The following is a 126,941-nucleotide window of genomic DNA, read 5'->3' as shown; positions in this document are numbered from 1 at the left end:
TGGGAGGGATTTTAATTGAGCTTGACTTGCCCTCTTTTCTTATAATTTTCATTCTACTAATAACAGAAGAGGTTCCCAAAGAAAATGGTGCCATAATAATTTTCCCCTTAAATCGTGTAAATGTTCCTCGGTTGACAATAATGGTTGAATGTAATTACGATGACTTCTCTTTATGTTTTTGAAGCCCTTATTTATTTTTTTTATCTTTTCTTTTTTAAGAAAATGAAATGAACCTTTATTTTATAATTTGAAAAAAAAAACAGCAAATCTAATTCTGTTACATAATTATTGTACAGTCTCCAATAAAGGTCCTATTGTGAATAGCAGTCGGGAGCACTAAATTTTAAATGGTGACTTCTATGTCATTATCATATATCAATAACTATGACCTAGGTACAATATTTTTAGGGGGATTCTCAAAAGTATCTAGACAAGAGAGCAAACCGATTGTAGGCTAGAGGATATTCATTTTTTTATTTTCAACTGGAAATGAATCTGGTGTAATTTTTATATGGAAAGAAAAATACATTTTATGTACAGGTTCCAAATTTTGTGGAAATAATTCCCCTCCCCCATATACCCATCATGAATAGTAAGGTCTCATGATTGCTTATTCCGAAACAAGCCACTTCCACTAACTGCCCCCATCTCCTGCCCCCCCCCTCTCTCTTTCTCAGATAGTGATATACATACATATATGCATAAAGGCAAACAATATTCCTGTCATTTTACGTACTTTCCCACTCTTATCCTTATTTCTCTTGAAGAATTTTGATTAGCTGCTGTTTGCTCTCATGATGTCACAGTAGTATCATCCCATTTGAGTAGAGTGGAACATCTTGTGCCATTCGTGCATAAATTTTTTTGGCAGCAATATATCATCACAAATTGGCGATTAATAAATGAAAATGACCAAGATCAGATAATTTAATTCAAAATCAACAAGTTTATTAAGAAATCCATTTTCTAAAACATTGAAAATGACATAGCAAAAATTAGAGCCTACTAAGCATTACATTATATTAAAACAAAGATTAAATACATTTTTCTACACTTAAGTCAAAATATACAATGTTTATTAAAATTTCATTAAAAAGATGTCGATAAGCCTAATAGATAATATGAGGGATGCAGCCAGGATTTACTCAAAAAAAAGTAAATTTCCTTTCAAATTTGCTGACAAGAAATATTCTACTGATTTGAGAGCACTCCACATAAAAAGGGGGCATAATTTAAGAATCTCCCTAAAGAGTACATGCCTTTCCCAGTCAATACATAAGTGAATCATTCACAAAATTTGATATTGTCTACTGTCATTGTGGCTAGAATTCAATCTATTTTAAAAATATAGTCTGTTTATATATTTTTGCAGAGGTAACCCATTTCAATTTTTTTAAAAAGTAAGATAACAATAAATGCAATTTAATATCCCTACATAATTATTCAGCCATTCTATGAAGACTTGCAATTATGGTTACCTTTGTCCAAGCCCATTCCATCTACCATAAAGACCTTGATTTCTTGCTCAGCCCTGTTACCATGGTAATTGACAAAGTGACAATATTACAATAGTAATAACTTTTTTTATGAAATGAGGTCCAGGAGTGATACTAAAATGATTTCTAAATCCTCTGATCGCCTTTATTAACATTTATCCACGCATGATTGTTATTTCAAAATATAATTTTTTTTGTCTTGTATACAATAGGCCTTTAAACTGGAAATTATATTTAATTTCACAAAAACTTCTAAGAACTAGTAGAATTATTAGATATTAATAAAAGGTGATACATTTGCCCATTAGAAACAAAATATTTCTTACCTGTATTTTGTGTGAAATTTTGTATACTTTAATGTCATTGCCCGCTGATGAGCCTGAACTTGTACTGCATTCTTTTCTAGAAATGTGCAGTTTAAAAAACATTCAATGCTTTGTTGGTATATCTATTCAAATTAATTTGAACTAACTACTTATTAACTTGGCCTTCATATTTTATCCATCTTGGTACTTGTTGTGATACCAGTACTTAAACAGCATGGGAAGTGGGAAACCTGCATTGTAAAAAATAGAGAAAGAACAAAATGAGCTGCTGATGTAAATTATTCTTACTCATTTAGTCCAATTATATTAAGATTTAAACTCTATTTAATACTATTGTCACTCTTGTCCTACATCCAGATACATTGATATATCAATATAACTATTTACAGTATGTGTTGATAATAAAGAGTGCAAATTAATTCAAATATTTATCAGATGATAACGGTTAATATCATGATTTCTTATGTACATGTACATAGACAGAAGGTATGGCCGGTGAAATTGGAAATACTGGTGAATCTGAATTCAAGCAAATATACTATCGATGGAACTTTAATTTTACGTGATATCCTATCTTCATTCAGCTCAATTGGCCATACCCTCCTTATTTATTTATTTAGACTATTTGTTGCTGATTTTTTTTTTTGGGGGGTGGTGTTGCACCCACAAATGTAATAACGCCCACAAATGCAATAACGCCCACAAATGTAATAACACTTTACCCAGAAATGTAATAACGCCCACAAATGTAATAACACTTTACCCACAAATGTAATAATTTCACCCACAAATGTAATAATGCACTTTACCCACAAATGTAATAATGACTTTACCCACAAATGTAATAAATTTGAAGGGATTTTTGGCAAATCCGTTCTGAACTAAAATCGTATAGTAATGCGTTCATATAGCACTAAAGTGCAAAGTCTCTTTTCCTGACCCGGTTAATTAACAAATTATAATATAAATCCAAAGTCTTTATTCCAGACCCGGTTGTTTAAAAAATTATAATATAAATCCAAAGTCTTTTTCCAGACCCTGTTGTTTCAAAAATTATAATATAAATCCAAAGTCTTTATTCCAGACCCGATTGTTTAAAAAATGATAATATAAGTCCAAAGTCTTTTCTCCAGACCCGGTTGTTTAAAAAATTATAATATAAATCCAAAGTCTTTTTCCAGACCCTGTTGTTTTAAAAATAATAATACGAGCCCAAAGTCTTTATTCCAGACCCGGTTGTTTCAAAAATTACAATATAAGTACAAAGTCTTTATTCCAGACCCGGTTGTTTAAAAAATAATCATATGAGCCTAAAGTCTTTATTCCAGACCCGATTGTTTCAAAAATGATAATATAAGTACAAAGTCTTTATTCCAGACCCGGTTGTTTAAAAAAATATCATATGAGCTTAAAGTCTTTATTCCAGACCTGATTGCTTCAAAAATGATAATATAAGTCCAAAGTCTTCACCAGACCCGGTTGTGTTTTGCACGATCAAGCGCCTTTGGAACGTTAATGATTTTGCCCCCCCCCCCCAATCAGAAAAATGGATCAACGCCCCTGGCTACAGCCTCCCACGCTCAGTTGTGGTTTTTCATTTTGTCAAACCAGGTTCTGCACAATATATTTGCGGGGTAAAAAGGGGAATTCCTGAAGGTTAGTCATCACTTGTGAACCTGTATGTCAAAGTATTGTTAAACACAGTGCTTCACACTATTCTGAAAGGGCAACTGTGATAGTACCATGTATCATCATACGTGTACATATAATAATGCGATTTTATTATAAGCAGATATTATTCTGCTCCTAACTAGTCACCTGATTGAGCGGATTGGGCCAAACTATCCCCTGAGAACTCATCACAAATTATGGTAATTATATTACAACTATTTCGTTTGTCATTTTAGAGTTGACTATAAAAACAAATTTTCGTTGTCATCATAAGTATAAAATTGTATATACATGTATAGGTGTATAGGAAAAGTATTTTTTTATTTTAAAGGGGTAGACATGTTCGAACTGTAGTATAAAATGAAGTTAAAGGAGAGTCCTGCTTTGAGAATAACACGATTGGTAGGACCTATACAGTATAAAGGTGAAATCAACGAAATGCTGTAAAAAAAAATCGGACAAGGATCTTAATATTTGTGGCTTTTTCAGAAACACGATTAATCACTTTAAAATGAAGATTAAGAAGTGACAAGTAATATAGACAACTCTCCCTTTAATTGTAAATTTAATTATCTTGACTTCCTCGGCTATCTTTCGCACCTTACCTCTACAGCGTTTATTCGTTTAATCTTCTCATTGTTCGTCAGACATTAATGAATTCAAATGATCCTCGTATATCTAATATTCTGATTTGTCTTTCTTCGCCTATCAATATTTTTTTTGGGGTGTTCAACTAATTTCATTTCGTTTAATTTTTTTTCATCTTATTTTATATCATCATTTCCACAATATTCTGTTATTTTCTTTCAATCGAATTTTGTTATTTTTTAATTTGATTTTATTTCTCAATTTATCTAAAAGGAGAATTAAGTTTTGGTATTTAATGCATTTGTGTGCGAAGGGAGAAAATGAGAAGTGAATTGTTCTAAAAGTTTCAAATAAATCAAGCAATTTTGTTTACGAGATAAAGACTATTGTAATCTCATGTATTAAAATAATGAAGTGAAAAGGATTATTCTCTATTTAGTCTGTACCAAATGATGCATTCAGCGTAAAACTTTCGATGAAAATAACATTCTTGTCATTTTGTGCATTGGATCTAAAATACAATTTGTACCTGCTGTACATCACAATTTAACTACATTTGCATATTCATGAAATTTCGGAAGGTGATTATCGTATTTATTTTCCATTGTTTGTCCAATCCCTTCAAACTTTAATGTATTATTTCGATATCAACTTCCTATGCACAAATCATAAAGGAGCAATGCGTGGGGAGGGGGGGGGGGGGGGTGGGGGGCTTGTTGTTACCCATATAACAAAGGAAAAGCAAAAACATACTCGCAACATGGTTAATCTAGAGAATTTACAAGGTTGATAAACGAATTCCTTTATAATCCTCTGTACTATTTTAAAAACTTGATATCAGATACACTAATAGTCTATTCCGATAATCAGCATCTTCTCTCCATTGATCATTATTTCCCCGGGCATCAGGTTTTTTTTTATCTAGATCTCACAAGGGTGCTCGCATACTTTGGAGGGGAGGGGTGTTCCTATATCTGTCGATATTGGTCACTAGTTCCATCATGTTTATAGAATATCGAAAAAAAATCAGTTCAAAGAAATAATACTTCTATTAGGAGTGGGCTATAAATGGGTGATTTTTGGTTTTACTGTGCCAACAGTTTTTTGTATTCTTTTTACCTTATCTCAACATGAAATGATAATAATTTTCGTTTCGGGTCCGACAAAAAAAGTGTGCGGGCCAAAATCTTTTCCTTTGGTTTTTGTGCCTATTCATGTGTTTTAGGGGGCAGGCAATTTGGTTTTCCTAAAATTAGTACTTTCAAACCATTATTTTTACTTAAATTTACTAATTTTTATACCATTTTTTCAGCAAAAAATTAGGTTTTATTGTCTCATGGTTCTTGGATATTAGACAATGCCAGTTGTCCAGTAGTAAGCAGCTTCAGATAGATATAGAACTTTTATATAGTTAAATTGGGTTTGACGGATATTTGCGAAATACATCTTGTCAAATAAAGGAAAATGTCATTTGTCCATAGGGGCTGTATGGTGTACAATGTACTGTACATACTACATGTACACTGCATATATCCATGCATTGACCACCATGACATATCCTGTAGATAAAATATAGTGTCATAGAAGTGGGCTCATGAGGTTTAGAATTAGATTGTGGCTTATGAATTTGATTGCTTGTTAGCTGATATACATGATGGAAATATGTAACCCGATGATAAACGTACATTTGCAGTGTAAACACCATGTACATGTACGCACATAATAGCCATACATGCATCTTCCTCTTGTGGAGGCTTTTTTTACCTGGTTGTGTCTAACCCTATGTTTATGTTGTCAGTTAACTACCACGGTAACGCTGATCAACGGCCAATCAGAATCAAGGATTTCATGCAAGTTACAATTGAATTGCAAAGTTACCATAATGGTAGCAGAATAGCCACTGTGTAAATGCCATAATGTGGGATTGACTATAATCCATTGTTAATGATATTTTTCCCTTTTCGCCCCCTGAATGAGCATATGTGACAAAAAATGTCTTCAATTTCTGAGGCATCTAATTTTATTTAATAAGATATATTTAGAAAATATCTGTAGAACCCAGAGTAGAGGAAAATAAGCAATAAAGCTTTATTAAAGGGGAATGAAACCTTGAAAGTAGGGTTGTGTCGAAACAGAAAAATCAAAGAATATGAACAAAGAAAGTTTGAGAAAAATCGGACAAACAATGAGAAAGTTATGAGCATTTGAATATTGCAATATCTAATGCTATGGAGATCCTCCAATTGGCAACGCGACAAGGATGTGTGATGTCATACATGAACAACTTTCCCTTTGATGGACTATGAAATACCCTGAAAATGTTTCTTTTTGTTTTTTCGTATGGTGATACAAACTCTTTGTCCATGATGTATTCTTTAAAAATCTGTATTACATGCCCTCCTATAGAAAGAATACATGTTCTACTGATAAATGTAATTAAAAAGGCAATTTAAGTAAAGTATATACTAAAATAATGGGGAGAGTTGTTCAAGAGTGACATCACACATCTTTGTCGCATTGCCAATGTGAGGATCTCCATAGCATTAATAGTGATTGCAATATTCAAAAGCTCATAACTTTCTCATTACTTGTCCGATTTTTCACAAACTTTCGTTGATCTGTTTCTTTGATTTTTCTGTTTTCACACAAGCTATCTTGGTCCAAAGGTTTCATTCTCGTTTAAACAACTTGATATTGTGAAACTCGTATCGTCCGATATCCAAGAACCACAAGACAGTAAAACCTAATTTTTGGCTGAAAAATGGGTCTAAAAATGTGTAAAAATTTAGGTAAAATAACCCCTTTATCTCTACAAATATTTTTTAAATACTAATTTCAGGTAAAACAGATTGCCTGCCCCCCAAAAACATATGACTAGACACCAAAACCAGAGAAAAAGACCACCTAATAAAGAAGTTGTGGCCAAATCTCTGATTTTGATGGGTTTAGGCTGCCATTTTGGATTTTGGCCCGGCACACTTTTTTCTCGGACCAGAGACAAAAAATATAGTCATTTCATTTTGAGATACATTACAAGGTATAGATAAAAACTGTTGGCATATTAAATGGACAAAAAGTATTTTCGACCCATGTATAGCCCACTCCTACTTCTATTTGCGAATATAATAATTGCGATCAAAATAGTAATAGACTTTTGGGATATCATTGGAAGTTTACCGAGTCTTGAATATTCTGATGTGGCAAAAGATTCCAGAGGAACCATTGCTAAATGGTTTATTCCTGAAATATATATCATTTTCTGCTCAGAACATCCCGGCATATCTGTAAAAATTTATCCCTGTGGTATTCGCCTCAAATTTCAATTGATCTGCAGATTTGTCGCTGATTGTAAATGTTCGAGTAATGGATTGGCATTGGATCACCCTCGTGCTTCAAACGACTCTTCTAATGCAGTACGGAAATCACATGGTCAGATGCGTCATTACAGGTAAAATATAATCCAGAATTCCCAATATCATGAGCTTTATTTATAGTGAATAACTTAAGGCTAGGTTAATTACATGGCACCAAGTATGTATAATATGTAGATCGCCGTAATTTGATTGATGCGTTGTGTCCGTCTGCCCTATTGATTCGAGGGATCTTGAAAAGTACTTTGAAGGAATGAAAGAATAAGTTTACAAGCAATGAAAAGAAAGACAAATCATAACCTAAAAATAACCTCAATATACAAATGCATCTCTTAATCGAAATCCATATGAAGGTAAAACTCGCACTAGTGATACGATATTTTCTGTGTTTATGAAAATGTAATACGTCTAATGTGTGTAGAGAGTCAGGTGATAGTTGGAACTTGGGAGAAGTAGTTACGTTTAATAGGCATTTTCAAAGCTAAATCTAGCCGCAGATTTTGTACCCTCCTAGATTCACATTTATTTACCAACGTTTCTCTTTCTTAAGCAGATGTACAACTGGTTGGAGGTCCATCATCTAATAAAGGTACAGTAGAGGTCAAGCAAGAAGGCAGCGATTGGAATACGACATGTGGAATAAATCTTGACATCAATGACGTCATCGTCATCTGCAGACAGTTAGGATTCACAGGAGCAAGTCTAGCAAAGACGACCACATCTTACGGACAAAATTCAAATCCTGCCATAGGGTTAGGATGCGACGGAAGTACTTATATACCATTTTATATTTTTCCCCCACAATATCCTCTTATATACCATCATAAACATAGCAGTAAATTCATATTATTAATTGAACAAAACTAAAAACTTAGTAATTTGTTTTACTCCATGTTTAGTTTGATTGTTTATGCCACAACACCGTATGGAGTATAGAACTATGTTTGGCGTCACGTATGCCTCGGAGGCGAAATATCGAACTGAATTACTAAAACCAGCAGGTCTCCCCACCGAAATAACTGTTTGGGGAGTGCAGGGAACCAATAAACGAGGGGAGCGTTTCATGAAAGGACTTGTCAGACGTTTTATCTGACAAGTTCTGTTTTATCCGACAGTATCTATGGAAACTGCCTCTCAGCCAATTGAAGGAAAGTTTACAGACCTGACAACTTGTCGGACGAAAATGCACAGACAGATAGATAATGGATTTTGTTTAAAAAATCACGTCTTGCAGTACAAAACTGAATATGAATTACAAATAAAAATAAACATCTGATATTGTCAAGTATATAGGTAATGTTTTAAAGCAAAAGGTCACTTCCTTGGTGCATTCATTCAAGTATCCAGGCACCCAAGTAGGGGTACCTGAACCTTAATATATTTATCCAAAAAGCACCACGAAAATAACGAAAAATATACTTTACATGAAACTGTAATAATCCAATACTGCATTAATATTCAATCAAAACTGAAGCCTCCATTCAATAACTATTAAAACTATCAAAACTGTCAAAACTATAGAAATTATCAAATGTTGATGAAACACTTCCCGGGTCTTCCCCTATACAGATGTTTGTTCGTTTTCATACAACTATTTGTCGAGAAGATATGTGAAAAAGATGCTCGAAACTGGCAGAAAGTGTGAAATTTGGCATACAGGGGTATTTTGGGGCGCTGATTAAAATTGCCGGCCCAAAGCGATTTGACCATCGGGTCGGCCGTCATTTTGAAATCCAAGATGGCCGCTATGAAAAATCACTAATTGTCATCTTCTTGAGTTTAAGTTGGCATGTGACACTGAAATTTGGCATATAGTTGTATTTTGAGGCACTGATTTCAAATATTGCCGGCCCCCAGCAATTTGACCATTTGGACGGCGGCAAAATGGCCGCCATCTTGATATCCAACATGGCCGCCATGATATATTGTGCAATAATTTTCTCGAGTTTTATATAAACTGCGGTATTGAAATTTGGAATATTGGCTTGATTTGGGGTGCTTAATTCAAATATTGCCGGCCCCAAGAGATTTGACCACCGGGTCGGCCACCATTTTGAAATCCAAGATGGCCGCCATGAGTAATCATTAATGTTATTTTCTTGAAATTTACATGGCATGTGACACTGAAATTTGGCATATAGAGGTATTTTTAGGCACTGATTTCAAATACTGCCAGCCCCCTATCTACTTATTTGCTTGAATATTTATGTTGTTGTTCCTTTTTTAATACGTTCTCTTTTAGCTTTGAATATTCCTTCTTCAGGCAAGATTTATTTTTTTAAACCGAAGTATGGGAGAGCGTGTTTTTTTTTTCATAAATCCTTTCATTGTGTGCTACAAAAGTTATGGTGTCTTTGAACATTGGCATATTGATGGGTGGAGGCTTGGGTTCTCCACCCCCCCACCAATTAAATAAATCATGACCAAGAATATATAAAGTGCAAAGAAAAATAACAGAAAACATAGAAAACGAAATATAATATAATTTTCTGAACATTGTGTTAAACTCACAAAATTTGATATTTTAATAAAAAGTGGAATTTTTCGCTTTGCTCGCCTTCACAACTTTTTAATACATTTTAACCGATCTGCCATATCTTGCTCCTTAAAAATTGACACAATACACCATTGCCATTGAAAGACATGAGTTCTTTCCTGTTTGTCCTGTTAACATAATTAAACGTGGTGAATGATGCAATAACCCCTTGAAAATGGATTCATGTATTTTAAAGGTACCATAATATAATTTATTTCACATAATAAAAGGATTTGAATAATTACAAATTCTCCCAATTAATAATGTAAATCATTTACTTGGGTTGACAAATATTCTTCTTATCTTACTTATGAAGGAAAATTCAAAGGTAAAAGAAGTTTAAATGAAAAACAAAATAATTCAGGTAAACAAAAGAATAAGTTAATGAAATTTGACAGCATAATTCGAAAATTATGGCAAAGATAATGAAAAGATTAAGATTAATTAGCCAAAAGTCTATTCATAAAATTTCTAATTTCTGCTATTTTGGCGCAAGCCTCTTTATGAACCCCCGACAAAAACGTCCCGTATTCGCTCAAGCATGAACAAAATTCATTTTTAAAATGGCATTTGAAAGATAAGATCTAAGAGCATCTATTAATATCAAAATATAGATATAATATTTTGAAACAATTTTTTTATAGAATTTTCAATACTCTCCGGTTTTTTGACACGCACTGTATAGGGGATATCCCATATAGCCAAAAAGATGGCGATCCAATGGTCCGTAGAGTTTGCTCTTGATGGAGAACTTCAAACTGCTTTGAAGAGCTCATCGCACATGGGGAGAAGTGCTGTAGCAACTCTGTTCTGTCTGTTGACGGCAAAGTTTATATCTATCAGAGTAACATTGACGACGCTCTGTTTCACACTGTATAAAATGCAAGGCCGTCATATTGCTCATTTGTTTGACCAAGGAAATGGGCCCCGGTGACCCCCATCTTAATCCAAACCACCAATTATCTCCATAAAAATATCAGGTTTACTAATACCAAAGTCATACTTGCCAGAATAGAATACATACCAACTAAATAACCAATGGCAGTGATCAGTTTGGATTCGGTTCCGATGGTCTGAGTAATATTGTAGTGTTATCGAGGCGCTTCTAAGCTGGTAAGCATGGCAGAAAAAATATCTGATTAGGATGTGAATAGAGTTTTAGGTACATCGCGGTGAATTAAACAGAAAGCATGTAGTCGAAATCCGTTTCAGAGTATGTACCTAGTCATCTGCGAAATCTGATTCTTTCGAATTTTCAAGGACCGTCATCTAATTTTGCAACATTGATTTTCACCTAAAGTAGAAAAATAAATTCTTGTACGTCGAACATGTCGAAGTTCCAATAACTTCTCATTGAAAGAAATATATAATGGAGACATCACTTGCAATTTGGTGGACCGGGACAGCAGCACGCAGCAGTGTCGCACAGTGGGCCAGAATGACTTGAAAGTGCGCCAAAATTATATTCCGAGTTATGTTTCTACATCACGGGTAATCGTGGGTGTAGAATCGACTGAGAATAATTTCAAGCCGAATTGATACCGAACTTTGGTTGGCTACTTAAAACCTATCTGTGAAAGACAAACAATGGGTAGTGCGTAAACATTGTGTTAGGTGTTACTTTAAGATTCACATTGAGTGGATGTTGGTTATGATTCTCACATGCCTAAAAAGTGTGTATGAAATCCTGAAAATAATTTTGTGGCTTCAAAATGATCATTAAAAATCATCATTGTCCCGAACTTCATGTCATGTATTTCACATACGGTGCGTTGCCATGACTGCGCGGTAACAAAATGGCAGTTTTGAGGGTTATGTGTCAAGTACAATCGGCTCTAACAAAAGGTTGCAGGAGGGTGCAGCTAAATCAAGCATCAACTTAAAGCTAAGACAACAGATAAAATGTAGTTGATAAAATTTAGACGGAAATCCAGACGTTTCTAATATGAATGTGAAAAACATGGAATAGTAAGCTTATTTCGTGGAATAATCAGGCTATAAACCACGTGGAAAAGGCGTATTTTATCCATATTTAACCCATTCACACAAAAAAGGAATATTCCAGAATTGTGTGGTAGCAGTTTCATATTTATACATGAAAAACCTTAAGTGAAATGACTTGTTTTTTAACTTGCAAATTCCGGAATAAAAAACATTGCAGAAGAACTTTTCAAAGTGTTGTCTTTCAACTGGGCATGAAACAAAATTAAAATTCGATAATCTTTGTAGGTTTGCATGGTGGAGTTTGTAACGTGGAGAAGGTTTACAGTTCACCATGTGTTATATGACTATCACTTCAACCTGCTACTACTCAAACCATCGCTACTCAAGCCATATTCAGCTCATCTCATCTGGTTTACAGTCCTTTTCAGGACCTCACTCACTGTCAAGAAAAAATGATACTTCTAATTTTCTCTGTTCATTCTATCTCGTCGTTCCATTTCAATCTTTCTGCCTGTATTTCCTTCCCCTCTTCATATTACACATGGTAAACCGTAAACCTTCTCCACGTTAAAATCAAAATTCTCAAATTGACCAAAATGACTTTTGGCCCACTTTGGTTTCGATACGGCCCACTGTGCATCGTCTCGTGACTATGGAAAACGACATACAGTGTATTTGCAATTATTTGTCCAGTCCAAAGATTCGGATGATCTACTGTCCTAGCCCACCAACTTTTTACAAAAGCCTCCCAGCTCTCCATTGTGATTTGACTTGCATTCTCAAAGGAATTGGTGCGTTGTAGAGAGTGGCCGCGTCGTGATTGCGAAAACTCTCTCTTACTCGTAGTGTTCGCCGATAGCCATCACTATTTTTGTTTATAGCCCGGGGGCCACTTCAATTCACGAGTGGATACCATGCGCGACCATGAGGTCTCGAAAAACACCCTAAAACGTAATTTCCATATTCTGAAAATGCATCCCTTAACAAGTATTGGCGTGTGAAACCCTACCCTTAACAAGTATTGGAAACAAAACGATACTCTTGGCAAATATTCTCTGAAATGAAACCCTGAACAAGTACAGGAATGTTTTATTGTTACGGGTCCTTCGGTCATCGGCTTTAAATTATTTGGTTTAGTACGATCCCACCTTCTACACCTTGCGCAAATCGGACTCTAAACACGAAGTGTTGGGGCAAAATGGACATCCTTTATAAAACATTTTAATTTTGTTTCATCATCCCCGCAAATTCGACCCTAAACACGTAATTTTCCTAACGAAATAGATACCATTTTTTCATTATTTTTGTGTTTTGACACCCTTATCACAATACGTACGTAACGTGCCCTATCGTGAAAAAGGCACGTGTTTTTTGGTCGCGCATGGTATCCACTCGTCAATGTAAGTGGCCCCTCCCCGGGATATATAGTCCAGCACTTTGAACCTTACTTGTTTATTTTTGACAAAACGAATATGTGGATTAATACTTTCCACTCTTATCCATTACATGTATATATATCTAATCCCAAAGAAAGTAAAGCAGGGATAACACACTGTGTCTTTTCAAGTGCCCATCATATCCTTTATGTCACATTTATGAATATTGAATACATTTAAAGAAAAAAAGGTATGTTGACGTAAATCAACAGATTGTTGTTTATCATATTTACGTTGTATTTCTAGATGAAGGAAGCTTGTCAGCATGTCCTACATTAGCATCCACATCCGGGTGTTCTTCAGCAGGTTCAGCATCTTGTCATGGTAATTATAAAAAAACCCACATCAATCCAGTGCTTGAATATGATTGAATATCATAACAGGCACGTATCCAGGATTTGCATCCGGGGGGGGGCTAATTTTTGCGCCCCTGTGAATTTTTCGGATACTACCACCCCGCAAACATTGTTCAATTTTGTTTTATTTCATAATAACGTGAAAAAGGCAATCGAAGACCACTTAAAAATATGTTAAAGGTATTTTTTAACTTTGTGAGCAGCCAATTTAAAAAAAATTCTCAAACCAAGATGAAACATGTGTACAAGTGCATGTATTAGAACTAATAAACCCTGAAAACAACCATTATTGAGAATGAAAAGCTACAACTACAAGGCAAACCCCGATTTTGTAAATAGGCGTCTTATAGACAACTAAAAAGTACACATAAGTGTATGGGATGAAATTAAGATGGTGTTTCCAGTCACTTTATATTTCAATTTTTGAATCACTAAATGATTATTTTCGAACGCATTTTTTTCTGGGCTTCATTTTTGTGACATATCACAGACGCAGCTGACAAGTGTGACCTTCTAGCTCAGATTTTTTTTAAAGTCAAACCAATGTTAACCAATCACTTTAATGGAAAAAATATCCATGCATAATGTTACAATACAATTTATTGAAAAGAATAAATGCGACCAGGTGGGTGTTTCATAAAGTTGTTTTTATGTTCGAGCAAGAAAGACTGGTGAAAATTTCGTACGCTATACCTAATCACTAATGAGCATGTAATGGTCAATATCATTTAATACAAGAAAGGATCACCATTCGTTCTTATGGACGTTTGTAACTTACGATCAGCTTTATCGAACCATCCCCTGAAAACATAGAATTTAAATTAGATTCGGGTTTCAATTTAGTTTAACTTCTCATCTGTGTAGACCCTTCTAAAATTATGTGAGCGGGAGCTGGCATTTCTGTACCAGGGGCGGATCCAGCTTTCGCTAATGGGAAGGGGGGGGGTTGTTACACCCACAAATGTAATAATCGCCCACAAATGTAATAACGCCCACAAATGTAATAATACTTTACCCACAAATGTAATAACGCCCACAAATGTAATAATACTTTACCCACAAATGTAATAACACTTTACCCACAAATGTAATAACGCCCACAAATGTAATAACACTTTACCCAAAAATGTAATAATGCACTTTACCCACAAATGTAATAATGACTTTACCTACAAATGTAATAAATTTGAAGTGATTTTTGGCGAATTCGTTCTAAACTAATATCCTATAGTAATGCGTTCATATAGCACAAAAGTTCAGTCTTTTTTCCAGACCCGGTTAATGAAATATTACAGTACAAGTCCAAGTCTTTTTCCAGACCCGGTTTTTCAAAATTATAATATACGTCCAAAGTCTTTTTACCAGACCCGGTCGTTTCAAAAGTTATAATATACGTCGGTTAGGGGTAAAGACAACACTCTAAGCCCAAGCATTTTAAGTGGGTTTAATTTTGAAGATTGGTCTCAGCTGTCATTTTTTTCAATATTTCTTTATCTTTTAAATAACCGGGTCCAGACGAAAGACTAAGCATAATACTCGTGTTATTCCACAAGAATAAGAATATGAGTCTTTTGTTTTTGGGATTGTTTAAATCATTTTTAAATCACCGGGTCTGGAATAAAGACAACGCTCTAAACATGTGCTTTTCTACATGCATGGTCTTAATTTGGAGGATTGTTGGTTCTTAGATTCGTTGTTGGGGGTTGAGTTTTATTGATTTTTTATTCCTGAAATAATTGTGTCTGGAGGAAAGTCGATCTTCGACAATCGGTATTCATGCTGTTCCACAGTAATTAGATTATTGGGTATTCGTTTTAGAATATTTGTAAAAACTTTTTTATTTTTCAAATAGTAACCAAGTCTGGAGAAAGGATGTCTGCTTTACCCACGCGTTATTACAATGTTTTGTAGGGGTAGTAGTATTATTTAAAAAAGGACATATTTTTACTGGGTGAAACTTTGGAAATTTGGTCTTAGATTTGAAGTTTTTCAGTTACTTTTTTTAATAGCCGGGTCTGGAGGAAAGAGTACGTTTTAAAACTCGTGTTATTCCACGAGAATAAGAATATAAGGTCTTATGTTAGAATATTTTTTTCGTAACTGTTTTAGGTCTGGAATAAAGACAACACTCTAAACCTCTTTTAAAACAGGTTCTTAGGTTGAAGGTTTGTTTGGTCTTAGACTTTGATTTTTTTAATTCTTACTATTAGCGTTGTTTTAAAGAAAAAAATGGTCGGGCTGAAAGACTACGCTATATCCAGCATTAAGATTATGGGGTCTTTATACTGTTTTTAAACTGTTATTCATAATGTTTAAATAACAGGTAACCGGGTCTGGAGAAAAGACTACGCTTGATTCTCAATTTACTCTTAGTGCACATATTCACAATATACACCGTATAAGTTGAAACAACAACAAAGACATTAATTCCACCAGTTTTAATTAACTGGGTCTGGAAAAAAGACTAAGCTCGATTCCCATTTTTTCCACAGGAATATCATTATCGTATCTTAGTTTGGACTTATATTATAAATTTTGAAATAACTGGGTCTGGAAAAAGACTTTGGACTTATTAAAATTCTTGAAACAACCCGGTCTGGAAAAAAGACTTTGGATTTATATTATAATTTTTGAAACAACCGGGTCTGGAAAAAAGACTTTGGACTTATATCACAATTTTTTAAACAACCGGGTCTGGAAAAAAAGACTTTGGACTTTTATCATATTTTTTTAAACAACCGGGTCTGGAAAAAAGACTTTGGATTTATATTATAATTTTTGAAACAACCGGGTCTGGAAAAAAGACTTTGGACTTGTACTTTGATGTTTTATTAACCCGGTCTGAAAAAAAGACTTTGCACTTTTGTGCTATATGAACGCATTACTATAGGATTTTAGTTTAGAACGGATTCGCCAAAAATGTAAATTATTACATTTGTGGGTGAAGTCATTATTACATTTGTGGGCGATCACAAATTATTACATTTGTGGGTAAAGTGTTATTACATTTGTGGGCGTTATTACATTTGTGGGTGCAACAGGGGTATTTTCATCTACATTCTACACGTATATGTTTCCTGAACGGATATTCGTGGCTCTTTTTATAACCGTGATGGGTATACGGATATCTAGTACGGATAACTAAACCTAAACACTTGATGCGATCGCGAAACGCGAGCTGGAAATGTTTGATATTTTGACCTCAATTTTAGAAAGTCTATAAGTACTTTTGGTAATCAAGAACAGGATGGGTATACTCAATATATCTAAAAATTTTATGCGAGCGCAAAGCACGAGATTAATTCCTTTTTAATTTCCGACCAAAAAATTGGACATTCTAAGCACATTTTGTAACTATGAATATGACGGGTCTTTAATTTTAATGGATAAGATAAAAAAGGAAAAAGTGTAAAACTAGACTGACGATATCGTGATATTATTCGAAATGTATTTTTTTGCCATCGTTGAAGATGAACGACGGTTTCATCAAAGTAGCAAGTTTTAATTTTGTTGTTGATCTGAAGAAGGCACTGGACACAGTTGGCCATATAGGCCTACTATCAGACATATCATATCACGCTGGTGTCAATGGTCGTGAGATACAGAGGTTCAGATCGTATTTCGAAGAGAGAGCACAAGTAACCAAAATAGATAACCGTATGTCATCATTTGCCCCGTTGCCTTCGGAGTGCCCCAATGTTCAATATTGGGGCCGCTAATGTTTGTAATACACATCAGTAGTCTACCATTGGCTTTAACTGATCTCGAATACAACGTACATTAGTATGCATACGACATCGTCTTAATTTTTAAAGCAAAAAATGTTGATGAATTACAAAATGATGTGCAAGTTGGTCTGCAGGTATGTTGCTGGGAACTCGACAAAACCCTAAAGAAAATTTCTCATCTGAAATCAATGCCCTCCAGTCAGGATATCAAAAGATTGACGAAATTTGAATATCTTGGTGTCCTGCTTGATTAAATATTAGTATGGAAGGAGCACATCGATCTTATAGCGAGTAAAGTATTTTGAAGAATAGATTTTTTTAAGACGATCTGCAAAACCGGTTTTACCAAATGAAATTCTGAAGATGTTATGTTATTCCTTAATCATGCCATTTCAAGATCATTGCGATGTTGCATGGTCAAATGCCTCATCGAAAAATCTCGATAGATTAGTAAAGTTCATGTACACAATAAAATGGCTAGAAAGATTCTGGGTGCACACATTGGCGGCGGAAGCCAAAAATTTTAGGAGGGGACTACCAACAATTTTTGGACAAGCAAAAAAAAAAGGGTTCTCAACCCAAAAATTTTAGGGGGGACGTAGGAAAATAAATTGAAAAGCAAAAAAAAAAAAAAAAAAAAAAAAGGTCATCAACAACAATTTTTTTTTTTTGGGGGGGACACGTCCCCCCCGCTTCCGTCGCCTATGGTGCACATCCACAAACTCACATACTTGATATGTTTAGAGAACTAAAGTAGCAAGAACTGCCAATTCCATGGAATCATCATAGAGTGATCATAGTATATAAAAGCCTGAATGATCTTGCACCCGATTATCTGCAATGTATTTTTGCCAGGACAAATCATGAAATCGAAATAAGATTCCGCATTAAAAGGGGGTAATACCACAAAGTTGAATATTTGTGCAGCCAGTCGGACATTTGAATTCATGGGATATGGTGAGTGGAACAACCTCAATGTGAGCATGGTGAATAAAACATAGCAGTCGTCGTTAAATACTTTTAAATTAGGAATTGATAATGAAAATTAAAGGATATTATAAGTTTCCATGTATCATATGAAAAAATAAAATATTACAAGAAAAAGGTCATTTTGATACCTGATTTGACAAAAGAAATGTGTGATACATATTTAATATTGATTTTTATTTCCGTTTTTAGATAAAGAAGAACTTCATATGATTTTTAAAATTAGAAATCGGCTTTTGGTTTGTTTCAGGAGTATCGTTTATTTTCAAACAAATCGATTCAATGTTTAGATTTTAAAAGTTATTTCCTTTTCATTCTTTTGGATTCCATATTCATTTAGACATGTTTATATTATGTAATTGTGCTAATGATTATGTAAATTCATCGGATATACTGGGTCAAACAACCTCAATGTGAATCAAAGAAACAGCCGGTCGTTAAATGCTTTTAAATCAGGAATCAATAAAAAAAAAATGAAGGAAATTCATCAATTATCGACCAGGGGCCCCTTGGTAGAGCAGTTTTTTTATAACTGAAAGGGCTACCCTGTTAAAATATAATGAACAAATAGATATTACTGATAAAATTACATTAATTTTAACAAATTGTATGTCATGCGGACGGGGCCTGGAACAGGGCCGTTGTGGAAAGCAGTTCTGATATTGACAATGCTACCCTGTGGATAAAATTACAAATATAATGAAATAAACAATAAATGAAAAAAAACATGATACCGTCGCTACATCTAATTGAGGTGAAGATAATGAAATTTCAGTCTTTGCTTCTTTGACTTTCTTTATCTGTACACGTCAATTTTTTCGCATACATTCGTAATTCCGAAGCTTGGTAATTCCGAAGGTTCGGTTATTCCGAAGGTTCGTATTTCCGAAGGTTCGTAATTCCGAAGGTTCGTCAATCCGAAAACGAAATAAGGTTCGTAATTCCGAAGGTTCGTTAATCCGAAAACGAAATAAGGTTCGTAATTCCGAAGGTTCGTCAATCCGAAAACGAAATAAGGTTCGTTAATCCGAAAACGAAATAAGGTTCGTTAATCCGAAAACGAAATAAAGTTCGTTAATCCGAAAACGAAATAAGGTTCGTTAATCCGAAAACGAAATAAGGTTCGTTAATCCGAAAACGAAATGAGGTTCGTAATTCTGAAGGTTCGTCAATCCGAAAACGAAATAAGGTTCGTTAATCCGAAAATTAAGTAAGGTTCGTATTTCCGAAAATGAAAATTATTCATTTTGGTAACAAAAACGGTGTTGTCATTACAAGATTACACGATATTATGCAATGATAGTAATAACGATCGATGATACATGCGTGTGTTGTGGCCAAAAGCATGTATTTCATTAAGAATAGGCGACTTGATCTGAGCAATTGCTGCGTAAGCAAATGATATAAAAATGCGGGGATCAAGTGTGTTGGTCGCGTGCGAGTAACCTCTAGATAATAGGATTTGTATTGGAGGGGATGTCATTTTTAATAACAGCTTCTGCTGGTAATAAAAATAAAAATAATACTAATAATGATCCTTGTGAGATGTTGAAAGCGCGAATCGCAAGCTCAAACTAGTAGACATTTCATGTAACAAGACGTGAACTTAAACATTCTGAGCATTTTTTGTAATCGTGAGAAAGATGTGTATCTTTCTAAAGAATTAACTCGAGGGCGAGCTGTAATTTGTTTATATACTTTTACTTTTAAGGACTGCATTTAGTGACTCATGAATAGAATATATATCTCACGAATAAATAATGAGAGCGCGAACTGCAGGCTTAAAATTTGACATTTTATACTTTTTTGTAACCAGGAATAGAACGAGTTCCTCAATAAACAATACTTGATGCGAGCGAGAAACGTGAGCCAAAATTTTCCGATTTTCCAACCTGAAAACTGGACATTCTAAGCATTCTTGTAAAAAAAATAATAATAGCTGGGAGAACAGTTTTCAGAACTGAAGTGGCTTCCCAGGGTAAATAATATCTATATCATTATTATCATTCTAGGCCTACATGAAATTTCCAAAAGTTTGAGCACGTGATTCGCTCGCAACATCTCACAAGGATGCCCTTTTAACAGTAATTGGCAAAAAAGGCGAATTTCACATCTTCAGATTTTGATTTCTTTCACCCAAAACCGCTTGCTCGATACGCTCGCAGAAATGAAACGTGTATATATGTAATTTATCAATCAGTGATCACTTATTTTTTTTTGCTCAATTCAATTACCACAAAACACACAACCTCTATACACAGATGATAATCTCATGGTGAAAATATACGTTTGCACCAAATTGCACCTATTGGCCCCTTTTTTGGCTTTGCCCCCCCCCCAGGAAAATATGTTCCGCCGTCACTGGTTGAAACACGCATCGTCTTCATGGCTAACTGCAAAAAGTTCTTAAAATGTCCCCTTCAGATCAGGTCAGAGCTTAAATATTTCAAATTTCTGTTTGGGCTTCTTGCTCGCAGTTATTATCTAAATTTAGTTACATAGGCATCTCGTTTTGAAGATCACAAACATATTGCCCATCATATTAAAAAAAAATATATAGCTCGCGCTCGCATTATTTAAAAAGGGTTTATCATGTTATTACATATTTACTTTATTTTATAAGTATAAAGCTGATGACTGTTAGGAATACCCTTTCAAAGAAACAAACAAAAATCAACTTTAAGCTGCCGATCGAGGAAAATATGGCTGAAAAAAATTTGCCCCCCCCCCCCTATTTGACGAAAGTTGGATCCGCCGGGAGGGAGGCAGGGGGCACTTGCACCCCAAAAATGAAATAAACAACAGGGAAATTAATATTTTCCAAAATGGGAAAGTTCCTTTTTCAAAAATAAATATGCCGTTTTTCGAAATAAAATACTCTTTTTAAAGTATACAAGTTAAGTTAAGTTTTCAGGCTGGAATATTGCAAATTTTCAGCTTGCGCTTCGCACTCTCATTCGATTGGTGAAATATGCATCCTAAAGAGGTCACTAAATGCTTTCTTTAACAGGTTCCTTTTCTGGTCAGTATGTTTAAGCTCGCGTTTTGCGCTCGTGTTAATTTTTTAGTTAGATGCACATCTGTTTAATGACAGCAGAAATCTGCTCGGATTTTTAAAAACTTATTTTCATTTTTTATTGAAATACCCTAAAGTTTTAGCTTGTGATTCACGCTCGCAACACCTCACAATAATGCCATTTTAAGAATAATTGACCCCAAAAAACGTTTTACAACTTCACCTTTGAATTTGTTTTACCAAGCCGCTCGCTCATTATACTCTCTCCCGAAAAATAAAGCCTAAATATACGTTTTGCCATAATAAGAAATCACTTCAAAAAAGGTTTTTCTCTACTTAATCACTATCAAACACACAATGACTTCAAGCAGATGATAATCTTAAGGTGAAAATATCACCAAAGTGTCAATTTTGACGTATGAGTTTCATTTTTTGGCTTTACCCCCCCAAACGAAAATTCGTTCGGCCGACCGTGCCTTCCTCATAACATTTGAACGGCAAAAGTGTCCCCACGCCCCCCTCCCCTTGCCTCTGCTTTCCCGGTTTTCATTTTTCGGATTAACGAACCTTATTTCGTTTTCGGATTAACGAACCTTCGGAAAAACGAACCTTATTTCGTTTTCGGATTAACGAACCTTCGGAAAAACGAACCTTATTTCGTTTTCGGATTAACGAACCTTCGGAACAACGAACCTTATTTCGTTTTCGGATTAACGAACCTTCGGAACAACGAACCTTATTTCATATTCGGATTATCGAACCTTCGGAACAACGAACCTTATTTCGTTTTCGGATTATCGAACCTTCGGAATAACGAACCGTCGGAATAACGCCACAAATGTTCGGATTAACGAACCCTTTCTCGTTTTCGGATTAACGAACATCGAGGTATAGGCAATTTACGTGTTTCGGAATTACGAACCTTCGGAATAAAGAACCTTCGGAATTACGAAGCTTCGGAATTACGAAGTGTAACCAATTTTTTGATCGAGTGGACTTGTCAGATTCAATTGAATTAAACTAATAACTATGTTTGTATTTCAAACAGGAAAACACTATCTTGGTTGCTTCAAGGGCCTTCAAAATAATGATACGACTAGAGTATTCACCGGTGATATGATGGAAAGTTCAAGCATGTCCATTTCGTCTTGCATAAATTTCTGTAACCAATCATCTGATGCGAACTATACATATGCCGGCGTTGAAAATGGAAATGAATGTTTCTGTGGTAAAGCCAGTGATAACTATGCTAAACATGAAAAGCAATCGGACGATCAATGTCATGTTCCATGTTCAGGAGACCTCACGGACAGCTGTGGTGGGGTAGGACACATAGCTGTATTTTACAGTGAGTATCATTCTTGAACTCTATGGGTAGTATTCTGATGATTAAACCTTGGTATAAACCTAGTCTAACCTAGAATTTTGAAACAGAAATATATGGATTGCTATCGAAATACCACCAATTGAAAGTAACCTAGACGAGGGTAAAGGCGCCTAGGTATTTTATAGGGGTGGTGGGCAAGAAAAAACTCCAGGTAAAGCCATTTCAAACATAAATTGAGTATATGTGTACATGAACAACGTTCATCTATTGACGAAAGTGAGTTAAAAGTGGGTTATTACTTGTATCCAGGAATTCCAATCGGAAATACACAACATGAACAAAAACTTGACCAAAATCTTCATTGAACACAAACAAAAATCGTCCTGACTTTTCTGATTTACCCGAAAAGAGCTATCATGAACCTCGGTAGTTCTAATATTCATATTTATAATTGAATGATAGAGATATCAAAGATTAAGATGACACAGACTTAGATTTGTGAGTCTTTCTCCTTACTTGCTTATATTCTATTAAAAAAAACATTGAGGGGAGGGCAGTCGCCCAACGCCCCCTTCTACAGACGCCATGATCTCAACAATGATTAACAAAAGAGGTGTATTTCATTCTGACGGGTTATCAAACGTTCACGATGGTGTGTGTGTATGTGGGGATGGGGGGGGGGGGCTGTATGTAATAGTATTTGGTTGTCGAGACTCCTTTACACATTCAAACAACGTCACTTACACAAAGTAGGAAGAGGTAATGTTTCTATGATACAGCCCTCCTACCGTTGCCTGTCCATGAACTAAGAATATACATTCAACTATCTAGTTGTTATGTTTAATCATTTTGGACAAGGGTGGGAGTTATTGTTGGGGGACTGTTGGGATCTCTTCCAGTTCACATTTACCGGGCTTGTAATGAAACTTAATAATGGTAAATGTATTTTTTATAACGCAAACATTGCCTATAAACTATATTTAACGTTCATATCGGTATATTACTGCTATGAGAAAGAATCCCAAAATAATGTATCACTCCTCATTTAGACTTCAGGAAATATTCAACATTTTGACCCGATAATTAAGAGAGGCAAGTTGTTCCCTTTTCATTAAACAGAAGAATCATTTTGTCTCTACCTTAGTAGAGATTTTGGGATACATGTATTATCATAATAATACGGAAATGAAATGTACTTGTACTTTTATAGGAAATCGAAATTTTGAATAAAAATAAAAAAGAAATTTACGATAAAACATTGGAAATTGAGACCATAATCGTGATTGTTTTTAGAGTGATGCCACTCGATTCGTTAAACATGTTACATCACTGTTCTGTTTTGGAACGAAAATAATACTGATTCTAGCTCTCTGTAAAGTATTTAGTGAGGTCCGCTTCCTTTTACAAGCTGGTATAATTTTGATAACAAAACACTGCAACAGCAATCATAATCCAATGGCAAGTTTGCAAAAATATATTTCGAACAATATCATGATATCGTCAGTCTAGTTTGCGACTCTTGCCTTTTTTATCTTATCAGTTAAAACTCAAACGATTAGCTCATCAAGTTTCTCACTCCTTGTGAAAATTTAGTTGAAATTGATATTCACGATACATTCTGGTATTTTTCTTCTTCTGTCATGTTCAAATGATATTGCAGTATCAGCAACAACGATGACTACATCAACTAAGCCGATGGGTAAGTTTTCTTTCTAATTACAATATATATATTCCTGATATAATTTATGTAGTCTTTACTTATGTTGTGTATAGATGGCAAAACTGAATTCAATTCATTTATTACTTGATTCAACACAGGTTCCTTACCACATCCGACGACATCCATGTTAAATTCCACCAGCCAGACTGCCACATCAAGTAATGAAATTCTTTCCACATTATCGTCGTCCTCGTCATCATCATCATCTCTGGGTCCTCAAGGGACGTCCAATCTACCTTTGGCGGAAAAAAGCACAGGTAACCAACGAACTCCGAACAAATGTAATAAATATTGAATTTTGTAAACCCTACTCCTTTCAACTACTCTGTTATTACATTTCTATTTTTTATCGATTTTTTCTTAATTAAAGATAACAACGAATCATATCTACAAGAAACGATAACTGATAAATAAATTTGATGATAACACTAAATAATTATTCTGCTGTCAATATTACTCTAGTGATAATAAAGTCAATTTATCTATATTTACGGTGATATAAGCACCAAAAAATATATTGATAACTATAATTGGATAGCTCTAAATGTGATACCAGAAAAATTGCACGAATTATGGAATGTTACTGAAATCGCAGATGAGTGCATATTTTGCCATAATGTGTGGTCCAAACATCTTAAAAATTCACGTATTGGCTGTAGTATGGTAACAAAATAATGCTGATGATAATGCTTTGATTGCCAAATAAGTTTTTTGTATTATTCACTCGAATTTTCGACGGTCCCCCGTCTTCTCAGTTCAGGAGTTTATAGCGTGTGGATATTTCATAACGTGTGGATATTTCTGGTATCATATGCATTAGCGGATGTGGCATTCGTTAGATTCCGACGCGTCCTGTATTACATAAATCATGTATACTAATGATAAACCTTTTTTATGCCTTAAGTAGCCTTGAAAACACTTCTCAGTAAGTTAATTGTCGAATGATGGTATTGCTCATCGCGAAAGCCCCATCAATTCCAATGCACCATGTGTCCGGCCACAAGCATATTGGTAACCATTGTAACGGAAAATCAGAGACGTGTCCTAGTCCTGACGAAGAAAACTTCCAAGACAACCATGGTACTGAAAGAAGAATGAAATATTGCATGCCGCTGGTCAATCAAACTAAAATGCATGAATATAGGCTTTACTGAGGAACTCGTTAAAGTCGATTTGACAGTCTCATAGGCTCAATACACCAACCTAGAAATGTTCTTTCCGATGAAGTTTTTTTCTTGATTCGTGTTCCTAAGGGGTCCTAGAACAAATTCAGCTTGGTTGCCAAAAGTTGCCGTTTGGGCAATTTTGCTAATTTGCATAAATCCAAAATGGCCGCCAGATGCCATCTTGAAAACCTAACTTTTGAACCCCTGTTCACAAAATGATGAGTAATGACTCGTTTCAGGGGTTTAGAGATGTGTAGAACTGATTTCTGTAATCATTTTTGCAATATAAGGTCATCTTCAGGTCAAATCCAAGATGGCCGCCATATGCAATCTTGAAAAATTGACTTTTGTTCCCCTTGCCCAAGAATGACGAGTAATACCTCTACTTAGGGGTTTTGGGGTGTGCGGAATCCATTTCTGCTTTCTATTTTGCAATATAATGTCATCTTCAGGTCAAATCCAAGATGGCCGCCATATGACACCATCTTGAAATATCAATTTTTGAACCCTTTGCCCCAGAATCATGCATAATAACTCTATTCATGAGTCATTAGGTATGTTGATTCAATTCATGTAGTTATTTTGCACAAAGGATAATCTTCAGATAAAATCCAAGATGGCCGCCAACCGCCATCTTGAAAAATTACTGTCTGAGGCTTATACGTGTTAGAACTAATGTAAAGGGATTTCAGTAAGATACTCATTTCTTTTATTAATTCTCAAGTTTTTGTCCCAGAATCATGAATAATATCCCTCTTTACGTGAGTTATTTGGTATGTTTATTCAATTTCTGTTCATAATTTTGCAATGTAGGATCATCTCCAGGTCAAAATAATCCAACATGACCACTAAACGCCATATTAAGAAAAAAAAACTACTTCCGAGACTATTGAACCTTGAAGAAGTGCTGTCCCTAATAAGGTTGTTGTTATGTATTGGAGCTCATGTAAGGGGATTCCAGTGAGAATGATTCATTTCTTTTAATCACTCCATTTTTAGTTCGAGGTCAAATCATGTCTAAGATGGTCAGATGGTTGATAGATTTCGTCATTAACCGCTTACTTTAGAATTAAACCATTCAAGGTTTGGGCTATGATTTCGGGAGTTTTGATCCCTTTTTTATTTCTGTGCAACCCATACTTTTCCAGTGAAATGACTTTAAAGTATTATTTGAATTAAAAAGTGATTTCTCCGTTGATTTCTCCGTATTTTTTTTTCCAAAAAAATTGATTTAATTAACTTCCTTTATAATTATTATTGGACTTTTCCTCCTGACAAGAGCCATTGACTTGGTCAGCAGGAGTGCACTCTTTAGCCTCCTGCAGAAGATAGGCTCCCAAAGACTGTTCCACGGTCAGGATTGTTCTCATTCGTGAAATGTTTTACGGAAACGATGTCGCCCCTGCCTGTCAAGAAGTGGGAGTACAAGACCTAGTCATACATTACAGCTGCCTGTCTTGTGCATGTAAGGGGTTTGGACCATCCATCAGACTTTGAGACAGTCAGAAATCCTGATAGACTCAAGACACCGACTAGTCGGTGTCTTGAGTCTATCAGGGTCGCGACTGTCCTCCAGATATGTATATCAACAGCACACACTCGTCTGGTTATGGTGGACTCCTCACCTACCTTGGACTGACTATATGTCTCTTGTCCCCTTTCACAGGACAAGCGTATAAGCATCAGGATTGTAAAATCTGTCACAGTCATGACCAAGCTCCTGCACGGAAGTAAGTCCTGGAAAACGTACGCCGACCAAGAAAAGTGGCTAAACACCTTCCATGTCAGCTGCCTCGGACGTATCATGCACGTTAAATGGCAGGACAGAGTGAAAAATACAGAGGCCCTTCAGCGTACGTGCTGGCATCAAAAGCTTATTCTCGCTCCTTAGTCAATGGCACCTCAGGTGGTTGGGGCATGTTTGCCCCATGAAACCTTGGCGAATCCCTTCTTGGATTCGCCAAGGTGAGGTAAGCTGTGTGATTGGTCTCACCCCATCGATAGATCACACCTCCGTTTTAAAGACACATGCAAATATGACATAAAACTTGCCGGCATAGACACTAACACTTATGAAGGTGTAGATGATAGTCGCCATCCATTCTATGGAGAGCTACTAAGTACAGGGGTCAAGACGTCAGAAAATAATCGGAATTCTAAATTGGCAGACCAAAGGCCTAGGAGGAAGGCTAGGGCAGCATCTCTATATAAACGTGTCTCAACGCCATCCTCCTTCATCTGTAAAAATTTGCTCTGGAGACTGCCACTCTAGAGTGGAGCTCTATAGTCACTCTCAAAAATGTAAGGCCTAGCGCTACACCATCGTCTTTTAAGGCGAACTGATGCCTACCAATCATTGGACACATTGATTTAGAAAAATAATATTGATAAAACACTTTCAAATTGAAATAAGACCCTAAAAGCCTCTTCAGTACAAAGGTATGAATGGACCTTAAAACAATACACTCGAAATGGATAGCCCAAACCTAAAGAGGATTCATTCTAATTTGAGCAATTAATGTTGAAATTAACTTGAGAATTAATAAAAGTAATTAGTATTCTTACTGAAATCCCTTTACATTAGTTCTAACACGTATAAGCCTCAGACAGTAATTTTTCAAGATGGCGGTTGGCGGCCATCTTGGATTTGATCTGAAGATTATCTTTTGTGCAAAATAACTACATGAATTGAATCAACATACCTAATGACTCATGAATAGAGTTATTATTCATGATTCTGGGGCAAAGGGTTCAAAAATTGATATTTCAAGATGGTGTCATATGGCGGCCATCTTGGATTTGACCTGAAGATGACATTATATTGCAAAATAGAAAGCAGAAATGGATTCTGCACACCCCAAAACCCCTAAGTAGAGGTATTACTCGTCATTCTTGGGCAAGGGGAACAAAAGTCAATTTTTCAAGATTGCATATGGCGGCCATCTTGGATTTGACCTGAAGATGACCTTATATTGCAAAAATGATTACAGAAATCAGTTCTACACATCTCTAAACCCCTAAAACGAGTCATTGCTCATCATTTTGTGAACAGGGGGTTCAAAAGTTAGGTTTTCAAGATGGCATCTGGCGGCCATTTTGGATTTATGCAAATTAGCAAAATTGCCCAAACGGCAACTTTTGGCAACCAAGCTGAATTTGTTCTAGGACCCCATAGGAACACGAATAAAGAAAAAAACTTCATCGGAAAGAACATTTCTAGGTTCGGAAAATGTCAAACTAATAATCTCGAGGAATAAATATTTTTTTTTCCACAGGATTATATGCAGGAATTGGTGGAGGTGTGGCTGCTGTTGTGATCATCATCTTAGTTATCATCGTCATCGTTTGTTTTACAAGGAGAAGGTTTGTTATCAACCGTATATATTATATAGAATGGAAATAAAGAATTTGTGAAATAGAAAGATAATTCCAGATTACAATGATTTAAAACATTATGGTTGACTACAATTGTGATGTTTATGTTGTTACAAAAACACAGTTAAATTTTGAAGCTAATAACTCTCGAAATTGCTGTGATGTTTTTGTCTTTCCTAAACACTGGTACATCAATGGGAAACTATGCAGCAAAATAATCTCCATACTCGTTTTATAAGTTAAGATCCTGGGTGGTCATCAAATAAAAAATATCGCTAAGATTCACGACAAAAACAATTAAAGTGTTGGATACCTACTATGGAAGGTACATAGTTTTTCATATGTCTACCTAATTTTATCCAAAATTAAATTACAGGTCACGACAGGAAAGGAAGGGTATCGCTTCTTCACAAAGAGCGACGTTGACTCCAGTCGGCAGGCCTCCAGCATACGACGAGATAAATGACTTCGCTATCCCCAACGGTGCAATGGCAGAGGCGTCGTCCACCAGAAGCTTCCAACCTGGGGCACGAGCACACAGTAACGCGAATTCTTATAGAGGAAACAAGAACGTTCTCCTTGTAAATCTGAATCCCAGGAAATCATCGAATATATATGAGGGGACAATGGATGAAATCCCAGACACAGAACTGACGTCATATGCTTCTTGTGACTCCACTGCGATGAAACAGAACAGCAACGACCGATTAAGCGTCCTGTACGCCACACCTGACAAGAACGGAAACGGAGCACAGGACGGCTACGACGAAATTAATCTCGGACTTGCACCTTACTCTTCTTTTGAAAATCCTAAGCAGCCAACAACCTCGGCGAAGAAGACCGACAGAATGAGCGTCGTTTACGCTGCACCCGATAAGAACGTCGAACGAAACGGCACCTCGGAAGATATTGACAGTCTGTATGCCATGCCAGATAAGAATGGAAACCGAAACCCTTCGGATGATACTTCGGAAGATGTCGGCAGTTTGTACGCGATGCCCGATAAATCCCAAGGAAAGCCGGATGGGTACGATGGTGATCAGGATCTCTACGCTAAAGCTAGTGACTCCTTTTCTGGTGATCAGTTTGATGAAATGAAAATGGTTGAAAACGATCTGTATTCTATGTAAATAAAGAGGTGTTGGTTAAGTAACAGTAAACATGGTAAATGAATAAAAAATATCTAAAAATCTTTGTTCAGTTTTGTTTTACAATGTCGTAAAAGTGATCATTAGATTTAAAATTTACAAAGCTGTACACAATCATTTTTTTTTACTTAAGCTCTCTACACTATCCTGACCTGTTCATTTAGTATCTACGTTCCTTCAAGACATAACATGTAAATAGGAAAAGATGTAGAGATGTACATGTATCTTATTGCAGAATTGTCAAATGAATACTAAAAAATTGCACAAATACTATTAGGAGAATAATTCATCTTTAATTAAAAGCTATGCAACAGAAAAGACAAATCTATATTCGTTTTGTACTAACTAATAAGGTTAATTTCATCTTCATGATAATTACACCAATTGATCAGCTAATGTATTTTCACGGTGCATATCAACCAAAACTGCAGCAAAGAATAATGATTAAGATATGAGGATCCATTGTATACATTTCTTATTAGTTATGCTAATAAAAGAACGCTCTGACAAATAACCAAATTTGTGTACTTCAGACATAATATTATGCCGAATATGGGAAATCTTATTATCTTATGTTAGTTCGCTGAAAAACGCAATGTGCTGAATGGTGTATGCAGTGATCAAAGCTAATTGTAGGGTATCAATTATCTGATTATGCAGTAGATTCATATAACCATGAAAGATGACAGAAATACATAGCAAATACATAGCAAATGCAAACGAGGCATAAATGATATTACCTATTTAAACTGATCTTGGTCGTGTTCTTACCTACTCTATTGGTTGATCTTAAAGCACTTATTTTGATTTTGATGAATGGGTGACGATGCAAAGCAGGTGGATATTCAGTACTACGTAGCATTATCGTTATCACAATACTACGCATGCTATTCCGAATTGTTTTCAAATTTTTGATATATATTTTTATACATTTTTATAAACAAGATTGTAAAATGTAGGATATACAAATGAAGAAAAACCTTTGATTTCGAAAATGACAAGTTATTAACGCATGGTAGACTGTGGGATGGACAAGGAAAATGTCTCTAGTTTTTCATTTCCGTGGGGCGGCAAATACAACCACGGTTCTTGGACATGATAATATGTAAAATATTATGAGTGAATACATGCACAATGTTGCTGTCGGTAAATTCTGCTCCTGACCTCAAAATTAAAATAATAATATGCAAAATCGTAGCATTGACTCGACTGGAAATTCCGCCATTCACCCCGTGTGTTAAGGACTTCCGCGAACGCGCGCAAGCGTGCACAATGCATGTAACCTCGTTCGCGTTTATTTTTTTTATTCGCTGTACATGATATACGTTATATACAGAATATACGATGGCGGATAAGATGTCGTCGTCTTCGTCGTGTTTTGACAGCGAAAATGACGATTTATCATTATAGCAAATATATGCTACATGCACGTCTTACCCAAGGAAAGAGGGCCAGTAAATTCCTTTCAAGTAAAGAGCTAGAACAAATTTAAGCCTTTGCTGCATTCGTTGATGTAGACTACCTGGGACTTCAGAATAAAAATAGCTATTCGTGCAGCAGAGAAGTTTGCGATTGACTTGCATGCAGCCCGGCCCAGGGAGCAGTGGCTTAACAGTGCAGGGGGGGCAAGCTATCCCCCCTGGCGGAGTTCACCGGGAACTTAAAGGGGAAAAAAGAAAAGGGGGAGAATGAAAGGGAAATGGGGAAAAAAGAAAAGGGGGAGAATGAAAGGGAAAGGGGGAAAAAAGAGGAACTGGAAAAGGAAAGAAAGAAGAACAGATAGATTGTCATGAAAAGGTGATTTTATTTTTAAAAAATCATGAAAATAAGCATGCAAAATCATAAACAAAATCTTGTTTAACGTGGCGTACAGACCAAGAAAAAAGAAAGGAAAAGAAAAGAGAGAAGGGTGAAAATTATGTTATCTTCTTTAACATTATGTCCAAATCTAAAATTGGATTTTTGTAATAAAAATGTAAATTTTTTGCTCACTCGCATTGTTGTTTGTTTTACCCGATACACCATATCGCCCCTCAAAATGTTGCCTCATGACGCCATTGCCTGCCCCCCCCCCCTTTTGAGAAGCAAAATACTAAAATTTGTAATGTAAATATGCCATTAAAACAAAGGTGTGCCCCCTCTTTTGAAATTGAAGACCCTTTTTTTCGTGTACGAAATATACTTCATTTGTGGGTGAAAACCTTTATTTTTATTTTTTTTTGCTTGTCAATTGGTTGAAAAACTTTTTTTTTTTTTTTGGGGGGGGGGGCTGGTCGAAACTTTCCTCTGAAAAATTTGCCCCCTTTTGGAAAATCCTGGATCTGCCCCTGATAAGACCGGAGATTTTTTTGCTCTTGCCCCTCCTGGCCACCGACCCCTGTTACGCTCCTGCCCGGCCCGACCAGCATTGCAGCAAGATCCGAATGGATCAAACTAACGTTATAGATGTAACGCGTTACATCTTGCTCAGAGCCAGGTCAAACATCGTTCGTATCACCAGCATTCCAGCAATCAAGCTATCGAAGGTGAAAAAGATACAGAGGATGATTTTGAGATGGTGATCCTTGTTATAGCGATCTTTGTCCATGCCAAAATTGTTTCACTTTGTGCTTTTGCATTTCATTCTCTGCAAAAGTGAAGCAGTACAAGCTTTGATGATTTTTGTATAGGTCTAGATTTCTTAATTGAATCGATACATAATGTGACTCATGTCATGACTTACTTCACCGCCACATTTACAAGCGTATGAATAGAAGACGAAGTAAGTCATGAGTCACATTATTCATCGACTCAATTAAGAAATCTAGATGTAGACCTATACAAAAATCATCAAAGTTTGCACCGCTTCACTTTTGCAGAGAGTGAAATGCAAGAGCACAAAGTGAAAAAAAATTACCTTCGATCGCTTGATTGCTGAATACTGGTGATACGAACGATCGATGTTTGACCTGGCTCTGGGCAAACGCGGTACATCTTTATTTATTTTGATCCATTCGGATCTTGCTGAAATGCTGGTCGGGCTGGTCTCCCGGGGCCGGGCTGCATGCAAGTCAATCGCAAACTTCTCTGCTGCACGAATAGCTATTTTTATTCTGAAGTCCCAGGTAGTCTACATCAACGAATGCAGCAAAGGCTTAAATTTGTTCTAGCTCTTTACTTGAAAGGAATTTACTGGCCCTCTTTCCTTGGGTAAGACGTGCATGTAGCATATATTTGCTAGTGACAAATCGTCATTTTCGCTGTCAAAACACGACGAAGACGACGACATCTTATCCGCCATCGTACATTCTGTATTATAACGTAATCATGTACAACGAATAAAAAATATAAATGCGAACGAGGTTACATGCATTGTACGCGCTCGCGCACATTCACGGAAGTCCTTAACACACGGGGTGAATGGCGGAAATTCCAGTCGAATCAATGGTACGATTTCGCATATTATTATTTTAATTTTGAGGTCAGGAGCAAAATTTACCGACGGCAACATTGTGCATGTATTCACTCATAATATTTTACTTATTATCATGCCCAAGGACCGTGGTTGTATTTGCTGCCCCACGGAAAGTCACAATTTAAGCGACCATCCCACAGTCTATAGTATACATATTTGTATCATTCAAGGATTCCTGTAATAATTTCTTGTTTTTGAAACTTTACACTTAAATTTGAATTCAGAGTAGCTGTCAATAGGGAGCAGTCAATTACTGAATTTTGATAGATTAAATCTGAAAATATATGAATCTACATGTATATAGCTTTTGAGTTTAAATTATAGCCAGTGTTTGACTGGTCACTGTTTACATCAATATGATCTGGATTCAATTTAAGTCCATGTAATTCATATAAGGGGGAATATACAATATGAATTACCCCGATGCATTATTTCATTTTTTCATTAAGAGAAATCAGCGTTGTTACAAGGATTTTCTGTCAGAGTTACTGTCTTTCATATTGGCATCACAATCTACGTTTATTTCGAACTGACAAGGTCGTAGCCATTGTAAATTCATAGCTTTTAATAATGAGTTTACAGTATGTGCTCTCCTTAATTGTGGATATATATATATATATATATATATATATATATATATATATATATATATATTGTGAGAGAGAGTTTTCTGCAATATTCATAACCAACAACAATAATAATAATGAAAATAAATTGATAACATAAACAATAATAGAAAGTATAAAGAAAACGAGTATGTAATTGTACTATTTGATAAGTTAAGGGAAGCTTAGAAATTGGTCGAAATGGTGTCTAGTATCCGTTTTAGGATGATTAGCCCGTCTCGATATTCAATTCAATTTTATTCAACCATAAATATATGTATATAGAAATCATACAATGTACATAATTATTTAATGAATAGTACAAAATATGGCTAGGACCATAAAAAAACAAACTGCTTGTGAAGAATGGCCCCCAAAACAATAGCATTGACAAAGTTTACCATTAGAAACAGAAAACTAACAAAACACAAACTTTATCAGCAGATATAAATGCAAATATATAAACACAGTGGCGTACCGCGGGTCATGGCATTGGGGGGGGCACCAGCAAAAAATTCGGGTCACTTAGGGAGCGCGCGAAGCGCGCTCAGTTGTCAGGTAAACTGACCTAATAGAGATATTTTAAGGACATGCAGTGCCATCAAACGGATATGTATCTCACTGATTAAATAATGCGAGCGCGAAGCGCGAGCTGAAAATTTTTGATATTGAGGGCTAAAAATTGACATTATAAGCAAATTGTTTTGTAATCATGATACTTAACTGTCTCGCTAAACAAACAATGCGAGCGCGAAGCGCGAGCAAATTTTTTTTGTATATTCTGACCCTAAACAAGGAGATTTTAAGGATTATATTTTAGAATCCATTAAGAGTATAAATGTCTCACCATAGTCATCTAATGCTATTGCCATCCTTTGCTGATTTTGTTAGAATTACATCTAAGCACAGTCATGAAGCACCTTTTGTTGTCATGTAATCATGATTATCATACGCATCTTACTAATCAAATACTGCAAGCGCAAAAGCGCGAGCTGAAAATTTAGGAAATATAGAAGAGGGGCATTCTAAGGGTTGTTTGTAGGAATTCTCTAAGACCCTACGTATTTGACTAACCAAATGATGCGAGCGCGAAGCGCGAGCTGAAATTTTTGTATATATTGACCACAAACATGGATATTTTAAGGACTATAGTTACGAATCCATTAAGTCAGAGTATACATATCTCACCATAGTCATCTAATGCGAGTGCCAAGCGCTTGCTGATTTTGTTAGAATTACATCTAAACACATGGAGCACTTTTTGAAGTCATTGTAATCATGATTATTATACGCATCTCACTAATGAAATACTGCGAGCGCGAAGCGCGAGCTGAAAATATAGGAAATTCAGACATGAAGAGGGGCATTCCAAGGCTTGTTTGTAGGAATTCACTAAAACCCCACGTATTTCACTAACCAAATGATGCGAGCGCGAAGCGCGAGTTAAATTTTTTTTATATTCAGATCAGAAAAATTGACATTTTAAGGACTGATTTTAGGAGTTCATGAAGAGCAGAAATCTCACCAATCCACTAATGCGAACGTTAGCACGGACAGGAAATGTTTTATATTAAGACCTTAAAATAGGGCAATAACTTTCAGTAGTCATGAAAAAGAAGAATATATCACTACTTAAAACAATAATAACTCTAATTGCGAGGAAATATATTATTTTGTTGTATATTGATTTGAAAACGGGAGGCTTTAGTACAGCAGGTTTATATATCTCGTTAAAAAGTCTATGCGAGCACCAGGAACAATGAAGACACAATTAAGCAAATAATGTTTCATAAAGTTGTAAAAAATGCTTCTTATGTTATATAACATAATATTACAATATGATAAACAACAATTTCTTCTCCCCCACCACTACGTTTCTCTTCCTTTTCCCTCTTTTTCTCCTTTTCCCCGTTTTTTTTTTTTTTTTTTGCCAGCCGATTGGGGGGGCACGTGCCCCCCATGCCCCCCCGTAGTTACGCCACTGTATAAACATACACACAAACCATGGTAATTTTTAGATTTTCCATTCAGTAGGCCCTACACATTTTTTTTCTACAGAAGTTAGGCTAAGATATCTGTATCATTTCATCTCGTAACCGATAGTTTGATTTTTTTTATTTTTCACTTTTATTACTATTTCAATTGTTAGTAGAAGTAGATTCTATTTTGTAACATATTTATTTGTGGAACGATTTTGAGCATATTTTGTGGAGAGAATGATCATGTATGCATATGTTTCTTGTGTATGAAAGTTTGAATATGAAACTTATATTGGTGCACTGCACGGCAGTGCAAATGGTGCGCAACGAAAATTGACATTGCACTCTCAAGCAAAACCAGTGCAGTAAAGTCCCGGGAGAAGTCCAACAAAACTGTACTGTAACTTTTCAAGAATTTGTTTCTGTGTAGTGGCGTAGCTAGGATTTTTTTCCTGGTGGGGGCAATGGGGGGTCGTTGCTTTTTCAGGGGGGGGGGGGTAACCATTTTTTCAGGTGTGTGTTTGTGTCACAAGGGCAGATCCGACTTTCGCCAATAGGGGACGGTGCCCGAAATTATCTTTACCTATATTTTCTCCGATCAGTCCCTTCTTAGTTTTATTCTTATAAAACAACATAAACATAAAATAATATCAGAAGCCTTATAAAAAGTGCGAGCGCGAAGCGCGAGCGGTTATTATTATTATTTTTTTTACTTTCATGTATTTTGTCCTGAAAATTTGATATTCTGGGCAATGTTATGTGTGATCCTAAACAAGATTCGTATGTAACTAGATGGTTACTGCGAACGCCAAGCGCGAGCAGAAATTTTTATTAACTGTTCTCGCATTATCGAAAAGAGACCTGTTAAGGACTGCTTACAGTTATCCACGAAAACGGTATATATTTCATTAATGTGAGCGCGAAGCGCGAACAAATTTTATTAACATTCCAACCTAAAAATGGTCATTCTAAACACTTTTTGTATTGATAAATGGGATAGGTATGTCACTAAACAAGTGAGATTTAAGAACTAAAAGCGGGACACTATTCATATTTTGTAAATCATAAATAGGATATATTATAGTGTGTATCGTTAATAATGCGATCGTGAAGCGTGAGCAGACAATTATTGATATTCTGGTGTGAAACTAGATAATTTAAGTACATTTTAAATAAATAACATATGCAGGCTATCGCGCATGTTTTAGGTTTAGACCTAGAACCTGGGAATTCTGAATACATCTGTTTAATGGAACATATGGAATACACGTAGACAATATGAACTTGGCAAATCAAACGATGTGACCACGCAGCGTGAGCTTAGAATGCTGATATGTAGACCATAAAACGGACATTTTACAGAGCACTTAAATTTGTAAATGAAAAAAAAATAATGAAAGCTTGATGTCCGAGCTAAAATATGTTTTGTATATTGACTTCAAAACTTGCTTCATATCAGCCTATCGAGCAAGATATGAATCTCATCGAACAACAATTTTATATGGTAACATGAAAGATTTTCTTTAAGTCTTCCCCTCACATTATTTAATTCACTCGTGTTCCCCCTCTTATTTTCCTCTTCTTTTTTCCCTCTGTCTTTCTTTTTTCCCTTTTTTTCTCTGCCAATTTTTTTTCAGGGGGGTCACCTGGGGGGCACAGCAAATCTCAGGGGGGGGGGGTACGTGCCCCCCAGGCCCCCCGTAGCTACGCCACTGTTTCTGCGTTGGTATTTTAAAAAACAAATAATGCACTTGCTCTGTCGTGCGTAAAAGTAAATGCAGAGAAAGCTCGGTTTCTTCGGATGGTGCACACTAGGCACTCGCCGCCAGCGGCTCGTGTCAGTGCGGCACCTATCTAAAGAAACCTCGCGTGCTCTGCATTTCCACTAACGAACTCGGCTGGATGCATTATTTGTGTACTATGAAATAATAAATGAATTATATATGGACTGGTTTATTCCTTCACAGTTTCAGTTTCTATTTATAGCAAATGAATAACTATATTTTCTTCATATCTATTAGTACTGATGCAGTATTTTATATTTCATTGCCACTTCGTCCTCCTCCTCCTACTACTACTACTGTACTACTACTGCTACTACATGTACTATTACTACAACTTCGTCTTGAACTTCTACTGCTACTACTACTACTACTACTACACGGTAAAAAATGAAGTGCTAATTTATCACTTGCAGTGCTTGTATAGTGACTGCACTATGAGTGCTGATTTTCTAGTTCAAATTTAAATTAGAAAGCACTGTAAGTGCTGAATGAGCACTTCATTTTTTACAGTGTACTACTACTACTACTACTACTACTACTACTACTACTACTACTACTACTACTACTACCACCACTACTACTACTACTACTACTACTACTACTACTACTACTACTACTACTACTACTACTAATACTGATACTACTACTGTTACTACTACTACAACAACAAATACTACTACTGCTACTTACTGTAATCATAACAAAAGATGATAATAATCAAGAGGCTCTCTAGATATACGAATGACGAAGTACACTTTTATGCAATTTTGTCTTTTGGGGAAACAAGTTATTATATGAACAAATGCCAATTCATGATTGTCAAACGTTTTACAAGTATGCTATGAATATTATGTTGAATATGTGTTCCCAAAAGAGGAACTTGATTTTGAAAATGACTCGGGTAAACTTTTGTTTCGTTATCGGTTCAATAATTTTGGGTGGACTTATATGAATCAAACAAAAGGCTGCTCCTTTATGACACACAAAAAAAGGAATACCCAAATGAACAATGTGTTAGGCCATGTTTCTCAAACTGTGCTTTCTGTGATACTATGGAATATTTGTTACAAACAATTAGACATGCGTAATTGGACTGCCGCATATTAGATGGTAATTTTGTGAAACCCAGTCTTATCCCATATAGGTGAAAGGTGGATTCTTGGATGTGGGTTTTTTGACACTCGTGCACCTGTATGTCAACGATCCAGCGAATATTTGGAGGATTCATAGCTGCGATGCTGAAAAGTACTGCGACAAGCAACACTAGTAGCGGCAGTATAGTATACTCATACACCACAGCTGTTTTAACTTGTTAGCAGATGATTATTGGATTGATTGAAAGAGACAAGAAAGACATGAAGAATTAATTAGGAATAATGGTAATTATATTTTCATTATTTCGTATGTCAGTTTCGGGTAAGTCGTTACAAAAACATTCAAATTACATGTATCACTGTCACTATCAGAATTATGAATGTATAAATGTACATGCATATACTGTATAACGAGGGAAAATATATTTCTTTTCGATTATTAGATAAGCTCGAATTGCAGATAGAATACATTTTTATAATGAGAATAATGTTAATGATGTATATTAAGGGGGGGGGGAGATAACAACAAAGTGGTAGAATTTTCTCAGTATCTGACAAGGAATAAGAAATTTCTGACTGTTTGAAACAGTAACAAATAAGAATATTGATTTCTCAAACTGGAAACTTGTTTAAGTGACATGCGATAGAGACAATCATCCCTTTCATTGGGAATTTCATTTCCAGTGATTTGTGTTTTTTGGTCCTGATTTCTGTACCATTTTATAAATGTATTTGACTTTACTATTGTTTGTCTTTAACTGCAAGGACAATCGTCCATGCAACTTTCTGATTTATAATTTTTTTGTAAATTAATTTCGTCATTTTTTCTGTGTGTGTGGGGGGGGGGGGGGCTCTATAATAATGCAGCATCTAGTAAATTGAGTTGTGTGCTAGGGAAAAGGAGAAAATAATGTGAAAAGAACCATGGTACAAGATTCAAGGGAATAAGACTATAGGGCTATGTAAATATCAAATAATAATAATGATTATAATAATAATAATAATATTATTCAGAATAATAATGATAAAAACGTTGAATAAATTGTTAAATGATAAGGACACAGAAAAAACAAAATTATACAACCTGTATAAAATTTTATACAACCGCTGTTTACTATATGAACCTTACAACTGTTGTTTGAAAATTATACAACCCTCAGTTGTTCAAAATTTAAACAGCAGGTTGTATAAATTTTTTATACAAATTATGTTTAAAACTTGGTTTTATACAGCGGGTTGTAAAAAGATTTTTATGCAATATTGATTAAATTTTGTGCAACTGTATAAACTATGGTTGTATAAAAAAAAACTGTTCAAAAATGGTTGTATAAAAGAAGGAGGAGGCAAAGAAGAAGGCAAAGGAGAAACTTTTATGCTTTCAGTTTCATTCAAGATATTTATTCTTGCATTTCACACCTGCACAGTAAAGTATGCATGTCTTACGTATTACATACATAGGAGGCAATACTCCCAAAACTTTTTTTTACAAGGTATCACTTAAAAACACAATGTAACACTGTGGAAGACTCCGACATACTATATCGGAACACGGACGAGTAGATTCAATCCTGCACAGGGAAAGGTAGAAAATTTTGAAATGTGTACAAAATAAATGTCCATAACTTGTCATTGACGTATTTGCTGCCCTCTTGTTATCAATATATATTTTTAAAAAGCAGAAATTTTCTTATTACTTGTTTCAGTAATAGTAATTTATTTTATTCCCCCCCCCACCCGCTTTTTTTACAAGAAAATCAGACACCTGTGTGCTTTCACAAATGCGAAAGATTAACATTATCCTAAAAAGATGGGGATCCTTGTAGTGATCTTAAGTATGCAGAAAATCTCAATCCAGGCATTAAGAAGTACTCTGATAACTAACTTGCAACAGTGAAGAATTCACATTTTTTCATATTTCAAATAGCTATTTGATACATAAATTAATGAAAATTACATTGAATATTGGCATGATAACTTTAGACAAAAATGTCATTACAATTTCATGAAACATTGCAAATAACAAGACTCATAAATATTACATCTATTTCAACCTATTTCGATGCCTAAGACGGGGGGGGGGCTGATAGTCTGATACAGCCCCTCTTATGATCTCCATCGCAACAAAACTTGGTACGAGTGTTACCCGTCTCATAATCTACAAAACTACAAGATCATTTTCTGCGAACGAGCTCATTGCTAATTAATTATGCTAATTTATGCGTAGAATCAAAATTTTGCTTTAACTGACTAAATAATGCCCCTAAAATGCAAATTTGGGGTACACAGACACTTTATATGAATCTGATCAAATGTACCAAAAAAAAAATTCAAAATCACATTTAATTGTTATGTATTTTATTGTTTTCTAAATTTCTTATGTATTTCTCAATTTTTTATTGTTTTTCAATGGAAATTGTCGGGGACTTATTTGGACCATAAATAAGATGGAATTAATAAATTTCAATCAGTAAAAGGAAAAATAATGATACATTTGCCTAAAAACTCTATTTGCATTGGATTTGTACACAAATTCACATTTTTGTTAAATTTTGGGTCTGCATGCACTTACGAAATGCGTTATTTCGGAACCGCGTATCCGGGGGTCGGAAATTTGGTCTCAAAAGTTGCGCGAGACTTGAATGTAAAGAGTCGGTGAGCGACGCGGTCAAAAAACTTTACACGGCAGCTTTATTACGAAAAAAATGTCGAGGGGGGGGGGGACCGATTCAGCTCCCCTCAAAATTTTTTGACCATGTCGCTCACTAACTTTTTACTTTCAAGTCTGGCGCAACTCTTGAGACCAAAATTGTGACCCCCGGGTACGCCGTTCCGAAATTACGCAACATTTCGTAAGTGCAATTCCAATGCAAATAGTGTTTTTAGCCAAAATTCATAAATGTATCAATATTTTTCCTTTTACTGCTTAAAACCTATTAATTTTATCTTTTTTATGGTCAAAAGTCTCCGACAATTTCCACTGAAAAAAGTAGATAAACAAAGAAAAACAAAAGAAATTTAGAAAACAATAGAACACATAAGAAAATAAATGTGATGTTGAAATTTTTTTTAAATAAATTTGATCAGATGCCTATCTAGAGTATGTGAAACAAAAATTAGCAATTCAGGGGCATTATTTTATTAATTAGAGCAATCTATGATTTTATGCATAAATTAGCATAATTAATGAGACATGCAGAATTTGATGTTATAGTTTTGTGATAATGCCATGGGTAACACGTGTGCCAATTTTCGTCTCGATCGCGCCATCCACGGCGGAGATCGTAGGGGGGGGGGGGCTGAATTAGCCCCCCCCTCCCCGTCTTCTTAGGCGTCGAAATAGCCCAGTCTATTTAGGGTGTAGCCACTGAATACTATGTGAGCAAAGCAAATATGAAATATATGTCCTATTACAGACCCAAGCTCAGCATTACTGCAGGCCAAAGTGAAATAAGTGTGCAATGGATGAAAAATTAGAGGGTGGTATCCAATTATGGTACAAAAGATCCTTCGGTTTTAATGCATTGAGCAAATGTTCAGTTGCTGAATATTTAAAGGACAAGTCCACCCCAACAAAAACTTGATTTGAATAAAAAGAGAAAAATTCAAAAAGCATAACACTGAAAATTTCAACAAAATCTGATGTAAAATAAGAAAGTTATGGCATTTTAAAGTTTCAACAAAATAGTTATATGAACGAACTAGTTGCATCCAAATGAGAGTTGATGACATCACTCACTCACTATTTCTTTTGTATTTTATTATATGAAATATTTCATTTTCTCATCATTGTCATGTGAAATGAAGTTTCATTCCTCCCTGAACACGTGGAATTCCATTATTTGAACATTTTGTGCCTCAGGCAAGGAGGTCCTAATTGCCATATTCGTAAAAATTGACATATTGTATAATTCAAACAATAAAAACAAAAGAAATAGTGAGTGACATCATCGACTCTCTCATTTGGATTTTACTGGCTCGTTCATATAACTATTTTGTTGAAAATAAGCGAAACTTTGAATTGTCATAATTTTCCTATTTTACATCTGATTTTGATGAAATTTTCAGCATTGTGCTTGTCTGATTTTTCTTTATTGATTCAAATCAACATTTTTCTGAGGTGGACTTGACCTTTAAATAAATTCAACGATGGAACATTCATAATTAGCATTGAGAAAGTATCGAAATGAGTCAAATTTATCCTGGCACAACAAGTTGGAATAAAGATTGTCATCTAAATGTTTCAGACATGCCTTAGAAGATTCTTTCTTGTATTTGCATGAAATCTGGAAAGATGTGTACTGGACTTAAAGTTCTTACAACAAAGATAACAAGAACTGTTCTTCTGCACCAAAAGGTGAAATTATTCAAACAACTCTTTAAATTAGCCAACCGTCATAAAAAATGCCATTTGACCTAAAAATATTTACATGTGATCAATAGAATAACAAACGAGCACTCCTCTTAACCCCAACTAGACCAGGCTTTTTTGGCTGCTCTGTGGGGGGGGGGGGGGTGCCCCGGAGCCACTTACATTGACGAGTCCATGCGCGACCTAAAAACAGGTAAAAAGGATGTCTTTTTAACGACATGGCACGTTGCGTACGTAACGTGATAATGGTGTAAAAAACACAAATATAATGAAAAAAGGGTATCTATTTCGCTAGGAAAATCACGTGTTTAGGGTCAAATTTGCGGGGACGATAAAACAAAATAAAAATGTTTCATAAAGGATGTCCTTTTTGCCTAACACTTCGTGTTTAGAGTCTGATTTGCACGTAGAGTAGAAGATGGGGTCGTACCAAACCAACTAAGGTAAAGCAGACAACCGAAGGACCCGTAACAATAAAACATTCCTGTACTTGTTTAGGGGTTCATTTCAGGGAATATTTGCCAAGAGTATCGTTTTGTTTCCAATAGTTGTTAAGGGTAGGGTTTCACACGCCAATACCTGTTAAGGGGTGCCTGTTCCGAATATGGAAATTACGGTGTTTAGGGTGCTTTTCGAGACCCCATGGTCGCGCATGGTATCCACTCGTGAATGGAAGTGCCCCCCCCCCCCTGCCGATCACGCGAGCAATTTGCACGCTGGTAGTGTGCGATGTAATCTACAAGGCTGTATGGTAAAATTTTCCAAATAATGATATTATTTTATATGGGTAAATTTATGGGTAAATCATATTTTTTGCTCTAATTCACTTCATATCATAAAGCTCCCAGAATGCTAATTTTTGGTAAAGATATTCTTTGTAGCATTCTTAACAATCGCAATTGAAAAAAACTTCAGTTTGGAAATCAATTTCTTATTTATTTTATTGTTTTAGGAATTTCTTGTGTTTCAACCTTTTTTTCACCAGATTTATATTATAGCACAGCCTGTTTGAAGCATATAATTATGCTAAAATCAATTGACTTCTGCTGTTTAAAGTAAAAATCATAGCTTTATGAATAAGATGAGAAAACTCAATTTGCATTGACTTTGTGGACGAAATCACGTTTTGGAACAATTTTTGGTCAGACATGAACTTACGAAATGTTGCATAATTTCGGGACAACGTACCTGGGCATCGTAAATTTGGTCTCAAAAGATGCGCGAGACTTAGTATAAACTCTGAGAGTGGCAGGGTCAACAAATCTCCCGCGGAGGAATGATCGCAGAAAATGTTGGGGGAAGGTTGTTTTAACCCCCCCCCCCCGGCCTGTTTAGGGTTAAGAAGGGGAAGTAGGTGTTAATTATCACCTTTTTCATATACTTGCTCACAAAACCTAAAATACTGTATGTAAATGTCAATGAAAGGCTGCCAATATAAGGTTTAAAGGCAAGGTTCATCCTGACATTGCATGTTAGTTGGTGAAAATCCACCAAGAATAAGAGTTATGAAGTTTTAAATTTGTGACTTCACATGCGAGCAGCTCCCCATATTTTATGTGATATCAATTCTATACAAGTGCCTTTTCTAGGGAAATTGGAAAATGATTTTACCTGTGGATTCAATGTTATCAGAAACATTATTTCATACAAGCTTCTGATAAAAACCCATTTAATTATCATGAAAACCATTAAAAAATGGCAATTTATGGAATTTATATTACATGATTGACATATTGGGAGCTGCTCGCATGTCATGTCACAAATTTAAAACTTTGAAGCCTCATAACTCTGTTATTCTTTGATATTCACCAAACTTTCATTTATTAATTTCTCTCATGGTTCTCCTTAAAACAAACTTGATGTCAGGGTGAAATTAGGTCCAAAGGTACTGTGCAATCACTCCCAGGTATGGAACGCGCCATTGTCAATTCCTGTTCATCTTCTTTTTCTTCTCCTTCCTAAATAAAGTGCAAAACAAAGAATCGAAGGGGGTAGAAGACCAATCACACAGACATCTAGTTGGATAATCTGTATTATACCTTACATACTAAGAGCAGGGTTGACAGGTAATACAGGAGTGGGAAATACTAGGTGGTAAATGATATTTCGAAAATCATAATGACAAGGGTTCACAAAACATGACAATTACATCATTCTACCAAAAAAAAGAAATATCCAATACAATGACACTTTGGCTATATCACTGAAATTAAAGATCTAAATTGTTCTATTCTTTTTGGGCCATCATGTATAATGAAATGGGCAAGTGAATCTGGTCAACTTACGATTTTCAGCATGGGAAATCATGCGGCTCAGATTTTTTAATTGTGGTATTGTTAGCCAATATCTTCAAAGGGATGGTCAAAAGCTGAAAATATTCATGTCTTAAATACATAGAGTAGAATTCACTGAACAAAATGCCGAAAATTTCATCAAAATCGGATAACAAATAATAAAGTTATTGAAGTTTAGCAATATTTTGTGAAAACAGTCGTCATGAATATTCATTAGGTGGGCTGATGATGTCACATCTCCACTTTCCGTTTTCTTATGTTATTACATAAAACCATATTTTTTCATTATTTCATACTTGTGTGAATAATATGTCTCCTTTATAATGAAATAAGTTGCAGCAATCAATATCTAATGCACTAAATGAAATGTCAATCCAATTTTTCTAGTTCTTGGAGGAAAAAATTGAATAAACCTATTTTCATACAATAAAATACAAAAGAACAAGTGGAGATGTGACGTCATTAGCCCACTTAATGAATATTCATGACGACTATTTTCACAAAATATTGCTAAACTTTAAAATTCAATAACTTTGTTATCCAATTTGATGAAATTTTTGGCAGTTTGCTCAGTGAATTCTACTCTATAAATATTTTCAGCCCGGACCATCCCTTTAAGAAGGACTTCTATTGCTCCCCCACAAAATAAATAACATGAATCAGCGTTGATCTCATTACATTATTGAGGTAAAACCATAGGAGGTATTTTTCTGAGTTTAGAGAACTGCATTTAAGGAGATTTCAAGTCTTCGCAAGATGTGCAGTTTTGCATAGACATTCAACAACCATGACATACATGCAGAATAGGTATTGACTAAGTCATTGTGTGAACTTATTCCGTTGTTATGATTTGCGCTACAGAATTGAGATACTTAATTTAGTATCAGGATTATTAGATAGAACAAATACAGTCAGATAGCTGCCCTAAACAGATTTCAATGTTGGGGTCAAAATTTTACTTGCCCACATTAAATTTTTTTTTTTTTACCTTTTTGGGTAAGCAACTTAAGCACTTTGATATTTTCACTTGCCTTGGTCAAGTGAGCATGCGCTACAGTCAAACCTAAGTGCTCTCAAAGATTGCCAACAGTAACATTCTAATATTGTTCAGGAAAATCAGAGCTTTAACCAATTACTTATTAATTGGAGATTGATGAAAGATTCAAGACTTTGAAGTACGGCACATTTAATTTGCCTCATCCCCTTTCGTTCTGCCGATCAAAATCCCAGGAAGTACTGAAAGCCAAATTTTCTTCATTGTTGACCTGTATAAATGAAAATACGGTTTGAGCAAAGAAGTGACCGGTGAAGGAAGGGAAAACAAAATAAGAATGGGAGCAAAGAAAATAGGAAAGAAAGATGAAGGTGAGGAGATATCAGCATTTTCAAACTAAATGTGTTTGCCTGCAAGTGAGATTCAATCTTACAAGTGGAATGGGTACAAGTATATAATTGAGATATTATAATGATTGAAGGTAATAAAGGGATTCACCATGGTGATTTCAGCCAAAATGTGTATCACCCATTAATATACAACAAAATCATTTTATATTCAAAAGGCTTGTTGACCCCTGCCTGTGACCTTAAGCTTGGAACTGGAGGTGACCTTCAAATCTCTGAAGAACATCATCTCTCTTAGATTGGTAACAATTTATGAGTGATGATAGAAATTTAAACAAACAAACCAAAATCCTAACAATGAGCTCCAAAAGTTCTTCAACCCCTGCTGTAACATTTGACCTAGAGGTGACATTCAACCCCCACTCCCCCGGGGACATCTACCATCCAAGTTTGGTAAAAAAATGGGCATACACTGTACATGGATCAAACGTTATGAGCTGTAATACAAAACTTGCCCTAATAGGCTTAACTTTGACCCATGCTCATCATCAGCCTGACCCATGAGGTGACCCTCATGTTTGGTAAAATTGAAATAAATTTGCATATAACCATGCTTCTCTCCAAGTTTGATTAAAAGCCTTGAGTACAAAGTTATTCAAGTTTTGTCAGTGTTCCCATTTGAAATTCCTGCAATGCATTACTGCTACACAATCGGGGGGGGGGGGGCACTCGACCCAAAAATTGGTGGGGGTGTGCCGCGGGCGAGACAAAAAACGGGGGCCTTGGAGTGGGCTAATTGTAAAAAGGAGGGTCCTCGGAACGGGCTTCAGAACTACAAATGTTTGTGAAAACGGGGGTCCTTGGAACGAGTCGCCTGCATGTGAGTGCCTTCATGCATCCCTATGGAACGGGCATACGTGCATGCAGCTAGACCGGCAGCATGGGCGGCGGATGCGCTAGCACAGATCAGGCAATGGTCAGACAGCGTTCATTGCAGCGGCTGCTTTTTCAAAATTACGACTCATTGTAGCAGATCGATCGGAACGGCATAACAGAAAATATGCGAAGCTTTGGAGCAGATTTCTTTCTTCCTTTTTCACGAGAAGAAAATAATATGCCTTGGAGTGGCTTTCTTTGTTCTTTTTCTTAATAGGCTAAAAATGCTATGCCTTGGAACGGAAATTTGAGTGTAAAAATGGGGGTCCCCTCCGCTGCACACTATGCATTATATACTGAGTGCCCCCCCCCCCCCTACACAATAATGCAATAATGGTGAATAATGCTGATAATGCTGTGCGCAGTGTTCAGCTGGTATTATGTTGAGAGTCAATTATCTCTCTTTAATGGCTTGTGCAACACGATAGTAAAAAAAGGGTCTGTGTTACTTCCTCTTCAGAAATCATTACTCTGAATTGGTGTATGTTACTGTAGAACATCATTTGCTTGTTTCGATGAGGTCCATACTAATTATGTTGGACAGGATTCAGTGTACATAAGAACACTGATTTCACTTTAAATTGTAAGCATTGTTATTCTTACACACCTGGAGAGGAAATATCCTCTTTTGCAGTTTAAATGCTAATTGATGCAGCTTTGTAAAAGTCTTCGCACTGCTACTGTAAGTTGAATTGAGTATAACTATAAGACTAAAACTTACTCTGCGTCATTTTCTGGTCCACTCCAGCCCCTACGATCTTTCTATACCCTGGATTAATCTCCGCAAATTCCAAAGTCTGCCTGGACAACTTTGGCCACATTGTGAAAAGGGCACCTGGAGCTGCATCAATTGCTAAATCAAAGTCTTGATCAATCTGAAAATGAAATAAGTATTTATATATAAGCTGTACAACACAATACAATTACCAGCAATACCATGTTTTCATACATTACCGGTACATTGTAATTAAAGTCATGCTAAATATTGCTCATTAAATAAAAAAATAAAACTTATCAATGTTTGTAACGAAAACCCTAGGTCACATGCACACACTGCACAAATCAAGTAAAGTCTAGTGAGCTTTGACATTGACCTTTCTATTTCTAACCATTTATCACATTTTTTAAAATATTGATCACTATTGGAGTAATTAACCACTGGAGAAAAATACTTAGTATTTGCAAAATGAGGGGGGGGGTGGAGTTAGGTGGGGAAATTAATATCCCCCCCCCCGCCAGAGAATGACATTCATGGGAAGAAGACATAACTTAATCTTTCCAATCGGATTTCAGAACAACTTTTCCACTAATCATAGAATTATGACAACTAAGATGCAACTGAATTTTTAACACTGAGGCAGAGTAAGTGATCCTATGATCTTGCACTATATTCTCAAGCAAGAAAGAGAATAATTTTGGAAATTCATAACCGAAAATGCTTTGTTCAACTTCGAACAATTTTTTTTCATAATGCGAATCCACTGCACTAAGTAATCAAGTTATTTTACCATTCCCAAAAGCTGTAGATATTTGTCAAGAATTTCTGCTGTGCTTGGTCGCGGGTTTCCTCTCGTCAACTCATATCTCGGTACCGAGGTTCGTCACATTAACAACAATGTTGTCAGGTGATGAGTAATATTGCATCCAGTAGGTGTCTTCTTCGTGCTCATCTTCTGCAACATTTAACTGTGATAAACATGAATCAAAGATCAAGAATAGTAACATTAATTATTACACAAGTTATCTGACTATTCTATAGAGAACTGATGGAATAAGTGGATAAATTGTAGAAATTCTCAATAAAAAATTCCCCTGTGCACAGTGGGGAATTTACATGAAGTCAACCTAAATGTAATTCCTGTATCTCAGATTCAAAATTAGTTTCTGATCATTCACAAACTGTACATACATCTGCAATTACAATGTAACATTTAGATCTGTTGCTATTTGCATGTAGGCCTGTCCTCGCTAGGCTGGCCAATAATAAGGGACTATTGGCCAAGCTAGGCCAGGATTTAGATCTAGGTTTGGACCTATAGTATAGACCTAGATTTTAATGGGGTTTAACATACACATATGTAGACGTACAAATTGAATAAAGTTGACTAGAAATAGATCTAGCCAGGCCTAAATTACACGTAGGCTATGTGCTTGAGGACGGCCCGGTCCGAGCTTGTACCGGACCGGTACCTCGCGCATATCGCATCCGCATGCGATCATCGGCAGTGAATTATTTATGTGTGAGGATCTTCATCACAGTTCATGTAATGATGTAGGCTATAATTCAAATCACCAATTTTGAGACTAATACTAATAGAAGCATGGAAAGAAGTGAAACTTTGTGTAAAGATCGTGATGTTGCATGAATTTCATATTTCACCCCCATAAAATCCCACCTTTTGTCACTCAGAATATCAGATCGAGTTCATGGTCTCGAAGTTCGTGTAAGTGGAGCATGGTGTAGGCCCTAGTGGTAATTAAGTGGAGTGGATCCTGCACGAACTTCGCTCAAGGTACCATAGTCTGCGCACATGCGTATCTGCGCAATTCTAGTAGAATCTATAAGATACGCAATGCAAACTTTACACATCTAATGCATAGACAGATATTTATTGCAAAATCCGACTCACAAAGTCAAAGGTGGAAAAATAATGAAATTTGGGTATTTCTTATGACAGCCTCAAAATGCAGCCTTTCTCATCAAAATCTCCAAATCACGTGCAAAAGTGAATGGGTGCGCAGACATGATGGGGCACCATTTTTTTTCAATCTCAAAATGACTGCCGGCCGAGCCGAGGTTTTTCCAATAAAATCATAGGCCTATATTTCTGACTTGGCGACCATCATATAGAGTTACACACGTACATGCACACACAATAAAAGCACTGCAACAACGGTAACAATGCATTGACTTTTGAGATTATTCATGAACATTCACTCGAAATCAAGCACTGAATTTACCTCTAAAGATTGGAACTAAATGTGGGAAGTCCCACTCCTGAAGCAGGTTTGTCACCCCCAAATCTTTCATTTTCCAAAACGGAGATTAAACACGATTTTTCCAGTGCACTGCAACAGTCTCCGAGTCGAACATACTCAACGCCATCTTCCGACCACTAGCATAGCACTGTACGCGTGCGCTTTACATGTGCCGGTATCTTGTACAACCCCCTGTTCAAGCCTTCTGTCTACGGACCTTAAACAGGTCAATTCGCCGTGTTTTATACCGATATTTATCAAAGCTTAAACATGTGCTGTTCAAAAAATTATACAGCACCTCTTATACAGCGATATTTTGTACAGCGTTTTTACTGTGGACTATTGTCCATTCTTCATGGACTTTGGAGCAAAAAGTAATAGAAAAGAGATAGATGGTGTTGAAATAAATTATTTTGCTCAAATAGCTTTTGATAAAATACGATACTTTAGTCATGTTATGTATTACAACTAATCGATTAGTTCTTGCCCTATATCACAATATAACATTTGGTCATGCATGAAATTTCCAAAGATGATAGAACCTTCATAGTTACTAAAGTTCACAAATTCAGAAATTGTTCATGGTTATATTGTTAGTTCGCTTTTACTTCACATCTTCCCGTATTTGGGTAAAAAAATTCATCCAAAATCCACCTGTTACATTAGATCGGCAAGCAGAAGGTTGTTTTGGTTTCAACGTATCTCCCATCGAATTTGAGTTTTGTACACAATCTCTTATTAAGGTACGTCAGGTACGCCTATCAAGGATCCAAGGGCATCACGAATTAGTCGCCCCTGCTTGTCGGTATTGGTCACCGGTTTCAAAGAAGGCCGACTGTAGTTTTATACATAATGAAGTTAACACTCTATTTGTGTAAGTATAGTTTGGTGTAAAACATTAATAGACTTTTTAAAATATGAAATATGTTTAGTGAGCCTAAATTGTTCTGAGCAGGCAAAGTGTAGGAGAGGAAGCCTTGTTAGCACACAATGGATAGCCCCTGAATATGTTTATATACATTTATTTCTGCTCAGAACGTCCCAACACCACTATCTAAGTTGTACTTCTGATAATATAGCCCCAAATTCTAATTGATCTGCAGATTCACGGGTGATTGTATATGAGAAATAGGAATGGATTGGCATCGGATCATCTTTGCGTTCCTAATCACTCTTCTGATACATTACAGTAATCACATGGTCATAACAGGTAACAAACCAAGAATGCCCAGTATCGTGAGTTTTATTTATATCAAAGGACTTAAGGGCTACATTAATTGCAATGGCACAATGTAGTTAAATGATATAGAACGCCTTTGCTTGATGAGTTGATGTCCGTCGGCAATATTAAGGAGGGGTCTTGGAAAGTACTTTGAAATTACTGAAAGAAAATGATTACAGACAATGAAAAGAAGGCAAATTATACCCCCCCCCCAAAATAGATGCCACGTAATCGAACTTTCATATGCAAGTAATAGATTTTTTCTGTGTATATAAATATCAGTTATAATGTAATGTGTAAAGTTGGAACACATGGTTCCTTATGTCATAAAGAACCTAACAGCAGACTGTATTCTCATAGATTTCATATTCTTTTTATCCCATGTTCCCTCTTCTCCGTAGATTTACAACTGGTTGGAGGTCCATCATCTAATAAAGGTACCGTAGAGGTCAAACGAGATGGCGATGCTTGGGAGACGACTTGTGGAATAAATCTTGACTTCGATGATGTCATCGTTATTTGCAGACAGTTAGGATTCACTGGAGCTAGTTTAGCAATGCAGACTACGCCTTATGGACAGAATTCAACTCCTTATATTGGATTTAATTGTAACGGAAGTAATTACATACCATTTAATAATTTTCTCGCAAAAATACTCTTATACACCTTCCTAAACTAACTAATAAATTTGTATTCTTTATTGAACCAAATTAAAAAGTTGAAATATGTTTTATCCCATGTTTATTTTAAAACTGTTCTACCACAACACCAAATGGAGTATAAAACTATGTTAATGTTATTATGTCTTTGGCGTCACCTATGCATGGGAAGCGAACTGAATCACTATGGCCCGCAGGTCTCTCCTCCCGATATACATGTAACTCATGGGGGAGGGGGGGGGGGAGAGTGCAGGTGGACCACTCCACCAGGGTTACCCCTGCAGATGTTTGTTGTTTTCGCAACCCTTAACCCCAAAAAGACTTAGCGGGGAGGGTGATTCAGCATCCATTATGATCTCGGCCGTCGATCGCGCGATCGCTACAAAAATCGGCACGCGCATTACCCATGGCATAATTTACAAAACTGTAAGATCAAATTCTTCGGAAAATGTCACTGCTAATTAACTATGCTAGTTTATGCGTAAAATAACAAAACTTTCATATCAACTAAATAAGGCCCCTAAAATGCTCATTTTGGTTTACAGACTCTTTGTTGGACTCTGATCAAATGTAAAAAATCAATATCATATTAAGTTTCCTATGTATTTTATTGTTTTCTAGATTTACCATGTATTTCATGGTTTTTCGACTTTTTGTTTCATAATGTTTTTAATGGAAATTGTCAGGGACTTTATTTTGACTGTAAAGAATATAAAAATAATTGAGTTTAATCAGTAAAAGGAAAAATACTGATACATTTATGAATTTTGGATAAAACACTATTTGCGTTGGATTTTTTTACACGAATTCACGTTATTGGAGCAAGTTTGGGTCTGCATGCACTTATTAATGCTGCGTAAATTCGGAACTGCGTACCTGGGGTCGCACTTTAGCAACAAATTAAAATAAAATTTAGTTCTAAATTTGAGTAACGTTTTTAATTACAGGAAATAGATCAACCATACAATAAACAAAACAAAATGGAACACCTTACATCTCTTGAAGTGTGTTCTGGATAGTCCACAAATGTATATTCCAAATGATATATATATCCAACTAGGCTGGCGAAGATTCCTTAAATTAAAGTTCACAATGCTGGCGATGATAAAATTTAAGTTAAAACACAATGAATAACATGAATAATAAGAGTCAATGTAATAAGTTGAAATGTCCGTGAAGACGATGTTAATGACAGTCAATTTGAGCAATCCATGGGTTGACAAATTTAATGTTCATTAATAGAGGTTGATGATCTCGATGAGAATCGAGAATTCCTCTCTCAAAAGAAACTGCAAGCAATTCATTGATGGTGTCCAAATAATCCCAAAGAAGATAAGTCTTGTATCCAGTTGGAAATAACTATGCTCTGACACAAAGTCTGGTGCGAAACTCTTGAGTTCTGATCTGATATGATGTCCTTGAAGAAACTGCCAGCTTATAATGTATATAAATATCCACTAATCTGGAAGCTTCTAGTATTGTCTTGAAAAAGAACATTATCTCTTTCTAGAGTGGTCCACTTCTAGAAGACTCTTGAATTGACCTTAGTGAAGTTCACAATATAAACAAAATAGCTAGTCCTATTGTCCTTTTCCACTGCTGCCAGGCCCTATTGTCTATCTTTGATCATTCCTGAAATACTAAAAATATCTGTACCTGCTTAAATGAGGCATTCTGGAATATTCTTATTATGCAGGGAACCTCCTTGAATTAAAAAATAACTAAATGGCTGAATATACATGTAATTTCTCTTACAATTTTTCTTATATATAACAGATAGAAAAGTCAGCGACCGACGCGGTCCAAAAAAATTGGCGCGGAGGATTTATAGCGAAAAATGTCGGTGGGGGGGGGGGGGAGTGAATATCAGTGCCCAGTCTTATCACGGTGAAGTGGATATCACATATGACGAAAAAAAAACTTGTCGGTGCTTGGAGTTCGCGGTTCATGGACAATTTCAAACCGCTGTTAGCATGGTGAAGAGCGCATCGCCAACGCTTATCAGAACTGTAATAGTGCACCGATGACGTCACAATTTTTTTCATTTATTTTTTTTCCATTTCAGAATTTTTGCCACCGTACTTTATTAGAGCATTATAAATACCTCTTATACCAATATTTGGTGCGAATTGGTCAATGGGGCCTGAGATATGACCGCATGAATACACAATTAGCCCCACTGAAGTCAAGGCTCTAAAAGTTATAGGATTAACGAAAACATTTTTTTTACGTAAATCAATAGATTGTTGCTTATCATATGTTGAATTTATAGGCGAAGGAAACATTGCAGCATGTCCTACATTCTCAAATGCATCGGGGTGTTCCCCAGCCGGAGCAGCATCTTGTCATGGTAATTACAAAAACGACAATATTTAGCTCTTGAGTGTTCAACAGTTATGTTTGAACATTATGATTATGTTTTCATGATGACTGAAGAAATTATAAAGGCAGATTACATAAAATCTGAATCATTTGTTTTTATTGAATATGGAGTCCAGTTGGGAGCACAGTGATCAAGTAATAGGTCAGCCTTGTAAATTTGATAGGCAAATACAACTTCTGTTACAAAAAAGTGAACATTTTTAAACACATGCGATATTGACTCTTGTTAGCCATTGTAACGACGATTGTTGGTACCATAGACTTAATTGCCAATAATGTTCTATAGCAATGAAAGTGGTTATGTCATTTCATTTTTCATTTCATTTCATATATTCTAATATACAAATTAAAGCCTACAGGTTCGTTCAGGGAAAATGATACAAAGTAAGGGATAAGGGGAATGGAAATAAGCCTGTTAAACAAAAAACTTCTTTGCCCTAAAAACTGAATTTCGGCACTAATGTGCCGCAGGTACTACTTTAACGAACGTGAATTTCTAGTCCTTTACTCTTCATCTGGCATTTGTTGGATTACTGTGGCTTGATTCTCTTAATTCAGTTCAATTAAACATTTTTTTCTTCCAATTTCATATAAGATTTATAAATCAATAAAGAACAATGATTGTAAATGCAATATGTTATTCATGTTCATGGAAGAAGGCGAAATTAACCCAGAAAGCAAATGCCCGTGTCCGGAATTTCTCAAATTAGTCTGACTTTTTTTCTGTCTTGTTATAATTCGCATTTTTCTAGAGAAGAAATAGATACGAACATTTTTTTGCTATACAATGTCAATGATGTCCAATTAACACAATTAAAATACTATACAATAATACAAAAATATATATATCTAAGCATGCCAATTTATAAAAAAATGTTGTATATCTTTACTATCCATTAAGCTATATGAACTGTTATCAAAGGTAAAGTCCAATCCAGAAAACTGTTGATATGAATAAATGGAGAAAAAATCAAACTAGCAAAACGCTGAAAATTTAATCAATATCGGGTATAAAGTAAGAATTTTAAAGTTCTGCTTATTTTTTACAAAAGCAGTTATATGTACAAGTCAGGGACATGTAAATGAGATAGTTTATGATGTCCCTCACTCACAATTTCTTTTTTTTAAATATTTTTTTGTTTGAATTATACAATATTTAATTTTTTTAAGAGTTGAAAATAAGGAACGACTTAACTAAACAAAACCACATGTTCAGGGAGGAATAAATGTTTGTTTTACTCGATAAAGGATAGAACATTAGAATATGTCATATTTAATATAATGAAATGCAAAAGAAATAGTGAGTGGATGACGTAATTAGTTTCCTCGTTTGCTTTTGTGAAATTAAGCGAAAGTTTAAGATGTCATAACTTTGAGGATATTTTCACTGTTAGGCTTGTTGGATTTTTTTTTACTTAAATCAACAATTTGTTGGGATGGACTTGTCCTTTCATGTTTTATTTTTCTCCCTGGGACATGAAGGCAGAGTAGCTATTAGGAACAATAATAAATAATTATTTCAGTAGAACTGACTAATATTAAGAATATAGCTTATCCCCCCAAAAAATATGAGATTCAGAATTTAAGTAATTTACATTGTTTTGAGGTGATGCACATGTAATTTCATATTTCGGCAACATTGTACATAATTGAAGTTCATATCGTTATGATTGTAAGACAATTTCTTTTATATTCCTAACGTTTCGAAGTTCAATGCGAAAATTCATTACTTTATCCATATAGGTGAGAGATATCTGGGATGTTTTAAAGATGATTCGGATGACAGAGTGTTATCTAGCACCTTCGTCTTTAATAGTCCATCGATGAATATTTCATATTGCATTCTGCTCTGTCAAGGGTTTACCACAGCCAACTATGTATACGCTGGTGTTGAAAGTGGAAATGAATGTTCCTGTGGAGTAGCCAGTGATAACTATGCAAGACATGGAGTGGGAGTTGATTCGAACTGTTCTCTTCCATGTCATGGAGACCCAACTGAGAGCTGTGGTGGTACTGGATACATAGCTGTCTTTAGAAGTATGAATTCTAAATCAAATGAATTTGATTTTCCGGGAAATGGTGTATCATTACATTTTAATATTTCATCATGTTCATGGGAGGAGATACATCTCGTTTTGTTCGTTTTGATTCAATTCGGATTTGTAGATTTTTAAATTGGACATGTTGGAGGGCAGGGGTAACTAAGAAGATACGAACATAAACGTGTCACCGTATTTTCATAGACAAATCCATTAATAAGTACAACATTATTTATGTAAAATCAAAACTTATGTTGCAAAAATCGACTATAAACTTCATACTCGCCATGTTTGTAACGTTTACCCCGGTCTATTAACATATTAAAACACGATATATCCATTCTATTCTTTTGTTATCTATTTTGGCAACGTCAACTTTATACAGTTTGAATTCATTTTTTTTCCTTCTATGTTCGGAATAATTATGATGGACATACTTTTTGATATATTTCAGTTTGTAATGATATGTTGTTTGTTTATTTGAACGGAATAATCAATAAATACAAACACAATGCAATACATGTTTATGAGACGAAATCTAAACACATACGGCAGTAACAAAATCGTTTCAACTGATAACATAGTAAGTTTGGTTGATCGTTTCTTGTTCTTTTCTATTTCATTTTTAAAAATGTATTATCATAGAAATATTTGTAATATTTAGACATGTAACTCTAAATGTATTTTGTTGAAATGGATAAAAATGATCGATATAAATCTATTCTCCATTTTTTCTCCTTCCTTATATTTTTTTACAATACAATTGCAGTATCAGCCGCCATGACAATGAACACACCGACTACGGTAGTGGGTATGTTTCCTCTCTTATTATGACAATATACGTACTTTATTCTTCAAATTTTAAATCTTAAGTTTAGCAAAATAGATTTTGAAATTGAACATTTATAAAAAAAAAATGAGCGGCTAATAATCAGGTTGATACGAGAAGTACATATTTAATGGCGTACCATGGGTCACGACATGGGGGGGGGGGCTGCAAAAAGTTTGAGTCACTTATTGGGCGTCCGAAGTGCGCTCAGATATACTGACCTGATAGAGACACTTGACGGACGGCGCCATTAAACGGAGGTGTATCTCACTGATCAAATGATGCGGGCGCAGAGCGCGAGCTGAAAATATTTGACATTCAAGCCTTAAAGGGGACATTATAAGCAAATTTTGTAATCATGTATACTAAGAATTGTAAGAGAAAGTACATGTATATTCACTCATTTAGCTCTTTTTTCTCTTTGGAAGTTCATTGCATAATAAGAATATTCCAGAATGTCTAAATTAAACTTTGTTAGGCATGCGTATTAAATGAGGCACTGCAATGTCTGGTATTTTTGTAATTTACAATGGACGATAGACAATAGAGATTGCTAGACAATAGAGGCTGCTAGCAGGGAAAGGTACAATAGAATTAGCTATGTTCATTAAGGTCATTCAAGAGTCTTCTAGAATTAGGATTTCTCTAGAAAGAATGAGAATGTTTTTTTTAAAGACAATACTAGATGTTTCAAGAATAGTGGAAATTTATATATATAAGCTGACAGTTTCGTCAAGGACATCATTATTATATCAGATCAGAAGTTAGAGTTTCATCCCAGATTTTATGTCAGAGCATAGTTTTTTTCACCTGGAATACAACATTTATCTAATGTGGAATAATGTGGAATTTGCATACCATCAAAGAACTGTTTACCCATGGATTGGTAAAATCGACTTTTTATCATCATTAACTTCGCCTTCACGGACATTTCAACACGTTACAGTGACTCTTATTATTCGTCGTATTCCTAGTTACGCCACTGTATATCAATTAATAATATAAAATAATGTCCGTGGCTATGATTGAAAAATAAGCAAATACAGCAAGCATAGAGCATACACCCTAAGTTACCATTCCTTTGAATAAAGAAATATTGATGATGTTTGAGATTTTCATCCAAGGGTGTGTTTCCCATCATTTCTGGGATTGATTTGCACCATCTTTATTTCACAAATCATTTTGATGCATTGCTTGAGACTTCACTCTCTAATTTGAACCCCAGTGCATGTTCTGTAGCTGAGGAAAGTACCAAACATTATGGTTAATAAATCAAATATATCATTGCATTTATGTTAAATAATCCAGATACGTACATCTTCAGACTGGGTTTGATATTATTTAAAACCCAATCTGGTCAATGTAGTTATGTTTCCATTTTAAGTTAAAAAAAAGAATATGTTTTAAGGGTGAGGGCTAAGGTGTATTATTGCATAAATGACTTTTTGATATTTTTCTATCTGTGGAATTCATATTCTCTTTGAAATGCAAAAAATAACTAATGAATAATTGACAAATATTCAAGGAAATCTTAAAAGAAAATATTAAACTATATTATAGTTTAACTATATTAAACTATGCTAAACAGGTGAACATGCACGATTTTGCCATATTACAAGGCATTATGTAAAATTGATAAAGAAATGTTAGTCAGTGATATTTAGTAAATAAATTCCATTAATCTAAATGTTCTTTCATTTGACACAGCCACTTCACCACTTACGACGACATCCATTGTACCTTCCACTAACCAGGAAGTTATAACAAACGGTGGTAGAATTTCAACACCCTCATCACCATCACCATCATCATCATCAAGATCAACATCATCATCATCGGCATCACCATTATCATCACCATCATCACCATCTCCATCATCATCACCATCACCATCATCGCCATCATCATCATCATCATCATTATCATCACCACCACCACCACCACCACCACCACCATCATCATCATCATCATCATCATCATTATCATCATCGTCACCACCACGATCATCATCATCATCATCACCTACGGAACCTCAAAGACAATCCAATCTTCCTACGACAGGAAATAGCACAGGTAATTTAACGACCCCCTGACAATTTTCTGCTAATCTTACGCTTACAATTACTCTTTCAATATTTTTTTCTTTTTCTATTTATATTTATATATTTCCTTTCTTTTAGGATAGCAACACGAATCATATTTACAATAAATGATAACAATCACAGTAATAAAGACGATTGTAACAATAGTGATTTAAAGGTATTGTTTAATTTTGTGAGCAGCCGATTTAACAAATTCTCAAACAAAGATGAAACATGTGTACAAGTGCATGTATTAGAACTAATAAACCCTGAAAACAACAATTATTGAGAATGAAAAGCTAAAACTACAAGGCAAACCCCGATTTTGTAAATAGGCGTCTTATAGACGCCTAAATAGTACACATAAGTGTACGAGATGAAAATAAGAGGGTGTTTCCGGTCACTTTATATTTCAATTTTTGAAGCACTAAATAGTTATTTTCGAACGCAATTTTTTCTGGGCTTCATTTTTGTAACATATCACAGACGCAGGTGACAAGTGTGACCATCTAGCTCAGACTTTTTAACAGTCAAACCATTCTTAACCAATCACTTTAATGCAATTAATTTTTCATAATAATGTAGTACCACGATGAAGGTAAATAATGCGTATTATATTATCAGAGTTTATATTTCATCATTAAGACCCACTAAATGCCAATTTAAAAATGAAAGTCGCGCGGGCGGTAACACAGGCAATTTGGTAACAGAAAATCCGTGATGATCAAAACCCCAAGGCAGTCACCATGACCACCGCATTGGAATGAGAGTGAAAATTTCATGTCGCAGGTCTATCTACCTCAATCAAAACGTATGAACACAGTATAGGAATTAAGAAACCCGTTACCATATGGTCATGCAACTTTTTATCATTTTTTAAAGAGATTTTTGACACTTTTGCATGAAGAATAGGTATAAAGTCAAGCGGAATAATTAGTATTGTTAATTCACACAGTCTTGTATGCAGGGATTGGTGGAGGTGTGGCTACTGTTGTGATCATCGCCATCATAGTCTTCGTCGCCATCGTTTGTTTCACAAAGAGGTTCGTAGTTACCATATATTTTTTTCAGACAGAAAGGTAGTAAAGAAACTGAAATAGAAAGATAATGTCACAAATGTACAATGATATAAAACGGGACTGCTGACTACAATTGTGACGATGTTTATGTTGTTATAAAAACATAGTTAAATTTGAAGATAATGACTTTCGAAGTTGCTCTGTCATGTTTATGTCTTTCATAAACATTGGTAAATCAATGGGAAACTATAGAGCAATCAGATAATCTCCATCCTCGTTTTAAAAGTTGAGATCCTGAGCGGTCATCAAAAATGTTACTAAGATTGTATTGTATTGTATTTATTTTCAGTCAATTAAAAATTACAACAACGATAGATATATTTACAGTTACGAAGAAACGATCATTAAAAAGAAGGAGGGATCGCCCTACTCAGCGTTGATAACATATCAACGCTGTTTTACAGAGGGGTCCCTAAACGACAAAAGATACTTCAAGTGTAGGATACCTGCTCTGAAAGGTATAACATTTCTCATATTTCTTCCTTATTGTATCAAAACTTTAATTACAGGTCACAACAGAGAATAAAAGGTATCGCCTCTTCACAAGGGGCGACTTTGACTCAAGCCAGCAGGCCTCCAGAATATGAAGAAATAAATGACTTCGGTATCCCCAACGGTGTAATGGCAGAGTCACCGTCCGCCAGAGGCTTCCAACCTGGGGCACAAGCACACAACGCGAAGTTTTCTAGAGGAGACAAGAACGTTCTCCTTGTAAATCTAAATCCCAATAAATCATCGAATATATATGAGGGGACAATGGATGAAACCCCAGACTCTGAACTGACGCCATATACTTCACGTGGGACCACTGACATCCTGCAGAAAAGTAACGAACGATTAAGCGTCCTTTACGCCATGCCTGACAAGAACAGAAACGGAGCACAGGACGGCTACGACGAAATTAATCTCGGAATTGCACCCTATTCTTCTTTTGAAAATTCTGAGCAGCCAACCGCCTCGGCGAAGATGGCCGACAGAATGAGTGTCGTTTACGCCGCACCCGATAAGAACCGAGATCGAAACGGCACCTGGGAAGATATGGACAGTCTGTGTGCTATGCCAGATAAGAATGGAAACCGGAACCCTTCGGATGATACTTCGGAAGATGTCGGCAGTTTGTACGCGATGCCTGATAAATCCCGAGGAAAGCCAGATGGATGTGATGGCGACCAGGATCCATACGCAAAATATAATGATTCATTTTCTGGTGATCAATATAATGAAATGGAGATGGTTGAAAATGAACTTTATACTATGTAAGAGGTGTCAGTTTGAAGTAGCAGTAAACATGGTAAGTAAATGGGTATTTTTTTCAGTTTTATTTGAAATGTCATAAAATGTCATTATTAAATCATTCCGTAATTACAATTTCGTACACAAACATCCACACATCTTATTTTTATGCCCTTTACACTATCATGTCCATTCAATTAATGCGTTCCTTCAAGACATACTGCGGAGATGTGGATGTGTCGTATTGGAAATTATGTGCAAATTAAAATATATTCATCATCATACAAGAATTTAATGCTTAACGGAAATGAATTCATCTTAAAAGCTATGCCACCTTTATTATTTGCTGACATAGCGATAAATTATCTTTGATTTTCTTACCAACATATGGATAATTTCACCTTCATGATAATTACAATAATTAATCACCTAATGTATTTGACAAAGTATAACAACCAAAACTACGGCAAAGAATGAAAATAATGATAGAGATACAGGGGTCCATTGACTACATTTTTAAAAATAGTAATCATGACAAATTAATAACCACTTTTGAAAACTGTAGAAAATCTGGAACCATGATATCTTATGTTAGCTCGCTGAAATACGAAAATGTGTTGAACGGTGAATGCAGTGAACTGATGATTTTGATATGCCAAATGTCAAAGCTGATTGTACTGGATCAATTATCTGATTGTGCAGTAGATTTATGTAACTATGCGATATTACAGAAAAACATAGCAGATGCAAAATAAACTTAATAGTGTTTTAGATTTACATTGAACTAATTTTGTTCTTACCTGCTGTTTATTAAATGTGTATAGGCATGATAGGGTGATGTTATAACACTTACTTTTGTTCGCGGTGAACGGGTACCGATGCAATCAGGTAGTTATCAGTACTACGTAATAGTGTCGTATAACATTACTTACTACGCATGTTATTCAGAATTGATACTTAATTTGTTTATATATATATTTATACATTCTTTTTTATAATAAAGATTGTACAATACATTCTTAAAAATGATGACATGTTTTTATGTTCAGTAATTCAGGTAAAAAAGAGTACTACGTAATATCAACGTTATCATATTGCTTTATTACAAACCTATGTTATTCAGACATTTTTATGCTAAGTTTTGATATATTTTTTTAATACCTTTATTTCATAATCAAATTTGTAAACTGTATATATACAAATGGGGAAAATGAAAGGGCTTTGTTCACGAAAATGACATGTTGCTTATGCACAGTACGAATATTTGTATCATTCAATGATTCTTGTAATTTCTTGTTTTGAATCATTGCACTCAAAATCTAATTCAGACCTGCTGCCAATAGGGAGTATTTAATTACTGAATGTTAATAGATTAAATCTGAACATATTGGAATCTAAATCCTTTGAGATTAAGGAATATAGCTTTTCCATTGAAATTGTATCCAGAATTTGACTGCAATCAATAAAGACTCATGTAATTTATGGTACATGTATGACAACGGGGAAATATCAATAAGTATGATTTACCCCATTCATTCTTTTTTTTTTCATGAAGAGAAAATAAAGTTTTTACAATGATTTTCTGTCAGAGTTACTGTGTTTCATATCGGCATCACATTCTAGTGTATTTGGACTGACAAGGTCGTAGCCAATGTAAAGTCATATCTATTGATATTGAGTTTATATTACGTTTACAGTATGTGCTTCTAATTGTGCATGAGCATCCAAACAGCAAATATAATTGGAAATAGGTGGTTTGCTGTTTAAATGCATATATATATATATATATATATATACATATATATATATATATATATATATATATATATATATATATATATATATATATATATACATATATATATATATGCATCCAAACAGCAAACCACCCATCTCCAATTATATTTGCTGTTTGGATGCTTATACAACAAGTCATGTTTACTTTGGCTGGGTAATAATTTCTCACTATCCTGATTATTTATATTTTTTTTTGCAATACGTATAATCAATAACAACAATAATAATTAGAATAGATATATAATTGCATGAATAATAATACGATATACATATATATATAACTATATATATATATATATATATATATATATATATATAGGTCAGAACTGATTTCTAAGTCCAGACAACGAACGAAACCTAACCGGAAACCACCGAAGCGTCAAATTGACCCGCCGCACAGTGGGCCAGAATGAGTTGAAAGTGCGCCAAAATTATATTCCGTGTTAGATTTTTACTTTAACATGTTGTTTATAGGTAATTTTGTTCTACTACTACTACTACTACTACTACTACTACTACTACAACTACTACTACTACTACTACTACCTCTACTACTTCAACTACTACTACTACTACTTCTTCTACTACTACTACTACTACTACTACTTCTACTACTACTACTTGTATTACTACTGCTTCTTAATGTAATAATAACACATGATGATAATAAGACGCTTTAGATATACGGATGACGTAGTAGATTTTTATGCACTTTTTGTGGAAACAAGTTATTATATGAACAATTGTCAATTAATTATTTCACAAAAGTTTTAAAAATACGATATTAACATTATGTTGAATGGGTGTTCCTGAAAGAGAACTTGATTTTGAAAATGACTCGGATCGTCTATTGTTCAGTTATCGGCTCAATAATTTCAAGTAGACTGTATATAAATCGAACAAGAGGCTGCTCCTTTATCAAACGAAAAGGAGTGCCAGAATGAACAATGTACTAGGCCATGTTTCTCAAACTGTACTTTCAGTAAAACTATAGAATATGTGTTAAAATGTATTTAAATGCGTAACTGGAATGTCGCATATTCAAATATTAGGTTAAGATGGTAATTTTGAGAAACCAGGTCCTATGCTATATAATTTACGAGGCGAAAATGTGGATTCTTGGAGGTAGGTTTTCTGACAGACACCCGCGAACCTGTAAATAAAAGATCCGACTGTTAGTTTGTAGGATCCATAGATATAATACTGTAAAATATTGCGAGAAGCAACTAGTACTTCCAACAGTATCATCATACACGACATCTGTGTAAATTGTAAGCAGTTGGTTATTTACCTAATTGCTGGATTGAATGAAGGAGTCAAGATAGACCTGGAGAACTAATTAGGAATAAAGGTAAATATAATTTTTATTTTCATTATTTCGTCTGTCATTTTAGGGAAAGCCGTCACAAAAACATTCAAATTAAATTGCATGATTGTCAAAATGTAAATAACTGTTTTGGCGTCACCCATGCATGGAAGCGAAAAGAGAATTGACTCACTTTTACACGCAGGTCTCTCCCCCCGAACTGACTGGGAGAGTGCAGCTGGACTACTCTACCGGAGTTCCCCTACAGATGTGTGTCTGAATTCACAACTCTTAAAATAGATATAAAAAATGGCCGAAAAAGTTGTCAGTTTATAGAGTTCGCGGTTCATGGAGGATTTTAAACCGCTGTGAAGAGCGCATCGCCAACGCGGATTAGATCTGTAATGGCGCTGATCTGTTCTGTGGCGGCAAAGTTCATTTGAACCCAGGACTCGGTATAAACCACAGTATCATTCTGTAGCTTTATGCTCCAGGGAACTGCCGATAGTGACTAGGTCTCGATGCTCGTTTCATTCAAAACCACCAATACTGTCTCTAGAAAAAAATAAAGAGGTTTACTGATGTCACAGTCAAACCGGCCAAAACGAATCTAAACAAACAGATTTTGGAAATCAACAACCAGCGGACAATTTGGAGGCAGATATAACAATTTACCCGCCAATTTAAACTGTCTAGAATCGCGATCTAGTTGAAGAATTTATACGTCGATGTTCCAGCAGCTTCCCATCGGAAAGAAAGTCATTGTGGTTGTAAGATGAATAGTTCGCATATACCATCATTGTCTTTGTTATACAGTCCAAAGCTTTGAGTTCTTCTTGTCAGATATTTAAAAAATCTATATGTGGCTTAATCTCTACTTATCCATCACATATCTACTCTCAACGATACGAATGCAGGGATGACATTCTGTCTTTTCAATTACCCCTATATCCTTCATATGCTTGCATTTAATGTTAACATATTTCAAGATAGGGGAAAAAATGCAGACGTAAATTAACAGACTGTTGTTTATCATGTTCATTTTTCATTTCTAGGTGAAGATAATCAGTCAGCATGTTTTATATTCCCACCTATAGTTACATCCGGGTGTTCTTCAGCAGGATCAGCATCTTGTCATGGTAATTTCAAAATATATTCAGCTCTTGAATATCTTGAAATATGATTTAATATCACAATAAACACACTATTTGAGTTCAGTTGGGAACACTTAATCAAGTATTAGATCATCCTTGTAAATTTGATAGGCAAACACAGCTTATGTTACAACAAAATGAAAATATTTTAACACATGTGATATTGACCCTTCTTAGCCATTTTTAAAGCGGTTAATGATACAATGACATATAGCAATACGATTGGTTATCCAAGTCCAGACACAACAAAGGAATAGAGAGTTATACGCAGTATTCCGTGGTTTAATAATTAATCGAGTAGCATTGTCGTAATCATATTCTCAATTCATGGAAAAGTATCATATTATTATATATTGCATCGCATAAAGACATAGGTATGATGCCTCCTGAGATATCTACTTCAAATTTTATGCATACTGAAAAATGATAAATAAAAATCAAAACAAACGCAAGATTTCACAGCTTGCCAAGTTCAAAATTTGATGGTAAGATTTCTCAGCTTACCAAAAATCAGGCAAGATTCCCCAGCTTTCCAAGTTTACAATGTTTATGGTAAGATTTCTTAGCTTGTACGATTGGTTGTGTCATTTCATTTTCATTTCCATTTGCAATATTTACAGTTTGTTTCGTCATTTTGATACTCAAATGAGAGCAGGAAAACATAGCAAATTCCTATGTATAATATGTATATTTAAAAAATGTGTCGTAAGTATGCCGATAAAGGTAAGATCCCATACATAATGGTTCGTTTAAGGAAAATACTTCAGAAAGTGAGGGACAAGAGAAATAAAAATAAAAATGTAAAACAAAAACCTTTTTGCGTAAAAAAAACAAATACTAAATTTCATTACTGAAGTGCGGCAGGTATTACTTTGGCGAAAGTGAATTTGCAGTCCTTACTCTTCATTTAGCATATTTCTGGCTTAATTATCTTATATTACTAGTAATTCAGTTCAATTCAATTCTATTCAATAAACATTTATTTTCATCTGATGGACATTCCATCCGATGCCATATACAAATCAATAACATAATAATAAAACAATGGATAGAAATACAATATGTTATATACATGGAGGAAGGCGTATGATAAACCCAGACAGCAAGTGAATGTATCGGAAATTTCTCCAGAAGAACTGACCTTATATCTCCAATAGGACTGAAGTTATATGAATAAGGTCACTCCTATTGGAGATATAAGGTCAGTCCTATTGGAGATATAAGGTCAGTCCTACTGTATTATATCCCCAGTAAGACTGACCTAATATATCCAATAGGTCCGACCTTCTATTTCCAATAGGAGTGACCTATCTCCAGTAGGATTTACCTTATTTCACCAATAAGACTGCCCTTATATCTCCATAGGATCGACCTTCTTTTTATAATTCACATTTTCTATAAATTACAAATGTAAATGATTATATATATGAACAAATTGTTGCAATGCAATGTCATTGATGTTTAATGAATAGAATAAAACTAATTAAAGAGAAACCCTGTATATACGGACTTATTCATGTATGCAATGATAATATCGGTATATATTATGTGTACACAACAATTTTTTTTTAAATAATTCATAATCCTACGTTTCCAAATGCAATACTGAAACTCCTTACTTCATCATTTATCCATTTAGGTGAGGGATATATCGGATGTTTTGTAGATTTTCCTAGTAACAGAGTGTTATCTGGCAGTATGAATACTAGTCAATCGATGAGTATTTCATATTGCATCCAGTTCTGTCAAGAGTCTAACACGGCTTACTATACATACGCTGGTGTTGAAGCTGGATACGAATGTTTTTGTGGAGTAGCCAGTGATAACTATTCGAGATTTGGTGTGGGAGTAGATTCGAACTGTTCTTTTCCATGTAATGGAGATCCTACTGAGAGTTGCGGTGCTTTCGGATTCATAGCTGTCTTTAAGAGTGAGTTCCGATCTTAAAACCATCATTTCCTAGAGACAATGATGTATCGAGTCCTAGCTGACATGGGATAACACTCTAGTGAATAATTACTTTGTTTTTATTTCCTCTGCATTCATGAATGATACAAACTTTGCACAATATGTTATACATATAGTTTCAGTATGAAAAAAAGATGAAACAGACAATGAAATATCTTAAGAGTAGGAGAGAATAAACTTATTTATACTCATAGTAGGGTAGTTAAAGGGCCATAAACGGCCAGGATTTATGAAGATCTGCGATGTTACGCATTCATATATTTTATTCATATAAAACACTATTATTTTGTTACACTCTCATACCCCGGGGGTGCTATACAGTAAATAAATCTTATCCTGATAAGACTTTTGAAAATACAACCAAAAGGTATCCTTAAACAATATGCAGATAATGATAAAAGAGTATATTGAGTTGAATGGAAATAAATTTATAAATGTTGATGAAAAAAGAGAGGTCATAGAGAATGATGGCGATGGAGGTGATGGCAATCATAATGAACACTATTAAAGCAAATAAGTCAAATTGACCTAACTAGACCAGTAGCCAGCTGGGTGCAACTGATATGTCTAGTCAGATTTCTGACATGTATTAGAATATTTTTCATAAATAACTCCTCTTTTCTAGCAAAATACAAAGTACAAAATAGTTCAATATAAGTAGAATAACTGTTGCACCCAGCTGACCCTAATAACTAGTGAAATTTACAAAGACTGAGCAGATGAATTAAATCGCATCTAACATTCCAACTTGTTTATAGAAAGTTCCATGACCTATATAACACTGAAATGGATCTAACCTGTACATGAAAGTTCTCTAACCTATGGAAATAAGGCTCTACAATTTCCTTTACCAATAGTTCACGTCCAGATCAGTGAAACCACATCTACTATTTCCTCAACCCGGTCGACTGAGGAGATACAAGATATAAGCACCCAAAAGAAACCGATGACCAGTCAGCCAAGTTCTGAGATGACCAGTGCTCATAGTACAAGGGATAATCTTACGTCATCACCAATCGCCACAACCTTCTTCTCCACGCTCCGGCGAAATAGTCACAGTTCTTGTAATTATCGACAATTAAATATTAAACTTTCTGAGATTGGATACTGTATGTCACTCTTTGCTAATTTGAATGATTTCACACCAAATAAAAATAAAAGATATTGAATGTGTTTTGTGGCCGATTGAGACGGATTTAGAATGTTTGTAGTCATATACAGACTCTTTGGGGACCAGTAAGGAGAAGAATATAAAAATAACACAATCGGGTGCAATGAGATCATAACAGGCAGTTTCGCATCCAGAATGCACGACCAAATCAAGAACACAGTTGTTCCAACAAATGACAATGAACAGCTTGGAGGTCTTTGTCGAAAATTGGTGAACCGGAACAGAAGTTTCATCCTTAGTTTTCGAGCTGATGAAAAATTACAAATCTGTCGGTTGTCCAGAGGCCACGACGAAACTGCTGTTTTGATTCCTCATTTTCGACAAAGACCCCTTGGCTGTTCATTGTCATGCAGGACATTTAACAATACATGTTCTCTATTCTTGAATCCGTTCGCATCGTGGAGATCAAAAAGTCTCAAGCAACTCATAATTAAACAATAGTAACAACAGATAGAAAATGACATTGCACTAATTCATATATTTTTTTAATGTACAAGCGATAACCTTTCTGATGTATGCATGTCCAATTTGATCGCTACAGGTCTAGGTGTCGGACTTGGCGAAGGTGTTGTCATTATTATCCTTATTGTACTCATCATTGCCTTGGTAATATACATCATTCGAATTCGGAGGTAAGTCCCATTTCTTGTGAAAGGTTTTGCAATTTGAATAAATAAACATGGCCTGGGAAAACAATTAAATTCATAAATAAAATTTGAATACAAACACCCGACCTAATGTATCAAGGTTAGCAGAAAGAATATTATGGTCAAGAGAAGCACGATCATCGCAACCCAGCAATTACCATAATTGTAGTAAGTGCATGTCCAAGTATTGAAAGAACCGAATCTCTAGAATACATAGAGCCTTGTATACCAGGAAATGGCATCTTAGCATTAAAAAAGTAATACGCCATTAGTCTAAAGTATTATATTCTTATTTTTGTCTTAAATTTTGTACTCTATAGGATGATGAAAGACTCCAACAAGGATCAGAAGACATAACATGTAGATTTGGCGAGGTCGTCAAGTTCGCCTGAAAAAGACACAGGTTTTTACCACGATATTCAGGATGTCATGAAATCGGATCCATTGGCAACATCTGATGGCGATGTTCACTACTCGTCTCAGATATATGAACATAAACGTGCCAATGTATTGGATCCTGACGACACCAGTGCACCACACCACTCCTATATGATCTAAGGAAGGAATACACACACATCCTCCCACACACACAACCCCCATACGCACATACACCCTCCCCCACACAACTGAATACGCCCATACAGTATACACACGCGTGTGTGCGGTGTATGTACCGCCATACATACCCCATTTATTATTATAAAGAGAAACAAGAGTTTATGTGTAAGTATTAAGGAAAGCCTATTATATTTACTTCTCTGACCACTTATTAAATATAGCAAACATTTGACTCGGGGAGCCTTGACCAATGGTCGTGTTGAAATGTAGCTGACAACTCTTATGGTTATCATATACAAAGTTTAGATCCAGTCCAACACTGCCCATATTACAAAAAAATATGTCAAAAAATATTTATTAGAAAGATTATAAAGTGTCTTTAATTGAATCTTGACAAACCATATGGGTGCGTGTGTATATGTGTGTGGGTGTGTGTGTATTTTTGTATATATTATTATTGTATATATTTTTTATTTCATTCTTGCTGTAATGTTCTGTATATGGGGCCCCTCTCATAAGCTCTGCTTCTATCTGGTCCCAAACCAATCATGTATTCTCATTTCATGTTAAATTACATGTATGTAATATGTCTCTTGTTTTGATTCGTTTCAACAAACTTGAACTTAGATAGACAAGGATCCCTATGATTTATTCTGATTTTGATGGTGTATACACAAATTGCGATTTTCAATCCATTATTCCAGATTCATTTAACTGCTAAAATTTCATGGCATGTAATTATGATTTATTGTTTATATCATAATACTTAAATATCATACATACTAGTATATCCTTAGTCATCTTTCAACCTTGCAAATGAGGATTGACCATTTGTCCTGGGATGAATTATGCTATTTCTGATAACAACCAATTTACACATACTGCCAAGAATAAAGAGTATGACAGAGAGGGAGAGAGAGAGAGGGGGAAGGGGGGGGGGGACCCATATTTGGTTTCATCCATTAGTCCAATGTCAACATCTGACGAAACAATACTTTAAGTATTTTTTTCTTCGAAAGAAATTAATGAATTTAAAATCGAATAATAAAATTAGCTAGATAGAAATGTTTGCAATTTCAGTTATTGCAAATTGAACACTATATTATTCGTTTATTTTATTAGACTCTGCTTTCCTTGTGACTGTATTGCAAAATTAATGCGAATAAATGAAAAAAAATCTTCTTATAAGCTATTATCTTGAGGTTGAAATATTTCATCGTGAATAAACAAGAATACAAGTGGAGCGTTGTGGCCGGACTCTGGAACAGAGGGTCGGGGGTTCGAATCCCAACCATGGCGTAATTTCCTTCAGCAAGAAATTGATCCACAATGTGCTGCACTCAACCCCGGTGAGGCAAATGGGTACCTGGCAGGAATTTATTCCTTGAAACGCAGCGCACGTAAAAGCTGCACTGCTAAAGCCAGGGTAATTATGCTGCATATACTGTAGAGTGCTTAGAGACTTCTGACAAAGTAAGTGTTAGGCGCTATATAAGCAAGTATAATTATTATTATTATTACAAATATAAATCGCAAGTCTGTTTTTTAAACGTAATAAAAAAAAGTTTTTATATTTGAAGTTGCCCTTTAAAACTTGAATCAATTTAAAATAAGATTAGAATGTGTAAAATGCATATGAAATGGAGAGGGAGAGAGAGAAGACGAGGGATTGTGGTGTGAATAAATACTATTTGTGTATGTGTGCATGGATTGGGTGTATGTGTATATGTGTGATAGATAAATGGTCAAAATTAGACGAGAGAGAGAGAGAAATAGGCAGACAGAGAGGGAAAGAAAGCAGTGTGTGTTTGACTGAGAGAAAGAGTTGGGGGGGGGGGGAGGTAGGGTAATAGATTTTTAATTGGATTTTCAGACATTCTATAAATAGGCTAAGCACATTATAAATGCGTCTCCGTCAAAGAGGAACTTGACTCTGAAAATAATTATGTTTGCCTATTATTCAGATATTTGATCGGTAATCAAGAGCAGACTCAATAGAAAGCAAACAAAAGACTGTTCCTTTGTGAGAAAAAAGGAGTGTCAGAATAAATAGTGTTTTCAGCCACGTTTCCCGAAATGTGATTCCTGCAAACGGTGCAATAGCAGCTAAAAGTATGTAACATTTAAAATTTGATTGGTACAGCATACCTTCGAAGCTACAGTTTCCCACTCTCAGTTGTGGTTGTCATTTTGTGAAACCAGGTCCTGTCCCATATTCTTTACGGGTAAAATAGGGGAATTCCTGAAGGTTCGTCATCACTTGTGAACCTGCATGTCAAAGTATTCGTAAACACAGTGCTGCACATTATCATGATTATTCTGACAGGCAACTGTGATAGCACTATTTGTCATCATACATAATACTGTGGTTTTATTATAAGCTGATTATTATTCAGCTCCTAACTATTCACATGATTGAGTGGATCGAGCCAAAATACCCTTGAGAACTCATCGAAAATTATGGTAATTATATTTTCACTATTTCGTTTGTCATTTTAGAGTAAGACGATAAAAACAAATTATCGTTGTCATCAAAACAATATAATTGTTTATATCTGTACAGGTGTATAGGAAAAATAACACGATTGGTAGGACCTGTTCAAAATTTTAAGGTGAAAACCACGAAATACTGGAAATAAAATCGAACAAGCATCTAAATATTTTTGGCTGTTTCAGAAACATGATCAATCATTCTAAATTGGAGATTGAGAAGTGACAAGTAATAAAGACAACTCACCCTTAATTGTGAATTTAATTATCTTGACTTCCTAGGCTATATTTTGCACCTTACCTCTACCACGTTTATTCGTTTAACCTATATTGTTCGTCAAATATTGAAATGACCTTCAAATGACCTTCGCCTCTCTGATATTTTGATTTGTCTTTTTCCCCTAATATAATATATTAATTTTTCTTGTTTAATTTATTCCATTTCATTCCATTTTATTTCATCGTATTTCATTTCATTTCATTGTATTTTTTTTTATTTTATTAGATTTTATTTGTTTTCAATTCAATTTCATCTTTCAATTTACCTAAAGGAGAATTGAGGTTTGGGCTTTAATTGATTTATGTGCGAGTGGAAAAAATGAGAAGTGAATTATCATAAAAGTTTCATAAGAATCAAACAATAATTTTTACGAGATAAAGACTATGGTAATCTCATAATATAGTAATAATGAAGTGAACATGATTATTCTATTTTGTCTTTACCCAAAGATTCATTCAGCGCAAAGCTTTCGCTAAAAATCACCCTTATGTCATTTTTAATTGGATCAAATAAAAAAGTTGTTCCTTCCTTACATCACAACATTCTTTTATTGTTTGTCCAATTCCTCAAAATTGTACGTATATTTTGATATCATTTTCCTATGCAAATATCCACTTTTATTAGATCGAAACGGGGGGGGGGGGAGGAGGGTTGGGTGGGACATTGAGAAGGAAAACAAAAGGAACAACATAGTCATCACATGGTTAATTGAGAGAAACTACAAGGTTGTATTTTTAAGGTTTTTGTTTAATAAGTAAGCTCTATTGAAACGCTATAGGTCTATTCCGATAATCAGAATATTCTCTCCAATGATCATTAGATCCCTAGACATCATTTTTTTTAAATCTAGATCTAAGGAGTGTGCTCGCAGACATTGAAAGGGGGGGGGGGGTCTGCCTCTGTAGGTGTTGTTCTTTATTTTCACAATTGTTCCAGAATATCGAACAAAACTTTGGTTCAAAGAAATATATAATTTCCTTTTCTTTTTACATGTAGGAGTATAATTGGGATTAAAACAGTATTAGACTTTTCGGGACATTAATCATGGAAGTTTACTGAGCTTGGAATATTCTGATCGGGCAAACGATTGGAGAGGAACCATTGATAAATGGTTTGTGACTAAATTATATTTATACCTTTCTGCTCAGAACGTCCAGGCATCATTGTACAAGTTATTTCTTTGGTATTCTCCCCAAATTTCAATTTATCTGCAGATTCATGGCTGATTGTATATGATTTAGAGATGGATTGGTATTGGATCAACTTTGGGTTCCTAATAACTCTTCTGGTGCAGTATGGTAATCATATGGTCAAATGCGACATAACAGGTAAATCTTACCACACTATCGTCTGTATCGTGAGTTTTATAGATGTTTAATTACTTAGGGCACCGTTAATTACATGGTACGATGTATGTAAAAGATGTAGATCGCCGTAATTTTGCTTGACGAGTTGGTGTCCGTCTGCCATATTGATTTGAGGGATCTTGAAAAGTACTTTGAATAAATGAAAGAATTAGTTTACACGCACTGAAAAGAAAGACATATCATAACCTAGATAACCACAATATATAAATCCATCTCTCAATCGAAATCCATATAAAGGTAAAACTCGCAATAATGATCAGTTTCTGTGTTTTTCTACAAAAATCTAATAGTCTAATGTGTGTAGAGAATCGGGTGATAGGGATGATAGTTGAACCTGGAAGAAGTTTTTTTTTTTGCATTAAAAAAAAACTAATCCTAGCCGCAGAGTTTGAACACTGCTAGATTCATATTCATTTACGCGCGTTGTCCTTTCTTGATAGATGTACAACTGGTTGGTGGTCCATCTAATAAAGGTACAGTAGAGATCAAGCAACTTGGCGGTGATTGGGAGACGACATGTGGAATGAATCTTGACATCAATGACGTCATTGTCATCTGCAGACAGTTGGGATTCACAGGAGCAAGCCTAGCATTGAAGATCACACCTTATGGAGAGAATTCAACACCTGCCATAGGGCTGGATTGTAACGGAAGTAAATACATACCATTTAACATATCTCTCATAAAATGCTCTTACATACATGTACCTTTCTAAAGTAGTTACTTTATATTCTTAATCGAACAAAAAAATGTAAATTTACTGTTTTGGCGTCACCCATGCATGGGAAGCGAAAAGCGAATTGACTCACTATGACCCGTAGGTCTCTTATCCCGAACTGACTGGAAGAGTGCATGGGGACACATAATCGGGGTTCCCCTACAGATGTGTGTTTGATTTCACAACTCTTTAGTAGATATCACATATGGCCGAAAAGGTTGTTAGTGCATGGAGCTGGTGGTTCATAGAGGACTTCACACCTTACCGCTGCGAAGAGCGCATCGCCAACGCGGTTCAGAGCAGTAATAACACTGATCTATGCGGTGGCGGCTAAGTTCATGCGCACCTACGACTCGGTAAGCCCCTTTCACAATTGGCGCCTCACTCGTGCGATAATTTTTTTTTTCGAAAATATTTTTTCCGTCCTGTTGTAGAAGTGTTGTCTTTGAGTCGCAAGCAATATATAAAATCGTACGAGAGGTGAACGACCACTGCACCAGGATACAACAGTCGTGAGACGTAATCGTGCGATTATTTTCATGTTTCCGGGTGCAACAGTCGTACAACGGCTGCAACGGTTGAACGATGATGCGACCAAGTCGCACGACATATGCGTTTTGTAGCGCCATATGTCGCGCGACCTAGCGACCCGTTGTACGACTACTACAACCGATCGTACAAGGCTACGACCCATTGTGCGACACACCGCACGACCTGTCGCGCGAGGTGTTGGCCTATAAATACGACACGCGATGCGACTTTCTTCATTGCTACATGCTATTAAAGGAGAATCAACTTTTATTATTTCAAACATTTCATTGTCAAAGAAATTTTTGTTTAAAATAAATGTTGACATGATCAGTCATTTCTTCTTTGAAATGATTCATTCCACTAAATCAAGGAGGCAGCAACAGCGCCGTCACATCAATCATCATCCATTTGAACTTGTCAGATATGTCAAATAAAGAAAATGAACAGTGAACTTTTGTTTGGATTGTTATTGTTACTTGATGAACTCTCTCAATTTAATTTACAACTGACCCATTTTGGAACATTTATTTCAAACTTTATTTTAAACATTAACATGGTCAATAAAATTAATTATCGTTAATAAAATGTCTTTGAAAAATATATATCATGTTTAAAACAACATGATTAATGACAAAAGAAAATATGTTATATCTGTACATCTTTTTTATTCTCATAAATCACATTTTTTCAAACATGTTCTCCTTCATTATTTTATTTCAAACACATGTTATTAAGGAGAGTTAACTTTTTAAATTTCAAACTACCTTTCGATGTAAAAGTAATGTATGTTTAAAATAACTGTTGACATGGTCATTCATTTCTACTTTGAAATGATTCATTCCACAAAATCATGATCGAAGTTTACATGCCATTTTTATGGCAGAGTCTGTGCTGTATCCCAAGTAGTGCGCCAAGTGGCAGTCTATATCATGTGTTGTTGCCAGGGCAGGCTTCCAACTGGACTGTTGTAGTAGTGCTTCAGGTAAGTTCTCAGCTTCTTGCCCTCTTTGTTTGCCTGGTAGCCTCCGCCAACTCGTTCAACATCCTGCAGAACTGCTGCGTTTCTCCATGCCCCAGGGATGTGGTTGCCCAACTCATCTTCATGGTCAACGTCAATGTTCTGAAGCCCAGGAAAACGATCTCTCATTAGGTTGTGGAGGCACATGCAGGCCATAATGACTGTCCTGGCTTTTTCTGGATCAAGCTGTAGGGTACTCAACAAGCATCTCCAGCGATGGGCAAGGATGCCAAAGCTGTTCTCCACCACACGGCGAGCCCTCGAGAGACGGTAGTTGAAGATTCTCTCCTCGTCGGTCTGCTCACGGTTGGAGTACGGCTTCTGCATCCATGTCCTGAGAGGGAAGGCGTCGTCCCCAATTAAGAAGTAAGGGGTGTCTCGGTCATCATCTGGCAGGGGCTCTGGATCTGGCAGGCCAAGAGTACCATTCTCCAGTCCACGTCTCAGCGGGCTGTGGTTGAAGACCTGGGCATCCGATGATGAACCGGGATTACCAACGTCAGCCCAGAGGAACTTGTAATTGCCATCAACTAGGGCCAAGAGGATGAGGCTGTAGAAACCCTTGTAGTTGTAGTAGATCGTACCAGAGCCTGGTGGATTTCTGATGGCCACGTGTTTTCCGTCCAAGGCTCCGCAGACATGATCAAAGTTCCATCTGTCAGCGTAAGTCCGGGCCACTTCTCTCCATTCATCTGGGGTAGTTGGACAGGAAAATACTTCATCTTGGTATTCACTGATGATGGCCTGGCACACCTCTGGTATAAACAGAGAGATTGTATTATGGGCAACACGGAAGGCATACTGCAGGGTTTTGTAGCTGTTGCCGGTCGCAAGATATCTCAAGGTGATGGCCAGTTTGAGCCCAGGATCCAGTGGCTGCCGGTAGCGATAGGACTTCTCTATCCTCGGAGTGATGCGCTGCAACAGTTCAAGGAACGTTTCTGGTGGCATCCTCATGTAGTTCAGGAAGTCACCCTGACATTCTCTCTGCAACTCCGTCATCAGATTATCATACTGTCCAAACAGCACACGTCTCTCAATCCAGGGTTTGACCCACCACCTTCTTCTTTGCCTTGCATGTCTTTGACGTCTACGGATGAGTAAGGCCATCAATATGACATGTCTGTCTTGAACGTTTTGGATTTGCCTTCTCAGACTTAGCAAATGCAAGAGCCTCCCAGGAGCTATTGGTCGAGCAGCAGCCATGTTTACAGTATGGATGGTCCAGACATTTGGGATGAAAGCTCAGGAGTTCTCGAGCTTATATTGGGGGTGAAAAAAAATCGTACAACGTTGCAAAGGGGGCAAGACAGGTCTTAGGGTGGTACAACGGACTCGTACGACAGGATGCATCATCGTACGACATGAAAATACTCGTGCAACACTCGTTCGGGGTCTTACGAGTGCGTGCAAAGTCGCACAACACTCGTACTGCCTGTCGTGCAATTATTTTTCATCGCGTCAGTCGCTCAAAATATCGCAGCAGCACGGTTTTTTTTCCCGACCGAGATGCGACCATTTTGTCGCATCTGGATCGTACAATAAGTGGTACAACGGCTACAACGAGTCGTACAACGGGAAAAATTTCGAGTCGCAAGCCGTTGTAGTCTGTTTGGCGCCAATTGTGAAAGGGGCTGTATAAACCGCAGTGTTTATTGTGTAGCTCCTTGCTGTGACCAGGGAACTGCCTATAGTGATTGGGCCTCGATGCCCGTTTTATTCCAGACCACCAATATTGTCTCCAGAAACATAAAAAGGTTTACTGATGCCACGGTCAAACCAGCCAACCCGCATCCAAATAACCATACCAAATTCGAAAATCAACAACCAGCGGACAGTTAGGAGGCAATTATATCAATTCATCCGCTGAATCACAGTCTCGAACTGTCTAAAACCTCCATCTAATTTTGCAACGTTGATTCTCACCTATACAGTAGCATTAGTTGCTATACATAGATGTTCCACCAGTTTCCCATTTGAAGAATATTAATCATCTGTCTAAAAGAGGCAATTTGAAGAGCTGAACTGATCGAAATATACAATTTGGACATTAGAGGTAGGGTTATAGCCTACAACCATCATTATTTTTGTTATCCAAAGTTTTTGATCTTAACTTTCCAGATGTTTTAAAATCTTGGCTTAATATTCTCTACTTCTTCATCATCATATGAACTATAGGATTATTTCCTTGAATGCACTGAGCACCGGTGATGGTATATCTCGAGCTAAGCCGGGGTAATAATAGCAGCTATTTGTATCCTCAGGCAAAAAGTGCTCTATAAATTCAGCTATTATTATTATCATTATTATCATTAATATTATATACTCTCAACAAAACAAATGCAGGGATGACGGACTTGTTGTCTTTCCAAGGAACCCCATATCCGTCATTATGTTGCGTTAAATGTTAGATATATTCTTCAGATTGATGTACAAAATGCTGACCTAAATCAAGAGATTTCAGATTGTTGTTTATCATGCTGATGTTGAATTTCTAGGTGAAGGTAGCCTGTCAGCATGTCCTACATTACCTACATCCGGGTGTTCTTCAGCAGGATCAGCATCTTGTCATGGTAATAAAAAATCTCAAATAATATTTAGCTCTTGAATATTTTGAAATGTTATGTTTGAAAATGATAATATTATTATGATTTTTTGTGATGATTGAAGCAATTATATAAGTAGACTACATTGTATCCGAATCAGTTATTTTTTATTGAATATGGAGTCCAGTTGGGAACACAGTGATTAGGTAAGAACTCAGCCTTGTAAATGCCATAAGCAATTACTTCTGTTGCAAAAAAGTGAAAAAAAAATCTTAGACGTGCAATATTGACCCTTCCTAGCCATTATAACAACGATTGTTGATACCTTAATAGCCAATAATGCTTTATAGCAATGTTGTGTCATAAGTATCTGGCCAATGCCAATAAGGTAGGATCTTGTTCCCTATAGGCTTGTTCAAGGAAAATAATACAAAAAGGGACACATGGACAAGGGGAAAAATGAAAATGTTCAACAAAAACCTTATGAAAGGTTTTTTTATGCAAAAAAATGATAGATTTCGGCACTGAAGTGCCGCAGGTATTACTTTGGCGACAGTAAATTTGCAGTCCTTTACTCTCCATTTGACATAGTTGGGCGTACTTAATTCTATTTATTTCAATTCAATTAAAGATTTGTTTTCTAATTCCGATTGACATTTTTATCCGATTTCATATAAAATATACAAATCTTTTATAGTATCAAAATAACGGATGTAAAAACATTATGTTATTCATGTACATTGAAGAAGGCATAATATAATAAACACAGAAAGCAAATGTTTGTTTCGGGGATTTCTCCAATAAGACTGACCTTCTCTCCCTTAAACAGAATACCTGTATTATACGGATTTATTCAAGTATGCAGTAACAACAAATTATATTTTCTGCGTACACAATAATTGTTGATCCAAGCATGCAAATTTATTTGAAATATTAAACAAAAACGATGGTGTATAATTGTACTTGTGTCTGAAATTTCTCCAATAAGATGACATTCAGGAGGACTCGATCAACATATGTATATTCAATACTTGGCAATATATGAACAAATTATACAGTGCGTATCAAAAAAAAGTTCACACTTAGAAAAAAATCCTATACAATTATATATTTGTAATATCCTGAAATTTTTTCCACATTTTAACATTGGTACAGATCCATTTAAGAAAATGACGATATAACTGTCGAAAACTATTTCCGCTTGAGTGAGCATCACTTACTTTTAAAAAAGTTAGTGAAAACTTATTTGCGCAGAACTTTGAAATAGTTATAATAAAAGTAGACCTTAATCATGAAGAAGACGTTGAATTTAGCTGGTAAAATTGAATCGATACCTTTCACCTTTTATTAGTTGTTTCCTTGCGAAAAACACTTCGAAGAGTGCATTGCGCCCCACCCCATTCCCCCACACACCGAAGGCCATCGTGACGATATTTGCTTAAAATGAGCTGTGATTTACATGAAATGGCTAAGGATTGATTTTCATTTTGTTAATCATTGTCAAGCTTGGGAAAAGTGTGGAGAAACAATTACTAAATGAAAAATGAAATGTAAACCATCTTTAAATGATACAAGCTTAGTGGAAAACAAATGCTGGAGATGTCTGATATAAAGTTTTGTTCAGATTCAGTTATGTCCTCAGATCCAGCTGGCACACAGAAAAGGTAAAGGTTGTGCTTACTAAGTGTTGAAATTTCAATTTGGGTGGCAAAATTGTTACAAAATGCTTGAATGTATCCGTGTTATTTCACTAAAAGTGGAAGGGAAATGGATGAGAAATGTTTCGGAGGATAAGTCTGATTACGCCCTTTCCCCTTTACACAGCGTTAAAACGAGCATTTCTGCGCAAACAGATTTCTGCGAGCTTTACAAAAATGGACAGTGGTAACTAAAGTGTAACATTCTGTCAAAACTTTTACTTTCATTAAACAGATGAGACCCAGACCCCAGATTATGTATGTGAAAAAATTACCCACATGTTGTATAAATATTTTTTTTATAAACCTCTCTTTAAGAATACGGTCGAATAATCCGTTCGTCTGATTGGTCAAAACTGAGGTCATGTAAACGACCATGCCTTCAAAACAACAAACTAAGGTGGTATCCAAGGGCAACGGGTATAGTTAACAAGATTTTTGTCCGTTGCCCCCTGATCCGCCCCTTAACGACGGGCATAGCAAAATTTGGCAAAAATCCCGATTTGATTGCATGGAAAATGTTGCTTTCTGCGGTGAATACGGATACCATAAATATCCGCGCGATTTGATCGAAAGTTTCAGACAATTCGCGCATTTACGCGCTTATTGCGCAAGTGCGCGCAACGGATATTACATATCGATGGAACGATGCCGATCTTTGACTTTTGCTTGTTAAATCCTGCTAAAATATATGGTATTCATTGAAAGAAAAAACCTGGGGTGGTATTCTGGGGTCATTTTATCTTTAAAATATTTTATTTTATCTCTTAAAATGAAATTGGTATTCTGAGATGACATTTTATCTCTCAGATAAAATTTACAATTTTATCTGGCGTATAAATTTTATCTTGCGTAACTATAGATGATACGCAACAGAACAGTGCCTGTGTAGATACCCATCTCGTATCTGGGTATTACAACGCAGATGATGTGCTTGCGCCCAAGTTACTTTGAAGAAAAAAATAAAACAAACTTAAAAGAGGGTAGGGGCTATTTTATCTCCGCGACGTTGATTTCATCAATATTTCTGGGTGAATTGACCCTAAATTTTGACATAAAAATGAAGAAAAAATATATATCTATTGAGAATAACACCTCAACGTTATTCCTGTACAATCATAAAGTATTTCATAAGACTTATCTTGACTAATATTGTCTTTGAAATGACGCTTGAAAAGATGCGATTTAGACTTCCAAAAAAAGATGAGAGTATTGTCCTTTTTGTTAATAAGAAATCTCTGTAAAGACGCGCAAGCGTATAGTGCAAGCGTATTTGAAGTCAATAAATTGACGCAATCTCACCCCTTTGCCACACCTAGCGGAATGGATTTCATTTGGTTGAGTGACACAAGAGAGCTATAAAAGCGCGTTTCTAATTGGATATTGATTAAAAAGTAGGTGTGTCTTACAGAGATAAAATGAAGATAAAACTGTTCTCAGAATACCAATTCGGACAGATTTTAAGGGTATTTTATCTCACTGATTTTAACGGAGATAAAATATTTTATTTTATCTGAGATAAAATGGATCTCAGAATACCACTCCAGCTTATTAAGGACAAAACGGATGTATCAATCATCAAGTCTTGTCGCAGTTCGCTCAAATGCATGCTCGCAAAAGGTGAGTCGGGTGAAAAGATTAGACGGTCACTGTTCTTTAATTCTAACGTTACTCGTTCATGTCATTACTTAACCTCAGGACAGTTAGGTATTGACAAACGACAACGTTAGGACGGGTAGATTTAATGTTAAGTGTCGTTAGTTAGCTTAGAACTAAGTTAAGAGTAGACTCTAGATCTAACGTTAGGACGAAGGTTTAGCGACTAGATCTAACGTTAGATTATACTCTAGTCTAAATTTTAAGACTGGACTTTAGATCTAGCTAGGCCCTAGACCCTATTCAGAATCGGACCCTAATTTAGTTCCTAAAAACTGCTCGGGAACTGCTTTGATATTCAATTTTGAGACCTAACTTCAGGGTCAGGGCTATAAAGTTAGGGCCTATAGACTTAACGTTAGCTTGAGGCCTAGGCCAGTGGCAGGCTTTTTTGTTTTAGTTTTACTAGATCTAGACCTAGACTAGGCCCTAACGTTAGATCTGTTTAATAATTTGGTTCATAAAATATATATGGACTGCTTTTATATTCGAGACATGGTTGTTTCAATTCGCGGGGACCGCATCGGCCAGACAATGCCCTCGGGCATAGTCGCTTTGCGGTCCCCTTGAGCCTCTAGAAACAACCATGCCTCTCAAAGCAGCCCATATATCTATATTATTTCCCAGGGCTTTTTTAAAGTGTAAACCTTTTTTTATACGCACTGTATATGAACAAATTGTTGATACACAAAGCAAATGATGTTCAATATATACAATACATAATTAATATGCAAACAGAAGACTTATACATGTATATACGGATTTCATTCGAGTATAGAATAACACTGACAAAAGGACAGGTGGTCAAACATGTCTAAAGAGCAATATATGTACACAATAATTAATGATCTGAGCATGCAAACTCATTTTCTTAAAAAAAATTAAATTAAAACGATGGTGTATAATTGTTCTGTCCATAAACAATCCCTAAAGCTATGAACAATTGTTTATGTTTATCTGTTTGCACCCTGGAGCATGTAGGTAGAGCGGCTATGAGGGACATAAGATAAGGTTACTCCTGGGTGGTAAGCCAGGTATAATAAACGATAAATTCACTAGCATTGTCTAGTATTAATGACATAGCTCATACAAAATTATTATGACATTTATAATAATTAGGTTATTTACAATTTTTTTTGAGGTGATGCACAACATTGGACATTATTGACATTCATATCATTATGATTGTAGGAACATTTTTTTTTATAATCCTAACGTTTCGAAGTTCAATGCGAAAATTCAACATTTTATCCATATAGGTGAGAGATATCTTGGATGTTTTAATGATGTTTCGGATGACAGAGTGTTATCTAGCAGCTTCGTCTTTATCAGTCCATCGATGAATATTTCATATTGCATTCTGATCTGTCAAGGGTTTACCACAGCCAACTATATATACGCTGGTGTTGAAAGTGGAAATGCATGTTTCTGTGGAGTAGCCATTGATAACTATGCGAGACATGGAGTGGGAGTAGATTCGAACTGTTCCGTCCCATGCCATGGAGACCCTACTGAGAGCTGTGGTGGTATTGGATACATAGCTGTCTTTAGAAGTGAGTTCCAATCTTAATTAAAATCACCACTTCCCATAGACAATTCCGTATCTAGTCATAGCTGACATGGAATGACGCAATCTAGAATTTCCCCTACATTCGTAAATAATCTTCTAAATATGATATTTTACATGTACATTACACTCTTAAAACGATGAGTAAAATTTTACCCAATATTAGGTTGAAATGGGACACGCATGTTTGCTGGGTATTTTTCCCCCCATATGGGGCTATTTCAACGTAACATAACATTGCGTTTAATTTACGATTTTTTTTACTCAACCAACATGCATGTTCCCATTTTACCCAATATTGGATAAAAACCTGTTTAGAGTGTATAAAGTCTAAATTTCAATAATTGATTATATAAAGAATGAAATACCTTGAAAGTAGGAGAGATAAGCGTATTTTTACCTGCAGTAGTAGATTAGATAAACAACCGGAACGGAAAGGGTTTGTGAATATATATACGATAGCATTAATTATATAATTTATTTCATATATTATATGTGTACAAAATCATTGTCGATATGTTATTCTGTTATACCCTCATATCCCGAAGGGGGAGAGGGAGGTCTCTAGTATTAATAAAGATTATCTTCTCGTCATAAAACTTTCAAAAATTCAACCGAAAATGTAAACATGGTAAACCTAAGTAATAGATACAGATAAATTATGGTTCATAAAACCCCTTTTCATTGTAAAAGAAAAACATGCCATAATCAAATGCGCTTGGTAGTTTGACAGTCCTCAAAGCAATTGCGATATAATAGAGTGGAAATCCATTAATAAATGTTCATTAATAACTGTTTATGAAAAACGAGATTTGTATAGATCCCGATGGAGGTGAAGATAAAAAACGATAATGGTGATGATGGTGAAGGGTATTTTCTATAAAAAAAAAAAAACCTGACACCTTGACGCTATTCTTTCGTCTTCTTATTCTCAGTTCTTTTGTTAACATTATTATCATTGTTATTATTATCATTATTATCTTCGTTGTTACCATTATTATTATAAAATCAAGCAAATCACCGGGGATTGATAGAATTAGTACTTCCCTTCTTAAGCAGATCATACACTATATTGCATCTTCTTTGTGTCATATTTTTAATCTGTCGGTGCAGCACCGGAATATGTCCTGATTTCCTAAAAATTGCAAAGGTAAATCCTGTTTTTAAAAAGACAATCCGCATGAAATAACAAATTACAGGCCTATTTCTATTCTTCCCAGCATTTCCAAAATATTAGAGAAGATTATTTACAATAGAATTTATAAGTTTCTAGATACTTTTCATTTTCTAAATTCAAACCAATATGGATTCAGGAAAGGACATTCGACTGATCAGGCGTGAATACAAATATGCGATAAAATTACAAATGCAATGGCAAAAAAGAACATATAATAGGGGTATTCATGGACTTAAGCAAAGCCTTTGACACTCTTGACCACCAGATATTACTTTAAAAAATTTGAAAAACTTGAATTCGCGGAAATACACTATCATGGTTTAAGAGTTATTTGTCCAATAGAAAACAATATGTAATTCACAATAATATTCGTTCTGATTTTCAGTTAATACAATGCGGTGTTCCACAGGGATCAATCCTAGGCCCCTTGCTTTCTTAATATATATCAATGATTTGACTTCTGTAACACATTCATTACCATACGTATTATTTGCAGATGACACCAACATTTTTTGTACACATATTAGCTAGAAACTGAGAAGATATACTTAATCGTGAATTACCAAAACTATCTTTGTGGTTTATGTGTTATAAGCTTTCACTCAATATAGATAAAACAAACTTTATATATTTCAAGCATACACACTTACATGGTAACGAATTTCCTTATAATATAAACATAGACAATATTCCTCTCAAAAGGAAAAGAGGAACACAGTTTTTAGGTGTCACAATAGATGAAAATTTAAATTGGAATGAACATGTACGTTGTATAACTACTAGTATTTCTAGAAAAGTTGGTATACTTTACAAAATGAAAAACATAATGCCACATACAACTCTTGTCATACTATACAATTCATTAATATTAACTTATACATCGTATTGCAACATAGTTTGTGCAACATATGCAAAAATTAAAATTAAAATACAATATACTTATGACAGAAAAAAGCAATTAAAATCTGTACTGATTCCCAATATTCATCATACACAAATCCATTATTCCATAAACTAAAGAAAGTATTTGACATAAATTCACTTCAAAGTTTACTACTTATTTTTAAGTACGTAAATAACATGCTCCCACCTTCATTCCACAATTTTTATACTCTGAAAACATCTATTCATTCATTCCGTAACTCTTCAAATTTCCATTTAATCAACCCCAAATTGCTTATTGCGCAGAGATCCATAAGACACCATGGTCCAGATTTGTGGAACTCTCTACCAGAGTCTGTAAAACAATCTTCGTCTCTTCATTCATTTAAGACAAACGTTAAATCTATGTTATTATCAGAATATTTGAATTAAAATTTCTGTGTTCTTGTATCATTTTTATCGTTAATTTATTCCTTCTTCGATTTAGTCATTACCAATATCTCCATCATGACCGCCATCATCTCCATGGCCTTCATCATCATCAACATCATCATCATATCACCGTCACCCTCAGCTTTATCATCTTCATACTAAAATATTGCATGAATTGATGTTTCGTATTTGAAAATTTATGCACATTCTGCTTTATAAATGTATTAATTAATTCAATTACTATTAGTAAGGGATTGTCATTTTTTCAAGCATTCTGCTTATGATGACAATCCTTCTGCAAATTGTGAATATCATATAGTTAATCATTTTTGTCTGGAATTATTTTTTTAGTATTCTTTATTATGATTAATGCCAAAAATGTTAACATATTATGTTATGAAAAATGCAAAGAAGAAAACAATAAATCAAATCAAATAAAATCATTATTATTACTATTATTAATATCATCATCATTTACATTATTATTACCACTATCAATTCATCATTTATTTGACTCTTGATCGCGTCATTATTATTGCGAAAAATTCGCAATTTACTACAAATGCCATGGTATGAATGGTAGGGGAAGGAGGGGTAAGTTGAGCATAGGGGCAAGTTGAGCCACCACCCCAGGCTAATAACGAATGAGTCAGACATTGTGGTGGTGTCATCTATTGATGACACATTGCATAACCATTAACCCCACCATATTGTTTTCAACTTTGAAACAAAAAGTACTTTAATAAAGGGAAAAATACAAATTTCAGCCAAAAAAGGAAAAAAGGGTGTGCAATAGATAAGTGCTTTTTACCCACAGACGTCTTCAAATATATCATAGAAATAAGAACAATATTGTTAGTCCAGGTATGGATTCTCATTCTTGCTATAGTCTATAACATGATGGATGCATAAGAAATGTGTGGATGTGAAAATATCACAATAAGTTCGGACGGGGTTAATTTAAGTCAATCAACATGGGGCAATATGAGCAATGGTTATTCTTAAGGTAATATGTAATAATAAAAAACATAAAGAGCCATTGATATGCAGGCAGAAAGGAGCAAATTCACATAACAGTTCTTTTATTTTTAGAAGATGTTAGTATTTATAGAGAATTAGTTAGTGAAAAGACTTTAAGTGAAAAATTGACATCCTGGTTCTCCCGAATACATTTTGTACATAGTTTTTGTTGCTCAACTTACCACAGAAGGTGGCACAATTTACCCCACAGATGGGGTAACTTGAGCCATTTGACATCATTGTTTCCAAAGGTCATAATGACTTTCAGTGTGAGGGTAGAAAGTAATATGTAGGTGAAAAAGATTTCACAAGAATCAAGTTTAAAGGCAAGGTATTTCTGCAATATTACAAGTCATATCATTTCTAACATGCAAAATGCAAAAAGTGTCACAACTTACCCCACCTTCCCCTATGCTTAATCAATAGCTCACACCGAGACCAGTAAAAGTACATCTACCATTCGGTCAACCTTTTCGACTGAGGAGATACAAGATATAAGCACACAAAATAAACCGATGACCACTCAACCAAGTTATGAGCTGACCAGTGACACTCCACCTACCATTTCGCAAACTTGGTCGACTAGTGAGATGCAAGATACAAGCACTCAAAAGAAACAGATGACAACTCAGCCACGTTCTGAGATGACAAGTGGTCACATTACAAGCACAGAGCTACATCGTAGTACAAGGGATAATCTTGCGTCAACACCCATTGCCACAACCTTCTCCTCCACTCTCCAGCCAAATAGTCACAGTTCTTGTAATTATAGGCAATTAGATAACATTTCTTAGATGGGATACTGGATGTCATTATTTTCTGATTTGAATAATTCTACAACAAATCCCAAATGATATTAAAAAAGTTTTCGTTGGTTGATTGAGACAACAAACTAAATGGATGATTCCATACGTGTCGTACGGGACATTTACAGAACATTTGACAGCTTTTTTTTACAAGAAAAACAAAAAATATTCCAGAAAGTAAAGGTGATCAGCAAGTACTTCCAGAGTGTTAGGAAAACCAAAAATTAACATGACTTGAATTCACATCCTGTATAATACAGATTTAATATAGTAATGTGTCGTATGGGCGCAGAAAAAGTGGCTTTTTTAGAAACCTCTAGTTTGTACTCTAAAGTGTGTGAGTTGGACAGATAATTTTCATAGAAACTGAACTCAAATTTATATTCAATTACCCAAGAGCAAACACATCTATGAAAGAAAGCAAAATAAACATTCATGAATAAATAAAACAAATTACAATTTTCGAGAACATTGTGGCGTACGGGAGACTCAAAATGTGACGTACGGGACATCTCTAAATTTAAGCCAAACTTTCTTACTTTATGTCTCTTTGACTTCTTCGATCACTTTATATGGCTGATGATAATGATAATCTTATCAAACTAAAGACATTCATTATGTTAGAAACCGCTTTCGGCTGAATATTTTTGTCAATATATCATAAACAAAATAATGTGTCGTACGGGACGTTTGTGTGTTGTACGGGACACATGTGTGACGTACGGGCAGTTGTGTGTCGTACGGGACACTTGTGTGTTGAACAGACACTTGCGTGTTGTACTGGACAGCCTGAATAAAACAATGAACTTTTTATCAATCAGGAAGCATTGCCCCTAAATTCTTCATTTTAATAAAAAGCCTTTTAATTAGTAGTCATATAGGACAACATAATTAATTAACCTCAGCAGATACAATCGGGAGAAATATATTATTATTTTTTCATGATGGGAAATGTACAATGGTTCACAGCATTTTCACGAGCTGTATGAAGTTATATATTTGTGAATTAGTTAATGATTTGGAATACATTATTAAAACAATGAATAAATGAATTAATGAAACTGTTTGTGTAAATTATGGGGCTAAAATGTTATGATTTTCATATAAAATGTATATATACATGATATATTTCACAACTGTCACTTGAAATTCCACAAAATATTTTTTTTTCGAAAGAAATGGGATTCTACTTTTTCAAACCTTTCTGCATTTTATGAAACCATATGGTTTGTCTCATTTTCCAGATTTTTTTTAACAACTTGAAAAAAGCAAGGAGTTTCAATACTGTATGTAAAAAAAATAGTGATCACCAAGGGAAGTCCAAATAGATGATTGTTAGGTTAACATTTTTTTACATCTTATAATAATTTCACATTAGTATGCAAGAGGAAGTCATCTTCCAGGCTAGGGTGAATCAATTATAAAGGTTTTCTTTTCATGCTCAATGACAAAGAAATTAACCTGCTCTGACTAGTGAAAATTACCAGTTTAGCTGAAGGGATTTAAAAAGAATACGCCTACATGAAGTCAATTAAAATGGTTAGAATCACCTATTTCATGTTCTATGGAGATAAAACAAAGTACCTTTTCAGTTCATTTATGTCAAATCAATTACTTAAATCAAAATAGGCCTTCTATTTATAGTTTCTGAATCCAAATCCTGCAATTAAATGCAGTATATATTGTGTGTCGTACGGGACAACTTTTACTAGGACAGTTATTGAAAAATGAAGGGCAGTAATAAGACCCTTATGGGATAAATCGATCACCCATGGGTCAAAGAATTGCATCATCAAAAATAAAATTATAGGAAAAACTTTTGCATTTTCATGTGTCGTACGGGACATTTCCAAAAATAGGTTCGGAAAAATCAGAGCTGCCCCCATTATGAATCATGAAAATGTAGATATTATTTGGAACCATCAATAATACATTTTCCATTGACCCGCAATATTTTCAATCTTCTCGTGCTTTGCCAATAATCGTTTCAGGCAACGTTTGTACTTGACTATTTATTTAGCAAAATTATTGAAAATTAAAAATTCAATTTTACCCCCCAAAAAAAAAAAATGTCTGACATCCTTTTTGGTTGAAACTCATGATTTTCATAAAATTTAGGTATCATAGTAAAATATTACACTACTTATAACTTATTGAAAGCATGTTGAAATTTATGATATTTTTGAAGTTCTAGTGTGGAATCGGCCAAATCCGAGTATTTCTGGTCTTATTTCTATGTATCATCTTAAAAAATAAAATAATCTTAACCCGTTGCCAACGGGAGCCGGATATATACGGTTCCCTAAAACTTATTCATGTACGGGAGCCGTATATAGTCGGTTCCCCAAAGGCTATTACTCGCATCCATTTGCAGGCTTTAAAAATACAATTTCATACTATGTTTCTGCCTTTTCTGTGTTATAATTACAATGTCCATTAATTAAACTACACATTCCAGAAAGTCATACGTTTTTACCTTTTGTTTCTATAGTTTATAAAGCATTATAAAACGAGTTATGCTTCGAAGAGAGTCCAATATTGGCGTACAGTGGGCATTGCCGCGATGGAAGCTTGATTTCAACGATTTTCAGTTTCGCAGAACCACGTATATACCGTAATCAATAAAAGTGAGGGAAAACAATGGGAGCAGCGAAATGCAACCAAAAACGCACGCAGAGCTGCGTGCGTGCGCTGATATGATCAACGATAGATCGAAAACGATCGATACTTTATAAGATTGCTTGTGAGGTTTCAAAAAGTCCGGGGTTCGATCCCGGCCGCGGCACCTATGCCCGTGAGCAAGGCATTTAATCTACAATGCTCTTTTATCCTGCTTTCAAATAAATGAAAATGCTATATGCATTACTGCTAACTAGGTGTGCACTTCTTTTTAAAAAAATGGCGCCGTTGATAAAATATAGGAAGAAGAAAAATCATGGTTTCAGTTTATAACACATCGATTTTTGTTTTCTTCTTTCATTTAGGTGCATTATTTTGCCTCTTGAAAATGGCTGTCATAATATTCAACTTCATGAACTGATCAAGCTAGATCAAACTAGAAGAGAGTACACGACTTTAAGTTGATATCGATTTCTATAATCCTAAACAAAAAGTGTATACAGCTGGCTATTGAGAATACCTCGGATCGTACGTACACTCTATTTTGTTCTAACGATACGGATGTGGTAATTGATGGAGGCATGGCCCCCTTTCCTTTGAAAATCACAAAAGGGCATCCAGCGAAGGTCAATAAAGTTGCCACTTACTAACAATGTAAAAGAGTGACTTGAAAGGGAAGGATGTACGGATGAATTCACACTTTGTCAGTTTGGTTTAACACCAAAGAGTGATAAACGCCGTGACATAGGCATAATCATGCTAATGAAGACTAATATGTGTTATTTACGATGTGCAAAGTATATGAAGCATGTTTTATCCATATCAGTAATCTCATATGAATTTTCGAAAAAAAATCTAAGGTTTCCCCAATTGATTTTATTCTGACTGAGTATGTTATCGTGGTTTGGTTTGACCTGCATATAAAAAAAATGTGATGCGATAGGAATCCAGAGCTTGGAGTAAATATGCATTCCATGGATATATTATTCGAGAAGATAGAGGGAATGAAAAGCAGAATATATTAAAATAAAATATTTATGTTTATGTCTGCAAACAGGCCTATAATGCTTTTCACGGAACAAATGATGTAAGCCGGGTAATGAATAAGTAGAGCGCCTTGATCACAATGTTTAGTGGATATTATATGAATTATTAATCATTATCATCATGCGGCTCGTTTAATTTTTGTTAATTGCTTGTTAGAAGGGTGCGAGAAAAACGGCATAAAGCATATTGTGATTCCATATACGTCCATTCAGTTATTTTGCTTGTCAGAAAAAAGTAAAGAAAAAGTAGCGCATTTGTAGTCCCCTCCACCAAATATTCCTTGGTTCACCGCCGATCTCTGACAACTAGATTACCAGCAAAACCGAAAATGTCTTTCTGGTCACACTCATGTTTTTCCATTTTGAATTGTCCAACATATACTTAAGTTATTTTTTCTTGCATTTTCCATGAATTACTAATCATTTGTTGACCATTAAATCCTTTGCACATAAATGTCAAGAAAAATAACCACACACGTTCTAAACTAGTGAAATAAACTGAGAATTGAGTAAGTTCACAATAAATAAAACGGTTTGCAGGGACTTATTGTATATTCTTGGATAATGAAAGGCAGAATGTCTTGTTTTTAATACAATTTTAATTACTAGAATCATTTGATACATAATATTCATTTTTTTACACAAATACATGGCAACGTCTCCGTTGGATTTTGAATTAAGGAAATAATTTGGAGGTTTTTGTTTAACATTTCTCGACGACGTATAAAATCTAGAAATCATTTGAAATTGATTATGGGTCGAATATGCCGGGCACCTATCCTAATGTAGGTTCTATTTTTTAGTATGGGTTGGGCTTGGAGGGCCGGGTTTGGACATATTTCTGTGATGACGAGAATATACTCAGAAGGGAAAAAATAGAGAGAGGGCCGGGGGCACGGAACGGGAGATGAAGAAGAGAGAGAGAGCATAACCCACTTGTCTGCGCAGTGTTGTAGTACATTTTTTTCGATTAAAAGCGCCTCGTATGAAATTGAACCCTCTCCCCCCCCCTGCGTAAGCTACTGATTGAATAGAAGGGAAAAAAGTAAAGGGAAAATAGAGGAGAGAGAATATAAGTAGAGGTTGACTAGAGGTAAGGGGATTAGAGAGAGTAGAGGGGATGGCATTCATGACAATAACAATAATATTTTTCAATCGAATTAAACTATTTTTTTTTATTCTTTACATGTAAAATATTCAAATGTTTACATAATATCAATGATAACAATTATAAACATTACTATCAACACTAACAATGATAATAACAAATAATAAAAGAAAATATAACAATCGGATAATAAAAAAAATAATAATAATATTGATAATAATAACAACAATGGTTAAGATTATGAATATAATAATGATAAGACAAAGAAAAAGATAAAATAAAATAAAAAAGCAGACGAAACAGAAAAAAAGATGAAGGGAGAAGATAATGGTGATCATGGGGGATGGGGTGGGCTAACTTAAGTAATTGGATGATAAATGATAAATAATCTTCATAATAATTGTCGTATACCACCTTGCAAATTTTAATCGAGAAGATTATGATTTCTTGTTCAGAAATTATTACTTGTATGCATATAACGATATTTTGAAGATTCATGTTTTGGGGGCATACTTTTAAAAGGAAATATCATATTCTTCATTTTTTTCATTTTGCATGAAGAGAAAAACAGAGAGAACAAAAGTAAGCAAAATAGGACGACGGGAGTAAAAGAATGAGAATAGGTATAAAGAGAAGATAAGACGACGAAGAAAAAAGGCGAAAAAAAGAAGCACAAGCAAATTCATAACAAGAATAAATAGAAGGGAAATAGAAAGAGAAAACTTAGGAGATGGAGGAGGTGTAGGATTACACAATTATCAGTGAAGAAGAAGGAGGAGAAAATGAAAAGGGAGCATTATAAAAAAGGAAGAAAAAAACAAGGAGGATTCCATTTGCAAGACGAAACAAAGCAAGACTATATCAAGGGAGAGGGGGGGGGGGTCTATAAATAGGAAGTATAAGAACAAAAAGATGAGACAGAGATCGAACAAAAGAAGAAAGGAAATGAGGATGATAAGATAAGAAGAATATCGGAAAAGAAGAATATGAGAAGAAAAGAAATGAGAATAATAATTTTGATAATAATAAGAAGATCGAAAAAGAAGAAAAGGAAGAAGAAAGGAAGGGAGAATATTATGATAATAGTAACATTATGAGAATATTATGATAATAGTAATATCGAAAAAGAAGAAGTCCAAGAAGAACTTCAAAACCCACATCACCAACAATACATTCTCAAAGAAGTCACTCTGTACGGACATAATTATAGCACTGGAGCGACAGGTGAGCTCTGGACTCCGTGCAGCCAAAACAGGAAATGAACTACGCATGCGCGAAAACTATCGATCGATCAATTCACTCATCGTGGATCGCACACACGCTTTTGTAATCAACGATCCAGCTCGCACGCACGGAACAATGGAGCTGTTCGAACTTGACATGGCCGGCTGATTAATCTCGTTTGGGGTGGTAGAACCTATTCTACTATGCCGTCGCGAACGGGTTAAATAAATACTATTAAAAAGTAAGAAGGAAAAGTAACATTAAAAAAGGTCGCAATAAGATTATATTGATTCAGTAATTGCAATGATAACTACAAACAATACAATAAAATGCACTTGTTCATGTAAATCATACATAAATCTATGGGTAACTGGGTATTACCATTTTTGAATAGCGCATATCCAATTTATTCTCTACAGATTTTGGTGCTGTAGTTGGTGAAGGTGTTGTCATCATACTTTTGAGTGTACTCCTCATGGTCTCGGTAATATACATCATTCGAATCCGAAAGTGAGTCACACTACTTATTTAAAGCTTTAGATTTTAAATAAATAAAAAGGGAGCATATGTTCACACAACGCGAATAGAAATTTGGAAAGCAGGGTATATTACTGTATGGCAAACTAGGTAAATCATATATCTAATTTAAGTCCAAACAACTGACCTTACTAGGAATGTTCGGTTTTATGTCGAAACGTAGCACAAGAAAATATTCTGGAATTTCTGGTCAAGATATTAACGGTCATCGCAACCGAGATGTTATCGATATATAGTCAGGTAAACGTCAAAATATCTAAAAACCCCACTCTTTAGAATACATAGAGCTCTATGTATCAGAGAATTTACTTCTCTTATGATGAGTGAAAAAAGGTCAGTACATGGTTCCTCACTATGATCCATTTATTTTTCTGTCACACTCAATAGGTAATCGTCTATATTCCATTTTCATTTTGTATTAACTTTTTTATTCTACCTTGAAGGATGATGAAAGACTCTAACAAGGATCAGAGGACACAACATGTAGATTTGGTGCAATCATCAAATTCGCCTGAAAAAGACACAGGTTTTTATCATGATATTCAGGATGTCATGATATCGGATCCATCGTCAACATCTGATGGCGATGTTCACTACTCCTCTCAGATATACGAACATAAAGGTACCAATGTATTGGATCCTGACGACACCAGTGCACCACAGTACTCCTATATGATCTAGGGAAGGAATACACACACACCCTCCACACACATACAACCCCTTTACACACACACACTCCAATACGCCCATACAGTATACACATGCGTGTGTGCGGTGTATGTACCGCCATACATACCCCATTTATTATTATAAAGAGAAACAAGAGTTTATGTGTAAGTATTAAGGAAAGCCTATTATATTTACTTCTCTGACCACTTATTAAATAAAGCAAATATTTTACTCGGGGAGCCTTGACCAATGGTCGTATTGAAATGTAGCTGACAACTCAAATGGTTATCAGATACAAAGCTTTAGATCCAGTCCAACACTGCCCATAATAAAAACAAATATGTCGAAAATATTTATTAGAAAGATTACAAAGTGTTTTTAATTGAATCTCGACAAACCATATGGGTGCGAGTGTATATGTGTGTGGATGTGTGTGTGGGTTTTTGTATATGTTATTATTGTATATATTTTTGATCTCATTCTTGCTGTAATGTTCTGTATATGGGGCCCCTCTCACAAGCTCTGCTTCTATGTGGTCCCAAACCTATCATGTATTCTCATCGAAACAAATGACGGAAAAATTGGATTTTCAGCATTCTACAGTGCGTCCCAGAAAAAACGAAACCGAGATTCAGTGATGATCTATAATAACTTAATCATAAATAAAATAGACAAATGACCTACCAACGTAAAGCTTAGAATCTCCTCTTTCATCTGGTACTCATTCTGACCATAAGGCTGGGTTCACATAGAAGTATACGGTATTCTCTATTCGCTATACGCTATACGGGCATGGCGGGTCATATAAAGGTAGCACGCGTGTCCTACTTTAATATTCAACATGGATAAGATGTAGTGGACACTCAGGTTAGTGGAGCAACCCCGTCTCATTTAAAATAGGGAAAATTTTTAAAAAGAAATTAAACACCATTATTTATCATATATGTGAAATTATTTCTGTATTTTTTACTCATTCATCAGGGCCCCATTGCATAAAACTTTTTGCCAGACTTTTTTTTGGCCACAGAAAAACTCTGGCGAAATAAAATACAGAGTTTCTAATTGAGTCCAAAATAATTCCCTGATTTTTGCTATTAAAAAATCTGGCAAAAGTTTTATGCAACGGGGCCCAGGACTAATAGGTACGACAAAACACATTTTTCCTAGCTGAAGTTCATTTCTGAAAAAAAAAGAAAATAAATATTTTTTCTACATAACTTACTAAGATTCGAAAATAAGCTTGTTTTGGACTAACTTCAAGCAAAGAAGTCACCTCTGCAAATTATTAAACTTCTATTTGATACAACTTTTAATGATTTTTTTTTAATGGGGTCCGTCGAGATGGGCTTATTTGAGCCATATGATTTTATACACTAAAGACTAAAATTTTATTTTTAGGGGAGGGGGGGGGGGGGATGAGGAATGTTATTGGAAATACTGTAGTTATGTTTCTAAATTTATATTTTAAGATTTCAAACCTGTATCAGCCTAATTGATTTTATCAATCATTCCTATTTTGCTTTATGACGTCATTTTAGGGGGGGATAACTTATATATGACGGCATGTGCTAAGAAATTCCAACAAAATGCGTACCAAGAAATCATTTCATTTGAACTTACCTCATTTAACAAACGCACACAGTAAATATCATAGGGAAATTCAGAACACCACCTGCCACGTCTGTATACGCTGCACGAAAATCGAACAAATACGACTCCCACTATACTATACTATACTATACGCAGCTATACGGCACTTTCGTATAGTGCCCTCTCATGTGACCCGGTATTAGGAAATCCTGTTTTTCGATTTAAGCTATTCGCGTGCCCTCGACAACGTGCACTGTATACCCGAATAGTATACTTCTATGTGAACCCAGCCTTACTCGATCTCTGGACTACACATTCCTGATTATGTGCTGACATTAACACGGCTTGTACTATTTTATCAAGTGAGTTTTTTTTCCAGAGCATACAACGTAAAACTAAACTTAATACCAATTCTCACGATATTGATGTGCATAGATGCCACATGCAGATTTTGTTTTTGTGCTTTTGTCGTTCTTGTTTTTTCCCTACTTGCTGAACTACCTGGATGTTACTAGAAAGAATAATCACATGTCATTAAAGTAAACCACAGCCATACCACAGCGGGAATTAAAAGGGGGCAGCTGCCCCCAGAAATTGTGAAGACTTGCATTTTTACTGAAAAATAAATGAAATTGACCAAAAGTATGCACGAAATCCTTAAATTTCACTATACAAAATGCAAAAGGGCCCCAAGGTAAGCTCAGAACAGCACATGCACCAGAAATGGCTAGTAGTCCTTGCATAGTAATAGCTCCATGGTCATTGTCTCCAGAGATCAAGTAATGGCCAGAATATTATCATATCAGCATAATGGACACCCATGACTACAATGAACATGCCTGCACGATGTTATTATTATTTATTATTATTTTATTTGGCAGAATATCAAACAAGTAAAATACAATGATAAAAAATAATTATTACAATAATACTGTAACATAAAAATAATAAAACAAGGGATTCACCTGGATGAGCTGCCAGGCATTGGGCAAAGTTAACCAAATAACTATAGTCCGCGGACCGCCCTAACCCATACCCCATCCAGGTGAATCCACTGTAGTATTTTCATGCGAAATAAACATAGCGTAAAATTTCATTCAAAATTACATAATATAACAAAATGTTCAATTACTCAGAATCAAAACATAAAATCATACAAACTAGTATCAATAAATACACTGCATTAAAAGGTAAGAAACTGAATAACAGAAAGGAAATATGCTGACCAATTGTCTGAATTAATTTTGGTTGGCTTTGTCGTGCAATTCGGTATGAGATTGTATAAATTGCAATAAATAATTGAAAATTGAAAGTACTGTGGTATCTTGGCAAGAATACAGCATATATCTATTCAATTTCATTAATTATATTGCACTTAACATGTTGAATACAACCCCCTGATATTTAAACTTGAATTAATGAAAATGCTGTTGGAATATTGAATTGAATTATTGAAACACCATTGGATATAGATAATGGCCAGTTGTTGATAATAAGAATATATAAATAGAAACAGTTAAATACCGAAGAATAAAAAGAGATAATTCTAAAAATACATAAATATGGTGTCATATCAAATTTGGACACTTAATTAGAATCAACAAGATAGGAATTTAGGTGATTGCACCATGTTGAAAGGGATACAGTAAGAATAGAGTTTCTCAGGTCACAAGGTAAAGAGTTCCAGAGTCTGGGGAACTCATGAATTGGACTGAAATGCAAACCATCTTTTCGTGCAAGGAGATGCTTGAATCTCAGGTCATCTGAATGGCGTGTGTTCACCACTACAAGAGCGTTCACAACAGGGCATTTGATAAGTTTGAACAAACACTTTGCAATGAAAACCAGGGTCAAGTAAGTTCTTCTTAACTTTAGAGATTTCCAATTCAACCTTTGAAGTCGCTGCAAGTAGGGCATTTGTCCCCGCCGTTGCTTCAAAGCAAGGCGTGTTGCACGACGTTGGATAGACTCGAGTCTGTTGATGGAGCCTATTTTGTGAGGTGTCCAAACGGGAAGGCCATATTCAAGGACTGGTAGGACCAAACTCTTGTATAAGGTGAACACGGCCAATGAAGATAGGCCTGAGGCCAAGCTAGTTATCAGACCAAGTAACCGATTCGCCCTAGAGATAACATATGTAACATGGCTGTCCCAGGTCAAGCGATTGTTCATGATCACACCTAAGTATTTGATTTCAGACACTTCCTCCAGTTGAGTGTCATTGAGATAGTACTGAGCTTGGCCTGGATGCCTTTTCCAAGATATTCTCATCACTTTGGTTTTAGACGTATTCAGACTCATTTTGTTTCTGTCACACCAACCAGCAAGGGCATTGACGTCATCTTGAAGAATCTGTTGATCTGCAGGGCCATAGATCGGGCGAGAGATAACAGTGTCGTCTGCAAACAATGCACTATTTGACATAACAGCCTCAGGAAGGTCGTTGATGAATAAGTTGAAAAGGCAAGGCCCCAGGACGCTCCCTTGCGGTATACCTGAGGTAGGCGTTGACCACTCAGAATGATGTCCTTTGTACTGAACACGTTGCAATCTGCCAGATAGAAATGAACGAATCCAGAACCAGATGTCGCCTGAGATGTTATATAAAGCTAACTTCTGCAGAAGGACGTCATGAGGCATGCGATCAAACGCCTTGGCGAAGTCGAAGAATATTGCATCGATGGAAGGAGGTCTACGCTTGTCCAGGTCCTGGAGCCAAGAGTGGGCCAAGGTCGTCAACTGAGTAACACATGACTTTTGATTAACAAAACCATGTTGGACTGGAGTAAGGAGACAATTTGATTCCATGTGGTGAAAGATAGCTTTTGAAATCAATGACTCCATCAGCTTGATAACAATAGATGTTAGTGCGATTGGGCGATAATTTGATACAACTGATTTATCGCCAGCTTTAAACACAGGAACAATATGTGCAGATTTCCATCCTTCTGGCAGAGAATGTTGCCTAAGTGATAAATCAAACAGACGCTGCAAGACCGGAGATATAACACCCGCTGATTCCTTGAGAAGGATGGGAGTAATTGAATCAGGGCCAGGGCTTTTCTTGTCCTCCAACTGCATGATGCCCCTATGAACTTCATCAGCGGAAATTGATATGGAGCAAAGTTGAGGTAATGGATGATTACACACCCTTGGACCATCTGGTAGCACACATGGAGGAGGGTAGATTGACTGGAAAAATTTTCCAAAGCTCTCTGCTATGTCACAAGGCTTATTGATGACTTTCCCATCAGCAAGTAGGATTGGAGGAGATGTACTCTTCTTCCTTGATCTGACGTATGCAAAAAATCGCTTCCTGTTGTCAGGGAGAGCGAACAGGGTATTAACATACATCCAATAGCTCGCATTGATCTCATTCTTTGTATCGTTGCGGATGGCCTTGAAATTTTCCCAGTCTTCTATGTTATTTGAAGACTTTGCACGCCTGAATAAATTGTGCTTTTTTGTGATCATCTTCTTTATTTCTTTAGTTATCCAAGGTTTTGACTTTGATTTACTAAGTTTACGGGGAATCGCATCATGTGAAGCGGCATGGAAAATGTCAAGAAAACCTTCCCAACTGGCATTGATGTCTCTGACATCGAAGAAGAGATCCCATGGAGCTAACTCAAGGAGACGGTTGAAGTGGTCAAAGTCGGCTGCCTTATACAAGAAAAAGTCACGTAAGTTATTCCTGCATGTGTAGGGTTTCAGTGATCTCAGTTTGAAGGCAACAGCAAAGTGGTCACTACATACAGGATTTGGCTCCGTTGAAACAGACACAAGTAAATCTGGTCGATTAGAGTAAAGATGGTCAATGATGGAGCCTCTTGTGGGGTCATGTGATGATGGCCGAGTAAAGAAAGATACCTGCTGCGATAGATCCACTGCATCCATCATAGAAAGTAATCTGGTGGCATCAGCATTACGATCTGAGACATCAATGTTGAAATCCCCCGTGAGTAGGATTCCCCTGTAATTCGATGATACAGACTGAATCTGGTCGATGTTGTCCTGCAGACGGTCCCAAAAATCTGCCAGATTGTTTGGTGGTCGATATAGGGTTGCAACAACCCATTTGGAGCCATTGACACATATCTCAGCTGCAATATTCTCCAATTCAGGGTGCTGGAGATTAGGTAAGTGTTGAGGGCACAAGGACGATTTGACACACAGGAGAACGCCACCACCGGTATTTCCAATGCGCCGATGATTGTCAGGTTGCTCTCGATCCCGTCGGAAAATAACATAATCGTTTGGAATCGAAAGTTCAGAGATTTCACAATTGGAGTCAAGCCAAGTTTCAGTAATACTGATGATATCTGGTTGCTTGCAATCAATGTATGCTTCTAGATCAGCAAATTTCCTACGGATGCTACGGGCATTGAATGATACCCCAGTGATACACTTGTTGGAGTTCATTAAGAATGAGCTGTGTGAATCAACTCTGTTTAGGAGAAAGATGAACCAGAAGACACACAACTGATGAAACAAACCCATGCTTGATTGTAAAATATAGTACACATTTCTGCACTTCCACTCATCATCTACAGGTACATGCCTGTGTATATACAGTCAAAGGAAAGTCAGCAGCAAAAATGTTTCATACAGTACTTACACGAAATTGACTGAGTGGGACTTGATATTATCAAGAGGTTACCCACAACTTAGATGTCCTCTCACACACATCTGTCTAAATCACACAAATTCTGCACCATCCAGTGTCAATCCAACACACATTTGAATCACTAAGCATCAAAAGCAAGGAAATTGCACTCGAATGATCCAAACTTCGTCATCAAAAGAAGGATTTTAGATGCAAAAGAGCTGAAGAAATTTAATCAATGTCTAAGCCATGCATAGCGCCATCATCTGAATGATTTTGTCAGAAATAATATAACCGTCATACATTAGAATTATAATTGAGGAGCAAATGCAGTCCAACTTATCATCCTCAATCCTAACCTCTTCATCGTATTCGCAAGATAATCCAAATGAAATGTTAGGCAACTTTCTTAGGAGTTGGGAGCACTGATCAATGGCTATGTTTATTATGTTGATATAGTATTATACTTATACCCCAATACTTTACAATAATTTCTGTTAATTAGAATATTCTGCACAAAGCAAATTAAGGAAATACTTCGTTACATATCAAAGACTTGTAAATTGAAAATGAATTGAACTTGAATTGAATTCCTAAATACACAAAACTCCCTGGTTGCACTTAATTATCACATCATGAAGATGATAATGAAGATTTTAAGGGCATAAGGGTTTGTCAAGTCGTTTCAAGGTATTTCTGCAATACCATGATACCACACTGAATTTGTATTCGACGTCTTTCTTTGTTTATCTATTTTGTTCCTCAATAAGCACATTGGACCCCTTTATAATGTCTTCCTAGATAGAGACTTTTTAGAATAAAGAATCCACGAAAAATAAGACTTCTAAATTTCTAACCGCTTTTAGACGTGTTTTTGCTTCCAATGAAAGTTTGTTGACCTTTTGACCTTTCCTGACCTTGTTTTGACCCTTTATATCTTCTGGATAAGGACTTCTGATGATGGACTTATCGAAATCGAAAATAAAAGTGTACCCAAATACATAAAATAATGGAAAAATGAGCTTTCTTCATACCTTCAGTGTAATTTGCCATTTAACGAAAGTTCATTGACATTTGACATTTCCGGTCATAACTTTTTAACAAAAGGTCAAGAGTATATGATTGTGTACACTTTTTTCAGTATAACAAGACAAACAATTCGATGTGTCACTCGACAGAATCGGGGCAATTTAAAAAATGACCCCTATTGACCCCATTTTGACCACTAACATGGTCAAGATGACCATTAGAATTTCGTCACCAAGTTGAAAGTTGTTCCTTGTGATGTCACCAATCACATAAAAGTGAAAAATCAGACTTAGCCAAATTGTCGAAGTAAATAACATATGCTGCCTGACTAAAAAGAGTTAATGCATGGCTGATCGTCAACAAAACGGAGCGTCGAGTGAGTTTGAACGCTAGCCTGTAAAACCTCTTCATTTTATGAAATTATTGAAATTCAAGCCTTATTTCAAATAACCAGAACTTTGTTATTCCGTGACCATTTTTTTTGCAATTGAGGTATCAAGTTAAAGAGCAGATATTGAACTTTTTAACAATGTGGTTTTCGTTTTAAAACCCAGATACGGCCCGCCAAGTGACTTTTTGGAATCCCCTTTTCAAATTGTTTTTGCTCACTCATGCGTGAATGAGAAATAATTTACCTAATTCCAGATGAAAGAGGAGATTCTAAGCTTCAAAATGGTAGGTCATTTGTCTATTGTATTTGTGATTAAGTTATGATAAATCATCGATAAATATATCGGTTTCGTTTTTTGTTGGACGCACTGTATAAATAGGCTCAGAACATTAAAAATGCGTCTCCGTCAAAGAGGAACTTGACTCTGAAAATAATTCTGTTCGCCTATTATTCAGATATTTGATCGGGAATCAAGAGCAAACTCAATAGAAATCAAACAAAAGACTGTTCCTTTGTGAGAAAAAAGGAGTGTCAGAATAAATAGTGTTCTCAGCTATGTTTCCCGAAATGTGATTTCTGAAAACGGTGCAATAGCAGCTAAAAGTACATAAAAGTCGAAATTTGATTGGTGCAGCATACCTTCAAAGCTACAGTTTCCCACGCTCAGTTGTGGTTTTTCATTTTGGTAAACCAGGTCCTGCCCAATATCTTAACGGGGAAAAAAGGGGAATTCCTCGAGGTTGGTCATCACTTGTGAACCTGCATGTCAAAGTAAAGTATTCATAAACACAGTGCTGCTCATTATTCTGAAAGGTAACTGTGATAGCATCTTGTATCATTATACATAATAACTGTGGTTTTATTATAAGCAGATTATCATTCAGCTCCTAACTAGCCACACTCTGGATTGAGTGGATCGGGCAAAAAAGATCGCCTTGAGAACTCATTACTAATAATGGTAATTATACATTGTATTTTCTTTATTTCCTTTTTCATTTCATGGTGAGTCGATGGAAAAACAAATCATTATTGTCATTATCAAAATAAAGAAGTATGTATATACCTGTATAGGAATATATGCGTATGTAGAGTTCTAGACATGTTCGCACTGCAGTAGAAAATTAAGTTAAAACAGAGTCCTATGTGAATAATACGATTAGTATATGAACGATGAAAACAACAGAATGGTGAAAGTTTGGCTGAAATCGATAAGGAATTAGATATTTCATTTGTGACTGATTGAACAAAAAACCCGATCGATAAGATTGCGGTGATCTGAAATTGGTAATTGAGAAGTGACAAGCGAAAGAGACAACTTACCTTTCAATTGTGAAATTAATTAAAGAGTTCATGGGATATCTTTGGCACCTTTCCTCTATCGTTTATTCATTTAAGTTTAATATTGTTTGTTAGATACTAATATAATCTAATTCCCTCACATTATTCATTTTGTTATTATCGATTTATTTTATTTCATTTTGTTTCATACCATTTTTATTTTATTTGAGATCGATTAATTCAATTTGATATCATTTAATTCATTTTGATATTATTGTACTTCATTGCATTATAATTCATATTTTTGTTTTTTTATGAGAATCAAGCTCTAGTATTAGTTGCTTTTTGCTCGAGTGAAAAATGCAAAAAGTGAATTATGGTAACAATTTTAAATGAATAAAAGAATGATTTTTTTCAACATAATGACTGTGTTCATCTAAAAAATGTTAATAATGAAGTGGAAATGACTATGGGTCATTCTGTATGTACTTAGAACAGAAAGGAAAATGTATATGCCAAAAAAGTTGACTGTGTTAAGGTAATAAAAGGCAAAATCTGTAAAACCCTTTGATACATAACTATGTAATTCTTATCAGTTTGTGCATTAAAGCAAATAAAAAAGTTGTCCCTACCTTTCATCACAATGTTATCAAATTTGTCAATTTATGAATTTTCAAGGTGATTATCTTTTTTTTTTACCGAAACTAAAACAATATAACGTTTTTATTTTTTGTATTTCCTTCATTTCCTTCATTTCACAGTGAAAAAAAATCACTCTTCTTTGATCGGGAACTGATAGTTCAAGACTGTTAATATTACAGATGGGGGGGGGGGGGGGGAAGGGGGCTTAAGGCCATTGATGGAAAAATCAATCAAAGATATAGTCACCAACTTTCAAAAAGTGAGAATATATCTTTGATTAACGAATGCACCTTGAAATCCTTCGTACTATTTACAAATTATTTTTAATATTTATTTATACCATTGAATTGCCAAGCAAAATTTGGTGTAAAAACTTAATAGATTTTTTTATATGATGCAATACGAGTTTACTGACCCTGGAATATTCTGATAGGGCAAGAGATTAAAGAGAAACCATTGGTAAATGGTTCGCCCTGAAATACATATATTCCTCTCTGATCTGAACGGCATTTTGTACAAGTTATGTCTGTGGAATTCGCATTTTAATTGATCCGCAGATTCACGGGTGATTGTATATAATCTAGATATGAATAGGCATCGGATCATCATCGTGTTCATAATGACTCTTCTCATGCAGTACAGTAATCACATGGTCAGAGGCGTCATAACAGGTAAACCACACCGGCCAATATCATGAGTTTTATTTTTATTAAAGGTCAAGTCCACCTCAGAAAAAATGTTGGCTTGAATCAAGAGAGAAAAATCAAACAAGCATAAAGCTGAAAATTTCATCAAAACCTTACGTAAAATAAAAAAGTTATGACGTTTTAAAGTTTTGCTTATTTTTCACAAAACAGTTATATGCAAAATTCAGTGATATGCAAATGAGAGAGTCGATGGTGTCCCTCTCTCACCATTTCTTTTGCTTTTTATTGTTTGAATTATGCAATATTTTAATTTCAATAGATTTGACCTTCAGTCCCAACTTGACGAAACCATTAAATTATAAATCACTTTGCACAGGTTTCAGGAGGATGAAAAATTTGTTTCACAGGAGAATGAGGAAAAATTTGAATTATATTTCATATTGCAAAATACAAAAGAAATAGTGAGTGAGTGACGTCATCACTCCCCTTATTTACATACCGACCAGAATGTGCATATAACTGTTGCTCTACGGCGAGTCGAAAACAGCCGTTTTATTAATTTTTATTCAAACCACCTATATTTAGTTGGCACTAAACATGTTAAAACGGCTGTTTTCGACTAACCGTACGCTCGCCGTAGAAGAAATGTGACCAAGGTATAAACATTTTTTGTACCAGCTAAATAGGTGATTTGATTTGAAATTAATAAAACGGCTGTTTTCGACGCGCCGTACGGCCGCCGTAGAGCAAATGTGACCAAGGTATAAGCGAACCTTATTTTACATCCGAATTTGATCAAATTTTCAGTGTTTTGCTTGTTGGGTTTTTCTTGTTTTATTCAAATCAACTTCTTTTGTGGGATGGACTTGTCCTTTAAATGACCTAACGCTACATTAATTGCATGACACCATGTAGTACAAAGATGTAGAACGCCCTAATTTGCTTAACCCTAAAAAGACTGGGGGGGGGGGCCTTTTAGGCCCCCCTGTACATATTTCGCAATAACTTTTTTGCGCATGAAGCGTTTGCGCCGCCATTTCATGACTTTTTTTCTTGAGTTTTGCGCAACTTTTGATACCAAGTTTGTATACCCCCATGCCGCGGTTGCGGAGTTACGTAACATTTTCGTATCACATGTCACGTAAGAAATTGAAATTTGTATTCGTTTGTGTGTAAAGTGTATGGTATTTGAATGACTGTTATACACATTGTTTTCTAACTACATTTTTATTTGTTTCTTTCTATATTATGTCACTTGTGAATTCAAGTAGCAGTTCTAGGATATGAAAATAATGAAAAACATTGCATAAAAAATAAAGAAATACATAAGAAATGCAAAATAAAGAAAATACATAAGAAATTAAAATCAAAGAAAAACATAAGAAAAGTAGTGCAAAATACCAGAATCGCTTGCACAACTATATTCTTGGGTGCAGGAAATACTGAATAGACAAGTAATGTCACACTTTAGTTGATTATGCTGGAATTGATATTGAATAAGTTATATATTACACAAACCCAAAATATATCTAGAATACTCAAGAATTTGCAAACAGGAATTTATGGACCGCAATAGGTACCAAAATATGAAGAAAAAAAAAAAAAAAAAAAAAAAAAAAAAAAAAAAAAATCAATTTTTTGATAAAAATTTGCATATTCGCATAATTAATTATGAATATAATTTGCATAAATTATGTGATATCTCCTATGCTTTGTTTTCACCAGCTAGTGTACATGTAACACATCACTTGTGTATCTTCCAAGATTGCTTTGTCTCATTGCAAGAGAGTGTAATGCAATAAAACATGCCAATTATTGTATTTCTCTACATAACGCATGCGGAGTACTTATTTGCATATTTAGTAATTACTAATTTGCATAAGCATATCTAATAATTCAAGCACGAAATAACACAATTCCATGATAAACAACCTCTTCTTACAGATGAAAACCTTGAAACGGGAATTTATGGACCGCAATAGGTACCAAAATATGAAAAATTCAATTTTTTGATAAAAATTTGCATATTCACATAATTAATTATGAATATAATTTGCATAAATTATGTGATATCTCTTATGCTTTGTTTTCACCAGCTAGTGTACATGTAACACATCACTTGTTTATGTTCCAAGATTGCTTTGGCTCATTGCAAGAGTGTAATGCAATAAAGCATGCCAAATGTTGTATTTCTCTACATAACGCGTGCAGAGTACTTATTTGCATATTTAGTAATTACTAATTTGCATAAGCATATCTAATAATTCAAGCACGAAATAACACAATTCCATGATAAACAACCTCTTCTTACAGAGAAAACCTTGAAACGGGAATTTATGGACCGCAATAGGTACCAAAGCATGGAAAATTCATTTTTTTGATAAAAATTTGCATATTCGCATAATTAATTATGCATATATTAAAAAATACAATGAATATCAGTATTTTGACTATGTTTTTTTTTAGAGGACATGACAAAGGATGTGTGTGCTAAATTTGGTTGCGATCGGACGACCAACGGCCGAGATCTTAGGGGGGGGGGGCCCAAAAGGCCCCCCCCCCCAGTTTTTCTAGCCTCCAAAATAGCCCAGTCTTTTTAGGGTTAAAGGAGAATGAAACCTTTGGAACAAGATAGCTTGTGTGAAAACAGAAAAATCAAAGAAACAGATCAACGAAGATTTGAAAAAAATCGGACAAATAATGAAAAAGTTATGAGCATTTGAATATTGCGATCACTAATGCTATGGAGAACCTCAAATTGGCAATGCGACAAAGATGTGTGATGTCACTTGTGAACAACTCTCCCCATTACTTGAGCATGTATTTCACTTAAATTGCCTCTTTTATCACATCTATCAGTAGATCATGAGCTCTTTCTATAGAAGGGCATGTAATACAGATATTTAAATAATACATCATGGATAAAGAGTTTGTATCACCATAACAAAAAGCAAAAAGTGACATTTTGATGTCATTTTATAGTCCATCAAAGGGAAAGTAATTCACATGTGACATCACACATCCTTGTCGCATTGCCAATAGGAGGATCTAAATAGCATTAGTGATCGCAACATTCAAATGCTCATAACTTTCTCATTATCTGTCCGATTTTTCTCAAACTTTCTTTGTTCTTTGATTTTTTTTTATTTCGACACAAGCCTACTTGTTGAAAAGGTTTCATTCCCCTTTAATGAATTTTTGTCCGTCTGCCCTATTGATTCGAGGGGTCTTGGAAGGTACTTTGAAGTGATGAAAGAAAAATCTACAAACATGAAAAGAAAAACAAATTTTAACCTAAATAACCTCGATATTTCGGTAATCCATATAAAGGTAAAACTCGCAATAATGATCAGATATTTTCTGTGTTTAAGAACATTTAATACAAGTATATTGTCTGTAGAGGATCGGGTGACAGTTGGAACTTGAAAGAAGTTGTTCCGTTTTAAAGCTTATCCTAGCAGCAGATTTTGTACTCTCCTCGAATCATATTCATTTACACACGTTACCCTTTCTTGATAGATGTACAACTGGTTGGAGGTCCATCATCTAATAAAGGTACAGTAGAGATCAAGCAAGATGGTGGTGATTGGGAGACGACGTGTGGAATAAATCTTGGATTTACTGACGTCATTGTCATCTGCAGACAGTTAGGATTCGCAGGAGCAAGTCTAGCAATAGAAACCACACCTTACGGACAGAATTCGTCTCCATACATCGGATTAAATTGTTACGGAAGTAATTACATACCATTTAATATTTCTTTTACAAAATGCTATCACATACCTTCCTAAACTAGTATATTTATATTCTTTTTTGAACAAGATTATATGTTTTGTATTTTTTTTTACCACATGTTAAATTTAAAACTGTTATGGCGTCACCCATGCATGGGAAGCGAAAAGCGAACTGACTTCCTATGACCCGCAGGTTTCTCCTCCCGAACTGACTGTTAGAGTGCAGGTGGACCACTCCACAGGGGTTCCCCTACAGATGAGTGTTTGATTTCACAGCTCTTAAAGGACAAGTCCACCCCAACAAAAATTTGATTTGAATAAAAAGATAAAAAATCAACAAGCACAACACTGAAAATTTCATCAAAATCCGATGTATAATAAGAAAGTTATGGCATTTTAAAGTTTCGCTTATTTTCAACAAAATAGTTATATGAACGAGCCAGTTACATCCAAATGAGAGAGTTGATGACATCACTCACTCACTATTTCTTTTGTATTTTATTATATGAAATATTTTGATTTTCTCGTCATTGTCATGTGAAATGAAGTTTCATTCCTCCCTAAACACGTGTAATTCCATTATTTTAACATTTTGTGCTTCAGGCAATGAGGTCCTAATTGTCAAATTTGTAAAAATTGAAATATTGTATAATTCAAACAATAAAAAACAAAAGAAATAGTGAGTGAGTGGCATCATCGACTCTCTCATTTGGATGTAACTGGCTCGTTCATATAACTATTTTGTTGAAAATAAGCGAAACCTTGAAATGTCATAACTTTCTTATTTTACATCCGATTTTGATGAAATTTTCAGCATTGTGCTTGTCTGATTTTTCTCTATTGATTCAAATCAACATTTTTCTGTGGTGGACTTGACCTTTAAGTAGATATGAAAATGACCGGAAAAGTCGTCAGTGCATAGAGTTTGTGGTTCATGGAGGATTTCAAACCGCTGTGAAGAGCGAATCGCTAACGCGGATTAGAGCTGTTAATGGCGCTGATCTGTCCTGTGGCGGCAAAGTTCATGTGCGCCCACTACTCCGTGTAAACAGTGTCATTGTGTAGCTCCATGCTTTGACCAGGGAACTGCCTATAGTGATTGGGCTTCGATTCCCGTTTCATTCAAAACCAACAATACTGTCTCTAGAAAAATAAGAAAGTTTAGTGATGGTACAGTCAAACTGACCAAAACGAATCCAAATAAATCAAATTTGAAAATCAACAACCAGCGGTCAATTTGGAGGCAGATGTAACAATTCATCTGCCAATTCAAAGAGGCTCGAACTATCTATAGCCGTCATCTAATAATACAGCATTGATTTTCACTATAAAGTAGAATTACTTGTTAGACTTCGATGTTCCAGCAGCTTCTAATCGGGAGAAAGGTCAATGTGGATATAAAATGGAGAGGGTATACCACACCATCACTGTCTTTGTTATACAGTCCAAAGCTTTGAGTTCTACTTGTCAGATGTTTAAAAATCATATATGTGGTTTAATATTCTCTACTTATCCATCACATATCTACTCTCAACAATACGAATGCAGGGATGACATGCTGTCTTTCAATTGCTCTTATATTCTTCATTCTGTTTCTATTAAATGTTAATTATATTTTCAGATTAAAAACAATGCAGACGTAAATCAACAGACTGTTGTTTATCATGTACATGTTGAATTTCTAGGTGAAGGTAACCTGTCAGCTTGTTCTACATTCTCACATGCATCGGAGTGTTCCCCGGCAGGAGCAGCATCTTGTCGTGGTAATTACAAAAACAATATTCAGCTCTTGAATATCTTGAAAAATTATGATAGAATATAATATGTAGACGACACTAAAATTGAATCAGTTCTTTGAAATGAATATAGAGTCCCTTTTGGAGCACTATGACCAAGTATTTGGCCAGCTTTGTGAATTTGATAGGCAAAATACAACTTGTATAAAAAACCCCAAAATTGTGTAACACATGTGATATTGACTATTTTTAGCCATTTTTACAACGATTAATGATATCATTGGCTTAATAGTCAATAATGTTATAAAGCAATGAGGTTATGTCATTTCATCTTCCTTTTCAATTAATTCCATTGCAACATTTACAATTTGTTTCGTTCATTTTGATATACAAATTAGAGCAGGAAAATATAAAGCAAATTTCTATGTACATATATAATAATCATCATAAAAAAATATGTTGTAAGTATACCGACAAAGGTAAGATCCCATTCATTAAGGCTCGTTCGAGGAAAATATTCCAAAAATTGAGGGATAAGGTGAATGAAAATAAAATGTAAAATCAAAAACCTTTTTGCTTAAAAAAGAAAACAAAAATTAAGCAAAAAGGTGGCAAAAATGTTTTTGCTTAAAAAAAATTAAGTTTTTGAATTTCGGCACTGAACTGCCGCATATATTATTTTGGAGAAAGTGAATTTGCAGACCTTTACTCTTCTTTACAAATTTCTATGTACATATACAATAATCATAATAAAAAACTCGTAAGTATACCGATAAAGGTAAGATCCTATTCATTAACCCTAAGAAGACTGGGCTATTTTGGAGGCTAGAAAAACTGGGGGGGAGGGGGGGGGGGCTTTTGGGCCCCCCTAAGATCTCGGCCGTTGGTCGTCCGATCGCAACCAAATTTGACACACACATCCTTTGTCATGTCCTCTAAAAGAAAACATAGTCAAAATACTGATATTCATTGTATTTTTTAATATATGCATAATTAAAGAGAAATGCCAGTAGTTGCAGTAAACACTGATTTCATGAGAAAGTCTGCAAAACCAGGCTTAATTGTCAGTATATCATCGAGGATCTAGATCTGGTAAAGTTACATAAACTGAACTTTGTGAAATCTTGAAATCTACGCTGAAAAATGTTCACAATGAAGATCACCAACACAGATAGGCACACGTGGGACAGTGTATTATTATTGCTGGAATAAAGACCCGACGGAAGTGACCGAATCCGCGCTTATTTTGCTTATTTCTCAGCAATTACACAATTTCTTCCAGAATCCTTTGGTACATATTTTTTTATTCATACAAACAGACACTTGGGTGGTCATTATATTAGATTCTGTAAAAAGTCATTTTGAGATCGTTACCAATACTGGAATTTATCTTTAATTATGCGAATATGCAAATTTTAATCAAAAAATTGAATTTTTCATACTTTGGTACCTATTGCGGTCCATAAATTCCCGTTTCAAGGTTTTCAGCTGTAAGAAGAGGTTGTTTATCATGGAATTGTGTTATTTCGTGCTTGAATTATTAGATATGCTTATGCAAATTAGTAATTACTAAATATGCAAATAAGTACTCTGCATGCGTTATGTAGAGAAATACAACATTTGGCATGTTTTATTGCATTACACTCTCTTGCAATGAGCCAAAGCAATCTTGGAAGATAAACAAGTGATGTGTTACATGTACACTAGCTGGTGAAAACAAAGCATAAGAGATATCACATAATTTATGCAAATTATATTCATAATTATGTGAATATGCAAATTTTTATCAAAAAATTGAATTTTTCATATTTTGGTACTTATTGCGGTCCATAAATTCCTGTTTCAAGGTTTTCAGCTGTAAGAAGAGGTTGTTTATCATGGAATTGTGTTGTTTCATGCTTGAATTATTAGATATGCTTATGCAAATTAGTAATTACTAAATATGCAAATAAGTACTCCGCATGCGTTATGTAGAGAAATACAATAATTGGCATGTTTTATTGCATTACTTTTCTTATGTTTTTCTTTGATTTTAATTTCTTATGTATTTCTTTATTTTGCATTTCTTATGTATTTCTTTATTTTTTATGCAATGTTTTTCATTATTTTCATATCCTAGAACTGCTACTTGAATTCACAAGTGACATAATATAGAAAGAAACAAATAAAAATGTAGTTAGAAAACAATGTGTATAACATTCATTCAAATACCATACACTTTACACACAAACGAATACAAATTTCAATTTCTTACGTGACATGTGATACGAAAATGTTACGTAACTCCGCAACCGCGGCATGGGGGTATACAAATTTGGTATCAAAAGTTGCGCAAAACTCAAGAAAAAAGTTATGAAATGGCGGCGCGAACGCTTCATGCGCAAAAAAGTTATCGCGATTTATGTACAGGGGGGGGGGGGGCTAAAAGGCCCCCAGTCTTTTTAGGGTTAAGGTTAGTTCGAGGAAAATATTCCAAAAAGTAAGGGTCAAGGGGACTGAAAATAAAAATGTAAAATCAAAAACCTTGTTGCTTAAAAAAGAAAAACAAAATTAAGCAAAAAGGTAGCAAATTTTTTTTGCTTTAAAAAAATTAAGTTTTTGAATTTCGGCACTGAAGTGCCGCATAAATTACTTTGGAGAAAGTGAAATTGCAGACCTGTACTCTTCATTTAGCATATTTTTGGTGTACTTTGGCTAAATTCTTTTATTTTACCGGTCATTCAGTTCAATTCAATTCTATTCGATTAAACATTTATTTTCTTCAAATGGACATACAATGCCGTATAAGATATACAAACCAATAACATAATTATAAAACAATGGATGGAAATACAATATGTTATGCACATTGAATAAGGCGTATGATAAAACCCCACGCAGCAAAAACTGTGGTGTTAACCGGTGTACAAAAAGGACCACACCAGTTATTATACACCGGTGTTAAATTGGTGGTGTTAATTTTACACCTATATGTGTTATTACAACACATTTGGTTGTTACATTTACACTCTTTGGTGTTATGTTCAATCTATAGGGTGTAATTTTAACACCTATAGGGTGTGGTTTTCTATTAACACCAATTGGTGTCAATTTTAACACTACAGTTTTTACAGTGCAGGAAGCAAGTGAATGTGTCTCCAAAAGGACTGTCTGGACTGACGTTCTATTTACAAAAGTACTGACCTTTTTATGCAGTAAGACTGACCTTATATCTCCAATAGGACTGACCTTCTTTTGATAGTTCGCATATTTCTAGTGAATAAATTTAAATGATTATATGACCAAATAGTTGCAATGCAATGCCAATGATGTTCAATGAATAGAGTGCAAATACTTAAACGGAATACCTGTTTATACGGAATTATTCATGTTTGCAATAATAATATCGGTATATATTATGTGTACACAACAATATTTTTAATAATTTATAATCCTACGTTTCCAAATGCAATCCTGAAACTCGTTACTTTATCATTTATCCATTTAGGAGATGGATATCTTTGGTGTTTTGTGGATGTTTCTGGTAACAGAGTGTAATCTGGCAATATAAATATTAGTCATTTAGATTTAGATTTAGATTTTATTCATTTTCCGTTCACAAAGCACAACAAAATCAAACAATACATAGTCAAATTCAAAGTACATCAATCGAAATAAGGTATAAACAATGAGAATTAATGCAAACTAAAGTAACTTGACTATAATAACTACGTGTATATCAAGCATTATCCTACGTTTTTAACTTTTTTATTCATCATATAGGTGACGGATATCTTGGATGTTTTGTGGACATGACAAGAGACAGGGCGTTGTCAGGCGACAGTCTGGTAAATATTTCAATGATGACCATTCCTTATTGCATCCAGTTCTGTCAAGGTTCTACCACAGCTAACTATGTATACGCTAGTGTTAAAAATGGAAATGAATGTTACTGTGGAAAGGCCAGTGATAACTATACTAGACACGGAGTGGGAGTAGATGCAGACTGTTCTTTTCCATGTCATGGAGACCCTTCTGAGAGCTGTGGTGGTAGTGGATACATAGCAGTCTTCACCAGTGAGTATAAAAATTTCTGACACAAGCAATTTTTTTGTTAGTTTTATGTATTACCAGTGAACAACTTTTGTTATTTTTTGACAATGTATTGTAACTTTAATTCTCTTGTGCTGTTCTACATCTTTTCTTTCTTGTTTTTCCTTCCTTGTTTTTTTTTTGTAATAAAATACAATTGCAATATCAGTCGCCATGACGACAACAGTGAAAACACCGACCATGCCGACTACGGTATTGGGTATGTTTTCCCTCTTATTATGACAACACATAATGTACATGTATTTTTCAAATATTCATCCTGATTTTAGCAAAATACATTTTTAAATCAATCCAATGTTATTAAAATGTGAGCAGCTCCTTATCATGTTAATACAAGTTATTATTAATACTATAAATTAAGTTATTACTAATACTATTAAATAATGTCCGTCGCTACCAGTGGGAAATAGGGAAATGCAGCCAATAAACAGGATACACAACGATGTTACCACTCAAAAGAGATATTGATGATGTTTGAGATTCTCATTCGAATGGTTTATTTCCCATCATTTCAAGGATTGATTTGTTATCATCTTCATTTCACCAATCATATGGATAGAATGCTAGAGTCTCCACACTCTTTGATTTGAACTCCAGAACCAGTTCTGTAGCGGAAAAATGCAAATAGTAATGATAAAGAAATCACATAAATTTGTTGAAGAAAGTTCTGAACATTATGATTAAGAATAAAGATATTGCATTATAAGTCTAAATAATTAAGACAAAAAATGTGTTTGATATCATTTTAACCCAATCTAATAAAAATAGTTAAAAAGAATACGGTTTTACGGTGAGAGGCAAGGTGTATTATTGCATAAATGCATGGACCTAGCAGGTCCATGAAACATGACAGCTTTTTGATACTGATCTTTTGATCAAAATTGATCTTTTGATACTGTTGGAAGCAAAATTTGGCTGTCAATAGAATTTTCATTCCCTTTGAATGCAGCAAATAATAAATAGATAATTGTACAAATAATCAAGGAAATCTTACAAAATAATTGTGATTCTTTAATAAAAAACAGATGAACAATACTCGATATTAAAGCATGTCAGGATTTCGTTTGCTCAAATTGCCCCATAAAGTGCATAGTGTAACATTGATTAAAATATATGTCATTGGGCAATACATTTAATTCAAAATTATAATTCATTCGAAACAGCTACTTCTCCACTTTCGACGACATCCATTGTAACTTCAACCAACCAGGTACCCACAACAAGTAACGGTGATAGAATTTCATCATCACCACCACCACCACAACCATCAACATCATCGCCACCAACTCCGTTATCTTCGCCATTACTTTCATCATGTCTTGAACCTCAAGGAACATCCAATCTTCATACGGCGGGAAATAGCACAGGTAATTTAAAGAACTCCTGACAAATGTTGTACACCATATACTTTTAGTAAACCCAAAGCTTATAATTACCTTTTCATTATTTTTCTATTTTACTTTCTCTTAGGATAGCAACACAAATCATATTTACAGCAAATAATAATAGTGACAGTAAAACACTTGAAAATTTGATGAATTTCGGTAATAACGTAATTCTGACGATGAAGGCAGCTAATGCGTATGAAATTAATAGTGGAGAAACCAGTAATAATTATACTAGACATGGAGTGGGAGTCGATTCGAACTGTTCTGTTCCATGCAATGGACACCCTACTGAGAGCTGTGGTGGTTCAGGATTCATAGCCCACATAGCTGTCTTTATGAGTGAGTTCTGATCTTAAAATCATCATTTCCAATAGACAATGATGTATCTAGTCCTAGCTGACATGAAATGACACGCTAGTGAATAATTACTTTGTTTTTATATCCTCTGCATTCATGAATAATACGGAACTTTCAAAATTTAGTATTGTACATGAAGTTTCAGTATGAATAAAAGATGAAACACACAATGAAATATCTTGATAGTAGGAGACTATGGAGAGATTAAAAGAGTAGTTAAACGGCCATAAACGGCTAGGAGAAGGGGTTCTCAAACTACTGCCCGCGGAGCTTCTTAATCCGACCCGCGAGACTCTGCTGGTTTTTTTTTAATCACTTTCAAGTCACAATATGAAACATAGCTCAATATGATTACATTATGTATCCATGAAGCCCTAACCGTAATAAAAGTAAAGTACCTTGACAGGGGCCGTACTGGAACGGTTTTCAAAGAGGGGGGGGGGGGGACGAGCCGTGCAAAATATCAATCATAATATGGTCATTTTTACGTTTTTGTACATGGTTCTGGAAAAAAAGTGGGGGTGAAGCCCCCGCCCGCTTCCGCGGCCCCTACTTGACCATTGAACATTTCCATCAGTGCCTTCGTCTGGCAATTACACCTTTCGTGCCAAGGTTCAAGCAACTTTTGCTGACAGACTGTCACTTTTCCCATATTGAAAGTGACTAGGAGACCGACATCCTTGTTAGAGTCTACAACAGACATGCTCTATTATTCATTCTACTTTGACTACAAAAATACTGATACTTCAAGACATTATCATCTCCCCAATACCAGGTCTGTATAGGTACAATCTAGATTCCTTTTAACAAAGTACTTTAATTTTTTTATTAATATTGACTCTCGCTGTTTTTGAAATCTTTTCTAATTTTGCCTGCTTTCCATATGAAACTGTTATAAATTTGTTGGATTAAATGCTCCCAAAATAAGGGCCAGATTGCACAAGAGAGCATCTAGGACCCCTACCGCAAGGGTCATTGCGCTTCGCGCACATTTTTTTTCTAAGTATCCACTTCATCCTTGCCCTTTCAGGTTTACTTGGAGTCTCATCTGGCCCTTCAAAGAAAAAGTTTGAGAACCCCTGGGCTAGGATTTATGAAGATGTACTTATTGTGTTCATACAACATATTTCATTCTTCATCAAACCATCCTTTCATTCTGTCATTCTATCATGCTATTAATTCACTTGCACGCATTGTGGTTCCCGCATAGTTTGCGCATGGGCACGCACTCATGCGGGCCAATGCGCGAGCTATGCGTGCCAGCTTGCGGATAGGTGCGTAGCAGTGTGTGAAATGCGTGCCAAAATTTTCAACATGTTGAAAATTGTGGCACGCATTACAAATTCGTGAACTGTTCGTGAACTATGCGCAACCTATGCGCAACCTAGTCGTGCCACTGCGAGGCATCGAAATAGAAATTTCGTGGCGCAAAGAATAGTAGGCACACCCCCGGAGTAGTGGCACGTACTTCACGACTAGTTCACGACAGGGTCGCGCAAACTTTGCGCATATGTCAAGCATACTTCACGCATAGTTCACGAATGATATGCGCAAAAGTGTAAATGCAGACCACGTGATCAGTATGAGTCGTCCTAATCAACAAACGTAGAGGGTGTCAACACAAGAACGTTGAATATTTAAATTTGCGCGAGATACGTCACAGAATAGGGTGTCGAGAATATTTGCTGAAAGCACGTCGGGACACTGCGTGAACACTGCGTGAATTGTGCGCGAACACTGCGTGAACTATGCGCGAACTATGTGCAAACAATGCGCAAACATGTCGTGAACGTGTCGGGACACTGATATAGCCTAGTCGTGCCATAAAGTGTCCCGCACTGGCACGCATCAATGCGGGGCAATGCGGGCACCACAGTGCGTGCAGGTGTCAACCGGGTATATCTCATTTACTGTTTCCATCTCCGTTCACAAGCTCACCATCATCATGTTTCCTCCCCCAGACCAGTTGTGTAAATATTGACCATGCTGTATTACCCCCACCATGAACAACCCCTTGTTCAATTTCATCTGTTTATACTTTCCTCAGAATATTATATAACTATGTACAGTGAATTATATATTGTAGTTTAGTATAGAGAATATAGTTACTTGTGAATGTGACTGCAAGCCAAGCAGACATGCCTAGTTATTGAGTAGAGATCGAGTATGAGTTCAAGTGTGTATTAGAGTTAGAATACGCATACACAAAATTGGCGACGAGGATAAAGACCTGAAAAGGCAGAGAAAGTATGGCTCGACGCGTGGACCTTTCGCAGCCAGCACCCTTTGATGTCCGTTCAGCTAGAGCAGGGATTGCCTGGCCAAAATGGAGAAGGACATTCGAGTACTACCTAGCAGCATCAGGAGTCTCAGCAGATGGTCAGAAGCGGGCCCTTCTACTACATTGTGCTGGACCAGATGTTCAAGAATTGTATACGACACTGGTTGAGACACAGATGAGGAGGAGCCTAAGTATGAGACAACGCTGAAGGCTCTGACCAAATACTTTGAGCCCCGGAAGAATGTGGTATTTGAGAGACATGCTTTTCGACAAGCAGTTCAAAGTGATGGAGAGACTGTCGATGAATATTGCACTCGACTGCGTGTATTGGCAGCATCATGTGCATTTGGTGAACATACCGATGAACATATCCGTGACCAAATTGTGGATAAATGTACGTCAAGCTCACTTCGAAGGAAGCTACTCAGGACAGATGACCTAAAACTGGACGACTTGCTATCGATAGCAAGAGCAACTGAATCTGCAGACCGACAGGCTGGAGTGATGGAGGCGTCGGGAAGAACGTCGGAATCTGCGTGTGTGATTAAAGGAGGACCAGTGAGACAGCCTAATCGCAGTGTCAGGCAAGTGAAGCAACAAAAGTCATCAGAGAGTGTAAACAATCAAGACAATATATGCGGAAACTGTGGAATATTGGGACATCGACCAGGAGATCGAGGATGCCCCGCCCAAAATCGTGAGTGTCTTGTTTGCAAACGAGTAGGTCATTTTGCACGTGTTTGAAACTAAGGTCTGGTAGTTTGAGATTGGGGACGGCGCAAACTTGGCATCGAAGACGAGTGACAATTTGAATGAGACCTTCAGGTCAGAAGAAGACAATTTAATGTTCAGCGTGAGAGAGGAGGGGATTGCCCTTCCTAAACGGTCGATTATGGAGAACAATGCAAAGATTAATGCCCTTGTTGATTCGGGATCGTCAGTTGACATCATTGAGGAGAGTACTTTTGGCTGGATGAGAGGCCGGTGCTCACCACTCCGGTTGACCCCCAGTCGCCCCAGTCGCATGAGATTATACGCATATGGAAGTCGCAGCCCACTTCCGCTCCTGGGACAATTCTTTGGGAGAGTGCCGACAGTGTCATCGTCAACCACGACTCGATTTGTGGTAGTGAGAGGCAACAGTGGATGTGCACTCAGTCGGAAGACATCAACAAAGCTCGGACTGATACGCTTAGCGGGAGGTGCTCAAACACAGGAGCAGCACGTTGATGAGGTGGATGATTACGAGCCATGGACCGTTGTCCAACGAAGAAGGAATAGGATGAGGAATGTTCAGAGGAGGAATATTCGGCGCTAAAAAAAGTTGAGAAATATGGACCGATAACTTGAAAACGGAACTGGACTGATTATGACCTACGGAACAGAACTGTGAAACTTTGTAAATATTGTAGTAAAGCAGAGAAAAAGAGGAAGAACTGAGAACATTAATATCTTTTGACTTATTCCATTAATTGCTAAGCTAAGTTCACATGTGATTTGTTAAAGTAAATTGGAAAGGTTATGTGCATGTGGAAAATCTTACGATTGTTGTTATTGCCTTCAAATATTACCATACCTCAAGGAACAAATTTATTAGTGAGAAATCCAGTGATTGAATTTTGTGAGGATCTTACTTATGTTGGTGCAAGTTTCATTCCAAACAAGGGAGGGATATTGTGTTCATACAACACATTTCATTCATCAAACCATCCTTTCATTCTGTCATTTAATCATGCTATTAATTCATGCCTCAATTATCTCGATTACTGTTTCCATCTCCGTTCACAAGCTCACTATCATTATGTTTCCACCCCAGACCAGTTGTGTAAATATTGACCATGCTGTATTACCCTCACCATGAACAACCCCTTGTTCAACTCCATCTGTTTATACTTTCCTTATCACTTTGCCTTCCTAAGAATATTATCTAACTATGCACAGTGAATTATATATTGTAGTTTCGTATAGAGAATAAAGTAAGTTGTGAATGTGACTGCAAGCCAAGCAGACATGCCTAGTTATTGAGTAGATATCTAGACCAAGTATGAGTTCAAGTGTGTATTAGAGTTAGAATACGCGGACACAAAAGTACTATGTTATGCATTCATATATTGTATGTCTATAAAACACTGTATTATTTTGTTATACTCTCATACACCCCCACCGGGGGGGGGGGGGTGCTATACAGTTAATAAATTCAAGACTTTTGAAAATACAACCAAAAAAGGTATCCTTAAACAATATGCAGATATGATAACAGAGTATATTGAGTTGAATGGAAATAAATTAATATATGTTCATTAAAAAAGAGAGGTCATAGAGAATGATGGCGATGGAGGTGATGACAATGATAATGAACACTATTAAAACAAATCAGTCAAATTGAGTTAACTAGACCAGTACCCAGCTGGGTGCAACTGATATGTCTAGTCAAATTTCTTACATATATTAGAATATGTGTCAGAAAATAAAAATAAGACTAGAAAATAGTTCAATATAAGTAGAATAACAGTTGCACCCAGCTGACCCTAATAACTAGTCATGTTTGACTGATTTGTTTCTAGATTAAAGGGTATGTTCCCTTAAAAACATGACACATTGACAATTCTTCTTCGTCCTCTCTATATTTTCTTATTCTTTCTACTATTATTGCTATTATTATTATTATTATTCATAACATCATCATTATTTATATCATTAACAAAATCATCATCATTAATGTGCAAAACTCTCACAATTTACTATGTATGATAATAATAGTAATAATATTAATAATAATAGTAATGAATAATAACAATAATAATAATTAAAATAATACATGTGACGTATCCACCCTCCACAGTACTAGGCGCATAAAGAAATTAAGAAGTAAAAAGAAAGGTTCCAAAAATATTTTCAAAGATTCAACAGAGACACAGTTATAGATTCCTAAAATACAATTTAAAATGGTATTCTTGAAAGACTCAACCAAAATACAATTTTAAATGGTATCCTTTACCAATAGTTCAGGTCCAGTTCAGTGAAGCCACATCTACTATTGCCTCAACCCGGTCGACTGAGGAGATACAAGATATAAGTACCCAAAAGAAACCGATGACCAATCAGCCAAGTTCTGAGATGACCAGTGGTCATAGTACCAGGAATATTCTTACGTCATCACCAATCGCCACAACCTTCTCCACGCTCCAGCCAAATAGTCACAGTTCTTGTAATTATAGACAATTAAATATTAAACTTTCTGAGATTGGATACTGTATGTCACTCTTTGCTAATTTGAATGATTTCACACCGAATCAAAAAAAGATATTGAATGTGTTTTGTGGTCGATAGAGACGGATTAAGAATGTTTTTAGTCATATACAAACTCTTTAGGGACCAGTAAGTAGAAGAATATAAAAATAACACAACCTGGCGCAATGAGATTATAACAGGCAGTTTCGCATCCAGAATGCACGACTAAATCAAGAACACAGTAAATCTGTTGTATATGTCCGACAAATGACAATGAACAGCTTGGAGGTCTTTGTCGAAAATTAATGAACCGGAACCGCAGTTTCCTCCTAACTATTGGAGCTGATGAAAAATTACAAATCTGTGATCGTTCAGAGTCCACGACGAAACTGCTGTTTTGATTCTCCATTTCGACAAAGACCTCTCGGTTGTTCATTGTCATGAAGGGTATTTAACAATACAGGTCCTAAGTTCTTGAATCCGTCCTTGCGTCTGAAAGCAAAAAAGTCCCAAGCACTCTGAATTAAACAATGGTAACAAACGATACAAAATGATATGCACTAATTCATATAAATCATTTTTATATACAAGTGATAGCATTTCTGATGTATGCATATCCAATTTAATCTCTACAGGTCTAGGCGTTGTACTTGGCGAAGGTGTTGTCATCATTACCCTTAGTGTACTCCTCATCGTCTTGGTAATATACAACTTTCGAATCCGAAGGTGAGTCCTATTTCTTAAGGTTTTGTATCTTGAATAAATAAACATGGCGTGGGAAACTATCAAAATCATGCATTCAATTTGAATACAAACACCATACCTTAATATTCAAACCATAATAATGTATCAAGATAGCAGAAAGTATATTCTGGTAAAGAGAAGGACGATCATCGCAACCCACTAATTATCCATATAGTCAGGGGATGACCAAGTATTGAAAGAACGGAATCTTTAGAATACATACAGCTATATATATACCGGAAAATTAGTTGTACAGATGAAAAAAAAATAATAAGCCATTCGTCCTTTTTCCATCCCCCTTAATTTTGAGTCTCTATAGGATGATGAAAGACCTTAACAAGGATCAGAACACGCAACATGTGGATTTGGTGCAGTCATCAAGTTCGCCTGAAAAAGACACAGGTTTTTATCATGATATTCAGGATGTCATGAAATCGGATCCATCGACAACATCTGATGGCGATGGTTACTACTCCTCTCAGATATACATGTACGATCAGAAACGTGCCAATGTATTGGATCCTGACAACACCAGTGCACCACACCAGTCCTATATGATCTAAGGAAGGAATACACACACGCACACACCAACCCACACACGCATACCCCCTGTACACACACACACACACACACCCCATAGAAAGCAAAATATATCCTTGACACATACTGGTATAGTGGTCCAGATTGTAATTTATCGGTATATACTCTTTGTACATTAAGAACACGTGTCATAAGGGATAAAAACAGTTGTATCTACAACAATGGAAAGACGAAAGAGAGGAAGAGAGATAGATAGAGAAAGACAAACAACAGGAAGGAAGGAGTTACGAAGAAGGGAAAGTACTACAACACAGAGATCATTACAGTTCATCAATCAATAAGTACATTGAAATAAAGGTGACAAATTTAAGAGTTATCAAACGGGACTGTTATATCCGAACATGTATATATTAGCAACAAATTTTGTTCAATTCTTGTGTAATGCAACCCCTAATCTTCGAAGATCATGCATTTTTAAACGAGATTCGATTGTAGATAAATTGGCTAATTAAGTATATCAAACAGAGTATTTATATCATATGCAATAATTAAAAAAGTAATGATTGTATTCAACTAGCGAAAAAAGTGACTAATGTTCATCAATTGTGATTATAAATAGAGTACATATTATACGAATAATGCTACATGCTAGTAAAAAAAAATTGACAAGAGTAGCTGCAGAGGGAGAAGTACCATAGTAGGAAGTAGGCAGACCAGTGTTTTAGGATCTCCTGATTTTTAGTGAATTTTATGAATCTTATGAGTTTGCAAGATATTTATGCCGCAATTTGGAAACCAGTTTGTGTATTGTGATGTCGTGACTTTGGTTGTGATATTTATAACGGAATTTTTGCAGTCATCAACTCACCTGTTTCCTTCATTAACTGGAACAAGTTCATGAGAATAAGCAATTCACCATATTCTTATATGTACATGTACTCTCTTAACTCTGAACTTTGGTGAACTAGTCAACCCAGCTAGATATCAATAGATTGCGTTGGATCTTCTTTGGAACTTTAGTTGTCTACTTAATCCTTTTTTAATAGAAATGTGCAGTGACTAGAGCCTAGAATGCATTGTAATCATGTCCAAGCTCCTTGTAACTTTTGTAGCACAGTTTTTGACTGTAAAAAACATCCGGCGTCATCCATGGACTGCCTGGTAGACAGGCGATCCGGGATGGTCCGTGTCGCTGACGTGTTGGTCCGTGTAGTTGTCGTGTAGGTCCGTGTAGTTGTCGCGTAGGTCCGTGTAGCTCCCTGGAGTACATAGAAAATTATGTCTAGATTTTGCTAAGTCTCTATCAAAACACTTTATCTATTCGAACTGGCTACCCCCCAAAAGAAATAATACCAAACAACTCCGTCAAAGTCTCATCTATGGACAATTCTAAAGCAAAACGGAGAGATTCCAAAACAGTCAACTCTCCTACTTCGTCGATCTGCTAAATGGCAAAAACTAACCTTGATTACCATAGTTCGTTTTGCTCACCCATACTGTAGCCCGTTTTCTCTTTTCTATGCAAATTTCTTAATAATCAAATATACACTTTCTTGCCGATCTCTTACTTTCTGATTGCCTGTAATTTTTAGAGTCTGTCTTCCCTTGTTCTTTTAGAAACCCAAATACATTTGTATGTTTGTAATAACTAATAGTCATTTATGCATTTCCTTTGAATGTATCATTCCTTTAATTTATTCTTATTTATTTGATACAATGCAACATCAATGAGATTATTACACATTTGTGTTGTTTACTCATTGATCAGTAACGCATCTTGTAATACTTGATCAATAATAAGATTTTTGCTGACCTCCTGAATATGATTTTCTTTTGATTTACCATTTGATTTCAATGTGCATTCTTCTGTCTATTTATGCAATATTTGATTCGATGCGATTTATCATTTCACTTTCACTTAAAACTCTTTTATGTTATTAGATCCGTCATAATGAAAATCCTTGTGTAATTTAATCTACTATGTATTGAATGATTTATTTTTTTCAATTAATGTACTATTTGTAAAATATCTTTGTGTGTTCTTATATTTTGTAAACATGTATATTTTAGCCACTGGCTGCCAATCATGTATTGCCAATAAACCATTACTATAC

At 35.4% G+C, this 126,941-nt stretch overlaps 4 protein-coding genes across 4 annotated transcripts; 3 read left to right on the top strand and 1 right to left on the bottom strand.

Moving 5' to 3' along the window:
* Positions 1-39,129: 39,129 nt before the first annotated feature.
* Positions 39,130-63,318, top strand: LOC121430576. The gene is made up of 10 exons (XM_041627896.1): positions 39,130-39,392; positions 52,130-52,236; positions 52,650-52,865; positions 55,180-55,257; positions 57,033-57,326; positions 58,098-58,139; positions 59,865-59,986; positions 60,125-60,230; positions 61,194-61,281; positions 61,827-63,318. Exons 2-10 carry the CDS (start codon positions 52,161-52,163, stop codon positions 62,575-62,577), a joined length of 1,773 nt encoding a protein of 590 aa, XP_041483830.1. The 5' UTR covers positions 39,130-39,392; positions 52,130-52,160; the 3' UTR covers positions 62,578-63,318.
* A 2,138-nt stretch (positions 63,319-65,456) lies between these two features.
* LOC121430575 (kremen protein 2-like) lies at positions 65,457-68,754 on the top strand. The gene is made up of 3 exons (XM_041627895.1): positions 65,457-65,472; positions 66,709-66,792; positions 68,447-68,754. Exons 1-3 carry the CDS (start codon positions 65,457-65,459, stop codon positions 68,752-68,754), a joined length of 408 nt encoding a protein of 135 aa, XP_041483829.1.
* Positions 68,755-77,459: 8,705 nt separating this feature from the next.
* LOC121430574 (putative nuclease HARBI1) lies at positions 77,460-78,761 on the bottom strand. The gene has a single exon (XM_041627894.1). It carries the CDS (start codon positions 78,759-78,761, stop codon positions 77,460-77,462), a length of 1,302 nt encoding a protein of 433 aa, XP_041483828.1.
* A 10,203-nt stretch (positions 78,762-88,964) lies between these two features.
* Positions 88,965-97,178, top strand: LOC121431034. Its single transcript, XM_041628497.1, has 3 exons — positions 88,965-89,294; positions 95,755-95,845; positions 96,316-97,178. The coding sequence occupies exons 1-3, from the start codon at positions 89,048-89,050 to the stop codon at positions 96,551-96,553; spliced, it is 576 nt and encodes a 191-aa protein (XP_041484431.1). The 5' UTR covers positions 88,965-89,047; the 3' UTR covers positions 96,554-97,178.
* Positions 97,179-126,941: the final 29,763 nt, after the last annotated feature.

Source organism: Lytechinus variegatus, chromosome 17 (assembly GCF_018143015.1).
Source record: "Lytechinus variegatus isolate NC3 chromosome 17, Lvar_3.0, whole genome shotgun sequence".
NCBI classification, from domain to species: Eukaryota; Metazoa; Echinodermata; class Echinoidea; order Temnopleuroida; family Toxopneustidae; genus Lytechinus; species Lytechinus variegatus.
The sequence above is the reverse complement of the archived record's forward strand: the minus strand, read 5'-3'. Positions and strand labels throughout refer to the sequence as shown.

Bases quoted from the DNA above. Each gene is read 5' to 3' on its own strand.
- LOC121430575 (XM_041627895.1), top strand. The intron at 66,793-68,446 runs GTAATTTCAAAA...TTATCCATTTAG, and splicing joins AGGATCAGCATCTTGTCATG to GTGAGGGATATATCGGATGT.
- LOC121430576 (XM_041627896.1), top strand. From the start codon at position 52,161: ATGGATTGGCATCGGATCATCTTTGCGTTCCTAATCACTCTTCTGATA. The intron at 60,231-61,193 runs GTAATTTAACGA...TAATTCACACAG, and splicing joins TACGACAGGAAATAGCACAG to TCTTGTATGCAGGGATTGGT. The intron at 61,282-61,826 runs GTTCGTAGTTAC...CTTTAATTACAG, and splicing joins ATCGTTTGTTTCACAAAGAG to GTCACAACAGAGAATAAAAG.
- LOC121431034 (XM_041628497.1), top strand. From the start codon at position 89,048: ATGACCACTCAACCAAGTTATGAGCTGACCAGTGACACTCCACCTACC. The intron at 89,295-95,754 runs GTAATTATAGGC...TATTCTCTACAG, and splicing joins GCCAAATAGTCACAGTTCTT to ATTTTGGTGCTGTAGTTGGT. The intron at 95,846-96,315 runs GTGAGTCACACT...TCTACCTTGAAG, and splicing joins TACATCATTCGAATCCGAAA to GATGATGAAAGACTCTAACA.
- LOC121430574 (XM_041627894.1), bottom strand. From the start codon at position 78,761: ATGGCTGCTGCTCGACCAATAGCTCCTGGGAGGCTCTTGCATTTGCTA.